This window comes from Drosophila mojavensis, unplaced genomic scaffold (genome assembly GCF_018153725.1).
Source record: "Drosophila mojavensis isolate 15081-1352.22 unplaced genomic scaffold, ASM1815372v1 contig_136, whole genome shotgun sequence".
NCBI lineage: Eukaryota > Metazoa > Arthropoda > Insecta > Diptera > Drosophilidae > Drosophila > Drosophila mojavensis.
In genome coordinates, this window is record NW_025318667.1 from 18,354,973 (window position 1) to 18,478,743 (window position 123,771).

Consider the following 123,771-nt stretch of genomic DNA (forward strand, 5'->3'; position numbering starts at 1 on the left):
AATACTATCTACAATATTATTCAACGGCTGAATAAGTTAGTTTTGAAAAGGCATTCAATTTGAGCTTATCTCTAGATGAATATTTAACTGAAGTCATATAAATTAGAAATTGTATTTTAATTAATGTTTAATTCTTTAGATAAACTAAATTTAGTTTAGGCATATTTTAATTTAATGGCCTACCCTTTTTTTTTTTTTGCCAACTTGTAATTACAAACGAACTTTAACTATTTGAAGAGATACGCAAATATTTCACAATAATAATGATAAGAATAATATAAAATAAAAGTTATTCGAAAAGAAATAAATATTTTAAATAATCTTAGAATATAGAAATACATTCCATATACTCAAAACTCACCTTATTTTCTATTAAACAAAAGTATTAAAACGATTTTTAATTTTCTGGCAGCAATCAGTCAAAATAAATCAGTCAAAAATAAATTCTTTAATCTCTTCAATTCCTATAATAAATAATTCTATTTACTCAGAATTAAAGATATATACAAATTAAACTGTAAAAAATGCTCAAATATCTAACACTCTCTCTCTCTCTCTCTCTCTTTTATTCTCGCTCTCTTTCTGGAATCAAACAGGTGGGCCAATGGATCACAGTGGTCCCATACCGATGGTGAACGAATTTGGCCTGACGCCCGAGTCAACATTTCTGAGTCAGGCGGGCGCACCGCCAATGCAGCTGCAGACGGCTGTGGGGCCGCCGCCGCCGCCACCGCCAAATGCCGCCGAGCACTTGCTGCAACAGGCGGCCGCGCAGCAGCAGCAGCAGCAGCAACAGCAGCAGCAGCAACAACAGCAGCAGCAGCAGCAGGCGGCCCAGAATGCGCAACAAGCAAGCCAAACGCAACAGCAGCAACAACAAAATGGCCCGCGCACCGCATCTCCAGAGTTCATGAGCTCGGCGAACTTCAGCGAACCGCAGAATATGCAAAATGAAGGGCTTGTTTGGTAATATACAAAACAGTTGGCAACGCGCCTGCTGTTTCTCAAGACCTACACGCAGCGGCAGCAGCAGCACCACCAACAGCAACAACAATACGAGGAGGAGTAGCAGCTAGAGCCAGAACAACAGCAACCACAACAACAACAACAGCAGCAGCAATGACAAAGCTTCGTCGCGTCGTCGTCGCGTCGTCGTCGTCGTCGTCGTCGTCGTTGTCGTCGTCGTCTCTGCCGCCGCCCACTGCGCGTACACTATTGCCATCTCGCTCCGCCACACTAGCGACTCGTAAGCAGCACGCGTCGTATACGAGCGAGAGGGCTGCTGCATTGCGCGCTCGCTCTCTCGCAATTCAAATGAGGAGAAGTCTCGTCGTCGTTGGCTGGCCCTGCCCCGCACCCCCGCCGCAACGCCTAGCCCATAAACCAAAATGCGCTGCCTTTGGCCAAAAACAGCTGCTCAGCTTTGGTTTCGTTGTTTTTATTATTATTCTGTTTATTGTTTTAGTCTTCTTTTTTTACGACTGCGCCAAAATATTTGTAAATTATTTTTAAAAATTTATAGCGAAAACAAAGCAAAAACAAAACAAAACAAAACAAAAATCTCTAAATGTACATTGAATGGGCGCTGCACATAAAGCTATATATATCTATAAATATTTATATATATAAATATATAAATGTTTTTTTTTTTATTATTATTAATCTAACTAATGCAAGGAAAAGCTAAAAATGTAAAAGTAAAAAAGTAAAACACATTACTAAACGTCTTGTCTGTAATAAACTATTTATGTGTATGTGTGTATAAAAATAAAACAGTAAAAATAAAACGAAAAACATTAAAAACAAAATCACAAATACGTAGCCTAAAAATCGTGTTAGCAAGCAAAAAGAAAAATTTTTTAAAAGTGGAAAAAAGCGCTAAACAAAATATAAATATTTTTTTTGTATATTAGCACATTTTTTATAATTAAAAACAAATTTGTTTGTCTAATATTTTTTTTTTTTTTTTTTTTAATTATATAAAAACATATATAAATAAACATATTTTATAATCGTTGTCTAACAACATAAACGTAACTAGGCATGTACTTGTGTAGTTTTCTAGCCACTAAGTTCATATATATATGAATATATATACATATATATTTCGATATATACATACATATATATGTGTATACAAAAAAAAAAAAAAAAAAAAAAAAAAAAAAACGGAATATATAAAAAGACGTATATATATATAAAAAGGAAAGGCGTATGCATATATATATTGTATGTAAAGCTATATAAAACAGCACACATAGTAAACTATTTTTTTTTTTTTTTGTGGTCCTAGCTTTTAAGCAACATAATTTATTATAAACAAATCTATGAATGATAAATAAAGCAAAAATATATATAAAAAAACACACACAATATTTGAAAATGCTAATTAAATGTAATATCAAAATGTAAAACTAGCAAAAAATATATATATATAATATTATATATATTAAAAGGAAAATAAAAGAAAAATTAAAAAAAAAAAAAAAACAAACAAACAAACAAAAATGCAAAATCTAAGGAGAAGCCGAAAGCAGATGCAAGAACAGCTATAAAACAAATATAAATTTCTATATATCTCTAAAAAAAATTATATATATATATAGAAAACATAAAATGAATCCAGCTAACGATATGAGTTTTCAATTGATATTATTATGGATTGGCCCCGGGAACTGAAGCTGGGCCTGGGCCGCATCACCCTATTACACTTATTATTGATATAATTATTATTATTATTATCATTATTATTATTATTATTATTATTATTATTATTGTAAAAAGTATTTAGTGTTAGCTTAATGCGTAAGTTTATTAATTGATGCAAACACAGCAACAACAACAACAACAACAGCAACTACAACAAGAGCAACAACAACCACTAGAAGAAGCATAAGGACATCCGTATGTTTATCATGGAGAATCTTTTAGATGATAGTTGGAGAAGCCAAGCAAATCAATAATAAACAAACAAAGCAAAAAAAAAAAAAAAAACAAAAAAAACAAAATTGTTAACAAAACAAAAGGTAAAAGCAGAAAAGCTACTACAAACGATGAAAAGAAAACCTTGATGAAAGGAAGAGATATGGAAATAAAAAATTATGTAAAAATACTTGCCGTCTTTTATGAAACTGAAAAAAAAAAAATCTAAATATATTTTTATTCATTGCAGTTGCTCTAGAGTTTCTATTTATAGATATTCGCGCTCTGGGCTAACAACCACGTTATTTCATATGTCATACACAAAAGTATCTGTAGCTAAAAGATATTTTCTGCATATCATATAAAAAACTAATAGCTCTCAGATACTTTTGAATCTTTTAAATATTATTTAAAACAAAATTACGTTCAATATATCTAAGTTACGTTTGTATTTTATATTAGATACAATTTCATGTTGTCCATAGCAGCAATGAGAATAGTCTTGTGGTTGCATTTAATAGGTCGCAGATACTTTTTTATCTGTTGATTGATATTATTTAATATTATTTCTCTCAGAGTTAAGTCTAAGATACTTTTGCAACGCGCTAATCGCTATTATTTTATCAAATACTTTTGTAGCTCTTAATTGATACTATCTAATATAATTCGTATAGCTCTGATGGCATTTCCTAGTTCTCAGCTACTTTTGTATCTTTGGAAAAACACTTCCCTGTATTCGTATCTTAAAGATACATTTCATTTGATTTCACATTTGGGCTGGCAATAACACAAGCAGCAGCAATTAGGAAGTGTGCACATTACATCTTAAATCGTTACCTTAAACATAAACACACTCACACACACACACACACACACACACATACACATATATGTATATATAGATAGGCATGCACAGCCATAACAACAATAGGCGTCTCGAAACACACACCGACACATGGGAAAGTTAATATGCGTGGCTAATATCGGGGCAACATTATTAATGTTGTGGACATGCACATGCGTGTCTGTTGTTTGCCAGCAGAGCCCCAGCTCCAGCTTCGAACGGGAACCTTAAGCGGCTCCACACTTGAAATGCTCGATGTTGTGGCTCGTGTGCGTGGACTGTAGCTGGTGGAGCAGGGCGGGGTACCGAGGGGAGGGGAGTGAGCAAGGGGTTGAACACAGCACAGGCAGGTGGGGTAGGTGGGTGGTTGACTGCGCCTTTGTTCGACACATGTGCGCGCATTCACACCTACGACTAGCCTCAAGAAACGAGCAACGAGCAACGGGCAACTGGAGGAGGCCGGAGGTTTGGGGCATTAACGCACAAACTATGAACAACGAGCCGAGTTCATAGGAACAATATGCGATGGTACGTTCAACGTGCAACGTTGGATGTGGCCCGGACACGGCAGCATGATAGCATTTAATACAAAACAATGCTATAGAGCGCATGTTGCTGTTGCTGTTGCTATTGTTGCTGTTGTTGCTGTTGCTGTTGCTGTTACTCTTGCTGCTGCTGCTGTTGTTGTTGTTGCAGCTGACCAACATCTCTGGCCATGACGAATTCGGTGCCCAAATACATTTACAGGCGTTGCAAAACGAGCCACGCACTGGCTGGGCAATGGCGGGCGGCAGCGGTGCCGAAGGCCATGCAACGAGCCATGCAGCCATGCAGCCATGCAGCCAGCCAGCCAGGCAGGCAGGCAGGCAGGCATTGCACTGCTGTGAACTGTGAGGTATATCCTTGTCTAAAACGCATATTAAACGTCCATCAGAGCCAAGCAACAGCAACAACAATAACAACAACAACAACAACAACAACGTGCTATGTTCAATCTGTCCAGCCATCAATCCACAAAGGCAAAAGGACTCGGACTACCCAGAGCTGACGTGTGACGTGCGTTTATCAGTGGCTGGAGAGTCCGGACAGGCCAGGACAGGATGCAAGAAGCAAGAGTGGGGATGGGGACAGGCGGACAGCAGGGCCTGCCTACCGCTTGACTGATGGACATTCGCCATGGCCAAAGGGCGACGCAGCCGTGAATGGCTATATGGCATGGTATCTCTATCTCTTTTCTCTCTCTCTCTCTCTCTCTCTCTCTCTCTCTCTCTCTGTCTCGCTCAACTACAGTCCCCGGTTCGACTGAGCTCTGCAATGTTTCCGTTTCCGTTTGTCGCCAAAAATGAATTTGTTAACATTAAATGGCATTCTGGCACAACTGCGACCCCGCCCACATCGCCCACACACAGCAATTGCAGCTCAGCTCTAATCATCATTCATAGCACATGCCATGATGAGCCTGAGTCTGAGGTGAGGGCAAAGGCGGAGGCAGTGGTGAGGGGAGGGGACGGTAGCGGAGGCGGAGGCGGAGGCGGAGGCAGCTGGCCATCGTCATGATAAATGCTTCCGAAGTTGCAACTTAGTCACGCGCTTCGCTAAGCCCGATCATCATTTAGAGCAAACATTTCTATGTATGTGAGTACATATACATACATACATATGTAAGCATATATGTACATATACATTGCTGTGTATATCTGTATGTGCATGTGCATGCTAAGCCACGAAATTGACTCTTAAAGATGCTTTGATCGGCTAATGGGGTTTGGTCTTTGTTGTTGCGTCGTTGCGTTGCGCTCGCCTGTTGATTGCTGATTGCTCGCTCCTCGCTCTGACCGCCTAATGACTCAATTTTTACCAAAAGCAACAGCAAAAGCAAAAGCAAGGCCAATTATGCGGCAAACAACAACAACAATAACAGCAACACACTCGCTTCCCATTCACAATTAACAACATGACTCAACTCGCTTGCAGCTGCTGGCGGCGCAGTGAGGCGGCAGAGCCTGCAGGAAGTCGCAACTTGCAACTTGCAACTGGCAACTTGCTACTTGCAACTGCAAACGTTGCGTGCGTGCCACGCAATGACAGTCAATGGCAAACTATGTTTGATTTGAAGCTGTCGAAAGCCGAAAGCTCAGAGTTGCAACAACAACAACAGCAACAACAGGAATACAAATAATGAATGGGCCGACAACGAATGCCTGATATCCTTATGAAGCACTCCAGCAGGAGGCCAACTACAATTTGTTAAAAAAGAAGTTGGGGCAATGCTCTTCATAGCTATTAGCTAAAGCCTGGCTGGTTAAAGTTGCGAAATCACATTCCAACAATTCAATCTAGTTTCTAGCATATGGACAAACATTTTTATTGTGCCACAGACCTCATCAAGTCGTCGCCAGATTCAGTGGCAACTCATCATACCAGAGCTTGGCTCTTGACAACGTCACGCAAGTGGAAGCTCCAAGTCAATTAATATCTCTAATGTACGACCAAACACATTGCGAATGCCCCGATGATCGGCATTGCTTAGATCCAAGTGGTGGCCCGACCAGGAGCAAATTGAAAAGCAGACAAAAAGTGACAGTCCACATGGAACTGAACGGAACCGAACCCAGTCAGCGCGTACCGGACTGCCTACAGCTGAGCCGAACTAAGCCGGAACGGAACTACGCTGTGCCCAGGCTGGTGGGTGGCGCGAGCAGGAGGCGGGGCTGGGGCAGTTTCGCTGCTGTTGCTGCTGACATGCAAACCTACTCCAATTTCCAGGACGACGTGCCTGCCAAGTGTCAGGCGAGGCACAAAGATTTCACTGTGCAACAACGCTGACACCCTGTCCCAACGGGGAGCTACGGCAGACAAAGAGACACAGAGAGAGAGAGAGTGAGAGAGAGAGGGAGGGGGAGGAAGAGACAGAGAAGCTAGCGCACAATGCCTTCTCGAACTCGTGTTTTGTCATTAAAGCGCTGCAACTGCAAATGCCAAACAAAAGCAACAACAACAACAACAGCCACAACAACAGCCACAACAGGCAGCAATTGTTGTGGGGCTTATTAGTTCGGCTAAGTGGTCGATTGTTCAAGTGGTTGGCCACAAAAGTTTATGGCTTACAAGCAATATGTTCGATAATGCCAAATAGTTGGCAAGTTGTTGTTGTAGTTGTTGTTGTTGCTACATCTCTTTCCTCTCTAACTCTGTTCCACGCGGAGTCTTGGATATTTCTCCTCCATAGCTAACATTCTAGGAGTCGGTTGATAGGGACACCAAGAATAGGCTAGACTAACGCTGCTTAACACTGCCCCTGCCAGGCTATTCAAGCTATAATCCCCTTAACTAGTTAATATTATTATATAACTCTAAATAGGGTTATTTATTATCTTTGCTCTATTCCTCAATTTTCTCATTTAGATATTCCCTATTTATGAGAACTTGCATGAAAATGATTTCGACTTATGTTAGATTCTTTGCTGGCGCACCTCGTAGACGAGTACGGGCGAGCCCATCTGGATGATATATGAGCCAAGAGCTGGGACGTCAGTTAACCGTTTGTTTGGGCCGGCCGTCTCCACTGGCTTCCACACATGCAATGCTACTGTGCTGTATTCGGTAATCGGTATTCGGTCTGCAGTAGGCAGTATTCGCTATTCGGTGGACAGGTCTTGGGTCGGTGTTGGGTGTTCGGTGCTTGGTTTTCGGCCGCGTTTTCATTGTGAACACGCAATGTCATTTCACGCTAAGCTCGCGACATGGACGTGGACATGGACATGGGCATGTCCAACTGCGGCGGCCTGCTCCTGACGAGCTGACTCGAGGGCACGTAACAGCGGAAGCCGACGGCGCTTGCGCATGCGTAGCAGGGGCCAAAGGCGACGGCTAGGGGGCGGGGGGGTGGAGTGGGTTGAGGGACCCGCATATGTCAGCGCTCGAAAATGTGTTAATATTTGATAAGCTCAATATGTGGTCGAGCCAGAGAGCTGCCACCTGGGGAACACTGAGCACTGGGAGAATTGCGTGTCGCATGCACATGCATATGCTCCAGGTACAGCTACAGCTACAGCTACCGCTACAGCTCCTGTCCCAGCTACGGTTGCAGCCACGAACCCGAATGACACCAAAAACCCCGTAAAGTTGGAAAATTGTTACGAAAAAGTATTAAAGGCTGTCAGTTTGACACCTTGCACTGCCGTTGATGCCACAGAGGACATCGCCGCTGCCTCGGCTCAGCGATTGGACATGCGACGCTCCAATTTCAGTTTCAGCTGGCCAACAACTGCAGCGAGGGTTGCTCCACACTCACTTAGCTGGTGAGCTGCTGGCTCTAATTGCGATGCCCAGAGGGGGAGTCTCGTGTGCGAGTAGAGCTCTATAGTTCTATATAGCTCGTACCGATTAGAGATGTGAGAGTACCGAGAGAGCATACTCTGAGATCTCTACTCTACTCTGCAGACTGTTCTTAAGTTGGCTTTAGACTTATGCATTCTATTAAATTTGCTGACAGTTGATATACGTACAGCTCTTCACTTGATGAGAATCGCCGAGAAGAGCGCTTGGCGTTTTAATGAAGCGTAACGGCGCCAACAGGGACAACATCAATTTGCACTAATCTTTCGACTCGACGCACTTGAGAGAAACGAAACCGAAATGCCATCTTGATGCGAAATGCTTGCCATGCCTATTCTCATGCCCTTGTCCATGTCCACATCGACGTCCACATCCACATCCACATCCACATCCACATCCACGTGCATGGCCATTGCCTTGGCCGCTGGCTGTTCCGTTCCGGTACGCAATTCTCAATGCTCGCGGTTGGCATTCAGATGGAGCGCTTAGCGCTACGGTTAATTAAACGATAATTTCGCATGATTTTAGTATGGCATTCGGACTGGGCCGTGGAACTTGGCTCCACTTGTTCCACGGAAATCACAAACGGGCCACAGGACGATTCTGATTGCTCGACTGAGCGCCTGAGCATAAAGCGCTTAAATGGAGCGTGCCGCTGCTGAATTTCAGCTTATTTAATGCAAATGAAGCGGCCATCTCTCAACGGCAGTGCCGCAGAGCAGCAAATCAGACGCCAAGCTGCTGCACCATGCCCCTCCGCCTGCCAGCCCCACTCCCCTCCCAATCCCACTGGCCATGGCGCAGACCATTTCACAGTCAAGACAAACATGCGTACTCGCATTCGCATTCGCATTCGCATTCGCACCCGTGTGTACATATTGACAGGCACTGTTGACGGTTACGCCTGCACCCGGACATGCCCTGCCCTCGTTCTCCTACTTCTCCTCCGCTGCGCCGTCTCCTGCTCGTCCTCACCTTGCCCCCTGTCCACTGTCTTTGTCTCAGTCAGTGTCTCTGTGTCTGCGTCTCTGTCTGTGGCTGCGTGTGTGTGTGTGTGTGTGTTTGTGTGTGTGTGTCTGCGTCTTTGTGTCTGTAATCTAGTTCAATCTATCTAGACATCTAGGTGGGGCACAAACTGCTGCCGCTTCCTGTCCCCGCCTCCTCCCCAGCTGCAGTTCCAATTCCTGCCCTGCTGCATAGGGCCACACACTTTTTACGTAGGCAGGCAGGCTCGATTGTTGTTGTTGTTGTTGTTGCTGCTGCTGCTGCAGTTGCTGTTGCTGTTGCTGTTGCTGTTGCTGTTGTTCAATATGTGTCGCTGACACGTGTTCGTTTCGGGCGACAACAGACAGCTTTATTACACGAGTTATGAACACACAGATACAAATGCAGATACATTGCACGCACACTCTGAGAAGAGGCGGCAAATTTACATACATCACATTGCCTAGGTGTGTTTCGGTTGTTGCTGTTGTTGCTGTTGTTGTTCTTGCTCAATGTACGTTGAAATTTCGATGCACATCAATATTGAAATTAATGCAAATTACAAATATCTAATTGATGACTGACAACCTGCCGCCCCATAGATACCCTGCGTACGTGTAGAAAGCGCAAATCAACATAGATTTTGAATAGATGGAAGGCGAGAGATGCTTTAATTTTAGAGCAGCTTTGATGGCTTTAAGAGCAGGAGTTAAATGTTTTCAGACCCGCACGAGCTAACAATATTTGGTTTAACAAATGGAAAACTGAATTGATCAATTTTAATAAAATTTTTAGATATTGCGAAATGTCACAAATTACAAGAGGGCTAAGATGAATTACAAAATATTAATATAGATATGAATATCATCTGTTTTGGTACTATACAATAGATATAAAATAGATCGATATATATATAAAAAAAAAAAAAAAACAAAAGAAACAAAGTATTAGTCGACAAGCTGGAGGGGTTAAAAGAACATTTTAGAACGGACATTTATTATTTCATTTATTTTTTTAATTTTAATAAAAAAGTGTAAAATTATTAGCATAATCAAAATGTAATATAAATATATATATTTATAGTGTATATATACATATAAAAAAAATGGAATAAACAAAAAATAAAATTTAAAAAAAAAAACTGATTTCTGTCACTTAATATTTATTGAATTGGCATTTAAATATTTATTTTATCTGCTCAGTTCGGTGTGATCTGCCAAACTGTACGCACGTGTGAGCGCTCCGCGATAGCGAAATTCTTATCTTTCACTTTCGACTTAAAACAAAAACAAAATTAAGAGAACAGTTAGTCTGGCTGGCGCCGCTATGTCGCCAACACAGAGCAGAAAAGTTCCAAAAACGGACACTGGTCAACGGCAGAGCAACAACAACTATTATCAACCGTTACAAGCGCTGGATGACGAAACTGATAACGACAACTGTGAGGAAGTAATTGTCAACAAAACCAAAACTCACATTCCTCCTATTACGGTACTTAAAACTACTGCTGAACAACTGCATGGTATTTGCAATTTACTAAATGTCAAAGACTACTCAATTAGAAAAATTTCTATTGGAGTTAAATTACACTGCGAAGAAGAGGTGGATTTTGCCAATGTCTGCACCCACCTGCAAAACTCTAAAAATGAGTTTTTCTCCTTTGCAAAAAAACACAATAAACCATACAAAGCGGTGCTTACGGGACTTGATGACACTCCGGCTGATGAGGTTAGGAACAAGCTTACACAAATGGGACTTCAATGTACAGATGTCAAGTTTATTCAAAGGAAACGAGCCAACAATAGTAATTTCTCGCTGTATGTAGTTTACTTTGTCAACAAATCAACAAGTCTAAACGAGCTGAAGAAAAACTACTCTGTCATTGACCATATCAGAGCCAAATGGGACTACCAAAGACGCAGACCAAACACCGTGACTCAGTGCTATAACTGCCAGATGTTCGGGCACGGATCTTCCTATTGTAGTGTAAAACCATACTGTATGAATTGCGCAGGAAACCATAAAACTATTGAGTGTTCAGAAAAGTTACCTGTTAAGTGTGCAAATTGTCACGGCTCTCATAAGTCTAATTCAGTGGAGTGCCCAGGCAGAATAAATTATATAAAGTCAAGGGATAGGGGCGTCACCAAAGCACGGGTAGTCAGAACACCATTACAGTCTCCACAGTTAAACTGCGTAAAAACCTTCCCAACTCTTAATGGACAGATTTCTGAACCATTAAAGACAACCTGGGCCAGGCAACCAGAGTTAAGCAGTGATCTCTTTTCGCTAGACGAGCTAAAAAGTCTTACTTTTGAGCTCATTAGTAATCTCAGAAATTGTAAATCCAAGACTGATCAGTTTGAGGTAATAACCTCACTTGCCTTCAAATTTCTTTCTTAATGTTAGACAAAGTAAAGATCATTGCGTGGAATGCCAGGGGCATTCAAAACAAAAAAGAAGAATTTTGTCACTTCCTGTTTAACAACGACATTGACATCTGCCTTGTATCTGAAACCTGGTTAAAAAATAGTATTTTCCTCAAGATTCGTAATTATAGCTGTTACAGAAACGACCGTACGACTAGTAGAGGAGGAGGGGTAGCAATCTTTATTAAAAAAAATATCCGCCACTCTTTGCTACCTCTCCCAAAAACTAAAATTATTGAAACAATTGGCGTAAAAATCTTCATTAGTGATGGCACTGAGACGTCCATTTACTCATGCTACTTCCCAGGGGGCCGCGAAAATTCCTCGAAAAAACAGCTTTTTCAGGCCGATTTACATAAGTTGTGTAGTGCAAATGGAACATTTATTCTGGGAGGGGATTTTAATTGCAGACATCAGTCGTGGGGATGCTCTAGAGCGAACTCGTGGGGTAATCTACTCAAATCTAAGGTAGACTGCAGGAACTTTTATCTAATGCATCCCTCTGAACATACATATTACCCTGCAGGAAGTCACGGGCAACCCTCAACTTTAGATTTTTTCCTTACTAATCGTTCTGGTTATCTAGCTAGCCCACGTGTGCTACACACATTAAACTCTGATCACCTTCCAGTGCTGCTTGAGGTATCTGTCAATTCTGCCATTACCGCAAACTACTTTTACTTCGATGTGAAAAGAGCAAACTGGGTAAGATTCGCCCGTTTTGTCAAAAATTCGCTTCCACCCCTAAACTCCAACTTAATGTGCCGCACAGAAGATGTTGATGATATGATTAATGTTTTTAGTGATGTCCTTCGCGAAGCCAAAGATATTAGCATCCCAAAAAAACAAATCAAATTTTCTCCAAAACCACTGCCGCAAAACATTCTCAACCTTATAAAGAGTAGGAACATACGACGGCGCACCTGGCTGAGATATCGTCACCAGTCCGATCTCATCCTTTTAAAATGGTTAAATAAACTAATCACCAAAGCGATACTAGAATTTAGAAATAAATCCTGGAATATCACTCTTGCAGCCTTAGATAAAGGTTCTTCCCCCTTTTGGAAACTCTCCAAAATTGTTAGAAAGAAACACTTAAATATCCCAACATTAGTCAATAATAACATCAGTCACACGACAGAAGAAGAAAAGGCTGAGGCGTTAGCTCAATCCTTTCGACTAAATCATATCGTAGCTGCTGGGCTCGGTGATCCGCTAACTAAAGCCGCTGTCGATGCCTCAATCCTCTCAGTCGCGCAATTATCTATAGAGCCGCTGAATGATTACTTTGTTAGCTCCAGCGTCATAAAAGGTATACTGAAAAAGCTGAAGAAGAAGAAATCTCCAGGTATTGACAAAATTGACAATATATGCTTAAAAACCCTACCTACGAAGGGAATAAAGTTTATTACTTACATAGTCAATAAATGCCTAGAGCTATGCTATTTCCCTTCTGTCTGGAAATGTGCTAAAGTTGTTCCTATTCCAAAACAAAATAAGCCTGTCGAGTTGCTCTCGTCATACAGACCTATTAGTCTTTTGTCGGCAGTCAGCAAAATACTAGAGAAGGTTATCCAAGATAAATTAACTCATTTTGTTGAATCCAATAATATCCTTCCAAGTCACCAGTTTGGATTCAGAAGCGAACACAATACTGTTCAGCCCCTTTATAGAATTAAAAAAATCATTAAAGATAATTTTTCTAGTTCTATGTCAACGGGAATGGTACTGCTAGATATCAAAGCCGCATTTGATTCAGTGTGGCATGACGGCCTAATACACAAAATGCTACATCTTAATTTCCCACCTGCGGCCATAAAGATAATCCAAAGTTATCTAAAAAACAGATCTTTTATTGTATATTTAGGTAATGCTTCATCCACAGCAGTTAACATCTCAGCAGGCTGTCCCCAAGGCTCATGCCTATCCCCTATTCTATATAATATATATACCTCTGATCTCCCAATATCACCTCATTGCACTACCTCGGTCTTTGCGGACGATACAGCAATTCTCTGTGGTGGAATTCTTTCTGCAGATATAGTTCGAAACCTCCAAACAGCATATGACTCTTTAGGTACATATTTCTCTCAATGGAAAATTTTAGTCTGCCCAGAAAAGACCAAGGCTATATTCTTCACAAAAAAACGAAAGGACATCTACGTGCCAATAACAGACATCAGATTGGGCTCGGAATATATAAAGTGGGATCCAAATGTCAGGTACTTGGGTATTACACTGGACAGAAGACTTACATTCAAGGACCATATAACCAATACAAACAAAAAGCTCAAACATATTCTTCGTACGTTATATCCCTTTATAAATAGAAACTCGAGGCTAAGCATAGAAAACAAAATGTTCTTGTATAGGTCAATTTTCCAATCAGTTACTTTTTACGGTGCACCTGTCTGGTCAGATATAGCCAAATGTCACATAAGTCAATTGCAAATCGCACAAAATAAAATCTTGAAGCTTATTTTGAATCTTCCTTGGCATCATTCCACGTTAGATCTACACTGTCGAGCCAATGTTGAATTGGTAGATATTAGATTATCGCGACTATCGCAAAATTTCATAGCCAAGTGTCATGAATCAACATATTCACATATAAATGAACTGGCATAGCCATTTAATTTTAAGTATTATTTAGTGTTTAAGTTAGTTTGTAATAAATAACCTCGGGGTTTTCTATTTCTTTGATTTTTCCCCCAAATAATTAAGTCATATTATATACCATGTCATATCTCTAAGTTAATATCTAAGCAGAAAAGGCCTAGTTCCTAGTCTAAACTCTTTAATTATTGTAAGATACCATTCACAAAAAAAAAAAAAACTGTAATTACAACAAAGAGTGAAATAAATTGAAATTGAAATTGAAATTGAAATTTTATCTGCTGGCTTAGAGCACTCATAGCTTAGTATACTTTATTCATATTTGGAGTTATTTCAACAATTTACACAAATTTTTGATTTTTTCTTTTTATATATATATTTTTTTCAATCTATGCTTTGTTTATTATATATAATTATTTTTTAAAAATTATATATAATATTATAATTTAAAAATTGCTTGTGCTGCTATTCCTATTATTGCTAATATAATATATTGTTCATATAGACGGGACTTTTAGTCAAGTTGATGAAATATTTTAATATTGGGTTGATGAAGTTAAGTAACGTGAGTAACGGGCAATGTGTAATGGTCCTACATTCCCTTTTCGTCTTTTGCGTTGCAGTTTATGCTAGATCTGTCTTGCTCCGCTTACTGAAGAAGCTGACTTTTGTGGAGCAAGAATACTTTTGTATATAAATAAATTGTTTTTAAATTGAATTTGACTTTGACATTTGCTTTCAATCTACTTCTATGGTAAATACAGGTAACATATTATCAGCCCAACATCTCAGCCAATATTCAAATATTTTATTTTGTGACTTGAGTGCGCTGGTAGCAGTTGGCGAGGAGGCATTAAAGCTAATTTGCAAAATGTAGCTCATCAATAAAACTCTTTTTTATGATCAACTAAAGACACACACGCACACTTAAGTAAGTTGCTTAATTGTGTGTGTATTATGAATTTTTATGTTTTTTTTTTTTTTTTCATTTGTTGCTTTGGGGCGGGCAACTGGAGAAGCTGTTACTTGATTTTAATGTCTTTTGTCTGGGGCTTTGCTTTTGTTTAGTCTTATATTGTTTCTTTCTTTTCGATTTTTTTTTTTTTTTTTTTTTTTTGTTTATCTAAGCGCATTTTGTGAGGTTCTCTCATTTCTGCTGAACTTGTGCAAAACGAATGTGTTACAACAACAACAATAACAACAACAAAGTATTCACATTGAATTGCAATAAAAGCAAAATCAACACAAAAATCGTAATAAAATCAAAGCAAACAATGCGAAAAAAGCGACAGACTGAAACCAAAAGCAAACACAGACGAGCATAGAGAAAGGAAACAGAGGCAGAGACAGAGACAGAGCGAGCGAGTGCGACAGAGAGAGTTGCTGTTCCAAAATATACACGAATGTATGAGTTTGCGAGGGCATATCTCTTGCTGTATATCTTCATAAGCTATATGAATATATGTGTGTGTGTGTGTGTGTGTGTGTGAGTGCGTGTGTGGGTGTGGGTGCAGGAGTGTGAGTATGTCCATGTGTGTGTTTATACAACCGACGCCATATTTAATAACATATCAATGACTATTTCATTTTGTTGTGTATTTGGTTGGGCAATTTAGATGACAGCCACAAAAACTATATTGCTAGTTATATACCCACACTCTTCCCCCACTCTCACTCTCTGTCTCACCCTCTGTTTCCCTACTCAAATACCCCTCGAGCTCTATCCAAGTTTTATGACATTCGCCACACAAAAGCAAAAATAATTGTTATCACAATTCTCATATGCCTTTTGTTCGTTCTAATTCAATTTTTACAAATCGTTTTTCTTAACTAAAATCAGAGTAAAATTTCATGACATTCCATTTCCAATATCTATCTATATCTATATCTATATCTATATCTATATCTATATCTATATCTATATCTATATCTATATCTATATCTATATCTATATCTATATCTATATCTATATCTATATCTATATCTATATCTATATCTATATCTATATCTATATCTATATCTATATCTATATCTATATCTATATCTATATCTATATCTATATCTATATCTATATCTATATCTATATCTATATCTATATCTATATCTATATCTATATCTATATCTATATCTATATCTATATCTATATCTATATCTATATCTATATCTATATCTATATCTATATCTATATCTATATCTATATCTATATCTATATCTATATCTATATCTATATCTATATCTATATCTATATCTATATCTATATCTATATCTATATCTATATCTATATCTATATATATCTATATCTATATCTATATCTATATCTATATCTATATCTATATCTATATCTATATCTATATCTATATCTATATCTATATCTATATCTATATCTATATCTATATCTATATCTATATCTATATCTATATCTATATCTATATCTATATCTATATCTATATCTATATCTATATCTATATCTATATCTATATCTATATCTATATCTATATCTATATCTATATCTATATCATATCTATATCTATATCTATATCTATATCTATATCTATATCTATATCTATATCTATATCTATATCTATATCTATATATCTATATCTATATCTATATCTATATCTATATCTATATCTATATCTATATCTATATCTATATCTATATCTATATCTATATCTATATCTATATCTATATCTATATCTATATCTATATCTATATCTATATCTATATCTATATCTATATCTATATCTATATCTATATCTATATCTATATCTATATCTATATCTATATCTATATCTATATCTATATCTATATCTATATCTATATCTATATCTATATATATATCTATATCTATATCTATATCTATATCTATATCTATATCTATATTGAAAAATCAAAATCAGTTGGCAAAACTTCAACTTTATGCTGTTTTTCCCAGTGTCTCTCCCTTTTTCTCTCTCTCTCTCTCTCTCTCTTCTACATTCCGTTTCCCTCTCCATCTCTTGATGGATGCACCGCGGTTTGGTTTTGGTTCGAGATTTGTTGGCGCTTTGTGTTTGTTTTGTGTTTAGCAGACAAACAGCAAAAATGAAAATCAACAACAGATTTGCAAAAGCGCTGAAGCCTCGTTTACCCATCATACACACATACACACACACACATATATACAGTGCCTCCCCCAGCCCACTTCCCTCTCGCCTCTGTTTGCGTCCTATGCCAGCGGTTTTGTCTCTAAAAATATCATAAATTCTTATTAAAATTTTTCATTTATTTATTTTTGCAGTGCTTTATTATTTGTTTTGCCATTTGCTCCCCACACACACACACACACACAAACGTATACTCACAGCCAAGGCAGCAGCAGCAACTGTATAAAATAAAAAAAAAGGAAATGTATGCAAAAAGGAAACGGAAAGCAAAAATTTATGTGTGTGAAGCATTTAAAAGCTTTACAAACATTAAAATGTCTGTCTAACTGTGACTGCGTTGTGTGTGTATGAGCTTGTGTGTGTCTGTGTGTGTGTATGCTTATCGGCATCAAAAATTGTGTGCGTGTGTGTGTCTCATGTTTGCGCAAATCGTTAGAGCGAAGAGTTGTGTAAATATTTGTGTGAAAAATTTTTCCGAACGTGGATTAAAAACTTTTGCCATGTTGCTTGGTTACAGTTTTCTGTGACAGACGACAGACGCCCAGACCGGCGGACGGACAGACGGACGGACGGTTGGGCGGATAGAGCACTAGAGAGCGAACGAGAGCTGCTGCAATGCAAATGCATTTAGCTCGACGCTGGTTATTTTGTAGCTCTATCTGTTCTATCTATTACAGATTTATTTTGAAAATTTTATTAGCATATTTATTTACTTTTAGCAGCGTGTGTGTGAGCCCGTACGTGTGTGTGTGTGTGTTGGTGTGTGTGAGTTTTGAGGTTTTATGTCGCTCTGTTTGGGTTTTGTGTTTTGGTTATTTTTGGCATTACGCATACGCCGTGTGTTGTCTGAACAATTTTGCGAACGGCTGGGTCGACGGAAACAGTTGCTGCCATTGCTGATGCCTAAATATGCATAGCATTTAAAACAAATAGCTAAGGCAGCTATTAAAGGCAGCACACACTAACCAATATTACATATATTCACTCTGCCGGCAAACGAAGAGACAGAGATGAAAGTCAGCTGAAAAGAAATTTGGCTTACGAACTGTACATTGATTGATCAGAGTTCTGTAGAGTCTATAGACTATCTATATAGGATGAGTAATGCTGTTAAATCTAATCGCATAACTCGACCAACTCCCAGCTCAGCTCAGTCACATTAATTTGCGCACTTTGTGAGACTTTAGCTAGCAGTGCGAAATGGACGAGTGCCTATCATTATTTGAGGCTTATTACACGTTCCATTTCGCAGCAGCGACTAAATTATAATTCGAGCAACTTTTGCAACTTTCGCTGCGCTGGCTATGGCCACGGCTAGGGCTCGTATGGCAAGGGGCGAGTGTCCAATCAAAGTTAGCCTATTTTATTTATGCCATTCCGCGCTGGGTCTCAGCTCAGCAGCGGCAGCGTTCAACTTTAAATTGAGGCAGCAACTTTTTCACTTTAAGCAACAGCAGCAGCAGCAACAACAGCAACAACAATAACAGCAACAGCAAACGGCAACAATATAACGCAGAAGATGGGGAAAAAAAAGTGTGAAATTTTAAGTACTTGGAGTGCCGCTGGCGCATCCACAGCCGCCACGAGTTGTGGAGGCAGTCAGGCAAACGAGGCGTGGCATTCACGCTGCCACCTGGGTGGGCACAGACACACACGCACACACACACACACACACACGCAAATATACACAGACTCAGGCAGAGAGAGAGATACAGCAGCAGGCATACGTATATACATATATGTATATAAACAAGCAATACGTATTCATAACGCGTATACGCCATGTTGTTGTTGACAGCCATTTTGTAGATGTGCGCGCCATCGCCGTCGCTGTTGCCTCGCCAGGCACCATCCAATTCTAGCTCCCGCTCCAGTTCCTACTCCAATCATCGGCTCCCACTCTGGCGCTGACTCTGACTCTGACTCTGCCATCTCTAGCTCGGCGTCGCGACGCCCCTTTTCGGCTGCAAATTCAACGGGGCGTTCGTTTATTTGAGCAACGGCACCTTTGCGTGGCAAAAGCTCATTTGGGGGCGCACCCCGCCCAGACGCTGGGCTCCTGCGGCATTGGGGTGCAGGTCGGGGTGGTCACGTAAATAAACACAGCTCAAGCGCAATATATTGACGATGTTGAAGCGGAAGAGCATCATCATAGCGGTAATCATGTTACCTCAATTCGAAATGAATTCATAACTGAATTTTCGCATTTTCCACCCCAGATACCCAGCTAACCAGACCCCGGCCAGACCCTTGAGCGCTGCCAACGTCAACTGGCTAACCCTGTGTCGCCCTCGCCCCCTTCAAACTCTCTCTCTCTCTCTCTCTCTCTCTCTCTCTCTCTCTCTCTGTCTCTATCTTTGGCAGCAACAGCATCAGTCAGTCCTGGCAGCAACAGCAACAGGGGGAGCTGCGGGGAGCAGAAGTCGCAGAGCAGAGCAACAGCCAGCACCGAGAGACAGACGGACAGACAGGCGGACAGATGGACAGACAAACGGACAGACAGCAGGATATATGTAGAACGTGTTGCTGATGGGCTCTCCTGCCTGTCCTGGCGTTTGTCAAACCAAACGAAATGCTGTTTTAAAGTGTTCTTCGCGTGCTGGCAACAAAACAGAAAAATACACAAAACAAACAGCGTCACGCACTAAGCCGCTCATTGAACTTCATATACTCTTCCAGTCATTCACGATCTCGATCTCTTTCACTCTCATTAAAGCACAGTCTGAACTGGGATCGTCGATCAACTCAAACCTCAGCTCTCAGCATTAGTCGGCCATTCTATTGTTGAGCATTCCATATGATCATATAAATATGAACATGCTTAAAGGGAACTTTATTTGAAAATCGTGCCTACTTTAGGGCGACCAATTTATCTATCTTAATGGGCTCTGCCATTGCTACATCAACAAGTTTCTGGGAATACTTCCTTTCGATATGATGTCAGATAAAAATTGCATATAAAATAGATACAGATAAATAAAGGCTTTGTAGGTCCTTAAGATAGCTAGTATAGGGCTATAATAACCTCAAAACTTAACTTATCAATGATATCAGATCAGAAACAAACTAATGATTGTCTAATTATGTCTATCAGACATCAAAGCCCAATCGATTTAATGACGCTCTTCTAAAAACTCTTAAGAACATATACATATGTGTATAATAATAGTAGCTCTATATCCGAAATGAGATAGAGAGCCAGGCCAAGCCAAGCTGGCCAGGTAATCTGCTGTATACCATGAGAGTGTATAAAAATGGCAAAACTCGTTAACTGGGATTCCATTGCGCTGGATTGGCAGCCTGGCAGCGTGGCATCATGGCATCGTGGCAGAGGGACCATGGCCGGGTCCTGGCCTCGTCATCAACACGCCATCACCGTCGCCGTCGCCGTCACCGTCACCGTCACCGACGGATTTGCAACTGGCTGAATGTGTTGGCTGAGTGGTGCCTGTCTGCCGGTTGGGTGGTGCTCTCAGCTTGCAATCGGGTCCTTGGGCGGGTGGTTTCTATTTGCTACCGTTTCATGCTGGCTGACTGGCTGACTGGCTGCTGCTTGGACGGCTTGGCTTGTGTCCGCCAGCTTGTCTCTGTCGCCGACGAACGTATAATGTATTTTGTGCTATCCTGAAACTGGTTCTAGGCATGCATTTTATCTTGTTGTCGTCATCCTTGTTGCTGCCGCTGCCGCTGCTGCTGCCACTGTTAGTGTTGCCCGTTTAGCCTATTTCAGGCTAGATCTAGTCTATTTGAAAGTGGTCTATCCTACTGATAATAAATCCATTGGAAATGAGCATGGGATGGAATAGCCACACATTGAGGTAGACTATGCAGAAGACCTAGCCCTAAAGAGAATTACAGAGTAATAATTATAAACATGAATGTACATGAATGCGCATTTGGTATATCAACATTTAGCCTTAGCAGGCATATGCTTATATTATTCTTGCCTCTCTGTCTGTGTGAGTAACTACAGAAGATCATTTAAGTTGTCTATATGTATGCGACAGTATTCATTTAAATAAAACGAAGCTAGAATGCTCGAAACCGCAGAACGTCTTCCGATTGGTCACATAATGCTCGACTGCAACGGTCTCTACCTGGCAACTTGGTGTTTGAGTGACACTCGCCCTATATAAAGGGCAGCAGCTACAGCATTTCTTCAGTCGTCCAGGCCTGGTGAGAGTCAGTTGTGCAGTGCAGTAAAATGAAATTTAGTGTGTGTAAACAATCAGCTAAAGACTAGGAATAAATACTGAGATGCAATATTGAGAGGAAATATTGAGAGAAAATACTGAGAGAAAATACTTAGAGGAAGGGCTTAGAGGAAATGCTTGGAATAAATACTTTTGAGAAATACTTAGCGGAAATACTGTGAGGAAATATTTAGAAGAAGTACTTTAAGGAAATTCTTAGAGGAAATCCTTAGAAGAAAATACTTAGAGGAAGAAAAGCATAGCAGAAATATTAGAGAAAATACTTGGAAAAAGTACGTAGAACCTAGAACGTGTACCAATTTATTTGATTTTTTTTGTATTATTACTATTAATATTATTATTATTATGATGATTTAAAAAAAAAACAAAGTCACTGCAAATAAGTTTTAAACATATTATTTACTACTTTCTGTCTGTTTTCTTCCATTGTTCATCTAGCCCGATACTCCAGCATTTGTTGCTACATATTAGCCGGTTTCAGGCTACTTTTTTCCAGAATCCAACTTCTTTCGGAGCTCAATAGCTGGCAGCACTGGCCACTGCCGCTGCTGATGGCGCCCATTCCGCCCATGTACAGGATGTTGCTCGTTAAATTTTCTTTATGAAGTTAACTGTAAATGCTGCGACGTTGCCTACCAGTGGAGCGCAGCGCCTGCCCCGATCCAGCCACGCTTCCACTTCAATTTCATTGCGAACTGCGCAAAAATAAAATGTAAGAAAAAGGCAAAAACAAGCAGAGCAAATGCAAAAGAATTACCATGTAATGCAATTTCGCAGCTGGCGCATGGGCAACTGTTTAAAGCTTTAAGGCCACGCCTCTGCCTCTGCCTCTGCCTCTACTGTTGGCTGTGCCATCGCTTGCCGAAGATCAGAGGCAACAGCAATAACAACAGCAACAGCAACAGCAACGGGAACAGCAACGGCAACAACAAGAGCGCATTACACGTGCCATGAATTTCCATTTTCAAAACAAATGCAAATATTTAAATTGCATTCGCGACAGTCACCGCCATTCGCCAAAATCTCTGTTGCCTCTGGCAGCCACCCATCGCGCACCACTGCCACCACTGCCACACCTGCCCGCCCACGCCACTTCGCCCACCGCACACTTCGTTTAACATTGCCTCGCGAGGCAGCAGCAGCAGCAGCAGAACATGCACCTTAAATCATTCGTTCTACAAACAGATAAATTATGTTTTACAAGAAAATTCACAAAATACCAAAAAAAAAAAAAAAGAAATAAAAAATAAAAAAAAAATAAAGAAAAACAAAGAAAAAATGAAAAGAAATTTATAAGAAAGAAAATATAAAAAGTAATACAAATAAAAGCTATAGAGGGAAAGGTGGGCAACGCAAAGCCCAGAAGTGCGAGTCACAAAAGAAAACACAAAGAAGAAAATGCGACGCATTAGGCTATAAAGACAACCCAAAGCCATTGCAAGGGAATTGTATATCTTATATCTTATATCTTATATCTTATATCTTATATCTTATATCTTATATCTTATATCTTATATCTTATATCTTATATCTTATATCTTATATCTTATATCTTATATCTTATATCTTATATCTTATATCTTATATCTTATATCTTATATCTTATATCTTATATCTTATATCTTATATCTTATATCTTATATCTTATATCTTATATCTTATATCTTATATCTTATATCTTATATCTTATATCTTATATCTTATATCTTATATCTTATATCTTATATCTTATATCTTATATCTTATATCTTATATCTTATATCTTATATCTTATATCTTATATCTTATATCTTATATCTTATATCTTATATCTTATATCTTATATCTTATATCTTATATCTTATATCTTATATCTTATATCTTATATCTTATATCTTATATCTTATATCTTATATCTTATATCTTATATCTTATATCTTATATCTTATATCTTATATCTTATATCTTATATCTTATATCTTATATCTTATATCTTATATCTTATATCTTATATCTTATATCTTATATCTTATATCTTATATCCAATGGACGCATCTATTATCTATTTATCGTATTAAAGCTTTAGTTTCATACAAAACCAATGATCTCCAATCGAAGCGTATTAAGCTCCAAACGAAAGTAGCCAAACAAAACGACGTCATGAAAATATGTATATGGACGTATGTATGTAGGTGTATGTGTGTGCACATAAGTAAGAGTAGAGGGAAAATCATGAAAAATTTCCCAAGTAGTCAAAGTACAGCAACAACAACAACTACTGCGAGCACAGTGGCAAAAGAATAATGTGCACAAAGGCGTACTGCCAAAGAGTGGAAAGGGGACAGAGGGGCGGCGGAGAGAAAGCAAACAGAGCCACGAGTGAAAAAGGCAGGCAGGAGGCAAGGATGCTATAGCCAAGGCGAACGTTGTTAAGTGGCAAGAAAGCGTTCGGCTCTAGAATCTGGGAAAGCGCACAGTGGCACGAAACCATAAACGCTCTGGCCCCAAAGTTACTCAGGAGCTTATAATGTTATTTATAATTTATATTTATAATTAATCACTGAAGTAATTACGAATTATTCTAGCAGAATCTATCATTAGCCAGAGCGAATTCAAGTCTCATCTTCTGTAGCTCTGCTCCACTGTGCACTGAAGTAGTCTCAATTCAACAGAGGAGGCGAAAAGAAAAACGAAACGAAAATGGCAAAGGAAATGAACCAAGAAAAATTACAATTCTCAACTTGTTGTTGTTGTTGTTGTTGTTGGGGCAACTGCGAGTGGGGTTGGAATTGAGTTTTGGTACGCGGCGTCGGCGACGTCGACGCCATTTTGTATGCAGGTGATTTGGCAAACGGCAAAGCTGTAGCTGTGTGAGTGAGTGTCTGTGTGTGTATGTGTGTGTACGTGTAATTTTTATCTGGCAACTTTTATCATTTTTTATTTTTACACACATTTCGTGTGCCTTTGCACCAGCAAAATCTCATAAAGCTCGTCAAGGTAAACGGGAGACGGGTGTAGATACACACACACACACGCACACACATACAAGCACAGAAGTGAAGGAAAAATTGCGTTCAACTTTGTATGAGTTTTCACGCAGCAGCCAAAGAAATGAACTAAAGATGCGGCACACAAACGAACGACTCTCTCAAGGCTGAAGGGCAAGTTCGACCCCAACCCGCCACACGAGACCCATCAAAGGCAACACAAACAGCTATTGTCATCGTTGTTTTTGTTGCAGCAACACAATTACACAACACTTAAAGGTGGTATATAGAGAGATGTGCGAATGTTTAACAAGAATACGGGAAATATACGATACACATAGAGCTTGCCCCACAAAATGTGCCACGAAAGGAAGACGTTTTGTATGTGTGTCTCAAATCTTCTAGAGATACCATTACTTCAGCCAATGCTAACGGCAGTTGACAGATGTCCTTGCCAAAAAAGTCTTCCCGGAGCCAAAGCCCTGCTCAGTGCCACTGAGCCCTGACCTGATTCGTTTCACGGGCTTCGATTGAATTTTGAACACAATATATAATATAGAATGTGGAATACAGAATCAGGGCAATTGGAAAGTCGTTTAGTCACAATTGTTAAGTGCTTGTGCTTCAAAGTGTTAACTTTTTGGCAGTAGTCTTAAAGACTTTCCGTTAAGCCTTTGATCAAGCTAAGTCAATAGGGCAATTGTGAGCTAAGACTCCGTTCCCCTATAATAGAACTCGACCCGTTTAGGCAGCGAAACCTGTAACAGGCTTTAGCTAACAATGCGCCAATCGCATTCTACTGCCAGTTGTTTTCTCTGTCCGCTCTCTTCCCCCAATGCCAACCCCCAATCAGCCCCAAGGCTGGCCGGGGTTAGCTGCGGCCCATGGCAGCCGTATCAAGTGGCGGGCAGTCAAAGCAAATTTGGTTGCGTTGCCAGTAGCTATGGCCAGGGACCAGCAGCAGCCCCTATGCCCACTGGCTGGCGGTCTGCCGAACTGCCTCCGTGGCCTCACGTCCAGTTTGGCTGGGAATTGTCAATGCTGAGCTTTGACTCAGGTGGCTGCCACAGCAACTGCCACAGCTTGCCATCAAATGTCTTCAAAGACTTTTCCTTCATTGGGGCGCAAGTGGAACAACAAGCACAACAACAGCAGCAACAACAAGAATGTAGCTGGCAGCCATTTTGACTGACTGTTGGCTCATCCTGACGTCCTGCCGTCCTGCCGTCCTGCCGTCCCGCCGTCCTGCCGCTTTTACTCCTGCTCGACTGGTTCCATCATTCTCCATCTATCTGTCCGTTCATCCGTCCGCCTGTTTATGCCTGAATCACTTTTGTAACTTTTGCCGAACATAAAAGATGGGGCAGCAGAGCGACAGAGCGAGGGGCAGAGGGTGCTGAGGGAGAGGCAGCGAGAAAACTCATTCTGAAATCATTTTTGGAAAATCGCCTACGGCTGTGTTTTGTTAAAAACTGAAAAACGAACTGAAATACAACAGAACCGAGCGCGCTGGGGGGCGTTGAGGGGGGCGTGGCTGACAGCATCTTCCTTTGCGACTTGTTTAACATTTACTCAAGTGTATATAAATATACATATATATTATATACATATATATAATATATATATATATATATATATATATATATATCTTAGCTGTGCGCAGGGAAATTCAAATGCCGAACTGAACTAGTCAAGGTGTTTAGCTGGAGCTGAATAAACTTGGGCTATGTCCGTGATCAAAGGGATGAAAGACTTTTGGTTTCTCGCTTTCCTTCAACTGAATCGAAGATGTGAACTATGCAAACCAGCAGAGTTACAGAGAGTTAAGCAGAGAGTAGAGTAAAGATCTAAAAATAAGAAAACTTAGAAAAAGTTTTGGGCTGCCATTTCACTTTTTTTGGTGTTCCCCTAAAATGAAAAATTTGCATAATGATAATGTTGCTGACGATGATGATGATGATGATGATGTTGGTGATGATGTTGTTAGAGCAATTGCCACAGCAGGCTAATCGAAAACGATACAGATGCATTTCGTTGGCCACATATGGCACATCGTGAAGTGAAAGGGAAAATAACAGCAAATAACGGCAAACGGAGTGGGAAATAAAATCAAAGTAATGTGATATATGGGCAGGCGATTGTCTCTGTAATTAGATGATCCCCAAATCAGCCGCTAATTTTTCCGCAATTTGCTTAGTAATGCAATCTAAATACAAACAAAATAGTGCCCGTCGAGGGTTGATGGGAGGGTTGAAAGCGATGCGAGGCGAGGCGAGCAGAGATCGACGGGCCGTGAAATACACACTCCAAACTCAATGGCATATGTACACACACACACACACACACACACACACACACACACACACGCATACATATATGGCCTGGAGTGTTGCACATGTCCCTCTGCGGCAAAACAAACACGAGCCATGTCAAAGCCATCCAAGCGATGTCAGCGGCGCATCTCTCAGATCCCAGCGGGAATTCTGCCCGAAAATCACAGCATGTACCAGAGCCAGCTAACGGGGTTGGGGTATGTCCTTCGCTCTCTGTCGTCCTTCGTCCTGCGTCCTGCCTCTGCACTCTGTCGCGGCAGCAATCACAATCGCAATCGTTGCCGTTGCCGTTGTCGTGTCTGGTGTTTGGCTCTGACTGCGGCTTTGGCTTTAAGCTGGCGGGGTTGACCTGTGCCCGCAGACCCTCTGCCCAGCCATCCGAGGGGCCCACATGCGGTGCACGCCGGTTCTTGTCTTTAATTTTCAGCGCATTTGGCTTTTATAACGTGATTATCAGACGATTTGATTTGGCGCTAAATGCAATTGCCAAATGCCAAAGTCAACGACGGAAACCATAGAGACGCACTCACAGTGGCAGGAGACGCGACAACAAGTGCCAACGGGGGTGTTCCATCTGCTCCCATCTGAGATATGTCCAAACAGCCGAAACACTATACCAAACATTTGACCACATCATTCAGGCAGTTGTAGTCTATTGATTTCCCGATAGCCAATCTCTGGCATTTCTAATTGATAAACTAAGTTAGGCAAGTTGATGGAATTTTTCCACTGCTTTAGGCTAATCACGCAGATTTCCGGGTGACAACTGTGCTGATATTTAAGGTAAAGAGATTTCAGCAAGAGCCAATTGCTTGTTTTCTTAGAGAATTTGCTCTGTTACTTCTTCTATGTAGACCTGGTTTTATATTCATTTTATGGGCATTTTCCTATAAGCAATTTGATTTTTTTTTTTTTTTTTTTATTGACTTGAGTTTCAATTTAAAGTGAAAAGGCTGAACAGCTAGATACGAACTGGCATGAGTTAGGGCATATAATAAAGAATACAAAACTAAATAAATACAGTCGATTATCGATAATTTGTATCCCGTCAAATCGAAAATCGCGATAAAAAAAAATTCTATAAAACAATTCTCGATAATTCTCGATAATTTTAATTTCTGTGTAAATCGAAAAAAAAACCGTTTCCCTTGTCATTTCGAATTATCAGGACTCGATTGTATTTCCATGTAACCTACACTAAGAATCTGTAACTCAAGGAAGTATTTTGACTCTGTCTCTCATTCAATATATTATTATAATTAATTGTTTTTAAAGTCAAAAAGCAGTTTTCATATAAATAATAATCTACTAGGTATAGCACTCGCTCACACACACACATAAACACACACTCACTTAGACTCGTCGCACTCGTGTGCAAGTGCAACAGAGTTAATGTCGATAGAGCAGCCTGTTGCCAATAGGGCTCTCGACTATCTACGGGCGACACCATTAACACAGCTGCTGTGACAACACACTTCAGATGCAGTCGATGGAAGAGAGAGCACGCACCACGCACCACGCACCACGGCCCGTAGCCCACTCCGGACTAGCGAATCAGCAAATAAACGCACAGAGAATGCGAATGCGAATGCGTATGCGTATGCGAATAGGGATTGTGAATGTGAATACGATTGTGAATGTGACTGTGAATGGGAATGCGAATGCACCCGTCGAGACCTTCGGTCAGTTGTTTAGTGGCTGCTGCTGCTGCTGATGCTGTTGCCAGGACGGATTGGAACAGAAACAAGTGGGCTCGACGGGGTTGTTTGTTGTTGCTGTTGTTGTTGCGGCAGTTGACAGGCAGCAAACAGCGAGAGCGAAGGCCGTCGGGCGAGGGGGAATAGGGGCAGTGTCGACACATGTTGCAATCTGTAGTGCGAGTGCGAATGCGGGTCTATCAGCCTAGACATGGAGACCATAGAGATGCGAGCAATAACAATTTTGTTGCCGCTGCTGTTTTGTCGATGTTGCTGTTGTTGCTGCTGTTGTTGTGGCTCGGCTCGACTTTGGCTCAATCAAAAACTCATCATTGCCATTGTTTGGCGCTGAAAGGCAATTTGATTGATCTTTTCAGCGCGAGACGGCCAAAGAGCCGCCAAGACGCAAACCCCGTCGCGCCATTGATCGAGAGCGCTGCATGGGGGCGCAACAGCAACGTCTACAGCAGCAACATCTACAACAGCAACAGCAGCAGCAGCAACAACTCTTGATGATCCGGCAACTAATTTTTCTTACCCCGCAACGCTTTGCGTAACGTATTTTATTTTATTTTTATTTTTTTTTTTTCATAACAGATGCTAACTGGTCGACCAGGTCTTTGGGCACGGCACCCGGGGGAGTTGCCTTAGCTGTAACAGTTGCAGTAGCCAGTCCAAAAACAACAACAACAACAGCAGCAGCAGCAGCAGCAGCAGCAGCTCAGCAACAACACCTTGCTGGCTGCCACACAGGTCATCTATATGTATCTATATCTTTGGCACTCAATCTCCAATGCCAGGCGAGGCGCACATAAATATGTAAAGCAGACAACAACAGCAAACAGCCAAAACATTCAAAAGCAGAAGAAAAAAATGCAAATCACTGAAGCTCAAAAGCCCAACGAGACGCCAAAAAAGTAAAAAAAAAAAAAAAAAAATAGAAGAGGAAGAGGAAGAAAACTCAAAGCTGGGCGAGAGATTGGACTGGATTGGATCGGACTGGATTTGCCTTGGCTGGCTGCTGGGTGGGGTCGGGTGAGCTGCGGCTGGGGCTGGGCTAGAGCTGGAGCTGGGGACTTTTTGTGGCAGGCAGCGACGCGTCGCTTTGCCGGGTGGTTGGCAGCAAAGTCAAGCCAGGCAAAAGTATTACAATAATTATGATAATCTATGCCATAAAAAAAGCACCACCCGAAAACTCAAATCGACACCAACAGCAACACCAACAGCAACAGCAACAACAACTACAAAGCCCATTTGTGGCTCGCCCACACACACACACACGAACACACACACATTCGCACAGGACTTAAGCTGTGGCAAGAGCAAGATATGCAGGGAATTAGCATACTTTAAGCTACCGCAAAGCAAACGTGGCACAGAGCATGAGACCTGCCACGCAGCAAACCAAAATTGTCCAAATTTTACATATTGCATATGTATATAGATATTTGCATTATATAGATTTTATTGTGTATATAAATATATGTATACACACATATATTTAACATATCTACTTAAGCTTGCAATAGGACTGATAGTTTCTAGAGCTAGTTTATTATTAGATTAATCATATTATTTCCAATTATAATTATAGTATTGCATTTCAATTGTCAAACACGATTTCTTGGCTGTCAACAAAATACGTAGACCTTCATTCATTTTAATCATATTGTATTATTATAATCAATACAAGCCCAATTTCCTGAAAATTAATCAGTTCTTCTACAGCTAATTATGCGCTTATTTTATAAAAACTATTCGATCTTATGTCTAAAAAGACAACTGTAAAAAAAAATTAAAATTAACAAAAAATAAAAATAACATACATGTTCCTTGATATAATTAGCTGTATTATATTTGAGCGTAACATAAATAAATTACACAATAATTTTCATTAGAAACAATGAACTATTTCTGCGTTTGCTGTCTTATTTAAGTCTTTATTCGGCACAATTTATTATTGTTTAAATACATATTGTATAATATATATATTAATTATTATAAATACATTGACTATAGCCATATTAGAGGCAATACACTGAGAAAAAAGGGATGCTGCTTGTTTCTGCTGACTTTAACTCACAGCTTATCAACTAATATCATCTCTTTGCCTTGTCTAGGCAGTTAAATTTTGAAACGATTCGATAGCCCCCGCTAATCCTGGATAGCTTTAGTTGGGCAAGGCACTTGACCAGCTGGGCATCGACAGCAGGTGCCCATTAAAGGTAACTGTTACTTTTAATGCGGCTGCTGTGTTAATGTGGCTGTTGTTCCTGCTGCCTATTTCTGACTGCTGCTGACGACTATTGACTGACCGTGGGCCATTGGGACTGTGAGTGGGTCTGGGAGTGTGCATGAGGAGGGGCAGTGGGGTCATCTGTAGCTTCAGCTGCAGTTTTTGAACATTGTGTGTTTGATTTTTATCTGTGTACGTGGCGTCGCATGGCGTGGCCATTCCGTAACGTCAGCTGGACGCGGGACCAGTTACTTTGACCGCCCACAAGGCACACAGAGAGAGAGAGAGAGACAGTGAGTGCGAGGAAGTGAGAAGCAGATGGAGTGTGTGTGGCAGCAATGGCCACGACCCTGGCCATCGGTGCGCTCCACTGATCCAACTGGCCACATCGACATATCGACAACAACATTGTCCCCGGAGTGCGAATGCGAGTTGGCAACGTTGGCAGTTTCCAGTGCGATGACGCCTACATATCCTTGTGGCCTGCCAGTGTTGTTGTCAACATTGTTGTTGTTGCTGTTGCTGTTGCTGTTGTTGTCGACAGCCCATCAAAATCAGGCAACTGCGCTGCCAACGCTGCAAATGCTGCCAATGCTAGCGCTGTGGCAGCCGTTCCCTCAGCGCTCGTATTTCGTTTACAATTTGACCCTTGAAAGGCACACAGACAACAACAAACAGCCAAAACACCCACACACGCAGACGAGCGAGAGCTGTATAAAAAGTTTATGGAATTTGACAAAGAACAAAAACATTTTAAATGAAATAGAACAAAATATGATGAACATTTAAGAACATGGAGCTAAGGGCTATTGTTATATGAATTATGATATTAATTTCGGAAATATGCTAAATATTTGTTGCAATTTTTAAGGAATACTTAAGATATAGATCTCTTGAAAATACTAAAAAAATATTTTGAGAATGTCAAATTTCACTATCTATGCTATGTTACAGTATATTGTACATACTATTCTATAAAGCGATATGATCTTGATATGATCCATTGCAAAGCGTAAAAAACTGTGATCGATGTGTATCGATGCATTCTATAAAGTTTTATGAAATTGTAGGAATTGAAAGTTTGGAATAATTAGATATAATAATTAGAATAGCTCAAAAGTATTTTTTTTTTTTTTTTAATAGTCAATTAATTGTTAAATATTAATATATTATAGATATTTACATTTATTTACAATATATTTATAAGTCAAGTATATAATCTATATTCTATATGCAAACGTGAAAATAAATATATAATGAAAATATATTTTAATATTATATAATTATAATAATAATAATAATAATAATTATTATTATTATTATTATTATAATACAATTAATAATAATAATACGTAATGCATATATTTATACTTTAAAGAAAAGTCCTTGATCCATAAATAAACCGATTACTGCAAACTCACTTAAAACTTTCGAAGGAGCCCTCGCTAGCAGAGCCTGAAACGTGGCAATGGCCATGGCTGGGAGCCCGGCCGACGCGAGGGGAGAAACGGGTGCGGGGCAGCATGGAGGTGTGGAGGTGGTTGGGCAAAGTGTGAGTCGGACGACAGGTTGTTTCTGTATGGGTTTGGCAGCAAAGCCATTGCTATCCAATGGCTCCAGCAACGGGCTCCAATTCTCCATTTGCTGCCGTGGGTAGTTTTGATAAAACGTTTCAATGGCTGAGCACATAACAGTTGACTGGCTGCCTGCGCCGTGTCTCTCACTCTTTGTGTGGGTGTGTGCGAGCGTATGTATGTCTCTCTCTCTGTGTGTGTGCGTGTGTGTGTGTGTGACAAAGACCATAAACTCCAAAAAAGCTCGACATACAACCAGGACAAACGTTGTTCCTGCTGTTGGCCCGATTCGCCTGCTCCAGCTACAGCCACAGCCACAGCCAGAGCCAGAGCCAGAGCTACAGCTGCTGCTGTTGACGATGCGACGCTGACTGGCATTTTGAGGGTGGCAGCGGTGATAAAAAGTTGTGCTTGTTGTAATAACAACAGCTCTCGATGCTCTGGCAACGACAACAACAACAACAACAACAGCAACAGCAACAACAACAATGACAAAGGCAAAAGCAATGCCAACTCCCAAGCCGCATATACAAACATGCTCAAGTTTTTCGCCTGTCTGTGTGTGTGCGTGGGTGGGCGGGGGTTAGCCTGGGCTGGCATTTTTGGGGCGTGGCATTGCTAGAGCCAGGGTTGGAGGCAGCAAGATTGGGCGCTGTACGAGCCGGCTCAATGAGGCTATTTGGAATACAACGATTTCGCGTCGTTGTTGCTGCTGATGTTGATGACGATGATGATTACACGTTCACGATGAAGACTGTGTCTCAATGTGACTGTGTCTGTGAGGACGTGTGTGTGTGTGTGTGTGTGTGTGTGTGTAGCTGTAGTTGTGCTGCAGATATTCATCGAAAGCAAAATGACAGCCTAGAGACACATTCAACAGCAACAGCAACAGCAACAGCAGCAACAGCTTCAGAGCCAAGATAAGAAATGAATGACAGGCGAAGGAAAATGAAGAAGAAGAAGAACAAGCTGCCGCACAAAGCACAAAACCAGGAGCCACAAATACGAGCTGGAACTGAGACTGAAGCTGTAGTCGTAGCTGTAGCTGTAGCTGTAGCTGTAGCCGTAGCTGGAGACGCACTCCTGGCAGTTCCATTATGCTGCTGGCATATCAGTCAGTGTCAGTGTGAATGCGAAATTGCTTTGCTTTTACGATGGCTCGTCGAGTGCTCGTTGGCTCGTTGGCTCGTTGGCCCGTTCGCTTGTTGGCTCGTTGGCTCGTTGGCCCATTCGGCTTGTTGTTGTCATTCGGTGGCACGGCAAAGGTACATAAAAGTAATGGCTAATGGATATTATGTACCCAGAACGTACCATACTCTAAGGTAAGCACAGCTTGCGGCCCCAACGCCCCTAGCAGCCTCGCTCCTCTTATAAATCACACACTGACGCATATTTCAGTGGCCCATTGGGAGACGTGCGATGATGAAAATCTCGCCGAAATGTTGTGTACCAAATAGTTACAGCCGAACGGGGCCAACAACACAAAAAAAATTTAATAATAATAATAATAATAATAATAGTCTGAGCGAAATGTGTGCGCCCAGCTTAGCACGTGGCAAAAGATTTGCAGCTTGAGACTACGAAATTTGATGACGAACCACACCAAATGCTTGAGCGAGCCACTTAAACTAGTAACTACATTAGTTTAGATTAGCTTGGGTCTGTATTGCACTTAACTAGCAGCTGAAAAGGTTGTCAAGCCCTAAACTTTTGCTGCCGAAAAGTTTCACAAGTTTTCCTTTGCATATGATCAGCTGCAGATTTTTATTGAGCTGGCTCCTAATAGAAATCTTTGTAAAATATCTCCCAAATCTGCCAAAGAGAATCAACGAAAGCTGCCTGTATAAGGCACTAGAGTAAAGTGCAAGAGGTGCCGGAGAAAAGGCGTTTTTCAGTTAAGAAAGAGCTGACATACATACATATATATGTATATACAGTATATAGTAGTCTATACACATGCTCACATTTAAATTCACTTTAATATTTTATTCTGCTGCCAGAAATGATTTCTGGATATCGTGCATATATAGTATATAAAATCTAAATCATGAATCAAATTTTAAGCCAGCCCACAAGCCTGCAACAGCGAGAGGAGCTGTGCAGCAAATACATGCAATGGCGTTTCAGTCACGTACCATAAGAAGAAGCAGAAGAGGGAGAAAAAAATAAGTAAAATTCAAACAACGATAAGGCAACCCCAAAGCAACAACAACAACAACAGCTTCAAGAGCAGCCAACAATTTCTTACGGGAAAAATGTTGGCCGGATATCAACAAAATATAGTTACAGCCCGCTTAACATGCTTATAGTAAATACGTAACGTATGTGTGTGTGCGTGTGTGTATTTTTTTTTTTTTTTTTTTGGGGCGTTGCATGTCAAGAGTGTATGGCACTACGAGCAAGGGAAAGGGAGAGGGAGAGCGGGAGAAAGAGAGAGAATTGGCCGTATTGGTGGTTGCCACGCTTTGGCGGCCATAAACAGAGTCCCAGTGCCAGCCCCAGCCCCACCCCACCCCAGCCACAGCCCCCCAGCTTCAGCTTCAGCCTCAGTCCTAGCCCAGATCTCAGCAGCCCCTCAAACAGACAGAAACTGTAAGGCCGTGGGCCTATCACTCTATCTTTATATCTGCCACACACACACACACACAGAGAGAGACAGAGAGACACACACATACACGCAGAGCTGAATGAGTCCATATATATCAGTGTTCCATCTACGGCTCACAGCTTCAGTCCCTTGCACCGTGGCCAAAAGTGATCGAAACCCAAGTGAAAACTGATGAAATGAAAAGTGATTTTTATATAATTTAAAGTAGTAATTATTAGAAAGGCCTTTATCTTAGGCATATACCCATATTATATCTGCATTAATAAGTTGCATAGTCAGTATATATCATATATATTTCTATATATATGATTTCTATATATTTCTAGTGATTTGAGAAGAGAAGAAGAAGTTAATTAATTAATGACCTATTACTAAATTATTATTATTAAATTTAGTTTATCATATATTAAATAATTATTTATGAAATATATCATATTAAAATCTGCTCGTGAGATTAGATTACAGATTATTTAGAATTTTATTTATTTTACATTTCAAATTAGTTTAGTATATTATTTACATCACATTTCAAATTACCTTAGCTAATTAATATATGTACTACACATTTCCAATATTTGTAGTATTTTATTTATTCCACATTTCAAATTATTTTAGTATTTTATTTACATCACATATAAAATTATCTTATCTTAGTATTAGTATTATTTATTTCACATTTCCAATAATTTTAGTTCTTTATTTATTCCACATTTCAAACTGTTTTAACATTTTATTTACATCCCAATTCCATTGATTTTAGTATTTTATTTTCCATTTCAAATTATTTAAATATTTTTTAATTTATATTTCAAACTATTTTAATATTTCAAATTTCATATTTTAAATTTCTTGTGCCTCAAAATAATAGTGATAGATGGTCTGCAGTATTTTTCAATTGGCCACGCCTTTAGTGGGGGTATAGGAAAAATCTGAACACCTTATAAGAGGAGCTAACTGCACGACTGACAGCAAGTCGAACAAGCATTAGGCTGAACCAATATACTCATTTCACTTGGTGCCCGAGTATAGGAAATCGATCAAAGATTTTGGCTATTCGCACCACTGTGCCATTTCGGTGGCAGGCCAGGCTCGATAAGGCGCCCATCGACAAAGGCGACACCCAAAGCTCATTTGTTACGCTACCCGAGAGATGGCTCTGGCGCTGGCTCTGGGCTTTGGACTCTGGGCTTTGGGCTTTGGGCTTTAGGCTTGGGGTTTTGGGTTCGATTTCGGTTTTGAGTCTGGGACAACGCGTCACACAGCAGCAGCAGCGGCAGCAGCATCAACAGCAGCAAATATTTTTGCTTCTATTTGTAATCCTCGGTGCTGAGGCCAGGGCGCAGAATTTTGTTACCTTTGCCACTGACTCTGGCTCTGCTCGAGTAATAACTTTATGCTAAAGTCGTCAACCAAAATCGGACTCAAACAAGCATAAAACTTTGCGAGCTGTGTGCGTGTGTGTGTGTGTGTGTGTGTGTGTGTGCCAGTGCCAACCCTCGAGATAGCTTGGCCGGATAGTCAGGCAGTCAGCCAAGCGACGTTTCATGTCTGGCTCTGTCTGTAGTTATATCAGTGCCGTCATCATCGATATAAACTCTTGACTGACTGTGCGACTGACGAGCGGACCAACTGACAGACAGACAGAGAGACAGAGAGACAGACAGACTGACAAACAGAGAAGACATAGGCGACGGCGGCAACGGAGGCGATGGCTGGTTAGATAGTCGCCCCATTTGCCATTCCCGGCTGGCAGCGCGCCTTGGCTCGGCCTCAGCGCTCATTCATCCATTCATTCATGCCAGCCAGTCAGCCAGCCAGCCAGCCAGCAAACCGATACACCGCATTAATCGGTATATCTCTGTGAGTGTGTGTGTGTGTGTGTGTGTGTATTGGTGTGTAGCATTTGTGTGACTTACTGCATAACAGTCGGCAGCAATATCGAAGGCAGGGCCAGGGAGCGGGTGGGTAGAGTGCGACTGTGGGCGGGGTGCAATACAGGAACCCACCATGCGTATACGTAATCTGGTATTAGATTACTGATCCATGTCAAATCTTTGGCTTAGGTCCCGGTCCAAGCCCACGTCTCTCAGCAAGCGCGCGTCGTTTTGATTGATACGAAATAAACTGAACTCCAGCCACAGCCACAGCCACAGCCACAGCCTCAGCTACAGCTACAGCTCCAACTGAATGCCAGTTGGCAGCTGTGTGAGTCGCCTGTGAGCTGGTGTCGACACAGCTCTGGACACATTTAGCAGCCTCTTTCTGCCTCTGCCTCTGCCTCTGCCTCTGTCTCTCTCTCTCTCGCTCTCTCTCTCTCTCTTCCTCTCCCCTCTCTGCTACTCTGTTTCATCCTGTTCCTTACGCGCTGCTGATTTTATGCGCATCGCTTCCGCATCACAAGGCAGCCAAGTCCAAGCTGCAAGCTGATGGGCACAAATGCTGCCCCAACTGCCGCCTGCCGGCTGCTGCCTGCCACACCCACCTCACCTCAGCTCACCTACCACCCATTAACCAACTAAAAAGAACTGTAAGAGAAACGAATGCATTACTTACAAAATTAAGCAGTGGCAAACGAACAAAACATACAGAAGCCCAAAATCAAATCGAAGGCAACAGAAGAGCTGTGCGAGGAGCGTGTGTGTGTGTATGTGTGTGTGTGTGGTGGCTTGTGGTGTGGCTGAACAGGTGAATTATTAGACAGCGGTACGGTGGCTACAAGCTAAACTGCCAACTGCCAACTGGCAACGGGCAACGGGCAACGGGCAACTGGAAATGCCAGTTGATTGAACTTTTTGTGGAGCGTTCGTCAACGCTGTGGATGTTGGCAATAGTTGAATGAGAACTAGGTGGCACTTGGTCTAGGATTTACTGAAATGCCAAAAAACAACCAGATAAAGAACTAAAGGGACACAGAGAGACAGAGAGAGAGAGAGAGAGAGAGAGAGACAGAGAGTGGGAGAGAGTGAGAGAGTAGATAACAAAAAGCAATCTCGCACTCTGATGCTCTCACATTGAACTGCATCGCATGCCATGCAAATGGCGCTCGAGGACAGCGCAGTCAAAGATTGACAGCTCGATAATCGAAGCGTTTGTTCACATCAAATGTGCTGGAAGATCAACATGAATGTAATACTCACTGCGGCAAGGGCCTTCAGCTACAGCTTAAAGCATGTCCAATGGCTCGTTGGTGACCAGGGCGAGAAAGAGTCCCGAAATCCAGCGAAAGAATATGGGTCGTATATAGATGATATATATTTACATAGATAACTGATCACTGCGCTATATGATTTGTCTACATATAAGACTGATCCAACTTTAAGCTGATCCATGCGCTATATGGATGGCATATGGATAAATAATCCTTACGCAGGCATAAAGAAATAGGTAAATAGAAAGGGTTAAGGGTTAGCCATTCGTTAATGTGCTAAGACTCTAAGCTATATCTCTAATTTTTTTTTTTTTTTTTTTATTTGCATATTTAATTTGCGAGAGAATATTTCGATATTGAGACGAAAATGAGCTCTCTCCAGTCGGAGAAAGGTAAAGATTCAGAGTAAAGATTCCAAATTTGATTGCCCAAACATGTAAGTTCTCTAAAAGTCTTGTATGTATCATAAGAAAAAAAAAATATATTACTAATTTACCGACGAAGAAAAAGAATAATATTTCTTCTTATTCTTCTTCTTCTTCTTTAATCTACATACTTGCTAAGGATCACTTCCTATATGTATATTTATTCAAACATAGTTTAGAGTTTGCTAGAGCTTGTGTGAAAACTCCTAACTATTTAACTCCTGGGAGACACGGAAGTATCACGGCCCCTTGCTGAAGTTAAGCCAATTGAATATTCATCTAAATATATACCTGATGTGCAGTAAAAAACTCCAAACTTGGTTCAAGACTTGAGGATAAAGTATCAGAGCTTCTGTTAAAGACAAGCCATTCTAAGCATCATACTAAATTCTTCTTTATATCACAAAGCATTCAAATTAAACGAAACTCCCATGGCTCTATCTTATTTCGTCTCCTTAGTCCTTCCGTTGAGTGTATCAGTTTATTTACACTCGGTTATTTCAATAGACACGTTTGGGAATTATGTCTCCGTCGCTCGGGCGAATCTATCGTCAGACCAATAGCAGAACCACCCCCTCCCCTTACCCACCCCCTGCCTACCTATCTGCCGTCATTAATAATGCACAGTTTACCTTAAGAGGATTTTCAACGCCTCCCCAAGATAATAAGTAAGGACACAAAAACGCAGCACGACCGCCCGTCAGCCCCAACTCCCCCCTCTCCCACCCTCTCACCTTGCTCTCGCTTAAGAGCCCGCCCCCTCCCCCCACACATATAAAGCAAATATGAAAATATACGTGGGAATATGATGTGTTGTTGTTATTGCTGTGCATTATGTTTATTGTTGTTGTTGCTGTTGTTGTTGTTGTTGTTGTTGTATCGGTGAGTCCACAGCACGCCCTAATTTTTGGGCTTATTATTAACCAGCTCGCTTGGCTCTGGTTATTCGCTTGTCCTCGTTTTGGTGCTGCTTTGTGTGTCGCCGCCTTTGACGGGGGCGTGGACTGCCAGGCTGCCAGACTGCCAGGCAGGACGGAGGGGGGCGTGGTCCCAGTTAACGGCAACAACATCTGTGAAGATGCTGCCAAACGCCGAAACGCCAGCATAATTATAATAATCATTTCATAATCATATTTTATTTTAGTTGTATGGCCCGCCCGCTGCTCGACTCGACGACCCCGTCCCGGCCCCCTGGCCGCCTCCTGCCCAGAGCCGCCCCTGGGTTGTCCCAGCAGGTTTCTACGCCTGCTTTCCTTTTTTTTTTTTTTGTTGTCCTTCCTTCTTTTATATGTGTGTTTCTGCTTGGTTTTTTTTTTTTTTTTTTTTTTTTGAAACAGTTGCCAAAAATGCAGAAGGAGTAACTTGGCGTTGGAGTCGGAACGGCGCACAGTGCCCGGACAGGGATGGACTGGCTCGACGAGTGGCCGAGGTCTGGAGTGCGACAGATGTGTTTCTCATTCGATTTTTAATATGCGGCCAATCTAACTGTAATTGGTTTGTTATTGTCTCCCGGCTACGTAGCATGCGGAGCTGGCAAACCTCAGGAGACTTTTTCTGCATCGCTTCCCGAGGGGTCGCTTCTCGCTCACCCTCCGAGCATCGCTCGCTCCCTCTCACTTTCTCTTGTTGCTGCTCGCTGCTCGCTGCTCGCAGAGCTCAGCGCTCGCCTGCTGTGGTAAATATCTATCGTTTATTGTTATTGCTCTTGTTCGCTCTATTGTTTTCATTGTTCGTCCTTCGTCCTTCGTCCTGCCCGACCTGCCGCCTCCCGCTCCTGCTCCCGCTCCTGCTGCTGCTCCTGCTCCTCGCCTGTTAAATTTATGAAAAATGTTGTTCACACTTTCCTTTCGCAATATTCATGTGCAGCCAATCGCCCGGGGTTAGGGCCCAACCTCAAGGGTGTGATGGGTTATGCCAGCTATCGCTTGCTGCCTCTACCACTGCCTCTACCTCTGCCTCTACCTCTGCCTCTGTTGCTGTTAATGTTGGTGTACCAAATGGGTTACATGCTTGCACATGTTGTACTCCACCTGCTCGTCGCCTTCCCCGTCCTGCCTCGTCCTCGCCCGAAAAAACCAACACAAGCATCATCAACTTTTGGAGCGTTTTGTCTACGATTTTAATAGGATCAAAGATTTTGCTCGACATTGAAATGGACGCTCCTTAAGCCGGAGAGGCAAGTGGATAGACGGACAAGCGTACAGACGGACGTTCGGCAAGCTGATACAGTTTTGCTTTAGTTAAAAGTGCTGCCCATTTGTGCTTAAATCAGTGTGACCACACGATTTAGTTCTGTTTACCGTTAACAAGAGTGATTTGATTTGTATTTGATTTTATTTTTTTTTTTGTAAGCTGAATTAACTCAAGAACGACCATGTAATTAGATATGCAAAGACTCACGCTCATGCTAAAAATAATAAGCACACCAAAATAATTTTGGAGATTTTGTCATAACTAATTAATTTTTGGTATTTTTGAAAAAAAAAAAAATTAATAATTATAAAATAAAATGGATGATAACTTTATGAACGCAATCTGGCAATGTGATGCTAGCCAAAAAAAAAAAAAAGAAATTGTATTTCTACCTAAATTTATAGTAGTCAGAATTCACATATTCATGTATATAATTTTTGAAAGAATATTTTTCTTTAAGAAGAGAGTTTAGTTTAATTAAAAATATCCATAAACTGAAATGAAATAACGATGGGGAACATAGTGCATTAAATGAAATCTCTCTCTCTCTTTAAAAAAATAAATAAATAAAAAAAATATATATAATAATTTATATATATTTTTCTATTTCTATATTTCTAAGATCGAAATATTTCTATATATAAATCAATAGGTTCCTCCACACACATAGAGGTAAACCCAACTTCTTCATTTTCAATCGAGCTTTCTAGTCCATCAAATAGAAGTCACTCATCTCGCATTAAGATATATTTCGACTGGGACCGCAACGAGAAACTTATATAGCATAACGAATGCTGAAAGCCAAGTGAAAGGGTCAGATGGGTGCGTGTGTGCGTGTGGAATGTGGGATGTGGGTCGGTTGGGTGGCGCAGGGCGTTCGGATAGGACTTCTCGTCTAGCGGTTTTTGTGGGTGTGCGCTTTATGTGCTGCGCTTAAGCCTCGTCTCGGGACACATCTGATATCAGATTTGTCGCCGTGTCACTGTCGCTATCGCCGGCGCTATCGCAACTCAGTTATCCGACTGAGTCCACCGTGCCCGCACCCACACCCGCACCCGCCCCCGCCCCACATTCAAAGCCATTCCAGCTAACCTAACCAGCGCCTGTGCCCAGGGTCTCTTCATTCTAAACGATTGATGGCAGCCGGCAGCAGGCAGCAGCTCCTGTCAGAGTCCAAAGCGAAACACACACACACACACACGCATGCATACGCAGCTTCATTCCCCCACCCATCCCCCCTGCGCACCGTTCTTTGCTCCTGCCACGCTTTGGTGAGGAAATGATAAATTGCGCATTTGGGAGTTTTAAAGGTCAATTTAGGGGTTAGTCTGTCCCTGTGCCACAGCCTCAGCCTCCGCCTCTGCCTCCGCCTCTGCCTCTGCCTCTGCCTCTGCCTCTGCCTCTGCCTCTGCCTCCGCCTCCGCCTCTGCCTCTACCGTTGCCTGAGTATGAGTCTGTCCTGCTTACAAGTTGACTGACAGACAGACCGAGCCAAGCCAAGGGCATAAAGTGTTGCGGGGGGAAGGGGGGACGGGGCTGGGCTAAGCGAAAGGGGCAGAGGGTTTGATCGCCTCGCTACATATGCAGAGAAAAGGGGCCAAGTGCGCAGCCCATAAACAGCGACACTTCAAAGTTAACTCGCACAATAAAAAATACTTGTACGATTTCACACACACAAACACACACTCACACACACACACACACACACAAGCACACAGTCATTTATATGATATTTGTAGCACATTCGTAACAGTTTATAAAAAATGGAAAGAGTGTGCTTAGCTTTCGGCTTTCGGCAACAACAACAACAACAACAACAAATAATAAAAAGGGGTTGCACTCGAGCACCACTGCACCACTGCACCGCTGGGCGGGCACATTTGCTTACAGGATTTGCCAGCGCCTGTTGACTTCTAGTTGGCATTTATATTAATGGCCTCTGCCTCAGCCTCTGCCTCAGCCTCGTCCTCGACTGCTGCGCGACTCGATGTCGCAGGTTCCTCAACGATCCCTGCTTGGGTTGGCCAGTTGGGAAGAAGAAGAGTGGCACTACCGGCTATGCGGGTGGCGCAACTGCGCAAAGTAAACGAGTCAAAGGCAGAGCAAATAAATAATTATTAAACACTCGCAAATTGTTTTAGCAAAAAACTGAAAAGAGACGAAAAGCCAAGAATTAGTTATGTTTACAATGGCCAAAAACTTTGCTTAGTATAACAGTAAATTTTATAGTATCTGGCATTAATTGACTCATATCGCTAATAATGCAATCAATCAGCTGTTAATCAATCCAGAATAAAAAGATTATCCTAGAGGAATATCTACGCATAGCATCAGCATGCACAGGGTTCGCTCGACTTAGTTCCTTGGACCATTTCCCATTTGCCAATATAATAATATAATGTATAATAATATAAAATGTTTTGGCTGCAGAAGATATTCAAGCAATACAAACAGTCTAGAGTCTGCGATAGAAATCTCTTCTAATAAGCTAGACAGTTCATAGTGTGAAGAGTGTATCGACGCTTTAGAAGAATAAAAGGAAAGTCGTGTTGAGATAATCCTGAGATAGAAAGATCTATATACATATGTGGAATAGAAGGGAATAGAAAATTACACAATATTTATAATATACACTACACATAAACATAAACATAAACAAGTTTAAAGACTAAGCACACTTAAGCTGAAACCAAGGGACTCCGAATTCCAGGCTGGCAAAGGAGCTTGGCGGAACTTGGCAATCTTTTCTGTTCTCTAGCAAACCTCTGAGGCAATACGCAGAAATAGAGACAGGAATATAAGAGAATCGCAAAGAGGAATATAGAATGTAATATAGACAGAAGAAATAGAAAAGGCGAGAGGAATATAGAATTGAATATAGACAGGAATGTGGGCAGAAATATATGCAGGAAAATGGCTATAGCTAGCGGAAATATAGCATCATATATATATATATATATATTTTAATATTTTTAATATAACAATCGACTAATATTGTGTGAATTGTATTTTATATCGTAGTACAGTCGAGTCTCGATAGTCTGTACCCCGCTAAATCAAAAATCGCCATAAATCGAAAAAAAAAAAAATCCATTTCCATTTCTGTGTAAACCGAAAAAAAAAACCCTTGCCATTTCGAAATATCGGGATCCTACTGTATATAAGAATTATATACTGGAGCTCATGCCTTTGTAATATGTGCATTGCGTGTGGCACCTGTGCTGGTTGCTGCCTGCTGCGCTGTCTCCACAAACTGAATACTGAGCCGAAGACTCGCCTTAAGTCTCATTCGGATTCATAGATTTCATACTATTTGGGAAACAGTAGAAGCATAAGGAAATTTAACCCATGATAGAAAAATGGACAATCAAATTAGAGCTTCTATTGTCAAAAGTGATGAATAACTAAATTATAATTATTATAATAATAATAATAAATATTATGTTTATCATTATTGTCATCTTTAGTATATCACTCTTATTATATTATTATTAATTTTTTAGTATGCGCACAGTTTTGCTCTTACCTTAAATCCACGAGTCCCCCCTCCCCCCTCCCCCTCCTGCTACTCCTCTTTATATATGCATTTATATGTACATATATGTATATATATTGCAATCATCTTTGTGTGAGAAACTGTCCTGGACCCTGTCAGAGCTGTCCGGATGGGCGGATGGGCGGGTGGGCGGGTGGGCGTCGGGTGGCTGACGGAGCTGTCGCATTTCATTTAAAAATTCTCATGTCAAAAGCACACGATTAACGCGTGTCGTGGGCGGTGAAGCGGCGAATTAAGATATTTACGCTAACAAAACCATCGATTCAGGGGCAGAGCCAGAGCCAGAGCCAGAGCCAGAGGCGGAGACTGAAGCAGCGGCTGAGGCAGAGGCTGAGGCTGAGGCTGAGCTGTGCGTCTGTAGCTGACGCCGCCGTGCCCGCCTCGCTGTCGCGCTGTCGCGCTGTCCGGCTGTCCCTTTAGCCGGCGGCACATCAAGATAACGGATAACGGATAACGGAACGTCAGAGTGTCGCGCGAGCAACCCAATTCCTGTTGCCGTAACCTGGCCTTTGACATCTCGCAGCAATTGTCAAAGTTGCGCTTATCGCAGCAGCCCAGCAACCGGATGGACGGATCGTAGCAGCCAGGCGATGGGCGATGGGCGATGGGCGATGGGAGCGGGAGCAGAGGGCAGAGGACGGCAGCGCCTGTTGGCACGTGCGGCCACGTGTCCAACGGTTTTACACGTGCCACAGCGCCGACGCCGCTGTTCGATATGCTGTGTCACGGATGCGAATGCGGATGCGGATGCGGATGTGGGCGTGGCGTCAAGTCCACCTCCGCCGCCGTCCGCTGCACACCTAGCGACGGACAAGTGGCAAAGGTGGAAAATCCATTTGCAAGCTAATTGCACGCTGACTAACAAATTTTGCAAATGCACAAAAAGAGAGAGAGAGAGAGAGCACCTCCCTCCCTCCTTCTCTCTCTCTCGCTCTCTCGCTCGCTGTCTCTTTCTCTCCCTCTGCGGTCATAAAAACATATGACAACATTTTGATGAGACGCATTCGCTGCAGCAAATGATGCAGCAAATGGTCCGCCGTGTTGACACTTGGCCAGAGCCCCGGACGGAGTCGGGGTTGATCCGGGTCGGAATTGCGGGCCGCCTAATCGGACTTGTCATGCGGTCATCAAAACAAGCGTCGCAGTCGGCGGGGAGGGTTCGCCCCATCCAATTGTCAAAATCAAAATGCAAATACAACAGCAACAAAAATGCAAACCGAAAACAAAAATCTTTTTTCTTTTCATTTTTTTTTTTTTTTTTTTTTTTGTGTTTAACTAGCTTCAATTGGTTTTGTAATTCGAAACTGGGCGCGACAGGGTGGTTTGGGTGGGCTGAGCTGGTTTGACTGGGTGTTTCCCATTCCTGTTCCCGTTGCCGTTCCCCTGCCCCTCCCCCTTTTCCCTTCCCCTGCCATTTGTCTCTCTCTGTTCTGTGATTAGGAACGCGCGCCTCCTGCCCATCGAGTGCTGTTCGCATGTCAGCAACAGACGAATGTGGGCGAGATCAAGGCTTTAGCGCTAATAATACCGTTATAACTGAAGTAGCTCAGATACCCCTAGTTTAGATGGCTTAGACACAGCAGAAATACCTAAAATAAAATTAAATATTAATTTACTACTTTCATAGTACTCGAAATGTGCCCAAAGTAGCTAATTATACTAAGTAATGCATAAGAGCTAATAAACTCTTTTATGCTTCGGTAACAGAGCATAAATATCAAGAAAAACTCAAATTATTCAATTTCGAATACAATCCACATTACGTTAGCAGAGCCCTCTATTGGCATAAATTAGAAGCTGCCAATTTGAATATCGTAAAACTAGTTAATGACATTGCTACTGTTAAAAGTTAACAGTGCGCGAAGAGCTTTCTTAAACTTGGCGGTTTGTGTCTTCGCCAGAGCTCATAGTTAACAGCACCTTAACAGCTATATTGAGCAAAGCTGTTTGTGTCTTGGCTAATGTTAAGTTAGCAGTGGCTCAAGAGCCGTATAAAGCTCAGTATCAGCAAACTGTTTGTAAATGTGCAGCCAGTTGCAGAGTGCAAACAGGCTTATATTCAAATTTGAGCCAAAAAAAAAGTGCAGCTTCAAATACATGCATATAAGTATATTCTATAAAATAAACAAAATATTCATTCTTTTCACATTATTTCTTACACAATACATTGTTTATTTTTGCATCTAAAAAAATAGAAATTTTTATATATGAACTAACTAAATCTACTTCTTGCGCTCATATGGAAATTTATAGACGGGTGCACTCTCCTTAGTGCCGGGCTTTTCTTTCTTGGGCTTGAGGAGGCGTGGTTTCTTGAGCGCATGCTTCATCTCCAGCTTCTCCTGAACAATGGTTAGCTCACGTACCCGCTGCTCCCGCTTCTTTAGCTCACTCAGCAGCTGCTGTTTGTGGGTTCGGGTGCCCGCCTCCTGGAGGATTTGCAAGATGTATTTATTACTTATTATATTATATATATGGATGTACATTACAAAACTACTCACAGCATTTTCGCTTGCCTCCAGACGTTCGCCCAGCGTGGCGGGTGGCGCTGCCTTCCGGACACCATTCTCATTGAAGATGTATCGTTTGTTTTGGCCAGCTTTGCTGTCCACATCGACAAGCGCGGCACGCAGGCGCTCCAGCTTGCGTCGCTCCATGGTGAGCTTCATTATGATGTACTTGAGATCTTGGGTCTGCATGAGCGCCAGCTGCTCAGGCGTGTGCTCGTCCTTGGCCTCCTTCTCGTGATGCACATCGTCCTTGAGCTTCGAGTTGATCATGTGATGGTAGAACTCATCGGGATTCTTGTTCATGGCCCGCTTGTGGAGCAGCTTCAGAGTCTTCTCCTTGTGGTGGGCATCGTTCGAACGCTTCTTATAGTCCTTCTTCTTCTCAAGCAGGCCGAGATGCTTGCGCGCCTCCGGCTGATGGCGCTCGCGATGCACCTTCTGATTGCTCTTCGATGCCTTCTTCCATGACGACATTATGTATGTATTGCAGAAATGCAAGCAAACAATTGTTTATTAAAAAAAACGTGCAGCCCGCAACAGATACTCAAAATTGCGTTTACATAAATTGTAGAGCATAAATGCGTTTTGGTTATCTGTCTATCGATTGACAGCTGTTTTGCGCGCAAAGAGCCATTTACATCTGTATATTTGTTGTTTACTGCCAGTTTACATCTGCCAGCTGTTATTGAGAGTAGTCGATTATCCCGAAGTTAATTTTATCTGTATTGTCTATCGACAGTTTGCAGCGACACCTGTTGCCTGTGTTACACGATCACCAAATAAATAAATAATTTTAACTGTTCAGTTGCTATTAATTGTATTTGTTGGCAAAAACTTAACAAGCAGCAGCTATAATATAATAATTTGCGCATTCATTTTCTACAATAACTGTATCGATAATTGAAATTAACAGCTTATGTTATTGGTGGAGTCTTCTGCTAAGAAGAGGAGCTGAAACGTTCGCGCTTAACAGTACTGTGAATCGCACGTGTATTTAAACTGTTCGATTTGAGCGATTCTGATTGCTCTTCGATGCCTTCTTCCATGACGACATTGTGTATGTATTGCAGAAATGCAAGCAAACAATTGTTTATTAAAAAAAACGTGCAGCCCGCAACAGATACTCAAAATTGCGTTTACATAAATTGTAGAGCATAAATGCGTTTTGGTTATCTGTCTATCGATTGACAGCTGTTTTGCGCGCAAAGAGCCATTTACATCTGTATATTTGTTGTTTACTGCCAGTTTACATCTGCCAGCTGTTATTGAGAGTAATCGATTATCCCGAAGTTAATTTTATCTGTATTGTCTATCGACAGTTTGCAGCGACACCTGTTGCCTGTGTTACACGATCACCAAATAAATAAATAATTTTAACTGTTCAGTTGCTATTAATTGTATTTGTTGGCAAAAACTTAACAAGCAGCAGCTATAATATAATAATTTGCGCATTCATTTTCTACAATAACTGTATCGATAATTGAAATTAACAGCTTATGTTATTGGTGGAGTCTTCTGCTAAGAAGAGGAGCTGAAACGTTCGCGCTTAACAGTACTGTGAATCGCACGTGTATTTAAACTGTTCGATTTGAGCGATTTGAATAGTCCAGCTATAGTCTAAATCATACCGGCATATTCAATTGAAGCAAAATGGTGAAGAAAAAAATAGATAATCGCATTCGCGTTATGATTGAGAATGGCGTCAAGCTGGGTCACCGTACTATGTTTGTCATCATTGGCGACAAGGCCCGTGACCAAGTGCCCATTCTGTACGACATTCTCATCAAATCCACCGTAAAGGCTCGCCCAACTGTGCTGTGGTGCTACAAGAACAAAGACGAAGCCATTTCCAAGTAAGTAATGGTTCAAACCTTATTTAATACTAATAGCTCATGCCTACCATGCTATGTTTCAGTCACGGCAAGAAGCGTGCTAAGAAAATCGCTCATGGTAAAGTGGACGTGAATGAGGTGGATCTATTCGATGCCTTCCGCGTAGCAACCACAATACACGGTCGCTACTACTCCGAAACACACGCCATACTGGGACGAACCTATGGCGTTTGCGTGCTTCAGGATTTTGAGGCACTCACGCCCAATTTGCTGGCGCGGACCGTGGAGACTGTCGAAGGTGGCGGCCTAATCATATTGCTGCTGAAGACAATGCAGTCACTCAAGCAGCTGTACACCATGAGCATGGACGTGCACAAACGCTTCCGCACCGAGGCCCACCAGACAGTCACCTGCCGCTTTAACGAGCGCCTGATCCTGTCCCTGGCCGACTGCAAACGCTGCCTGGTGGTCAACGATGACTTAACCGTGCTGCCACTGAGTTCCAAGACCATAAATGTGCAGCCGGTGAATGTAAGAATTGGATTGTTAAGATTACCCAAACGAGAACAAAAATTTGCATCTCATGTATTTCGTTTATTTAGCCAGCGGACGTTGCGAGATCGGAGAATGACACCAACTTGAGAGAGCTCCAGCAGAGTCTGTTGAATGTGCAGCCTGCCAGCGCCCTGGTGAGTCTCTGCAAGACCTACGACCAGGCCCATGCAGTTGCCCAGTTCATTGACGCGCTGGTGGACAAGCAGCTGAAACCTCCAATGTCACTGACCGCCGCTCGTGGACGCGGCAAATCCGCTGCTATGGGTCTGGCTATAGCTGCAGCAGTCTCGTTTGGCTATGTGAACGTGTATGTCACCTCGCCTCATCCCGAGAACTTGATAACGCTCTTTGAGTTCGTGCTCAAGGGCTTCGATGCGCTGGAGTATCAGGAGCATGCGGACTACACCATAATACGCAGTACCAATGCGGACTTCAAGAAGGCCATCATACGCATCAACATAACGCGCAACAGCCGCCAGACCATACAGTATATAGCGCCCAGCGATACGCACCTGTTGAATGCCGCCGATCTGCTGCTGATCGATGAGGCTGCGGCCATACCCTTGCCGCTGGTCAAGAAGATGATGGGCCCCTACCTGATATTCATGGCCAGCACCATCAATGGCTACGAGGGCACGGGCCGCTCGCTGAGCCTGAAGCTCATCGCTCAAATACAGAAGGACAATAATGCGCGGCCGCCGCTGACGCTCAACGAGTCGATCCGCTACAGGTGCGACGATGATATCGAGCGGTGGCTCATCAATCTGCTCTGCCTGGACACGAGCAATGTGCCAGTCGTTAGCTCGGGCTGTCCGCTGCCAGTGCTCTGCGAGCTCTACTATATCAATCGGGATGCTCTGTTCTCGTACCACAAAGCCGCGGAGACCTTCCTCAATCGGTTGATGTCCATCTACGTGTCGTCCCACTACAAGAATACGCCCAACGATCTACAGATGATGAGCGATGCGCCCGCTCATCATTTGTTCTGCATGCTTGCCCCAGTGCAACGCATGGATCAGTTGCCAGAGATTCTAGTGGTCATCCAAGTGGCCCTCGAGGGACAAATCTCGTCACAGAGCATTAGCGATTCGTTGGGGCGCGGCAAGAAGGCTGCCGGTGATTTGATACCCTGGAACGTGGCCGAGCAGTACGGAGATCGTGATTTTCCCAAGCTATCCGGCGTACGCATCGTCCGTGTTGCGACACATCCCAACTATCAGCGCATGGGCTACGGCAAGAGGGCAATCGCCCTATTGAAGGACTACTACGAAGGCTGCTTCACGAATGTGGATGACAAGCCCGAGAAGAATAATGACAAAGGTAAGTCGATATTGACTATATTACTTAATTACTAAAGCTAATGCTCTGCTTCGCTGTCTAGTTGGCATTGAAGAGGTGGAGGAGGAGGAGCTGAGCCTGCTCAAAGAGCAGATTCGTCCACGCAAACGTATTCCAACGTTACTCGAACGCCTTCACGAGCGCATGCCGGAGCGCATTGATTATATAGGCACCTCATATGGCCTGACCGCAGAGCTACTTAAGTTCTGGAAGAACGTCGGCTTTGTGCCCGTTTACCTCAGCCAGAAGGCCAACGAGCTGACCGGCGAGCACAGCTGCATCATGCTGCACACACTGAAGCGAGCGCCCAGCAGCTGGTTGCCTCTTTACTTCCACGACTTTCGCCGGCGAGTGCTCAAGCTCATGGCGAAGACTTTCCGCGAGTTCGAAACCAAACTGTGCCTGGCGCTGCTCAAGAACAAGTCCGTGGATGACTCCAGCACAACGATTGCCAAGCTAGACAAGCCCACGCTGGACGTTTACTTTTTGCCGCACGATCTGCAGCGCTTGGAGAGCTATGCGCGCCAGCAGTCCGAGTTCCGCCTTATCATCGATCTGCTGTCCGACATCGCCCAGCTTTATTTCCAGGGTCGCATCGAGGGACTCCAGCTGGATCTGGTGCAACAGAGCGTGCTGTTGGGCCTGGGCGTGCAGGGCAAGTCGGTGGACCAGATAGCCGCCGAGCTCAACATGCCGGGCAACCAGTTGCTGGCCAAGTTCTTTGACGCCATGAAGAAGTGCAATCAGTGCTTCCGCACGGTGCTCGAGGAGCACATCGAGGGTGGCATGCTGCAGGAGTCGCAGCTGCCGCGTGGCGAAGAGCTGCAGCCGCTCTCGCTATCTATTGACCAAGAGCTGGAAAAGACAGCGCAGAAACTGACCAAGCAGCAGCGCAAGGAACTGAAGCGCCTGAAGGCCGAGGCGACATTCAACGAATACCAAATCAAGGGCAGCGAGGAGGACTGGTCCAAGGCGCTCGAGAGCAATGGCAAGGACGCGACTATTGGTGCTGGTAGCGGTCTAGTTTCAGTGAAGAGGTAAGGTAGCTATCAATTAGAAAGAGATAGCAACATCACGCGTTGCTCTTGCACGCTCTCTCGCTTTGTATTGTGCCTAAATGGAATTTCATTTCCATCTCTTCCACAGTGGAATCAAGCGTCTTGACGCGACTGTGGAACCTCCTGATGTGAACTTGGGACCACCACAGACGAAAAAGAGCAAAAAGAATCCCAAGTTGAAAAAGGGCGCAGGCAAATCGCTCATTTAGTGGGCACAGTTGGGGTAGATCTATATTTATAAGGTTTCTTCAATAAAAAAAATAATGGAGAGTTGACGTTAACTAAATCTTGATGGTGTCACTATTGGCTTTAGCCGCGGCGGCCGCCGCCTTCCGGCGATCGCGCAGCTCCTGGAAGCTAACGCCGGGTTCCTTGTGGGAGCTGCGTGGGAAACGCTTCACCTTGGCGCGCTTGCGTTTGACAGCCACCGTTGTGGGCAGCATGTTGCGCTTCTGCAGCAGCTTGAAGCGGTCGGTGAGCAGATTGCTCTCGGTCTTCACATTGCGCAGATTGCCAGCCAGATCTTCGGGCATATTCACATCCAGGTCGGGCTCCTCGAACTTGTGCCGGCCCAAGCGTTTCGTCTCGTACTTTTTGCGCTCCGCTGCCGCTTTGCGGCGTTTCTTCAGGTCTTTCAGCTCTTCGGCCTCTTCTTGCACCTCAGCGCGTATGGATTTGATTCTGTAAATAAATTACATTTTAGCTATGTGGCTGCATTTCTCTGGTCCATGTTCCTTACCTAATTAGATCTGCGGTCTGTTTCTTGAGGGCCTTTTTGGCCTCATGCTGACGCTGCAGCTTCTTTTGCTTAAGCTCCTTGTTACGAGCCGCCTTGCTCTTCTTCTTGTTCTCGACGGGCGCATTGACTGTAGAATAGCTGTTGTCGGCAGACTTCGGATCAACCTCAACCTCATCCTCTGACTCCGGCTCACCGTCCTCCTTGATGCCCTCGCTCATCTCCTCGAGACGGCGCTTGTCGCGCTCCTCGGGCGTCACCTTGCTGAACATGGTGGTGGTGACGCGCTTGAGATGTTGCTCCTTCTTGATAAGGGACTCCTCACGCTCAACAACTTCCGCTAGCAGCTCCTGGTGCGCCTTCAGCGAGGGATTGTAGCTCATGCCTGGATGCGGCGCCTCAAACTTTCTGTAGGCGATAAATAAAGAAATCATCATGAACATTCGTTGCTTCTTTGCAACTCACTTGGCCTTGGTTGTCTTGTGGTGCAGGCTTGCATGCGTTTTGACCACCTTGCGGCCGATGTTGCCAGCAACGTGCAACGCTAGATCGCGACTGATCCAGCCCTTCTCATCCTTGAGGCCGGGTATTTTGTCCCTAAAGTCCTCCTCCTGCCAAATATCCTTGTCGATTTTAGGCAACTTTTTGCCACTTTCTCGCACAGCCAGTTCTTTATCCAGTTTCTCGTAGTAGAGCCCGCGATCCGCGTTCGCCTGTCGATGTCTGGGCTTGGTTGGATTACAAACCTCCAGCTCTATGTTGCGCCCGCTCTTCTTCTGCCTCACATGGTTTCTGTGGCATGGAATCATTTATAGTTGCTGTTTGTTTGTGCTAGGGCAGCTCACTTACCGCTTTACAATCGGATCCTGCACCTTGGATGTGTTCACCAGTGCCTGATGCGAGCGCATAGGCTTTAACGCATTTAATTTGCGTTTCTGCTTGATTGTCAGCTGGCTGGGCGCAGGCTTCTGTGGCGAAGTATCCACCACGAACAGATCTTCATCCTGTTTGTCTGTGAAGGTGCTACATTCGGGCGAGGCGGCGTTAACATAAACTCGTGGTGCGAATTGTTTACCGTTTGCTTTGGCTTACCCGATGCGCTCTTCTTGGCGCTGGTCCTCTAGAAACTGTTCAACATCTTCTATGTCTATCTTGCGCCAAGCGGCTTTGTTCTTCTTTGAAATGCGCTTCCTTTTGGTAGCAGGTTCCTGCGCAGCCATGGCGCCAATAGTTCCAAGTAATTCGTGCCGCAACGAAAACAATACTTCAATCCCAACACGTGCAAGCCGCTGGGCGATGCACAGCACTAGATGTGAACTGAACGTGTGCCGCGTGTTTACCAACACTAGCACTTGCAGCGAATGTTGTCAATCAGCTGTTTTGTGGGCCACACACGCTTCGATTACAAACGACCACAGCTGCGAGTGCTTTAAATCACAATATAATGCAAATATCTGTGATTGAAGAATTATGTCAATATGTGGCACACCTGTGCATAAAATATAGCATATCACAAATATACAGCGCACAAGGCATCAACAAGCCAGATCACTTAATCAAAAGAGCTAGAAAGAGCTCAACTAAAAGATGAAAATTTCTCTGAATAACTTTTTGGACTGTAAGAGAAATGTTTCTATAATTTGTCAATTAAGGTTATGAATTAGAATTCGGGTGTAGACAAACCCTTGTAACTAACATTATGAAGTCATTTGATAAGATAATGCAATGTAGTACAAATAATTATATAAAATAATACATGCATATATATTGTATTTACATGCAACGCCAAGGTGTAAATAGTTAGACCGGCAACACTGCTCACACTGCTGCCACAGCTGATTGCTGGATGACCCACACACGCAGCAATGGACAGTCAGCTGCCTGCAATAGATGCATAGCAGGAGAATGCACTAATGCACACACACACCGTAATTGAGTGATAGCCATTTAGCAGTCAGTGCAGGTACACATACACACAGAGCGGCATTGTACAGTTACGTTTGCTTATCTCCGCCGCTTGGACGTGTTGATTGTATTTCTTCAAAACAAAAATTTGGCGGAAAATTTGAAGACAGCATACCAGTGGCCGCAATCAACTCAGATATACACACATACCTACATGTATGTATATATTATATGTATATATGTGTGTAGCTTGACCGAAGTCTCATATTAAGCTCACCACGTCAGATCTTCGCTTGGATGTAAATCGATCTTGTCGCCGATACAAATAATTTTAGTAAACTAACATTCGCATGCACACACACACACATACGTACATAGCTGCACTGGTTGACGTGTACCTCTCGCAGCATTTAGACGCGCCTGTTGATTACACATTATCGAATTGCCGTGTTTACACAATAGTTTTATAAATCGCCATCAATTTTCAAGAGCCGGCACAGTAGAAGCCCAGCAGTCGACACGATGAGCGCGCCGACATTTGCCGACATATCTGCCAAGTTCAATGAAGCCACCTTGGACGAGATCATTCAGAATGCCGGCGGCACCAAGCACACCTCGTACAAGTTCGGCGCAGGAGGTAAGAAGGGAGACTCTTATCTGAGTCGAGTGTTCCGGCTGTGTGTGTATGGCGTCAAGGAGCCCGAGGGCGAGCAGCTGGAGGTGAATGTTGTTGTCAAGGGCATGCCGGACAACATGCATAGGCGTCGCCTGTTCCGCTCCACGGACTTCTTCCGCAACGAGATACATTTCTACACTAAGATCATTCCCGCCGTGGAGGCTTTCCAGGCGTCGAGGCAGCCCAAGCCTAAGAAGCCTTTCGTCGAATATCCCAAGTGCTATGCATCCTTGTGCGATGGCGCCAACGATTTCATTGCTCTCGAGGATGTGGGCTTCCGTGGCTATCGGTCGCCCGATCGGTAGGTCGACGATTCCCTCTTTCTTCCATCGTCTAAATCATCTTCTTTCAGCCAGAGCTATATCGCACTGGAGGACGCGCTACTCACCATGCGCACCCTGGGCCGTTTTCATGGCGTGGCATTGGCCTTCAAGGCGCTGGATGCGGACAACTTTGAGAAGGCCGCTAGTGCTCTGGAGGAGACCTACTATGGCGAGCACACGCGTGAGTGGTACACGGGCTTCCTGCAGGTGGCCGAAAACGTTGCCCTCGACGCAGTTACCAAGACCTTGCCCAACACTAAATACGAGACTTTGGCCACCAATTTCCTGCAGCCGCAGCTGTTCGATGATATGATTAATCTGGTCTCCACTCGCTCCAAGCTGAGTGTCTTTGGCCACGGCGACTGCTGGACGCCCAACTTTCTCACACGCTACGGCCAGGACGGCGCTCCACAGGAAATCATCATAATTGACTTTCAGCTGGCTCGCTGCGCCTCCTTGGCGCTAGACATCAGCTTCTTTATATACTCCTGCACCAGCCAGCAGCTGCGCGAAGAGCACTACGATGATCTGTTGCGCGCCTACTTGGAGAGTGCCCAGGCGCTCATTACGGATCTGGGCGGCGATGCGGAAGCGGTCATCTCCTGGGAATCGTTGCAGGAGGAGCTGAAACAGTTTGGTCGCTTCGGGGTTGGCATGGGCATCGAATCACTGCCGATGTCGCTCATCGAGGACGACGAAGTGGCCGATCTGGAGGGCATTATCGAGAACGCCGTGCTCACTGACGTCTGGAACATAAAGCCCTTCGAGCAGCCCGCCAAGCGGCAGCGCATCGCCGAGATTTTCAAGCATGCCGTTGACCAGGGCTACATCAAGTAAGCCAACGAGGCATCCACATAGACGTTGAGTACCTCGTATATTCAAGACAATACTTCTATACATTATACAGACATGTGTAAATGTCTACCTGTATAATGTGTACCTGTATACCCTGTATCTGTATTTCGGCTAGCGGGTAATAAACTCGACTGCTGTCCATTATTATTCTTGATCTAATATGATCAACTACGGCAACTAGCTAAACAAAACTCAAGTACTATCAATAATATAATATATCATTAAGCTACACAAATGCATGAGGAAATAAATACATATATTTTTATGAATAGAAATTATAGAAATATATACATACACATATTAATTTATAGTGCTGAGATTTGTTGATGAAATTTTAGTACACAACAAAAATGGTTCATGAAAAGACTAAGCCAGGTTCACGAACCAGAAAGAGCGTTGCTTGAAATCGTAAATAGATCATGATTAAATTCATAACCTACTTTATGCTTTATGTAAAGTTTAGGTTACGTGAAATTTATAACAGCATGTGAATAGTTAGAAATTCCCTTAATGGAATGTATGGTACTATCATGTGCACTTCCTATGTGGGAACACAGCTAGAAACTGTTCCCAGCTCTAGAAATTTCTATGGAGCCTAAAAATATGCTGTAAATGATATAAGTCAAGGTTGTTTGTACTGGATATTCAAAAAAAGAAATAAAGTTTTAAATATTGAATTTTCATCATATAAATATTTATGGTTTACACTAAGGAGTTCACGAGAAATTCTGAGCAACTTGTATGGACTAGCAACAAAAGCTTATATATATGATAAGGTAAATACCCGCTAAGACTAACAAATGCCTCTGTCTTTTTAGCTCTGGCAGTAAGAGAAATTTACAAGGTGTAAATAGAGTGCTCTGGCTGGCAGAGCTAAATCACCCCTAAATATCAGCAAAGTTCACAATGTCAGATCGTCATCAGCGTTCGCTCTTCTCACCTCGCTCGCAGAGGGAGAACGCTCTGAGTCGCTCTCTTTGACGCTTTGTGTTGAGAGCAGTGCTGTCAACTTTTCCGGGCAAGAAATTGCTAAAATGCGAAACCTTTAAAACCTGCTAGAAACGGCTAAATCAAATTCAAGAATAGGAGAAATATAGCCATTTCAGTTTTTATACGCTGAACCCATTGACAATGGGAAATTAGGGTATAAATGCCAAATTTTCCGCTAGCACCTAGATTACAATTTTTCCTGGATTTGGCAGTTGAAAAAGGCCAGATCTGGCCGGTAAAAGGCTAAGTTGCCATCCCTGGTTGAGAGGCAGCGCGACAGTGCTGACACCGACAAAAGTGTAGAAGCTAGTTTCAAATAAAAATAAGCCTTATTTGTTTTATATAATTTATAAACTGTAGAATGAAAATATATAAGAGCTTTGAGTTTTTCCTTAATATATATATATTTCTTTGTTAAACATTTGAAAATTAATATCATATACATATATGCATAAAAATAGAAAATTTGAATAAACATTATATATCTGAATGAAATATTTTTCAAAATTAATAACTTTTGTTATTAAATGTTTAATAAAAAAAAAAAAAATTAAAATCGAAATCAAAATAATGACAATAAAAATACAAATAAAAAAGTAGAGTAACTGACATCAGTTTAATTAATCTGCAATACAACAAATAATGTTAGCTGTAGCTAGAGAGTCTTTAGCGTCTTTAGTCAATTCTAACGGGAAAATGCCGCCAGTTAGCCAACACTGGCGCGCGGCGTGGCCTTAACACGGCATCGCTCGCGTTGCATGCCTCAGTCTCTCCACGCACGCGACGAGCTGCGGATCAACGCTGCGATCGTCGATCGCTTCAAAGTGGTTCTGAAATATTAGCATTAAACGCAACGTATTTACTATATTTTACAACTATTTTGTTTTTTTTTTTTTGCGTTATTTATTTATTGTTCTTCATAAAATTTTTTTTCTCGTTTGAAACATTTACAATCGCATGTGTGGAAAACGCGACGGCACTTGAAACGATGCCATTGCCATGCCTGGTTGTATACTTACCTAGATGCTTAAATATATACGATTATATATACACACACAAGCACACTCACGCACACATACACACACAGGCACACACATAGTTTTGCATAGAATGTGAATTAGTTGCTCCGATACGTTAGTCTAGTGAATCGCGAGTGATTTTATGTTAATTTTTTTTTTATGTTTTTATGCACTCAAAATCATGCAAAAAAAGTGTCAACGAAATGAAAACGAAAAGTTTAACAAATTGTGAGTGCAAAGGCGACTAATTGATTGATTGATTGATTGATTGATTGTTGATCGAAGTGTAACAGCAACAGCAACAGCAGCAGCATCAACAACAACAACAACAACAGCAACAACAAGAGCACATGAATATAAAAATGCAAACAGCAAATTGAAGATCCAACAATAACAACTCAACTATATATACATACATATATATATGACCATATACATATATACATAATCAAACCGCAAACGAGCGAAAAAAATACGAAAAAGTGAGTGATTTATTTAATACACGTATATACATACATACATATATATATCTAGATATAAGTCAGATATGTACGTATATAGTGTCATGCCCATATTCTACTATATATACATACATACATATACAGACCGACAGACCGACAGAGGGACAGACGGACAGACCCACAGATGGACCGGGGGCAGAGCGCACTCATGAGCTTTGCTACGGTTATGATTATGGTTATGCCCGGTTTCGGAAGCAGCAGCCCGCCAGTTGCCGTCAACGATCATCATGATGCTGCTAGCTCTACATCTCTCCATCTCCTTCTCGCCCGCTGGCTCTCTCTCCCTTGCTCTCTGAGTCTCTGCTGCGTTGCCGGTCTCGTTTCTGTATATGAGAGGGGGGCTGTGGCCGGCTCTGGCTTTGGCCTGGGGCTGAGGCTGCGGCTGAGGCTGGGCCTGCAGCCGAAATGAAATGGAATTAAATTAAATCAAATGATAAAAAATATAAATCGAGCGTAGAAACAGTGGCAGCCCTCTGTGCCAACGGTCCAAAGCAGCGAAAAAAAAAAGAAAACTGAAACAAAAACAATCGGAATCAGAATCAGAATCTGAATCGGAATCTGAATGAGAAACCCCCACAGTCCGACAACTGACTAACTGACTAACTGACTAACTGACAAACAGGCAAACTGTTGCATTGCCATTAGGGGGCACAGTACGCATACAAATGCAAATACGTGTGCTCTCTCTCTCTCTCTCTCTCTCTCTCTCTCTCTCTCTCTATGTGTGTGTGTGTGTGTGTATATTCATAGACGCACTACAGCTAATGGATATGCTCAACGTGCTATTAACGTGCACACATGCCATAAAGACCCAAAGAGCGGAAGGAAAATCCAAAGGGTAAACATCGGCAGACCCTAGAGCCGGCTATCGACTGTCGACTGTCGAATGTCGACTATTGGATGTCGGGAGTCGGCAGTCGGGAGTCGGCACTTGTTGTTCCCTGCTCCTGCAGCCGGCTGCCATAGGCCATAAATACATAGATAAATACATTGAACTCTTCTGTTGGCGTTGCTTACATAACGCGCGACCCTCCTTCATTTTGAATATGTCAAAAATCTGTCAGAATATAAATAAGTCGCCCTCCGAACTGCATCTGTATCCGTATCCGTACTCATATCAGTATCTCAGTCTGTGCCTGTATCTGTACCTGCTGCATCTGTATCTGCAGCTCGATTTGTTTATGCATCCGTGTCTGCATCTGTATTCGTAACTGGATTCATAACAGTAATTGTAGCTATATTTGAAAGGTGTCCCCTTTGTCTGATACTGTATCTATATACATATATCTGTATCTGCATTCCTAACTGAATTTCAATCTGTATCTGTATCTGTGCCTATATCAGTATCTAAAATTGAATCTCCACTTTCATTCTCATCTGCATCTGAAACCGTATCTGAAATACTATCGGTATTAGTATTCGTATCTGTATCTTTATCAGTACCTCTACCTGCATCTGCATGTATCTGTATATCTGTTAGTATCTGCGTATATCCGAATTTTTAATAGTATCTACATCAGTATTTGCATTCGAATTCAAATCTTCATTTCGATCTGCGTATACTATATACGAGATACATATATTCATAGACACTCAGACGTGTATCTGCATGTGGCTTTAAGCTTGAATCTATACTTGTATATTAACTTGTATCTACTATGTGTATAACAAAATTCAACAAAATTTATATACATTTTTGTTCACACAAATACATATTAATACATATTTTTCAATCTATTTCTGCATCTGTTAGGAACAGCATCTGCTAAGCCTATTAACATATTGCTTGCCAATCGATCGCCTGACATTTGACATTTGTTAAAACATGCATAAATATAAACACTCATATATCATATATATATATATATATATATATATATATATATATATATATATACATATATATAGATATATTTGTGTCTGCATATACATTCAAGCACTCACATATATATATGTACATATATAGCAACTGCTGCCCTCACATCATTCGGATCTTTTGTTTGTTTTGGCCAGAGATCTGCGAATCATCGTTTGTTGTTGCAGCTGAAGCGCTCACAACTTGAAAATATATCCAGTAACCAGTGAAAGGGCGTGAAATCGCTTCAATTTTTATTTATTACCAAAGTCTTACAATAAATATATTGCTTGATTTTTAAAAACATTTTACTTTTTACATTTCTGAGTCAAATATTCTTTCATATTCTTCTGTTTTAAAATGATCGCATTATCATACTACAGCGTATCATGTAGTCCAGTATACCCATTTATTTATCTTATTTATTTGCAACTTTTGATAAATGATTTGCAAATTGTTTTTAGGATTGTCTGCCCCGCTGCCAAATTCTAAAGCTCATTTTGAGTAGCTTGAGGAGCGAAACAAAGAAATGTTTTTGCCCGAAAACTAATTCGAAAAAAATATGGACTTTGCATTCGGGGTATTCCATGTGCTGAGAAATGAAAATAAATCGCGCAACAGCTGTCAGCACAAGCTAAAAACATTTTAGATGTTTTTAAAATGTAAGAAATAGAATTTTTTGTGGCTCAGTTGTTAGTTGCAATATACGTTGTTTACATTCTTTTATAAGAATACCTGTTGCTACACTGTAAAGGAAATACGTCAATTATATTTACTGCTAATTATATGAAATGGGCTTTACTTGCAACTTTGCCATGAATTTTCTAGTCTCAGTTTGAAATATGAACTACAGTAAAAGCTGATTATATTTATTCTGGGGTATTTCGAATGGTAGTCATTAGGATATACATATAACGTATTACATGAATCTATGAGGAGATAAGCAAGATCAGAGAGCACTTTTCAGGTATGCTTTTATGCACTTTCAAATTTGAAGAGGAAGACGTGATATTTAGCTTGAAGTTAGTTTGAGGCCCAACCATGATCTACAGAGCATATTCTAGTTCATAAATCTGTATTATTTGATCGTAGGGTATTTAGAGTTCTATGCTCACAGCAATTATATACATACACATACATATTATACACATACATCTCGTTTTGTTTGGCTTCTACAATTGTTTTGTATTGATTTGATAATAAAATTTCGCAAGATACACTCACACACACAGACACACACAATCAATACACCCACACAGTCAGACACAGACACTAGCTGAGAAGTTCTAAAGATTTCCACTAAATCGTTGTTGAAACAACACTGATCAGTCAGCGTTTTTGTCTCTCTGTTGCTGTTGTTGTTATTGTTGTTGTTGCTCATGGCGCGTTTCATTAAATTGTTGTTTTTTTTTTTTTTTTGCTCATGGAAACGTTTTAATGGCTTGTCGCGCGTGGAATTTACACAGCAATAAGCAGAAGAGTGGGAGCGTGGTACGGAGGGAGGGAGGGACAGAGAGAGAGAGAGAGAAAAACAAAAGCCAAAGCAACAACAACAATAACAATAACAATTCAAGTAATACTAATCAACAAAAACAACAATAATAATCATAAAAAAGTTGTGAGCATTCAGTTGACATTTTAATAATGTCTGTCTACATGCGGTTGTTGTTGTTGTAGTTATTGTTGCTGCAATTGTTGTTGTTGTTGTTGAACTGAAAGAATGTATGAAAATATTTGAAATTGTTGCTTAAAAGATTTCAAAAATCAATTTCTCAATATTATTTCTGGCATTTATTTTGCGCAATTCAATTTTTTTTTTATTTATTTATTTTTTTTTTTGGAAGCTTGCACTAGAGCGGAAAAGCCGACATACATATTTATTTCAATATATTAATATGTATTTGCGCTCATGAACATACAGTACGATAGAGCACTAAATCATCATGATAAATGTAATATTTTTATATCTATTTCAAGCGAATATAAAGATTTTATATATTCATCTTGATGGGTTTATTGCAAACTTAGGAACATGCCCACATAGGGCTTAAGACAGATAATTAAAAAAAAAAACGTTGTTTTATTAGAATAACTAAAATGATGGACAATTGAAAACTTATTAAAATACAAAGTATTGGCTGTTAAAAATGCATAACTATCATTTTAATGAACACAAATACATATGCATATATACGTATATATATATGGATATTTTTTATAGGACTTTATTTTGTAATTTCTATTACATTCATTATAATAAACTTAAAAACACTTTTATTACATTATATATGGATTAATTATTATAAGCAAACTCCTTACAGTTTATTCGACAGCTTTAGCTTTTCAATAGGACTGCTTGATAGTATATGAAATTTGAATATTGTATTTCTCTGACAGAGTATCTTAGAGTGAGTTTGCAGCTTGTCTCTACATACATATACCATATTGCAGCTATCAAATGCTTCGTTTTACTTTTTGCTTTTGGCAAACATTTCTCACGACAGCCGCCAGCTGTTGGCCTAAAAATAAAAGAATTTTGTTCGCAGCAGCAGCTACAGCATTGGCCAGCAAAGGGTGGTTCAGCGTGTAGCTAATAATATAGCATGATTTGCAGATACCCTGTAGTTGAATGTTGATATTTGTACTCGTCTGTACTGACAAATCACACTGGCTTCTGGGCATCAAGTAGCTTAGCTAACTTTAGCATGATATTCATATTAAATTCTTCTAGTTCAACAACTGGTTAAACAAGAAACCTTTTCAAGACAATGTTTTGTTATTTATGAATAATAATAATAATAAAAACTAACGAATTTACGAGCACCAAATAATGCAAAGTTTTATAAATTTGTTATATGGCACTCCAGTTGTTCTACTCATGGATATAGCACATAAAGCTTACGATCTTGTATGATCGTATTTTGACCTCAACGACTTGCTTTATTCGAGCTGTTAGCCATATACAGCACTTTAGCCTTTTTCTATAAAAGGCCTAGCCAAGTAGAGCTTAATAAGCCAAGTCTTACCTACAAACTTGACAACTTTCTTAAGAGAATTCCAACTCTTCCAATCTTTAAGTTTGTACAATGTATTCCATTGACATACTGATCAGACTGCCTTATTATAAAGACTCATATAAGAACTTTGAGCAATTTCGATATTATCAATCAATCAATATCAATTGATGGATCAATCAATTTGCTTCGTACCGACCGGGCGAAAAGCTCTGTCTACACTGACTGACCCATTTTACGGCTTGCCTTTAACTGTCTTCTTCTCCCTCTCCCTCTCTTATTCTCTTACGCTGTCTTCCCCCTTTGCTCGCTCGCGCTCCTTCTGTTTGCTGAGCGGTTAGTTCAGTTTCAATTAGCACAAAGCTGAAAATGCAACATGATTTAAATTGTTGTCGCTGTCAGTTGTCAGACAAGAGCGATAACAACAGCGACAGGGCGCAGCACGCCTCAGTCGGTCGCACCAAAATGTATCTTATAGATACATGTCTCTGACATAATAATGTGCGACTCTTATGCTCGGCTGCTGCTGTTGTTGTTGTTGTTGTTGTTGAAGCTGTCTTTCTTTGTTGCTGTTGTTGTTGTGGCTGCTGCCTCAATGTCTCTGCAGTTGCCTTTGCGTCTCTCAGGCTGGCATGTGTTTGGTTGGACTACTTGGAAATGCTCAAGCACTGCGTATCCCAATATATTTATATACCTATATAAATATATGTACATATATATGCATGTATATATATAGAGATATGTAGTCTTGGTAAATCTGTTAGTGCGCTAAAAATACTCTACACTTGATTTTCACGTTGCTGTTGTTGTTGTTGTTGCTGTTTTAGCTGACTGCGCTTTTCCTACTCACTCGACTCGGCCCGACTCGAGTCGTTCTCTTAACTGCCAGCAGTTGTCGCCGCAGCAGCTGCTGGTAGTTCATTTCACTTGCACGTAGCCTGATGCTGGCCAAGATCGGGAGCAGCATCAAGAGCAGCTACAATTCACAGCAGATAGAGACTGAAAGCAATGTCAGGTCAGGGACATTTCAAATATTTGCTTTAAGTTTCAAGTGGCATAGTTAAATACTGGACTGGTTTCTTTTTAAAGACTTATCTTCGAAATTTCCACAATAAAAAGAAAAATAATTATAAATATCCAAAAATATTTTTTATATGTGAGAATAATTTTAAAGAAATGTATATTTAATATATATATATTATATTATATTATATCGAGAAATTCAAAGCCAATTTGTAATAGATTTAAAAGGAAATTACTATGAATACAGATAACTCAAGAATAGCTCACTATTCATTACTAGACTATAAATTATTAATATTCATTACTCACTATAAATTACTAGACATTGCTATGAATTTACATCAGCTCTTATATGAGATAAAAGATAAAAGACGCTGAAGTCTGGCAGAGCAAAGAGTTGGGAGAAAGAGCAAAAGAATTTGTAAATAGAATTTTAAAAAATATATTATTTATTGTGAATACGTCATGAAGTCAAAAATTAATTATTATTAGTAAGTCTAAATTTATGATTATTATTATTATTATTATTATTATTTTATTTTATTTTTTTTTTGTATTTTTCTTTATTTTATTAAGCTTTATTTCCCTTCAACATATTTTAATATTCATATACAAATTAATTTTTATACAGAGATTTTTATAGTTTTGCTAGATAGGGATTTTCCTTTTTTCAAAATTTTGTTTTACAAGGTATTTATTATAATATTATATATGCATATACAAACATATGTATATATAAATATGCACATAGTGTCCTCGGCAGCTAGCTAATATTATGATTGATTGTCTTAATGCTTTTCTCTTTTTTGTATGCTTTTGATATTTGTTTAGTTTAATTGTTGTGCACAGTGGGATGATTGATGGAATGACTGTCTAATTGAGCAACGGACAGATAGATTGGCACTTGGCCAATAAATAATGAAGACGGCGCAAATTGGCGCATTTGTTATGTTGGCCAGAGATCAAAGCACAGTAGCTAACAGACACACTTCTTACCATTTGTTACGGCTATACAAATAAACAGCGAACGAAGGAGGGGGGGCAGAGCAAGAGAGAGAAAGAGAGAGGGGGTACATGAGTTGATATGGGCATGGCAGCGGAACTACTAGACGCAATAAACAGAAATCAAATACAACTAATAATTATTCAATTGGAATCGAAATGCATTTTTAATAGGCGCGAGTGGAAAACAGGTGCCACTCACACTCACACACACACACACACACACACACAAGCACGCAGACACATAGTCATAGAGGAAATGCCAATGCCTTATGGGCCATTTCCGATTTGAATTTCATTAGAAATTAAAATTGTTGACCGGATCAGATGGGCTCGCTAAGGCAGCTAATTAGAGAGACGCTGCCCCCACTCCCCACTCCCAGCGGCCCTTCTATGGGCATAGCTTGTCCCTTGTCAGCTATCATTTTTCAGTTTTCAGTTTTCAATTTTCAATTGATCGATTTCCCTTTTGCTCATCGCATTGGATTGATTGGATCGAGTGCTGATCTCGCTGACAGTTCGTAGATCTGCGCTATGCCAATACTCTATATCCATGTGTTATGCAGGCAGAGTACAGTAAACCCCTTTATGAGCCCCAGCCGCACTTTAATGCTTTGCTCTGCTCGTCGGCCACTCCTCCCCTGCCCCTGGCTGTGCCCTTCTTTGCCTCGATGGCCATCATCATCATCATCAACATCGTCATCATCATCATCATCATCCAGCTCAATTCGTCGGTTCACGTTCCCGGTGGCCATACGAGCAATGGTTGATTTTAATTAAATATATCTTCTTCCTGTTGCTGTTTCCATTATATTCGCGGACTGTTGTTGGTTTTTCGTTCAGCTTCTGCTGCTGCTGTTGTTGTTGTTGTTGTTTGTGCTCTATGTGACGTGTGTTTCATAGAGCTTGGCTCTTTTCCTATCCAGACTCACACACACACACGCAGTTTCCATTGTACACCAGCAACAACGAGCTCAGCTCAGCTTTGAGACCAACTCAGCTTTTATATAAATATTCGTAATTAATTGAGATTTTATTAAGATCTTATTAGTTTGGGCAACGTCTAATGAGCTGCTTACCTTGTCAAGCTGACACTAAATTGAAGGCAATGCATCAAATTTCGATCACTTGCCTGATTAGCTGTTCGATTCTGGACCTTTTTTTTTTTTTGCCTAGTTCCTGGTTTCCCTTGGCCTTAGAGTGTAACCAATTGCTGCAACGGAAGTGAAGCACAGTGGCTGAGTGGATGTGGAACCACAGTTGTCATCGCTGCAATGCCAACCCCAACCTCAACCCCATATAACACCCCCTCCATCTCCCCCCGCCTGTGCAATCCCTGCGCTGGTGCACTTACTCCATTGAGTGACAGCCACTGCATAAATAATAATTGTATGCCATTTATAATAGTTTCGTTGTCGTCGTTGTCGTTGTCGTTGTCGTTGTCGTTGTCGTTGTCGCTGATGCAAAGGAATCGGGAGACTGCAGCCAAGAGCCGGACGCCGGTCGCCGAGCGCTGAACGCTGAACGCCGAACGCCGGACGGTGGCTGAGCAATGAACCAAAGCGGAGCCGATGCAGCGGCGGGTGGGCCGGAGCGGCTGGTTGGGGGCTTGGCGAAACGCCTAAGCACCCCGTTGACATTAAAGTTGATTGCAAACTGTACGCATTTATGATTATGATGACGGCGACGACGATGATAATAATGATAATGATGATGATGATGGCGTCGCATTATCGTCATTATCAACATCATTGGCTGCCGGTCGGCTTATTAGTTTGCCATTGCGCGCGCTTTTATGGGCGATAATCCAAGCGGGCAGCTTGAAGAGAAGTAGCAGGAGGAGAAGTGAAAAGTGGAGGAGGAGGTGGTAGAGTAGAAACAGGCCTTCCCTGTCCACACGACCATTTGTCCAAATGGTGCACAGCGTCCCGCTGTGTTGCCATTTTCCATTAGTTTGCCACCCGATGTCAATGTGAGAGGAAAAACAAAGCAGCATTTCGCTGAGATTCCCCCCGCATGAGCGTGAGAAAAGCCTGGGAAAACTGAAAAGAATCTATAAATGTCGCCAGCAACAGATGTCATTTCATATGATCTAGCTCCAATCAAGGCTAAATTCTTAAAATAAAGCACGCTTTATCGCTCTAATCGACATAAATTTATAATCCAAATTAGTTCGACAATTCGAATGGGTAGAGCAAGGCAGAGCCAGGCAGAGATAACGCTAAAAAAAATATATTCTTTATTTGGTCATGTGCTTCACTATGTAATATTAGATGCTATGAATGCACTCAGATTTGTAGGCTGCAGAGCAGAAAGAGCAGCGAAATAGTATTGGAGCTTGGGCTTGGCTTGGCTTGTGGTATAGAAATGGGCAAATGGTATACGGATTTTTTTCTGAATTATGAAATTTGTCTGAATTGCCACAAAGTTCTTTCGTTCCACCTACATTCTGTATAGATCTATATTTAGTATTGTATTTGAGTAGATCTCATAATAAAGTATATATATATATATATATATATATATATATATATATATATATATATATATTCTTGATAAGGATGACGAGGTAAATCCATCTGATTTTGATCCATCCATTCGTTCTTCTGTCTGTCTGTTTGTTTGTCATTCCGGAAATCGATCAAGTTTTTGAACATCTCTAACATCTCCGTCTAGAGCTTTCTTGGTTATTCTCATTTCTTTGTTTACTTTCATTTACTTATGGAATTTTCACCCACAGGGAGACCAATTACAACTTTAACAAATCTGACAGCCAAATTCAATCGAATCTTACTCCGATTTGTGAAGAGATTTGATTTTGCTGTCTACCTAACTCCCTCCTCTCTCAGCTATTATAATAAAATATTAAACAACAACAGAAAAACGTATATAAATGTCAAACGATTTTGCCTTCTTATATTTTGTAGAGATGCACCCGTTAATGCAACGTCACAGCGCAGCTAGCAGAGCAGCTGCAGCAGCAGCAGCAAGAGCAGCGGCGGCAATCGGAACAGCAGCAACAGCAACAGCAACGAAATTACCAACGACGAGTAGCAGTAAAAGTAACAACAATAACAACAACAGCTTAACACTAACTATAATGCGCCCAGCAACAAAAACAAACTCCAAATTTCACAAACGCCGACGAAAGCGACAGCGGAGTGAACAGTGCAGCAACAATAGCAACAGCAACAGCAACAGCAGCAGCAACAGCTACAGCAACAGCAGCACAGCAACAACAACAATCCGTAGAAGATGTAGCATCCCATATCTAAGCAGAACTGGCGCCTATCTGACGCTTCTACTGCTAACTACAACATGTTCCTTGTGCGCTGTTACCGCCGCGTCCACAGCCTCCGCCTCCGCCTCCGCCTCCGCCTCCGCATCCACAGCCTCCGCCTCTAGTGCTGCCACTGCAGCTGCCGCACCCGCCTCTGCCACGAGCAGCAGCGGCAGCATTGGCGGCTTTGTGCCGCCCAGTTCGCCCTGCGCGCCGCAGCATTGGTGGGATCAGGTGCAGGACAAGTGCATGCCCTGCACCAGCTGCCAGGGCGAGATGATACCGCTGCGTCCCTGCCAGCTGCACATCGACACCGTTTGCCGCTCCATCTACGAGCTGAAGATCGACTGGGTGGTGCTGGCCAAGACGGAGCCCAACTGGAAGGAGGTAAGCTCATGTTCGACATGCCCCTAAGCAACTCACACTCAACGCTCTTGCCCTTCACAGCGCCGAAAGTCATCGGAGTACGAGCATTTCGATCAGCCAACGCCGCTGCAGCACTTGACCCACGAGCAGCTGCAGCAGCTGCACGAGGAGGCAGCCGCTGCCCTGCCCCTCGACTGGCAGACGGGCGCCCTCTTCATAGCGGTGCTCGCCTGCCTGCTCTTCTTCTCGGTCGCCGCCTGCATACTCATCCATCACATGCGCCAATGGCGCCGCATGGAGCGCCGACTGGACCAAGGTGAGTTGAACCTGAGCTGGAGCTCAGTATGTAATTTTAAGAGTGTGTCGATGATAGTATGTGTAACCGAAACCACTTATTATATATATTATTATATATATATCGACAATACAACATATTATATATAAGAGTTTTCAAAGTAGATTTAAAAACATTTGCTGAAATAATACAGAGACCAAAACAGAGAATTTATAGAGACCATTGATTTAGTTTACCAAGCACATCAATAGAATTCCATTAGTTTGCAAATAGTTCAAGCATAAATCATGTATTTATATATAACAGTTCCTGAACTTAAGCGTCATCGAAATCTGTCTTAGTGGAGCGTTAGCGGCTAGGCCTTTCGACTCAACTTTCACACGGCTCAGCCGCATGGCCCATGTCAACGGGCGGCGGGTGAATTGAAATGCGCAACACGTTAGACGTTGCATTGCCAAAGGTTGCAGCGTGCTCGGAGAGTGCTCCGGCTGCTTAGCATGCCCGGCGTGCGACGGCGTGTTATTTGATTTCTACGAGAAAGCTGAGAGTAAAACAACCTGCAGCTGCAGTTGTGCGGCGGGCCCTAAACGTGGCCAGCACAGCCGAGCGACTCGTACATATTTATAAGTTTTGAAAAAAAAAACACGACACTTTGATGTATGGGCGCTCCGACAATCGCCAGCGGCATCTCCTTCAAGACTTTGGCCATGGCTCGACGTCCTATGGCCAAAGACGAGCGTCCCTTTGCACAGATTTCCAGCGAATTGCTGCACGAGCTACTGCGAGATTTGTTTGCCTGGCTAAGACTAAGGCTAAGGCTAAGGCTGAGACTGAGACTGAGACTGTAGGCCTGCCTAAGGTGCAGGGTGCTGCGGGGTGCCCAGCTCTCTCTCAGGAGCTGGCCATTCGGCGCATATTAATGAACAGCGCGGCTTGGACCGAGCTGCGCCTGCGCCAAAGTAGAACGAAACGTCCAAATATTTGGCGCATGTGCGTCCGTGACGTCGACTGCGACGCGTTTTGCATATATTTGTTCACTGCTGTTGTTGTTGTTGCTGTTGTTGTCAATAAACTTATTAATATTTTTCGCCAGCTTTGCATTCCTTGCATTTAGTTTTTTTATTTTGCAATTTAATTTATTTACGCTTGGCACTCGTGTTTAACCTGACCGCAACATGAGCTCCAAAAAAGAAAAAGAATATGAAAAGTGCCACAAACCGCAGCCGAACATGAAGGGTAACAAATTTCAGATGGTTTGATAGATATATGAGTGTGAAGGTGACAGGCGCTGCATGAGCAGATGAAATCATGCATATATGTATATACATTTTTTATATTCAAATAAAAGACAAGGATATTGAAAGAGTCGGACTCTTATACTTAGCTAAAATTGGCTTAAAAATAACGTATATAAATCATAGAAAAATCAAACTGAAAGTCATATATAAATATAGATAGTCATATACATATAAACAGTATATGATTTTCATATGTATTATTTTATAAGAAATATGTCGTATATAGAGCATAGTTCGGATTTGAGAATTCCAATGCCAAGCGATAAGTCCGCCTCTTCTACAGACAGTTCGACTGTACTCGCCATGCGTTGATAATTGCTTGTTCCCTTATTTGTTGTTGTTTTTGGCTCAGGCAACGATCTCTGTCCTTGACAATGGTATTTGCCTTTGGCCAATTGGCTATAGTTCCCTACAGGGCATAAATTATGTATGTGCTCCCATATGCCATGTCGACCCTCTCATATGTCACAATAAAGCAGCATATAACAGAGACGCAACTTAAATGAGGCATGCAGCATACTCAGAGAGAGCGAGAGAGAGAGTGAGAGGGCAACTTTAACTTCGTCGACTCTCCAAGTTGCTCAGCCTTTTCCACTGATTTGATTCGAGTTGCTCAGCAAACTCACTTTCAAGTTTTATGAGCCAGCAGCTACATAAAGTGCTGGGCATTTCAGCTTTTATTGCTTTTCTAAGTGGCAACGAAATTGAGCATGGAGAGCCTTAGGTATTTTATTTGAAATATATGACAACTGAACAGAACAATGAGCATATAAATAAAGCGTACAAATATATAAAAATATATAAAATATATAAAATATGTAAAATAATAAATGTGCATATAAAAAATATATTAAATACATAAAAAAAAAAAAAGAAAAATAATGATATATAGATACATATATAAAATATTTAATATAAATACATACATATACATATATAAAATATTTAATATGAAAAAAAAAACACATAATAAATACTTATTTTTATTAATATAATTGCATTTCAAAAAATATATAAAATATATTGATATTTATATATATTTAAATTGGCTTCGATAGATTTGATCTTTAAAATAAATTTGCAAATGAATATTCTCACATATAATAAGATTACAAAAAGTAAAAAAATTAAATGAAATTTTTAATTTCATATTTCAAAATTTTTTTTAGTTCAACAAAAAGTTGTTGTAGAGCCAGACTAGTCTAGTGTTGTATAATTCACTTTTCATAGTCAACTCGCTAGTTGTTCCAGTTGCCAAACGAAATCCCATACAAGATCTTTTCGGATTGCTTAGATTTGAGTGTTTAGCTGCATGTTAAATCTGACACGAACTTGTACTGCTGTCTGTGACTGCAATTCGATATTCAAAGTGAATTTGGAATATTTCCACTTGGCAGCTCTGCTCCACTCACAACTCACAGCTCACAGCTCACAGGTCGCAGCAATCTGAATGTCTAGAGTCTATCTATGTGTTTATCTAAGCGGGCATATATCATTTCGGCTGGCGTGGCGAGTGTGTAGACACATGTTGTTCGATGCGCAACAATAATAAGGAGGCATAGAAAAACAACAACAGCAACAGCAACAGCAACAACAGCAGCAACAACAACATTGTTAAAGAGCGTGCATTTTCCACGCTTTTCGCGCCCATCCACCCACGGGCCGTGTCTGCGGGGCCAACGTGAAAATTTATGCCTTGCTTTGATAGGCTCCCGTCTTGTTTTTCTTCTTGTAATCATAATTCAGCGCGTGTCGACGGCGACGTCAACGGTGACGGCGACGTCAGCGCCGACGTTGGCGTCAGCCCACGCTGCGCTCTGAGTGAGCGACTGCAAGAGTGCCAGAGAGTGCAGGCATGTCCAGTGTGAAAAATTTATGAAGCCACCAACGAAACGATACGTAACGCAAACAGCCAACTAACAACAACAATGGCAAGAAAACAAGAAAAAAACACTTGCCTAGGATCATGAGTTGAGCGTGTTACCAAGTGCAACCATTGAGATTTCAAATATCAACTCTAGCCTGACTTAATCCAGGACCGGAAGCAAACCTACACACACAGACAAAGGAGGGGACAGAGAGAGAGAGAGAGAGACATAGCTAGTACACAGGTAAAAGACACGTACAACGGAAGAGTAAAGGCCCCCGCACCGTCCCGCCATCCTCAGTCTGCGTGCATTTGTGTCTAGCTCAAGGACAAGCGGATGTTTGTAGACCGCAGAGTTGAATCACTTCCGTGGCGATGTAATCAAATTCCAAAATCATGTCACAGCCAGTCGAGGGCCATAAAACAAACGAGGGGCAGGAAATGCCACTGCACCACCACCACCACCAACAACAACAACCACCACAACAACAACAGTAGCAACAACAACTGCATCTTTATGTAACAGATCTTTGTCAACTGCGCTCGAATGGTCCCAGGCGCGGCATTTGCCTTTGCACTTCTCATTGGATTCTGTCACTTCCGTCGCACTCGTCACACATCTATAAATAGTTGGCGAATACTTCGATCCGTATGTTGATTAAATATTGGACCAGCTGGCTCGAGTTGTACAGGAAGTTGTTCGACTCCTTCGGTGGCAGCGAAAGGTGTGACTGGGCGCACTCAAGCGATCAATTGACACTCTCTATACCACTCCCTATCTCAGCCTCTCTCTCGCTCTCGCTCTCTCACTCTTCCTCTTTGTCTCTCTCTTCAACTCAGTTGGCATTTCTGCTATTTGCATTCGCATGCGTTTGGCACGCGCTTAGTGTTTCCTTCAACTTGGATATGTGCAGCAGGCCATAAATTCGCTCAATGCGCCAGCTGAGCAAATGCAGATCGTACAACTGCAGCCGATCTTCGTTCCCTGCATTCTACGGCCACTCCAAAAATAGCGATGCCGTGCCCGTCTTGCCCCGAGCAGCGCAGCGCCGCGCAGCGACACTGAGGGCGGACACTGCACAGCCAGCGAGGGCGACTCACTTGGCACCTGAAAGGAGAAAGCTTGCCATTTGCGAATGATTCGAATGAAGTGAATGAGAAGTGAATGAGTGTCAGGCGAAGGGTAAGCTCTAGAGATCTCTGTACTCTCTAGAGTGTCTATCTATATATCTATATCTAACATCAGGCCTACTATAATACTAGAATACTCTATCAACTTTATGTATTACTCCCTTTATACAGGTAGTCGCTAGAGTCTATAGATCTGCTATAATTATTATCTCTATGGAGTAACTAGTTATTCTACAATATTCTTAAAAACTAATCCATTATTACTAGATCCTTTATAGATCACTGTAAATTCGATAGCTCTTATATCTGCTATAATACTAGAATTTTCTTTTCGCCAAACCTTTATAGATGAACTCTATGTAATCATTGAACCTGCTATAGTGTATTACATCAAATAAACATATCTTATTTAATACTAAAAATACCACAATTAGAATCTACTTTCTGTCCAACACATTTTCAATCTGATACATAACTTATTAAATTAGTTTATTTTTGTTTTCTTACCATATTCTCATCTAATCATCAATATCATTCTTCAATTAATTACCCAATCTTTGTTGCATCAGGCAAAAACAATAATAAATAAGACTTTAGGCAGTGATTTTTCCCATAACACCCAATTATTGATCCATAATTGTTGAAGTACAAATTTTACTTTGTAGATCATATGCATCTGGCTATCCCGTCACTCGTCCCCTTCCCCCTCCCCACTTCTTTCTCCTGCTATGCTGGGCACTTGGTTTTTCTCGGATTTGCTGTTTTCACTAATCAGTTTGCTAGAATCTTCTTATACATATAGCTTCCACGGAAAATTCGACTGTGCCGCTTTTCTCCAATATACCACACACACACACACAAGATCTACATATGTATGTGTATGTGTGCGTACGTAAACAGATAGATAGGAGTACTCGAACCTGTGGTCGGCCATGCTCTTCCTCTTTCTCTGCCTCTTGCTCTTACCCTTCGTCTTCCTCTTCCTCTCAGAATCTATAGAGACTACTCATCCATATGTGCTTAATTTGCTTTGGCGCATTGGAAATTTTAAGCCTTATTGAACTGCGCAAATTTGTAAAATTCTTGTTGCTTTTCTTCCAATTCCAATTGGAAAATTTTCTTTCTGATTTTTCTCAAAAATTGTATACGACGTAGCTGCTATAGTCGTCGCTCTTCTTCTTCTTCTCCTTCTTCTGTTGTTGTTGTTGTTGTGTGAAAATTTTTGCTGGGATTGTTTATAATAAAAAGCAAAGAACCGAAAGGCAGCCGTCGCGTCTGTTGGGCAACGGAACTTAATTTTCTTGTTGATCTTTTATTTTATATTTCTGTTTCTCATTTCTCTCGTTCGCTTTTCAGTTTTTCCTCGACGCATGTCGATTTTGTTTTTTCACTTCTTTTTTTTTTTTTTTTTTTTTTTTTTTTTTTGTTGACTTCAAGTTTTAAAAATAAATTATAAATTATCTGCTCTCTGGCTGCGCTGACTGCGCTGACTGCGCTGCTGGGCTGCTGTCTGTTTTCTGTTCTTTGGGCACGCCCACCGTTTACGCCTTCGCAGCTTGTTTACAAGTCGGAAATGCGCCGCAAAGGCCCCTGAGCGACCCCCTTTCTATTTCCTGGCATCGATCAACAAATGGCTGGCCGTAATAATTGTTGATCTGACAGCGCGAATACGAAAATATAATAAATATTTTCACAGCCTTATGGCCGTGTTTATGAAGGCCATAACAGTATTTTATACAATTGGCAAAAATTACAAATACTAGAAAAAATACAAAAATCACCACATACATCTGGCCATTGGCAGACGTGATCCGCAAGCCATTCAAACCTTGAATGCACAAATAGAGACTTTCTATTTATATGATTTGCCATTGGGCCCTTGGGCGGTCATTGAGTGGGTGATCAATACGATTATTATTTCAAAATACATATTTAAGCAGAAAGCGATGGATGACCTGTTGAATTAAGAGCATCAGTTGCTATATTGCTATATTTATGTTCCTCTATCGACTGGCAGAAGAATCAAATAACGTAACATCTATGGCTAACTTTTAGTTACAACATTACATTAACATTTAGTTAACATTATCTATGCCAGATCGATTTAGGTTAAGCTTATCTATAGGTATGTCTATATAGCTATATTTATCTATATATTGTATATATAAGAATATCTTTATATAGCTGCATCTTAATCCATTCTATCCTTCTAAGTTATCGATAAGCTACTCTATTGCTCATAAAATCAAAAATATTTATTAAAATATATGTGTATATAAATGCTAGGTATCTAGCAGGTCGAGCACGCCCGTTTTGAGCATATTGATTTAATAAATTCATACACGAAATTCCAGATGTCGCTTATGTTGCCTGACAATTGCTAACATCACTTATTTTTCTTTCTCTTCTTCCTGTTCTTCTCGTTCTTCTACGACGCGGACTGCCTGCAGATGTGGAAGAGTTGTCCACGAAGCTAATGGCCAAGCTGGCCGAGGTGCAGAGCCTGGACGGTGGCACCTTCTTCATAGGCAATGCGGACGCCCTGCGCGGACTGCCCGCCTCGGCAATGACGGCCGCCTCGGCGGCAGCGTCCGCTGCGCAGTCGAGCCTCTTTCAGCCGCAACATGTGCTGCTGCCTGGTAAGTGTGTCAAAGGTCAAACCACTTGAGATCGTCCAGTTCGAGTGCGTTGCGCCTGGCGGGGGATTGCGCTGAGCTGGGATGGGCTGGGCTGGGCTGGGCTGGGCTGGGCTGGGCTGGACTGGACTAGGTTCGGTTGGGTTGAGACGCCGCGGGATGGCATTCCATTCCACAAGCAAAAGAATTTCTTTTCACATCTGTATGTGTGCGTGTGTGTGTGTGTGTGTGTGATTGTATTCTCTGTATTTGTATTTGTGTTCTCTGCGCCTTTTTGGTCAAGGCGTTTGCCAATTTGCATATAAATTGGCCATTGAGCCCGTGGGCGGCGGCCTCTTGGCGGCGACAATAGCCGTTTAATGGGCCCATCCAATGCGATCGCAATTGATTCCATGGCAAATGCAAATGAGAACGCGCCCGCACAGAATTTTAATACAATGGGGTCTACGGCTGTCACTCAGTTTTTGACAGCCACGCTTGTGGGCCACAGCTCAAGCGCATATGTGTGTACAACCTCTCGCTCACTCACTCATTTCTCTCTCTCTCTCTCTCTCTTTTCTTCTCATTTGCAGTGGAGAAACATACCAAGCATCAGGAGCGAAGGATTCTGACGCTGCAGCCGGGCAATGTGTATATCGAGGAGAATCAAGGACTCGGCGCTGGCGTCTTGGCCAACTCGAAGGGCTGAACGGGCAGCCTGCTGATGACCACTTAAGTGTACGTTAAAGTCTAGTAACACTGTAACACTGTAACAGCAGCAGCAGCAGCAGCAGCAGCAGCTGAGGCGGCAGCAACTACTTTATTAAGTCAACGCCGCTCAAAGGAGCTCGAGAACTTGCAAAATTGGATTACGACTAAATATATATGCATATATATTTATATATATATACACACACTCATATATATATACATATCTCTTTTTTTGCCTAATATTTAATTTAATGTGTTAATGTTGACTTGTTTGTAATGCAAAGGCACAGCAATTAATTAATATAATTAATTATTAATTATTAATTATTAATCATTAATCATTAATTTTTAATTATTAATTTTTAATGAGGACGTTCAATCGGCGAGCTCAGCAAATGGCCGCAGCTTCAACTAATTCTAAATGCAAAATTCAAATCTGTTTTGTTTGAATATATATATATATATATATATATATATATATATATATATATATATATATATATATATATACATATATATCAGAGAGTGAGTGAGAGAGGAGGGAGAGGGAGAAGGGGGACGGAGTATGCAAATTTTTATTTTTATTTTTTTTTTTTATTTAAGTGAACCGAAGTTACAAAGTAAATAAATGCATTAAAATATAATTAACAAATTTTCTACTTAATGTAAATATTAAGGCGAGCGAACGGAACGAAACTGAACGGAACGGAACGGAACGGAATTGAACCAAGCAATATCGGCAGCATATCAGCTACTATATGGTTATTATATAGTCTTGCATATTGTACATCAAACATTGCATCGCTCAAACACACACACACATACATACAAATCTGATTATATACTTACGCTTACGGGAACATATTTAACGTATTTTAATTATAAATACTCTCTCCCTCTCTCTCTATATATATATATATATAACTTATTTTTTTTTTTTTGTATTTGTTCTATCGAATTGCGAAAAAATATTCATTTAGGATTATAAATATTTAATATTTCATAATTATGAAATCGCATACGAATTGAAAACTAACATATAAACAAAACAGAATAAACAAAACAAAATCAAATCAAATGAATCGACAAATCGAAAGAGAGAGAAAGAGAGAAAAATTGTAGCATTTTAAGTCAAGAGAAATGTTGAAATACAAAGAAGAAGAAGAAGAAGAAGCAGTGCACGAATGGAATTGAGAATTGTTTATATTTTAAGTGCTATAAGTGTGCAACAATAAAAAGTTTTATGAATTAATTCACTTGTTTCTACTTAATTTCAATTTTTTCCCGTTGTGTGAATTGAGGGCTCTCAATTGGTGGGCGGGGCGGGGCAGTGGGAGTAAGGCAGGCGAAGGCCACCCCCAAGATGGAGAATCGGGAATTGAGAATCTTTCGGTTCGATATTTATGGCGTGTTGTTGAAACGTGTCTAATTTTATTCCAGCGAAAGTAATTGTATTTCAATTTATTTATATATATTGAATAAAGCTTATGGACTGGCGAGCTGACGATTGATGCCAAATGAATTAACGATATACATGCATATATCTATGGATAATTCCAATGAACTCTAAATGAAAATAAACACAAATTGTTAATATTTCCATGGAAAATCCCATGGATGATTTCATTTGCTGATACAGCTCAAGGTTGATGTTCGATATGTTCGAATTATATTTGTTGGGATACTCAAAATCATGAATAACAATCAAATTTGTTAACATATAAAATACTTGTATTAACTTGAATTTGAATATCATTCGAATTTGATGTCTTATGTGTATAATTTCTCATCACATATTCATCTGCACTTGAACTTATTTGATATAATGCATATTGGAGCAATTTGTTTGATTGTCTTATAGTAAATACAGTAGAATCCGGATATAATGACACTCAAAGCACCGTCGTTATAGCCGGATTCTACTATAAGTAAACATAGGTCGGTCTAGGTTCTCCATGAATTGTCTTCTCTCTGTGTCTCTTCTGTCTCGCAATATCTCGATATATTTCAGTTTATCTCTCTCTTTACGTCTCTATCTCTGTCTCTCCCTCTCTCTCTCTCTCTCGATGCCGTTCTTTCTCACTCTATATACCACTTTCTCTGTCCTCTCTCTTATTAATATATAATAAATCGTACTCCATGCATTCTCTATCTCTCTCTCTTTTCGCAGTCTATCCTTGCTCATTTCTCTCTACCTCTCCCTCTCTCTCTCTCTAGCTCTCCCTCTCTCTCTCTCCCTCGCTCCTTATATCTTTTCCTCTGAACTTTTCTCTCCCTCTCTGTCTCTTTAGCTCCTCAGCAATACGTCTCGCTCTATGTTTCTCCATCTCTTGCCCTCTCTACTTATCCTTCTTCTTCTTCTAGACGGCACCAGAATGTCTGAGCGATCTTTTGCCACGCTCCCACACAGCACTAAACACATACATATATATATATATATATACATACTATATTGCAACAATATGCATGTTGTTTTTTGGACTGACAGAAAGGCGGGTAGACTGGCCGACCGATCGACCGACCGTGGGGACTGTTCGAATGGGTGCGTGCAAGGCAGGAAACGTCTTTCAATGGAAATGAAAACGAAAATGGAAGTAGCAATGGAAATGGGAATGGAAATGGTTAGGAACTTGCCCTAACCCTATACCCCGCTCCCGTCCCCACCCTAGCTCTAGGAGCTAACTAGCCAATCCACTATCCCTATGTTTGGCAAAGCTGACAAAGTTGCTGTTGTTGTTGCTGTTGCTGAGTGCATTTGCGAAATTTGCATTTTGCAGTTTGCATTTCGCATTTGACGATTAACATTGAAAATGGAAATGGCAAACGACGAACGCCTCTGAATTTATTAATGTTGCTACAACAATTGCACAATTAAATGCTTGTTAAGGCAACAACAATGTTGCTGTTGTTGTTGTTGCTGCTGTTGGCACATCAAAGCGCGCGTTTAGTTTGACCAAGGCAAAAAAAATGTATGTATGTATGTATGTATGTATGTATATAAAAATAAAATGGCGATGCGCCGACTGAAAAACGCGCAAACATTTCTAATGAAAATCCGAAGACAACAACAGCAGCAAAAGCAACAGCAACAGCAACAACAACAACAGCAATGGACACCCATTGGTAATTCCATGCACGAGCTGGGAGACTTTCTTGTTTGCTGCTGTTGCTGTTGCTGTTGCTAGTGTAGGTTCGCCAATGCTGCCCCCATGTCTTGACTGCCCAACAGAAATTAATTAGCTGCGACGTGGCATAAATTAGCAAAAAAAAAAAAAAAAAAAAAAAAAAAACTGAAAACCAAATCCGAAACATTGAACAGCCGCAGTCGCAGTCGCAGTCGACGCTTAGCCAGCCGCTATCATCTATGCTGCTAACTGTATGAACTATATAGACCATAAAACCAGCGATCGATCGTGCATGCAACATGGCTGAGGCAAACATTAATGAGTTAATAAATGTTTATTGCCATTGGATTTGCATATTACAAACAGCTCCGACTTCACAGTCTAAACATAGCTTAAGTACGCCCATTTATCATGCACTTTATCTATCTTTATATAACCATAGCTTTATCAGATTTATTGCGCTTTATTCATAGACAATTCTTAATATACTAAAAATTTACTCAAGAGATATACGAGTCTATCAATGTTTATTTGTTTATAATCGATGGAGCCCTTAATGGACAGTAAATCAGTATACTCTTAGATATCATAGATTGTGTTCAGTGTATTTATTCATCCGACAATATATGTATGTATTATTTTTTACTTTGTCGAATTTCGCACACTTTTCATGCTGGTTCGCAATGTGAGAGGATTATATTGCTCGTTGTACTACTGTTCGTCTCTCTGTTCTTCCGTTAAATATTTGACATTTGGAGCATATACTCTTTGGTAACTTCAATCTATTGGAGAATATTTTTAATATGCTAAATAGGGGCATGTCAAATAAGTTTTGAAGTCATATACCTCAAAGCATACGAAATATATGAATTGAATGAATAACTCGAATACAGTTTCAGAGAGTTTCAGAGAGAAGGAAAATCTAAAATGGGAAATTGCACCTGTTAATCTTTCTCTACATTGTCAAAGGCATATATAATAAACACATATGAATATCCACTTATACATCCATTGTTTCATTAGGCCAGACTGGACAAGATCTCTACTGCCAATTGGAATAAGACTGAATCAGAATATCGAATACTTTCTCAAAAATATATGCAGAGTAACTGCAGCTCAAAAGGTTCCAGTGAGAGCATCTGGCAGTTCATGTCGGCTGGGCTCAACGCGAGTGGAAGGTGAAGTAGCACAGCAAATGCCAATTGGCATGTGGCATGCGGCATGTGGCAACTGGAGCGATACAGTCTCAGCTGCGCTGAGCTATTGTGGCACATGCCAAACTCATTTCGAGTATTTTTAACATGCGACACGCCGTCGTCGTCGTCGGAGGCAACTGCATTGTCGCAGCAGCTGCCTCAAGATGTGGCTGCAACTTGGCGGCGCACTTGAAACTGATAAAGCGTCGAGTGTCGGACATAAAAAGAAGAAAAACAAATCAAGAAAGAGAACAGCAGCAGCAGAAGCATAAACGGAAGCGGAAGGAAGTGAAGCCTGATTGGAAATACTAGAACGAGCCACGTGCAATGCTCAAAAGCAGCTGCGGGCGCCAAAGGGGCCCATTAATCCATATGCTCAGAGTGATTGCTGCTGTTGTTGCTGCTGTAATATTTGATTGCCAATTGATCGATGTATCGAAAATAGCGCCACGAACGTGTCTATTGAGTGGAATTGCTAATGGCAATGGCCAACGTTTTGGCAACAATATGGCGACGTCCCTGGCCACTGGGCGTGCCTGCCTCTATAAAATATGCGGCTATTGAGTGGGTTAAGGGTTAATGGGAGAAGGGAGGAGGGAGCGGTGGGGCTAGTTTCCAGTTTCATTCACAAAGCGAAAACGTAACGTCGCCCATTTGACGTTGGCCATTGGAATGCGACAGGTGTCCGCATTTGGGGGCTGCCAATTAGCCGCTGACTCTTTGCTGTTCGCTGTTCACTGTTGGCGGCGTGGGGCAGGCCAAAATGGGCTGCGAGCAGCGTTTGATACACTTTGCTTATGACTTGACTTGACGATTTTGGCTATTGCGTTTCCGCTGGCCGAGAAACGAGCGAGACACGACGGAAACGCTGGCATTGCAAAATGTGCCGAGGGCTTCTTTGCCATGCTTTGTTTTCAGCATTAAGTCACAGCAGAAGCTGAAGCAGAAGCAAAAGCAAATCCAACAAGGTCTTTAATTATGCATACATTGTTTAAACAATTTGAATGCAGCGCGTGAGCCGTTCGGCTGCTGCCCCAGCGGAAATTCGCAGGCATTTGTGAGAGCAATCCCGAAAACGAAATGAAAAACGGATGCTGCACCAGGAAATGATCAACGGGCGTTTCCTGTGGTCCACGCAGCTCATTAGAAAGGCATTTCAAGCATTTCCTACAAAGGGGTATTTTCTATTTTCTATTTTCTCACGTTTCGAGTGAAATTCTCCATTGGGCAGATAGAGAATGTCAGAATGGATTATATTCATTCACATACAATATTTATATATGTATGTATATATGGCATATTTGAAATTTCATTATGTTTTTCAATCAATCAATCAATTTTAATATTAAATATATAATTGTATTGTATATATTACATATATTTATTGTAAATATATCATCAGATGTGATTTATTCAGTATTTAATTAACTTGTATTCATAATTGATCTGAAAAATTCAAATTTACCTCAAAAGTAAGACTTAAGAAACGGTTTAGCAAAGCAATAGGAAATAAAACAGGAAAATTTAATGATAAGCTACAGTAGCTGGTTTGTGTACTTGCTAAGCTTGGGGTTAAGTGTTTTTTGTATTTGCACTTGGGAAAGGTGTGTGGAAACGAAAAAGTTGTTTAGGACTTGGTTTGTATATTTGCTAAGCACCGTTCCCATTTTCACTTGCGCAAGGTGTGTGGGTTTGCTTTAGCCAGAGCGCTCACATGCTTAGCTCAGATCGTCACCAATTGCAGCCAAGACATGAACACTTCTAATTGATATTTGAATTCCAATTTGAATATTTTAGCTCCATTTTTTTAACATGAAAGAGAATATTAATTTTAGCTCTACTTCTGGCGTATGTGCAGTTTGTATAATTTAATATGCCAGTTATTTTATTACAGTTTGCACTTCTCTCTTCTCACTCACTTCTAAGAGACTTCTGGAAGGACAAGATGGCAGCAGAGACGAACAAACAGAAAGCAGAAGACAGAAATCGACAACGGCAGAAATCTAAAAATAGATTTTGCCAAGTTGGCGCAGCTGTGTCTGCAGCTGCAGCTGCCAATGTATACATACATATGTATGTATGTACGTATGCACGTAGTTACACATGTACATATGTATGTATGTATATGCTGGAATTTGCTGAAAGTTTGCAATGGTGAAGGCAAGAATTTCTAGAATGTTTTCATTTCTTTATTAGTTACATACATATGTTCGTTGTGCTGATGTGTATGTGTATGTGCGCTGATTTTTTACGTATGTGAGTTAGATTTTAGTGTTTTATGTGCTGATTTTTTGCGTGTGAGCGCGTGTGTGACTTAGACTTGAGAGTTTTTCTTTGTTCTGTATGTGTGCTGATTCTTGTGTGTGTATGTTAATTTTTGGTCTTTTGATTTTCTGTTTGTTTAGCTGCTTGTCTAAGCCACACGCGTGTCACACGCAAGTGTTATACAATGATTTTGTTGTCTTGTCTGAAATGAAATACATTATAAACTCGAGTGTTCATAGTTGCTTGATGGGGTGTTGCTTTCAATGTGTGGGTGTGAGAGTGGGCCTATTCGGCCTCCATGTAGACGCGCTTGATGTCGGCAGTTGTGCACGGGTTGCGGCACATTGGGCAGTGCTGGTAGGCCTCCAGACTGGCGTAAGCGCACTCTTCGCCAAAGATATGGGCGCAAGGCAGCGAGACGACGGGATGCTCGCCGAGCTTGCTCCACTCCGAGAGACAGATCGCACAGGTCATATTGGCGTCAATGGAGCGCAGCATTGCATCCACGGTGCGCTCCATTTCGCGACGAGTCTTTATCTCCTTCTCAGTGTCCCTGGTGAAGGCCTCCTGCAGCCGATTTATGGTGGCAGCATGCATCTCTAACTTGTCGCGCAGCTCCTGCACTAGCTGCTCCTTCCTGGCTAGCTGCACCTGAAGCATTACCATTTTAGCAATGGTACCGCCACTTAGCGGACGAATGCCTTGCCCTACCTGGGCGCTAATCAGCTGACTCTGCTGAATCAAAAGATCAACGCTCTTGGTTAAGCTGGGCGTGATGGTGTTAATCTGATTGATCATGGCCTCCACCCTGGCCGAGGAGGCCAACAGCATAGCCTTTTCCATGGAGATTTTGGCCAGGCCACGCTTCAGCATCTCTACCTCTTCAGCAAAGGTAGCACGCAGAAGGGCAATCTGCTCCATAGTCTCCTGGCGCTCAGTCTCCTCTGAGCGGACGCATTTGCGCTTTGCTGGAGGCTCTGGGGCACGGTCTTGGTTCTGCTCGTTGTCCATTTTATTTTTTTTTTCTTTTCGCTTTTTCAATTACTCTACGAGCGTGAATCACGTGCAAAAAAAAAGACGAAAAAAAAAAATTCAAAAAAATATGGAAAAAAAATGGGAAAAAAATGTGGAAAAAAATGGAGAAAAGAAAAAAAAAATTGGAAATTGAAAAATAAATTTTGTAAAACTTACAGGTCTCTATTCGACAAGCTCTGAAGCTGAACTGAACGAGTTGAGTAATGTGTCGGACCTCATTCAGTTTTAGGATTGCCAAGTACCTGCAAGTCATGGTAGCCACAGTTGGGAGAGTTAGGATCATTTGACAACACTATTGTTGCTATTGGAAGGACAAAAGTATGTGACCGTATTCGACCGTCAATGACCAACATAAATTTGTGGAAGAAAATGAAATGAAATTAATATTATAATTATCGTTGACTCCTTGAATGATCATTAGAATTGGTTTTATTAACATTTTCAACGATATTTTTCTTATTATTCAATGAGGTATTTCATGTGGCCCCCATTATTAACGTACATAGAGTAGCTTGGGGCATTATTCCCTTAAACTCTATGGATAATTCAGGCTTAGGCCCAATAATTAAGCCATATGAAAACAAATAGAGGTCGAATTGCCATTTTGGCAACAATTATGCAGAGATTTGCAAAACAATGTGACCGTATTGCATAATGCCAAAATTGCGCAACATATGGAAAATGCGAATTTTCAATAGGAAACCGATAATAATAATAATAATAATAATAATAGTAAATACATTTATTTACTATTATTATTATTATTATTATTTATAAATTATGAATACTTTTATTATTACGTTGCCTTAATCGAGCTGCCTCGAGCCCTATTGCCTTCGTCTCTAGCATCAGGCGGCGAAATTAGCGCGATTTCCGCCGCAAATTTCTGGTGTGCCGGAATAACCCGTTAGGTGTACACAACTATGGCCAAGGCTGGCGCAGAGGCAGCAATCGCAGTGCGGGCGTGGCTGGCGACCAACTTGCTAAATCACCGAAATCCGCATCTTTAGCATCTTAACGGCCAATTTGGCGGGTGGCAGGCGGCAAGCGGCAAGTGGCAAGTGGAGGGGCAGCGCTGGGTGCACGCATAAGGGACAACAGGCGAGACAAAGACAGCGGGCGGATAATAATAAAAGATAATAAAACAAACGAAATGTCTGTGCGCCAAGGGCAAGCGAAAAGGCCCCCAAGACGGGACGCCCTAGCCCAGGCGAGCCCAGCCCAGCCCAGCCTAAATAAAAACACTTTGGGGAACAATAGACGCCCCTGCCCGTGCCGACCCTCCCTTCCCCAGCAAAGACAAATCTGACTGTGCTAAAGGCAAAAACTTTTGCGACACCTCGCAGCGTCCCCGGAGAGCCGCTAGGCGGCAGCTGAAGGAGCTGCGTGGCAGACGCCGCTGCTGCTCTGCGTTTGTCATTCCATTGTTATTTAGCGAGCCCCGGAGCCAGTGCCAACTCCTCCAGTTGCCTCCAGCCAGCGAGCGCTTCATTATCTACACGCCCCAACCTCCAGGTCCTGGCCCATTGTCTAGCGCCTGCCCCACTGCTCCACACTCCACACGTATTGTTTAATTTCGCGTGCCGCAACGCACAATTACACCGGGAACACAACAACGGGCGATTCGACCACGTCCAGGTGAGCAGCCGGAGCGAGTCACAAAAGCAGCTCAAATGCCCGTTTGCCCGCAAGACAAGAAAGAGTTTCGGATCGCATTCGTAGAGAGTTCCGGAACACCCTCAGCTGAAGCTGGCTAACGCATAAAGCTGGAGCAATTTCATGAGCTCCTGTAGTCCAGATTCAAGCAGAAGAATTCCTAAGGAGAGGTCCGAGCAGGCAACTGAATTGGCTAGAGCAGAAGCAAAGAGCTTGGCCATGGAAAACAAAAACTAGGAGCCTTAACTATATAGACAGAGGTCAAAAATTCATAATAGCATTAAGTCTCGCCTCGCTTGGGATACTATATATACAAGTAACTCCAGCTGAGGGTAAAACCATTCCCAAGAAGCCAAGAAATGCATAATAAAAGTCGATTTAAGTTTCGTTTGGATTTATATAAAGATATAAAAAGATTCCTTCAATATTTCAGATAGTGCTCAGAAGCTCCAGCAGAGAGCACGTAAGATATAGATTATACATAGTATGTGGATATAAAGTTGTTTTGATTAAATGATGTTAGTTTGCTTGATGCAATTTGTTGTGTTAAGGCGACGATAGTTGCCGGCTTTAGTAGAAGTTCCGAGCGAGCTTATCTATCAGGGATTTGCGATAGAAGTGCAGTGGCTCCCACTCGGGGCAGGTGCTCGGCTGTTCGCTTGATGGTGCTTTGATGGTGCTGTCCAGATCTCTGACCAGCTCCCTAATGTCTTCGTCCAGCAATAGGGGCACGAGCTGGCGTAGGACCTTCAGGTAGAGCAAATTCTCGGGCGCTTTCGAGTCGTCGACGGCACCGTCCGTGGCGTAGCGTATGCCGGCACGGTGCAAAATGAGCACAGCCGGGCGGGTCTTGACGACATCGCTGCTGAGCAGATGACCGAAATTTCTGGCCATGCTGAGCAGCTTGCCAAACTGAAGGGAGTTGCCTGCCTTGACGGTGCTGTCATAATCAGCCAAGATGCGCTTATACATCAACAGGAGGCTCTGCATCAGCGTCATGCCGAACTCAGTTAAGTTGATGAACATGCAACGCTCCATGGTGGAGAGCAGAAGATCCTCGTAGAACGGATGGAACTGCAAGGAGAAATGATCAGGAACATGCATGCATGAATGAGAGGCAGGATAGGCCAGCACGGCGAGCTCACCGGCTCATAGTACTGGAGCACACTGGCGGCACGCAGCATGGGCACCACGCTGTTGAAGCACAGCTTGCAGAAGCCGGCCAGGACGCGGCGTTTGCTGTGCAGCAGCACGGATAGCTCGCTCTCTTTCGCACTGTTCAGCTCGGCTTTTGCGGCCTCACTGAACGCGTAGCGGATCGCAAAGTCCTCCAGGGTCTTCAGCTCATGGACGGACGGCTTGTACTGCAGCGAGCACAGGGCAGGGTTGCCGCTGTGGGGCAGATTGTCCGAGAACAGCACCAGCAGATCACACGTGGAGACGAAGGCCTAGAGAGGAGGAGGAGGAGGAGGAAGAGAAGGAGGAGTCTGTTGGCTGCGCAGCACAAAAGAAATGAGTACTCACCTGGCAGCAGAATTTCTCCTCGCTGGAATGCTCGATGATGTGCAAAGCGGCCAGGAAAAAGATGTCCAGCTGCTCGGCCAGGGCCAGGCATTCGTCATCCACCTGGTTGCCGGCACTGGCCTCCTCCTGGATACGCTTCAGATCCCAGCAGACGGCCACGTAGCATATTTCTAGGCAAAGACTCACCGCCTCATCGCTGAACGTCGCCTCCGGCACGTCATTACCTCTGACGGCCCGCTTCAGACTCACCTGCACGGAGTCCATCACCTGGAATTCGCTCAGATTGAAGCACTCGTAGACCGCCGAGACGACACGCAGCGCGATGAGCAGACGCTTGCTGCACACGTTGAGGCGCGACTTTTGCATTTTCTTGACTGAGAGCTGCCAGGCGCTGTCCGCTTCCAAGTAGCTGATCGCAGCTCGCTCCATCAGCTCCTTGCGGATGTTGACGGAGACCTCCTCGTACTTCTGGAACAGATGGAGCAGCGTCTCGGCGCAGTGCTGCATCACCTCTAATTCGGTGTGCTTCAAAATAAGCAACTTGATCTGATCGAGCAACTCCTCGGCCTGCTCGTTCGAGCAGTTCATGTGCAGCGTCAGGTCCAACAGGAACTTCATTTGCAAGGGCTCCATGCGGTACTGGCGCAGCAGAGTTGTCAGGACCGGCGATATGATGGTAGCTACCTGCTCGTCCGCTTCGACCAGGGGCAGATTCTTCAAGGTGGCGGTCGCTCGACCAGGCGGCAACTCCCCGGTCACTGCTTGCCTGACACTACGGGCCATGATCTCAATGATCACGGTGACCTCCTGGTATGTCAGGTTCTCCGGGTTCAGCAGCATCTCCACCATCGTGGACCAGTCGAGCAAACTGTCGCTGACGCCGTAGAAGGCGTCGATCAGGTAGGGGATACGCTCGTGCCCGAAGAACTTGATGAAGAGCCTAGCCAGGGCGAGCATGCGAGCGGTTGCGGTGGGCTTCTCATTGAATCGAACGTGCAGCAGCTCGGCCGCCGCCTGAGCCACGCTTCGGTCGATGGCAAAGGCCATCTGCTCGATTATCTCGACCATTTCATCGTCGATCACCTCCGGCATGACCCGTTGAAAGGTCACGAGCAGGCGAATCGCCATTTCGGCCAGGGTAGCGTCGGAGCCCAAGCTGAGGCTCAGCAGGCTCATCCGGAACTTGTAGCCCAGCTGAAGGCAGTCCGCACGCAGCTTCGGCTTCTTCTCCAGCCTAACAATCGAGTACAGGCTGGCCTCCCACACCTTCATGGAGCAATCCTCAAACGCATGGAACAGATACAGCAAGCGCGTGCGACTGATGTAGCTCTGCGGAAACTTGTTTAGCCACACGCCGCACTCGGCCACGCACAACGATCGGATGTCATCTGCGACATCGCGCATGCGCTTGAGGAACACCCCCCCGAACAGATTCAGCCAGAGTGCGTGCAGACGCTCGTCCTGCAGCGCTATCATGTCGTTCAGCGCGGTCATCATCTTCATTGCTGCAAGTAAACGTGGCTATAGCCTCAGATAGAACAACCCAACGCACCGAGAGCCCTTACCGACCAGGGTGCTCGTGCGCCGCAACGGCAGCACGTCCGAGCCGGTGGCGACAGTCAGAAAGTCACTCATGTCCCGCAGGAACGAACTCTGCAGAATCACGGACGTGCTGATGAGAGTGTGCATCAGCTGATCCAAGAAGCTCGAAGCGTCCATGCCACAGCAGCGCGAAGAGCGCACCACCAGCGGAAAGCGCTGCATCTTCAAATTGACAATTTCAATATGCAAATGATATTATTATAGTTATATTATTATTATATTAAAGTAGTGCGAGCTGCGCATGCGCAGCGGATATAGCTGAATCCTCGAATTGGAGGATTCAAAATACAGGCATGAACAAATTAGCAAATACAAAGATTCTTTCTAGAATCTAGATAAGTTTAAATGATCCTAACGGAGTGCGAGCTGCGCATGCGCAGCAGATAAAGCTGAGCCCTCTAATGGGAAAAGTGAAAATAAAGGCATGAAGAAGCTTTAAATTATATTTAACGCAAATATGCTTTATAGAATCTAGAAAATTTCGTATATAGTTCTCCACATTTATTCTAACGAAGTGGAGCTGCGCATGAGCAGCGGCTATAGCTGAATCCTCTAATTGGAAACTACAAAATACAGGTATGAAGAAACTAACTCTAACTCTTTAAATTATATTTAATACAAATTCTAATTCAAGAACCTAGATAAGTTTGAGTGTAGTCCATGTTGAAGGAGTGCGAGCTGCGCATGAGCAGCGGCTATAGCTGAATTCTTGATCATATGAAAGTAATTCTTCGATTTCTTCAGATATACCAATTATATAGATTGATTATATATCGACTATAGTCTAAATTGATTTTTAAAATATTCTTTGCGCTCAGCTTAGGTTTTCTTTGATCTGAACTGAAACTCTTATTGAAATTAATTTCAGGCCTTTCATATACCATGTCCATTCAGTCACATTCTTGATCCACTTACATGCTCCACCTTAGCATTGCCCGTGTTGGCGAAGATGCCAGTTTTGAATGGCTTTCTATTCACCTCGGGCATTATAAAGTCTCTCTCGCTAGCCTCCAAGACGAACTCCATGAACTTGACAAGCGCTGCCTCGGGCTTGGATACAGACAGCTGGACGAATTCGCTGCAAATGTCCTAAGAAAAAGCAGCGAGTAAGAAATACAAATTATGCTCAGCAATTAAACCGAGCAGCGAGTTGTGACTGCATTTGTGGTTAGGTTCATTGCGTACCTCCGGGTTCTTCGATCTTTTGCGCAGTAGTTGCAGCAGGCTATTCTCCATCTCGTCATCAGTGGACGACATGTCGGATTCACATTCTAGATTCCTGAGCTTCTTGCTGCCTCTATCGGAGCTGCCGGCAAAAGCACAGAGTTTTGACAGAGACTTTGCATAATTAGTTTGCAATTTACCTTTCCAAAATATTCTCTTCGTCCTCTAAGACCTCGAAAGGTTGATCAACCTTTTTACCATGATTATTCATGTTTTCGATCAAAGTTTTACTTGAAAGAATTAAAATTAATTATTAAAATCAAATTCGATTTCAGCCACACCAAGCACGTGCGAGTTAAGCGAGCGGAAAGAAAGAGAGCGTTGCCATCTCTAGATAGGCTAGAGATGGGCGAATATCGTTACTCGTTACTCGTTACTATGCGATGCGCAGCGAGAGCGAGTAGCTGCCAACGGTTGAGCTTTTGAGCTAAACGATAGCTCAATACCTATTGTATCTATAAATTACCAATAAATGGATTTCCGATTACAATTGAAAAAAAAAATATCGTAGTAGGGCTTGAAGCGATTTCGAGAGTAGCTTGTGGCAAACGAAGCTAGAAATTCACTTTTAGTTAAAATATCATATCGAACACATGACATAAAAAAAATAAAAAAAAATATAAAAAAAAGCAAAAATAATAAAAAAAAGATCAAACCATAAATTTTTCTTCAAATTGCGATAAAATTGTTTAGGTACGTGCATCCGTTACTATTATTTGATTTACTTTCCGACTGTCTGGCCGATGAAGCTCTGCGCGTGAATAGATCATCGGTAACTCTTAATGTGAAGATATTTTGGAGCACTTTCCGGGTGAGTCACGAGTGCATGAAATGTACTTTTTGTCGTCACTCTTAACTGTCAAGCGAGGCATCGAGTAGAATTGGCAAACCTCTGTCTTTGCTTCGAGTCGTCGAAGAGTGCATATCCCTCGGAGTGAAGTCGCATTTTTTTCCTTATTTTTTCATTTTCTTATTGTTTGGAGTTGCAAATTTTTCATTTCATTTAATTTGTGTTGATTCTCTAAGTTCAGTTTATTAACGCGGTGTGAAATTGTTGAATTGCTGAAATATTGTGCGTGCATTTTGTCGGTAAGTTAGAAAGAAGTAACATTTTTCTTTTTCTTTTTTTTTCCCTTTTCTTTTTTCTTTTTTTTTTACGAGCTGTCAAATGAAAAATCGAATGATCTAGTCGTCATTTTTATTGCAAGTCACAAGTGAAACGTTTCGTGTGTGTGATTTTATTCTATTATTTTCTTTTTTTTTTCCGGTTTTTTTCTGTTTTTTCATTTGTATCAAAGGAAAGGACTGAGGCGCTGCACATCTTCTTCCAATTGGCTTTCATTAGTCGTGCGAACTCGGCGAAATCAAGAGATTTGCATAATTGGAAACTGATGACGTGGCCCGTTCCGGCCGTCTGGCCCTGCGGTAAGCTTCTTCGCATTTGCAAATCTATTTGAATTTTCGGTTAGTTGAAAAGGGAAACGGGGCGGGGCGAGAGGTGCGGCTAAGCGCTTAGGCTTCATTAGCTGCGTTTTTCTGCGGGCTGCGTTTTTCGATTTTCATCAAAAAGGGGACAGCTGGGGCGCCGGATGCCGAATGCAGGATGCAGGATGCCGGGCAACCGGAGCCCCGTTCTGGCCGCTGTTGTTGGACGGTGTTGATTTTCACACAACGCAGCGTGAAATTAGAAATCAACAACGTGTCCTTTCGCCAAACAGATTTGGTGAGCTGCGAGTTGCAGTTAAGGGGGCAGGGGGCATGGCCGTGCTTCAGGTGTGCGTGTGTGTGTGTGTGTGTGTGTGTGTGCGTGCTGGACAAATCAGTTTTGACTGCAGCTGCAACGCTGCGGTCAACGTCTGCCGTTGACAGACCAAATTAAAATGTCCTGATGCCATGTTCGGCCCCATCTATCGCTGCGTTTCATCTGTCTGCCACGGTCTCTGTGTGCCTGTGTGGGTGTGAGTGCTGTGTGCTTCAGTTAATGACCAATTTGCCAGGCACAGTCGAAAGCCACTCACACTGTCTGTCATCCAGCCTCGCAATCCCAGCCAGCAGCTGTCGCAATTCGCGTTTCGGATTTGCTTTACAGCGTCGCATTCATCAGGCTCGGGCTGCCTGTGCGATAAATCTTAAAGTTTGGAAAATTGGCAAGCAAATAAAATACGGGCCTGATAAGGCAACAAACAACAACAACAGCAAACAGCAACAACAAACAACAGCGACAACAAACAACAGAACAACAATAACAATCGCTTGGAGAATTACAACATGTCGCATTTTGTATACGAAATTTGAATAAATTTCAAATTCGTGAAGCTTCGCCAGAAAGTTGACTCTCAGCTACAATTAACTTTTAAGTATAGCATTTTACAGATACCACTGATATCGTCTAGATATACATACATATACACAAGCCCAAGCCGCATTGTTGTTGTCCCGCACCCCCACACCCGCCACCCGCACAGGCAAACACGTTCGCGGCCTTGTGGTGCGAGGGGTTGGCAGCTTGAAAATAATTTCATGCAATTTATCATGTCACACCGGAGCCACAAGTCCAACGCGAGGGCCAAACAACGACTACTGCATGCACTATAATATGAACTTCGCTAGATATTGAAGTGCACATAGAGTATGATATAGCGATGAGCTGGCTCTGCTATAACTGCCAGCCGAATAGATAAATTTCCAATTAGACAATTGGAAAGCACAAGCTTAATTTTCTCTTATCCAGTCATGTGGCAAAGAAACAATGTTTTCTTTATAAGTTATTTATTTTATTTTTTATTTTTGTTATTTATTTATTTGCGTTCTTAAATTTAAAAATTCAAATTGTTTGCTTAGTGGTGAGCTTAAAGCGATTGCACAATTTATCGCCTTGGCTTCAATTACGGCGATTATTTTACAAATTTCATACCAGCGATTTCTCGAGTTCTGAGAACTCGAAAGTCTGGCAGCGACAGCATAACAATAACATAACACTTTTGCGGCGTTTTCATGGATTTATGCAGAAACTTGCATATTTTTCAAATGGTGGCGTCTTTCCTGACTATTTAATAGTTGTCCCATAAGACAATCAGAGTAGTCGCAGTTGAGTTTCTTTAAATTTATTTTGTTTGTTATCTTGAGGTATGTATGTATGTATGTATCTAAATAGTGCTTTATGCACAGACAGCCAGTTCGTCACTTTGGCTGTTGTGGACCACATTGCATCTGCTTCGACTAAACAATCTCTTTCTAGGGCCGTCTGCCACCTTGGAGCCCGAAGCCATGCCGCATTCATGGGATCGAGCTGAACGCGGCCGTCTGTGCGCCTGCGCATTACTTCAGCCGCAAAAGCTTATCGACGCGCTGCTGCTCATTTGCTTCAGTGTAATGCCTACTTTGACTCCGCCTACTGTTGCTGCATTTTGGCCATTTCTGTTGACCAACTTTCGAAATTGTAGAAGCTCTGCGTCGCGCACTGCGCTTAGGCAATTATTTCAGCCTGATTCGGCAGTTGCCACACCTCTTGTAGATTCTTTCAGTCAAAAAGTAAAATTCACAGAGAGCTTTAGAGAGCGGCTATAGTTCTTACAGTTCATCAGCTGTAGCTGCTGCTGAATGAGTTTTTGTCTTTCATATTAGCCAATTGGTATTCTACAACCTTGATGCTGCCCTAGTTTTGCCAGTCGATGGCTTGCAGCTCACCCGCATAAGAAAATGAAACTGATGTTTCATCCAGTGTCCCCGCTATGGACTTTTCATGGCAGGCTGGCTTCAGCCCCTGTTCAACTCGCGTGCCAGATATGCAAATGTCTCGGCAAAGCTCAACTCGTAGCCGCAATGCTCGGCTTCAACGCTAGGGTATGTGCGTAAACAAAAGTGCGTGCGATTTTTGCTGCCGCTCTTTGGCAGCCATAACGAATTTTTGCATAAATACAAAGCGGGCAGCACTAAGGCTGCTGCGCTGCTATTAGGCATCCTTTTGTTGCTGTTGCTGTTGCTGTTGCTGTTGCTGTTGTTAATAGCCAACCATTTATCTTGCTTAATGAAATTTGCGAAAAATCAAATGCTGAGCGCAGCATGTGGGGCGCATTTTGGTCGACTGCTGCGCTTAGTTCAGTTCGGTTCGAGGGCATCTTGAAGCTCAGGCTAATCCACTGGCCGCAGCCCAAGCTCGTGCTATCAATGCGAATGTCAGCGTCACGTGGCGCGCATAGCCGCAACAAAATGCCCCCTCCTCTCGTCGCGTTCCGTCCAGTTGAACAACATGTTTCGACTTCGCCTCCTCTCATCCTCCTCATGCCATGCCTCGCCTCTACTCGCCTCTCCTGCCCTGCTCTGCTCTCTTTATCATTCATGAACCGCGCGCGTCACGTGCGCAATTAAATTGACGCATTCTTGACGGACGGATTCATTCGGTCTGTGGTACGCTCGTGTCCCCTCCGACTCCTGCTAAAGAGCGGCCAGGGAATTGAGTCAGGCCAGCAGGCACTTACGTGGCCGGCATCGCCTCGCGTTGACATCATTAATCACATGAAAATTGGTTTCTTGCGGTGCGCCGTGACAATGCCTCAAAGCAGCAGCAGCAGGAGCAGCCTTTCACTACTGTGTGGCCAGCTAACAGGCGAGGCGAACTTCTTACCTTTCCGGTTGCAATTGAACAATGCGCACAAAGTAGCAGAAATTAGCATTTTCTTCTCCTATTCCATTTTCATGGAAATTAATCCAAAGACTGAGCAAAGAAGTTAGTCAAAGGAAAAACTAAGCTGGACTTGGGCTAGTTGAGAGAGCTTAAGGAATTCTATTTTACGGCCTGAGCTAGCTTTTTATACACTGGGACTCCCATACAGACCCAGTCCCCAGCTAGTAGAGCTCTGATCTGTCTTCAGCTTATGCTAAGATATAGATATCTCGCTCCTGCCAAGAGATTTCCTTGATCGTTGATCAGTTTCGCAATTTCGAATGGCCCGGATCAGAGATTAGCAATAAATTTGGCGGAGTATTTGTGCGAGCCGAGTGTGGAACGTGGCCAAATGAATCCTGCTGTCCGTCGCACGAACATTTTAGGCCCAAGCGCAACTAAACATTTGGATTAGGCAAACAGCGAACGCTGGCGCGTGTTGAGGGCGATGCGGTTGGGGCAGGTGGCTTCGGATAGCCGCAAAAACCACTAAACAGTCAGCGGCGCCAAATGCAAACAGTTTAAATGTCATTTGCGGCGTTTGCCGAGCTGCGAGCAAATGTGAAATGGAAAATTTCGACGTGTTGGTTAAATAAATTTCGCGGCAAATCGCAAAAGGGCAAACCGCGTGCACCGCTTCTGCCTCGCACTGGGCACACTTAGCAGCTCTCCTCTGTCACTGCCGCTCTCCTCTGTCTCTCTTTCTCCTCCTCCTCCTCCTGTTGGCATTCGGGCAAACATTTGAAATGTTTCAATGGCGAATGCGAGCCGCAATTGCCAATCGACGCCGCAAATCGCATTTTAAGCCTCGCGTGCGATTAGTTTAATTGCCAGCGTAGTCTGATGTGGGCGGGGCACAGACGGGGCGGGCAGCGGGCAGCGAACAGCGGACAGCGAGTGCTGGCGCAACAGGACAATGCATACATTTGCATAGCTGTGGCCGTGTGTCCACTGCATCTGTATGTGTGTGTGTGTGTGTGTGTGTGTGTGTGTGTGTGTGTGTGAGCTCCCTTAATGCGAAAATAAGGATTAACCAATGAAATTTATAAATACGCAACAGAGCTGCTCCACTGTCCAACTGCAGCAGCATCCACAACAACGTCCTGCATCCTGCCCTGTGTCCTGTGTGTCCTGTGCGCCGCGCGTAAATTGAGTGCATAAATTGGCCGCATCTCCGTCTGCGTCGCATGGCCCGACAGGGCAATCTATTTTGGATTAAATCAAATCGAAATAAACGATTTTTAATGGCCAGCACGGAATGTGCAGCTCCTTGTTGCTGCTCGCCCCAGCTCCGGTTCTGGCTCCTGCTCCTGCTCCTGCTCCTGCTTCGGCTTTGGCTTTGGCTCCTGCTCTGGCCACAGTGGCAAAAACGAGGTCATTAATTATTTCTTCAAAAGCAAAAGATAAGCCGGACCAGGCGACCGAGCGAGCCAGCCAGCCAGCCAGCCAGCCAGCCAGCGACCCTGCCTGCAAATTAACCCTCAGGACTCGCATCCTTTTTGGCGTTTTGTGTCATTAGCTTAAAAACCGAAACCGAAACCGACGCAGGACAATGGTCAGCCTGCCCGGCCAAGCCCGGCCAACAATACACGCGTGCCCCAGCCAACTGTTGTTTGTGGCACCAGCGACGTCGACATCGACGTCGACGTCAGCATCAGCATCAGCATCAGCATCAGCGTCAGCGTCGGCCGCATGTGCCACAAAGATTAATTAATCTTTAAGGACTCATTCGTGTCCCTGCGTTGTTTGTGCTGCCCGCTTCACTCATTAGGCATTTAGGCATTTAGGCATTTAGACATTTGCATGTGCAGGCGACACCAACATAAATTTATGGCCCCGGACCTTGGCCCCTGACCAGAGCTGCCCAGAGCTGCCCAGTTCCCAAACCCTTGCAAGCGCCACGCCCAGATAGCTCAGCAGCTTTGCGGTGTCTCCCTCAAGTGGCAGCCTCCATTGAGTCTCGCTGAGGCTGCTCTCCATGAGCTAAATGTGTGTATGTAGTAGTAGTCGAAATGAGCTTAAAAGTGTGTGTGGAGATGAGATGAAAGAGGAATAGAACTTGAAATGTTTTTAATATGATATACATGTAGTTATTTATTTATTAGATATTTTTCTCGTTTTCAATGGATTCAGTGTATAATTAAAACTAACTTAAGATTAAGCACTGGCTAGTGGGGTTATTTACTCTCAATATGCATATATATTCAATGTAATTCATATTTGATTTTCTCATATAGGCATTTGCCATAACGCCTATCAGCATTTACATTAACTATGCCATGTCCTCAGCTGCCTTTGCTCATTAATGTTCATCAGGATCTGCCCTTCAGCCAATTATATAAATATGTGTATATGTATATGTAGGATATATAGTAATTTCTATAATCTAAAACAATATGATGGCAGACTTACCTTTCATATATAGACTCTGTAGACTCTCGCTTCACTCCCTCATACTTATGCCCCTCGGCGGCTGGCCATGCCCCAGATATACATCTGTCAAGCTTTGTTTCAATTTCATTGCGAGCCCCGTCAGGCATTTATTTTGATTATCAATTGACATTCATTTCTATTTGCTCGGCTTCTTATCGTAAGCCGCATGCTTGGCCCCATTGTCATCAGCAACCGCATCATCGTCATTGTGAGTCATTATGGGCTCTGCGCTGGCCGTGACCCCGTAAATGACCAGCAAAGCTTATGCCAAACACACACACACACATGTACATGTACATGTTATATACTTAAGCTCGGGCCAAGATTTTGGCAAGTTTCTGTGGCATGCCACATCAGTGGCGCCATAGCAACAAAGAAATGCCTGAAATACGTTTTCCCCTCTCCATGAAGTTATTGTCGCTCGTTTCATCTATAAAATATTTACAGCTGATTATTTGTGCTCACAGCTAAATGGTTAGGTGTGCGTGTGTCTGTGTGTGTGTGTGTGAGTGCGACATTTAGTGGAGCGCAAAAGTTATCCTTGTTATCCTTTGATGCCCCTACCCAAAAAGCTGAGATTTTGTCGTAATTTATTAGCTCGCACACGTGAATTATTGCCGTCTAGAGTTTTCAGCTCTTTGACATTGATTGGCATCTGGGAATTGCTCGACGTTGTTTAGTCTAATGGGACAGCCCAACTTGAAGTTGAAACTACGTGAAAAACATTTCGTTTGATATTTGTAAATGAATAATTTGTATATATACATACGAGTATGCATGCCATATAAAACTTAAAACTTAAATCTATTTTTTTTTATCTATTTCCACAGATTGACAAATTTCAGCGAGTTTACCAAATATTCAACGAACATTCATCAAGCGTTCTTTATTTATCATAGTTTTTAGGTAATTATTAAGCATTATCATTATCATCGTTTTACTCATGACATTCTCATTTCCGCACGGTCATTTCAATATTTTAGTTTGGATTTATAGCATAGATACAAAATTTTAAATCATAAAATTTTACAAGGAAACACTAACAAAACAGGAATACACAACAACAAAAATACACATAAATAATACATTAATATACAAATACATAATAATACAATAATAATAAACAAATTTATAATACAAAAGAACAAAAAAATAATAATAATAGCTATAATATAATAAAAACCAAATAATATAATAACCATAATAATAATTATAGTACATATACACAGCATAATAAAATATAATAATAAATATATAATAATAATAAATAATATAATAAAATAATACAAAATAGTATAATAATAAAATATTAAATAAACAATAAAATATATATAAATATAATATACTAAAATTATAATTTAATATAAAAAATATATATATAAAAACAAAATATTCAAAAATAAAACATAAATAAATTGCAAGAACTGAAGGCAAAGGCCCCTGGCGCATAGCAGAAAAACTTGCCAGGTGAGTGCGCATAATCTTATAGAGAAATATACAACGCGATACTATATTATATCAATAAGCTAGCTTAACTATATAAGGCTGTAGGGAAAGTCGTCTTAGCTCGTTTACGTTAACTTCTTCTTTTTAATGGCCAAAGTTGTGGGCGTAAAGAGCGAAAACTTGCAGCAAATGAAGCGAAAGGTGGCAGACACGAAAAGGAGTTGAGCCGTTAAAATGATAAATGATGTGTGTGTAGTATAGATGTTAGCGCCTCCACACACACACACACACATACATACAGCAGTTGTTGCGACAGATGTTGTCATAAATAAAAAACAGCAAGCGGAAGACGCGCTCTTCCGTTAAGAACTAGGCAAGGAAGGCAACACATGTAAATAAACACACTCGCATTACAGCTCACTCCCACGCACACACACACACACACACACACACACACACGCATACACACTGATTTATATGCGTGTGTGGTGGGCGTGGAGTCTGTTCAGGCCACATTAATGTCAAATCAGGCGCATAAATTGCACAAAACGCTCAATTTATTAAACGAAGCATGCTTTTTTAGGGCATTGAGCGGTGGGGGGGGGTGGAGGGGGCGTGTCCACGGGGCGTATACGCGACAAGTGTATTTCGCTGGTTAATAAATGTCACAATCGGCCCACAGCCAGCTGAAATTGGGCATTGTGTATGCATTGGCTCATTGCATGCATATTTTAGGCAAACGCCTCAATCGACGCCTTCTTCAGCCCGAGACTCGGTGACGTTTGCTCTGCGCACGTCGAGTGGGCAATTGTTCAAATTCTGAATTGCCGATTGCCAAAGCTGCCAACTGCCAACTGACAATTGGCAATTGGCAATTGGCAATTGCTAGCGACGCAGCTATCAATCGATTCTACTCACGGGCCGCTTCGTTCAGTGAGCGAGCGAGCGAGTGAGTGAGTGAGATAGAGAGAGAGAGAGATACGGATTTGGGGGCAAGGGCTGCTTGCAAAAGCAATCAGAGCTCTGTGCTATAGAGATATTCCAGAGCAAAAAGGCTCATAAAAATTTTAAAACGTTTTGTGTGTGCTGCGTGTGTGGGCGTTTGGGCGTGCCTGTCCGTAAAGTCGACTACGCTAATACACAATGAATAGAGAGATTCAAGGAGATAGAGGAGTTTCCATTCCAAAAAGGCAATCTGATCGGATCATTATCTGTATAGTCTTGCATCGATCTACACATATTATAGTAATCATAATGCATGTTTTGTATATCATTTCTATCAGCTACAAATACGACTCTATAGAGCATAGCTATTCGCATATGCCTTCTATGTTGATTTCCTTGCCTTTTTCGCGCATTGTTTTGCAATTGCACTGACAACGCGTGTTGGGTTACCCTGCTATACATATTTATAAATGTGTGTGTGTGTGTGTGTGTGTGTGTGTGTGTGTGTGTGTGTGTGTGTGTGTAGGTGTCAAGGGTATTGTCCTTGCCCGGGCAATCTTTTTATCCTGCCATCCTCTAACCAGCTAGCCTGCCATTCGCCATCTCACGAACATGAGCGCTCGTTAAACGGATGAGTTAAAAGTCAAAAGCCCTAAAGGATTTTATTTGAATTGCGGTCTGTGCGCCAGTGTTCGACGTTTGCCCCGGTACCCCGGCATCTTCCACCCTCCCTCCCCGATGCGCGAGCAACACCTCGGCCTCTGCCTCGGCCCCTTCCCTGCCTCCCTCTCGGTGGCCGTGTTGTGTGTACCATGTTTTATTTAAAGTTTATCTCCGCTGCCTTTTTCCACTGCCTCAGCCACTTGCCGCTAATTTCGCGCCAAGTCTGCGGGAAAAAAATATGCGCAGCATAAAATGTGGAAAAATATTTTGGCGCAAGACAAAGGAAAAACGTGAAAAACAAAAAGGGTTTTCCCTTAGCCTGCTCGCTGTTGCTGTTGTGCAGCATTCGTCGGCACGTCGCATTTCAAAGCCGTGTTGAAAAATATTTGAAATAATTGCAAAAATGTTGCCGCTCCTGCGGATGAGAGATGATTTGCTGTGCGTCTTGCTGTGGAACAGCAGGCTTAGGCTGTTCGCCCTTCAATATGCCAGGCACGTTCGGGGTGCAGTTGAAAGCGTTTTAAACTGGAACAGACACGTCTCACATAACACAAAGCTAAGATATTTATAAGCAGACCAATCCAAGCAGTAGCAATCCCTTAGAATATGTTTACAAAACTATTGCTTAGCCTTGATAAAACACCAAACAAGCATAAATTCAAATATTTACTATATTTCCACAGCTTTGATTTTGAGATATTCTACTTGATTCGAAGGATTTTGCAGAACAATCTTAGCCAACGATGTAAGTATTTCCCATCAACACTCACAAATCAGCCTCATGATTTTGCAAAAATATCTATCAGGAGATAGGACTGAATTAAATTTAAACTGAAAAGCTTAGACAGAAAAGAGGTTTTGACTAACGGACGTTGAGACTAATGGAGGTTTAGACTAACGGGGGTTTACACCAACGGAGGTTTAATCTAATAGAAGTTTAGACTATCAGAGGCTTAGACCAACGGAGGCTTAGACTAATAAAGGTTTAGACTGACGACGGTTTAGACTAACGAAGGTCTCGACTAACGGAGGTTCAGACTAATGGAGTTTTACACCAACGGAGGCTTAGACTAATGGAAGTTTTGACTACCAGAGGCTGAAATTAACAAAACTTAGGACTGAAGTCTAATGCCAAACAAATGATAATTATAACATTTCATTTATAAGCATTTTAACATCATGACTGATCCTTCTGTTGGCTCATCGTCCCCGAATTGGGCAAGTCTTATCTCAAATGAGATCATACCCGCCTTTGGTAAGTGGCTTATTTATAATCATCTAAGCATTACCGAGCTATAACCAGCTTCTCCATTGAGCAGTAGGCGAGGTTCCGCAAAATACTGAGCAAGCTCCGGCTGGTACGGGTCCATCATCGGAGGCGACACGGGATCTACCGCTGCTGATGAACAGCTTGAATGGCCAAATGTCACCGTATGCGCCGGTTTTTCACCCCATGGGCTCGTACGCGTCGCATCTGTTGGCTCTAGAGCAAGCAGCTCAAATAAACCCGCAGACGCTACCACCGCCACCGCCACGTCCAATGGACCCGCATCTTGAAGAGTACTACGAGGGGGGCCAAGTGCAGGAGGTCTACGACTACGAGGATCCTGACGAAATGCAGGCACACATGTATCCAGGTGATTACGGCGATCCCGACATGAATGGCTGTACCGTGGACCTAACTATTCGGGTGGCACCGAGTCCTCGCCCTTTTCCACCCCCCAATCAGCGGGCGCTCGGCAACTGTCCCGAGCCGTCAAATCGGGAGTGTTGGCCGGACGTTGATCAGCAGAATGGGCAGCGGCTAATCCATCCTCAAATGCATATGTTAATGCCGCCCCACATGCAGGGCCAATTGCCTCCCCACATGCAGGACCAAATGCCACCCCACATGCAGGATCAAATGCCACCCTACATGCAGGGTCCGATGCCTCCACATATGCAGGGTCCAATGCCTCCCCATATGCAGGGTCCAATGCCTCCTCACATGCTGGGACCGATGCCTCCTCATATGCAGGGTCCGATGCCTCCCCATATGCAGGGTGCGATGCCCCCACATATGCGGGGTCAGATGCCTCCTCATATGCTGGGTCCGATGCCGGCTCATATGCAGGGTCAGATGCCTCCTCATATGCAGAGTCAGATGCCTCCTCATATGCGGGGTCAGATGCCCCCTCATATTCAAAGCCAAATGCCATTTCAACCGCATCCCCAGATGCTATTCCAATTACAGCAGTCGCCTCACAATCTTGAGTACTGGGGTGAAATGGAAGAGCAGATCGATGGAGAGCACGAGCAAATGCTCGGACCTAATATGGAGCAGCAAATGCCACCGATGCTGAACCAATGCCACCTGGAAGATCAAGCACAAGCGGAGAACCGTGAATATTGGCGTGAAATTGAACAGGACAATGTAGCAGCTGAGGGGCAACTGTACAGTCAACATCCAGAGTACCCCATGTCTGAAGTACCGCTTGAAATCCAAGGTCATATAACACCTGAGCATCTGCAATACTGGCGCGAAATGGAAGAACAGGAAAACGCTCAACAAATGCAGAACCATGGGATGTTGCTCAATGTTGATCAAGAGGACAATGAGATCGAGGGGCATGTGGTGTCGGAGCCGCCTCCACCCGAATATTGGATAGATAACGATCAGATTGTCGCAACTGTCGCTCCACACCAGCAGCAGGAGCAGCAGCATCATCAACGGCGTCGACAACTACGTCCAGAGGACATACAGGCATTGTCTCGCGAGATCTGGTGCGATGTGGAGACGAATAGCAATGTGAATGCACCGCTTTCCCAGACATCGCCGTTGCCGACTTCGTATGATTACTGGCTTGACATTGAGCAGTTGATCGCCTCATATGGACTGCATTCGCCACAGCCGCAGGAGCAGGGCGCATCAGCAGCCAATGTCTGGCAGGATGTGAAGGAGCCGCATGTCGCTGGCCAATGCTACTTGGAGGAGGCGGACCAACAAGTTCCCCAGTTGGACCAAGAGCCGGCACCGGTCTGGTGGCCCGCGGACGGACAGCATGCTGGAGGTGAGCCTCTGTTGCCGTGTCCAAGCGATTGGTTGCCCGAAGGAGTTCCGGGGGTGCTTGAGCCACTCGTGCAGGTGGAAAATGTGGATGAGCAAGGAATAGAGCATCAGCGACAGGCACCTGCGGTATGTGAATGGTGGCCCTCTGGGCATGCTATGCAGCAGCAGGAACAGCAGCAGCATGAGCTCATCGACAGGCGTTTGGAGAACGAACAGAACGCCATGGCTGAGCATCAGGGAACGGAGCACGTGCATTCAGTGCCAACAGACAGAGAATATTGGAATGATGTAAATCAGGGGGCTGCTAGCCTTGAGTCTCAAGCGCAAGCTGCCATGCAGCCACAGATTACAGATCCACCTAATGGCTGGTGGGTAGAGCCCGGGCAGCCTAAGAGAGCACAAGATGTACCAACCTATCATGATAATTGCCTCGAGAAGGAACAGCAGGTTTATGCGGAGTCCGAGCAGCAGCAGGAACTGCAGCAAGATTTTCAGCAGGAGCCACAGAAGCAGCAGCAACAACCATGTCTGCAACAGGAATATCAGAAGCAGCAGGAGCTAGAGCAAGAACAGCAGCCACAGGAATTTCAGAAGGAGTTGCAGGAGGAGCAGGAGTGTCAGGAGGAGAAAAAGTTGCCGCCAAAAAAATCGACAACACCACGCGACTGGTGGCAAGCCGCTGCTTTCACCCCGCAGGAACATTTGCAGTCACAGGCACAGCCGGTGCAGCCGGTACAGCCACGCAGCATTGATTCGCCCGTTGAATGGATGCCCTACTCCTATGGTGCACTGACCGTGTCCCAGACTGTATCAGAGGAAAAAGAGGATATGGCTCCGCCAAGTGCTGGGCCGAAGGCAGCGTGTACTGGATCGATAGCTCCGACTATCGGGAACAACGATAACAATACCAACGACAATTCCCAAGATGACTTTCCATCCTTCGAGGACTTCGCCCGCCAGGTGAGCGAATGCAGTCTATCCAGCTCGGAATATATTGCTACTTTGCGAAACCTTATGATACGCGCCCATAATCTGATGCTGCCCTTGCTGCGCGGCCGCTTCGCCAACATGACCCAGGTCCAGATGGCAGCCTATACCACGGCCATACTGGAGGTCACGCCGCTGCATCCAAGTCTGTTCCTTCCATCGGTAAGTAGATCTGGCCATTCCTTGCGAGCCGTCAATAAATTTCTATGATTATCAGACCGTCGCCCGTCCCTGGATGGGCAACGGAGGACTCTTGCCACCCAGCCATCCACATAGCTTGACGCCTCAGGATCTGGCACGCGTCAATGTGAGTATAAGCCGGGACTTCCATTAGCAATTCGTTGTATGTACTTGCCATTATTTTACTTGAACACAGCCTCGTCCCTTGCTGGTCGATGTGGGCACTCAGACAGAGTACCGTTGCTGGTGCATGCACATAAGCATGTTTCCGCCGCCGCCGCTGCCTGCGCCACCACCACAGCCGAGGACGCAAGGCAATCCCGCCCCACACTTTGTAGCGCCGAACGGACCGCGCATGATGGCGCCTTGTGGCACGGCGCCGATGAGTTTCTGGGGCAGACCCATGGGTAAGCGAGTCGGTTGGGTCGAATTGCTTCTTCCACTGATGACCTTGACTTGTCTGTGCTTTCAGTGCCTATGCATGCGAATCCCTACCCCCACGCCCAACAGGTGCCGCGTCCGCATGGCTCGCGCTACGGCTACCGCATCAATACCTACGGCGGTGTGCCCTGTCGCTTCAATAACGGCGGCAACAGCCGCTCGCGCCACATGAATCACATGCACAATTCGTCCACGCATCCGAACAGCCAGCAGAGCGAGGACAATGCCAGCACAGACAGGAGTTCCACTCGCGTCAAGGACCAGCCGTCGGCACAGCGTCACCAGCAGCGTCACCAGCAGCGCCACCAGCAGCGTCACCAGCAGCGCCACCAGCAGCGGCACCAGCAGCGGCACCAAAAGCAGCAGGAATCGGACGACACCGAGACACCGTCATCGTATCGCAGCCCACAAAACACATCAGTGCTACGTCTTAGCCCCAACAGCCACAACCGCGAGATGGCAATACAGCAGCAGGAACAGCAACAGCAACATGAGCAGCAGCGGCTGTTGTTAGAGCAGGAGCAGACCTCTACCACCACCGGCAGTCAGTCCAGCTCGCCTGTGCTGCGCTCGGAGCAGTACTCGCGCCGCTGCCTGCATAGTAGCTCCTCCAGCAGTCAGTCCAGCTCGCTGAGTCCCCGATCCTCCAGTCACAGCTCATCGGTCATTAGCAACAACGATAGCGAGGTGGACGACTTTGACGACAATGAGGTCGCGGGCGGAAGTGAGGGCGATAATGCTGGTAGCATCGATGGCGTTGTGGGAGTCCAGAGCATGAACAATAGCAACAGCAACAGCAACGAGCAGGCAATCAATCAAACATTGACAAACGCGGAAGCGGAAAGTGACGAACCAAATGTTGCGAGTTCGCAGAGTGGTGCAACCCCACAGGCTTCGCAGATCGGCGAGAATGAGTCCACGGAAGCACAGACACGCACTCGACTGAAGCCTGCAAACATATTTCTGCAGCCGACAGGGCCGGTAATGCCCAGCATGCCCATGATGCACTTTTTCATGAATGGACCCCAAGGCGATATGCCCCCGCTAATCTTCGATATGAACGACAGCTCAAGCCCGACTCCTAACTATGCGCAGTTTTTGCCGAACATCAATATGAACCTGAGTATGTTCAACAATACCTTGATCAACCCGATAAATGGTAATCCCATGAGTAACCCCATGAGTAACCCCATGGGTAATCCCATGGGTAATCCCATGGGTAATCCTATGGGTAATCCCATGGGTAATCCCATGGGTAATCCCATGGGTAATCCTATGGGTAGTCCCATGGGTAATCCCATGGGTAATCCCATGGGTAATCCCATGGGTAACCCTATGGGTAATCCCATGGGTAACCCTATGGGTAATCCCATGGGCAACCCCATGGGTAATCCCATGGGCAATCCCATGGGTAACCCCATGGGTAATCCGGTGGGTAACCCCATGGGTAACCCCATGGGTAATCCCATGGGTAACCCCATGGGTAATCCCATGGGTAACCCCATGGGTAATCCCATGGGTAACCCCATGGGTAACCCCATGGGTAATCCCATGGGTAATCCCATGGGTAACCCCATGGGTAACCCCATGGGTAATCCCATGGGTAACCCTATGAGTAATTCCATGGGTAATCCCATGGGTAATCATCCAATGGGTCCTCCAATGGGTCCTCCAATGGGTCCTCCAATGGGTCCTCCAATGGGTCCTCCAATGGGTCCCTCAATGGGTCCTCCAATGTGTCCTCCAATGGTTCCTCCAATGGTTCCTCCAATGTGTCCTCCAATGGGTCCTCCAATGGCTCCTCCAATGGGTCCTCCAATGGCTCCTCCAATGGGTCCCCCAATGGGTCATCCAATTGGCAACACAAGGGGCAACCCAATGGGCGGCCCAATGGGCAACCCAATAGGAAACACAATGGGCAACCCGATGGTAAATCAGATGGCAATGGGTAACACTATGAGCAACCGAATGGGCAACCCGATGGTAAATCAGATGACCAATGCAATGGGTAATCCCATGGCCAATCCCATGAACAATCCAATGGCGATGGGCAATCCGATGTCCAACATGCATGCCATGCCGCCCGACATGATGGGCAACTACTGTCCAATGGGGCGTGACGTGGGCATGATGAATCCGGCTATGATATTACCCTATGGCCCCCATAAGAATCCACACGAGCCCTTCCACCCCATGGAGATGCAGGATGCCATGAATATGAGCATGCAGATGAACATGGGCATGAATGAGAACTACAATGGACCCTTAACGGGTATTCCGTTTGATGATTGCAATCCGATGCTCCATCCCAATGTCTACATGGCCAACGATTTGATGGGCACGCCACCGAACGATGGCAACATGAATGAGTGCCTTAATGAGACCTACAACTCTGTTGATCATCGCAAGGAGACTAACATCCATCACGATGTAGCAGCTGGCGAATGTGAATCAATCAACAAGCTCGCCGCTGGCGGAAAATCAAAACTAAATTAGATTTACATTTGCTTACACACACACACACATACACACGAGCAGACACGTCAGCACGGATTCTACTCGACATACATTCAACATTTATTAATTAGCGATCCATGGAAATCGGCAAGGCAAACACGTTTCGATGCGACCGATTTTATTCATATTACTTTCCGCATATATATATAAATATGTATATATAACACAGACACAGAGTATACATATTATATATATATATCATGGTCATGTATATGGACATATATCTGTCGCGTGTCTAAATCGATGTCAAACTAATCGTTACAACACATTGAGATCGATACTTCACGCGATAGCACACTAACACCTCTCCATTTGTAACAGTTAACACTCATACACTCACACGCTCCGCTTGTAAACACTTTTACATACTTTTCGACGAATCACACACTCATCTGGTACTCACAGACATCGGTCATTGGAATGAATTGAATTGAATATGAATGATCATAGAAGCAGTCGTAACTATTGCTTAACACATTTATAATATTTGTAACCTATTCACTAATACACTCCGTGCACACAAACTCACACACACACATACACACAGCGCAGCAATTCGCATACGCGCATTAGAAGCAATTAAAGCATATGCAGCTTGATCGCATTTGTCTTTTATTTTATGGCTAAGCAGCGAGGAGATATAAGCTCAGCGACAGCAGCAGCAATAGTAGCAGGAATAGTAGCAGCAGCAGCAGTAGCAGCAATATCAGCAGCAGCAGTAGTAGCAACAATAGCAGTAGCAGCAGCAATAGCAGCAGAAATAGTAGCAGCAACAGCAGCAGCAATAGCAGCAGCAATAGTAGTAGCAGTAGCAGCAGTAGCAACAGCAACAACAGCAGCAATAGTAGCAGCAGTAATATCTGCAGTAACAACAGCAACAGCAGCAGCAATAGTAGCAACAATAGCAGTAGCAGCAGCAGCAATAACAGCAGCAATAGCAACAGAAATAGTAGCAGCAACAGCAGCAGCAATAGTAGTAGCAGTAGCAGCAGTAGCAACAGCAACAACAGCAGCAATAGTAGCAGCAGTAATATCTGCAGTAGCAACAGCAACAGCAGCAGCAATATTAGCAGCAACAGCAGCAGCAATAGCAGCAGAAATAGTAGTAGCAGTAGCAACAGCAACAACAGTAGCAATAGTAGCAGCAGTAATATCTGCAGTAGCAACAGCAACAGCAACAGCAGCAGCAACAGCAGCAGCAATAGCAGCAACAATAGCAGCAGCAGCAGCAACAGCAATAGTAGCAGCAGTAGCACCAGTAGCAAGAGCAACAACAGCAGCAGCAGTAGCAACAGCAGCAGCAGCAGCAGCAGCAGCATCAGCAACAACAGTCACCCTCGCACACAGCCCTTGTTTATAGGGTATACTTTCTGTATATATCATTTCATATTCATATAACGATGTGTAAATTTCAAATCGCTGCATTAAGTTTGCATTTTCAACATTTTACGTGTAGCGAAAAGCGTGAAACCAAAACCCCGGCCAATTGCGCCCACAAAGCTGAGCTACATCAAAAAAGGCGGCCTGAGTGGAGGGTTGAGGGAGCGGGGCTTGGGGATGGTGCCGTGCTGAACCCCTTGTGAACCCTTTGAACTCGCTGCGTGTGCAAGTTGTTGCTGCTGCCTTCGCTGCTGTTGCTGTTGCTGTTGCAAATGCGAAGTTAAACGCCTTCAAGCTGAAATAATCGGGCTAATCTTTTACGCTGCTTGCATTTTAAAGCGCTACTCACTTTTTGTTTTTTCTTATTTCTTGTTTTTTTTTTCATTGCTTCTAGCCGGGCTTTACTTGACTCCACTCGGCGGGGGCTGGTGGACAGGGGAGAAGGGCTAGGGTTTAGTCAGTCTGCATTTTGCATGCATGCTTGCGCTTTGCTACCTCTGTCTCTACCCTCCTGCCTCTCTCACTCTTTCGCTCTACCCTCCCCCCCTTCTTTCTCTCTCTCTCTAGCCACATGTGTGCTCTGGTTTTTTCTTCAAATTGTAATTAAATGCGTCGCGCAAAGACAAATAAAAAAACCAAATAAAAAGCATTTACAGGTAAACAATTTAAAAGCAAATAAAAATGTGCATTTTAATCAGTTCCATATTAAATAGCAACATTTTTTCTTATTGTATTTGAATTCAGCTATAGTTCGACTTGAATATGAAAACCAATATAAGTATGTAGGAAAATAGTAATGTTTGTAATATGGTATATAAAATAAATAAAAGGGAGAAATAAGATATAGAAAAAAACCTACAGGAAGTATAGATAGAAAGAATGAGAGAGAGAGAGAGAGATGGAGATGAAACCATAGAGTAGGAGTGATACTATGCATGTATTCCTATTTATAATTTAGTTAATATCAATATTAGTCTCAATTCCACTTATTGGCGTTTCACTGTACAGCTTGTATTTTAACATTAACTTGATCCTTTTTCATTACTTTTTTATATGTATATACTATATTCATTGGAATCTATAGTTTGACCAGAAAATTAACGCCTGCATGACCGCACTGCATGAATGCAACCGCATTGCTACATTTTTAATCTACAATTAACCGCAACTGTTTGGTCCTCTGGCAGCAGCGGTGGATGGATGGGATTGGGATTGGGATTGAGCTCGAATTTGGGGTCGACAGACCCGGGTCCAATATCAATATTGATTCTATTAATTATAAAAACATTAAGTGCCAGCCAACAAATGTAATTAAACGCATTAAACAATTGCAATGTGCGAGAAATGGCGTTCAAATGCAGCTCGGCCAGGCGGTATCCACACTGCAGTCCTGGTTCTGGCTGCTCTGCTCGTGGTTCGAGTTCAGGTCCAGGTCCAGGTCCGGGCTCGGGTTCAGGTTCAGGCTCAGGCCACCCTGCTGATGCGCGGCGATAAGCACGTTTTCAATTCACATTCGCAGGTGGACGCCAGCTACTGCTGCTGTTGTTGGTGGCCTGAGTGGGGAGGGGGCGTGGCCGGTTGCTGGGATTTGTGGCGCACGGCTGGCCGGCTGACCAGCTGGCCGGCTGGGATTGTCGCACATTAATGACGAAATTATTGTTTCAATTGCTTTCAACTGTTGTCAATGCAAATTTTATGCAAATATTTTTCGGTGCCATCGGACTCTTAAATGCCATTATGGCCAATAAGTCAATAATTATTGCCATGGCATGGTGTGTTGTTGTAGTTGTTGTTGTTGCCACGTTTTGTTGCAGCTATTATGGGCCTGAGCCTCTGCCCCGGCCCCTGCCTCATTCAATATGGCCAATTCCCCGAATAGGCGTTAATTACTTTTATCTGCGCATTGTCACACTACAATAACAATTACAGCAACAACAACAATAACAACAATTGCTGATTGTATTTGCCAACATTTGCTCAAATTCGTTTATTAATTATTATTTATGCACTTTTGTTTACTTTGTTTGGCCGCATAAATCAATGGCTCAATTGTTGTATTTAAAATAATTAGAAATATTTTTTCTTTGATTTTTTAACAATAAAATATTTTGTTATTAAAGAGGGATTAGCATATATACTATATACATATCAGCTGCAATGTTAACTAATTCATAGTAATTTTTAGTAACTTTAAACAAAATACATAAAGTAGCTGTAATTCAACGAGTTTAATCCACATAGCCTTCATCATTTATCTACATATTTGACTCTGAATAAGAGAGTACAAACTTGAAGGAGAATACGAATATTCTGGCAATTACTGTTATTACTAAAGCTGGACCATTCTGTTATTTCTTTACTCGCGAGATCAAAAGAACAAAATAATAATCGTTCGTTCTCGCTCTGAGCAAGAACTCTTCGGTTCTTTTCGTTCCTTTATTTCAGTTCATATTGAGCTGCTCGTGTCACGCTCTTTTAGCGAACATCGTTTAGGGAGGAGCGGATACGATTGGTATTCGCACAGGGAGAGCCAGTAAGTGAGCAATTACTCACACAGAAGTCAATGCAGACGGACCTTACATTCTCACAAACACACACACATCATGGTCGGGGATATTTACTTTATTTCATAAGAACTAAAATTGTGAGGAGAGCTAGCTAACTTAGGGGGAAATTATCAACAAAAAAAAAAAAAAAAAAAAACAAACTGGAAATTAATTTAACTATATTCCGAGAGAATTACTTGTATTTTATATACGAAAAGACGAAAGTAATGACTTCATTAAAACCATAAAAGTAAGTTTAGGTAAATATTATAAATATTAAAATTATAAGCTTACACCTCCAACAACTTTAATAGAATTTTTAGCATGGGATATTTTACTACATATATCCCAGCTATTTACATAGTTTGGGCTTTGGGGCATACAAACTGGTTTTCTGGCTTGGCGAAATGTGAGCAAACGTAATTTATATGGCCAATTGGGCAGGAGACGCCAAGGAACTAAATGGCTGGACTTTTCGCAGTAGCTGTTGCTGCTGCTGCTACCGCTGCTCCTGCTGCCGCTGCTGCTGCTCCTGCTACTGCTGCTGCTGTTGTTGTTGCCACACTCTGTCTACGGTCCAGCTGTGGGTCGTATAATATAATTAATACTATGAATTACTTGAGCTTCGCACTAAGCCAAGCTGAGCGCCACACACAAACCCCCCATGCGGGAGCTGGCCTCAAATGGAGGCAGTGAGAGGGTCGGCTCGCTTGGCTAACAATATTTGTTGTTGTTGCTGTTGTTGTTGCTGTTGTTGTTGGGTGTATTCCAACACGTTGCTGCTTGGTCAGCCACATGCACTTAATTGCTTTATGAGGCGGTCAGTCGCTTGTTATGGACTTCAATTTGATTTCGCGCAAGTGCCGGAGCAGCAAGTGTGTTTGTGTATGTGTGTGTGCTGTGTGTGGCGGCTAAATGAGACATTGGGGATCAATTATTTTGTCGGCTCATTGCCGCAGGCCAGAGACAAAGGCCGTTGAACCAAGCCAACCCCAACCACTCGATCAATGCAGATTTTTCAGCTGATGCCAAAGTTTTTTAATCATGCTGATGGTACGATAATGATAATGATGATGATGATGATGATGATGATGCTGATGCGAGAGACACGTACCAAGTGCGCAAATATTTTATGCCAGTTTACTGCACTTTTTCACCAAGGTGCGAAAACGCAAGCCAAAAGAACATAAATTGAGCGAACTACAAAGCCAATGTAAAGGATTGCCCAACTGCAGGATACTTTGTATATGTGACCTTGAGCTCTATAATAATATATCAATATTTTGTAGATTTCTTGTTTCGAATTAGGTATCTTAGCAACAAAATTGATGATGACAAAGCAAACCTTGTAATATGCTATATACATGATATAGATGCTATGTGTCTGAGGAAAGAAATCCTATTATTATATTTTAGTTTTATATCTGTTCATACTGACTATGATTTTCTTTACTATGCGGATAAACTGTTTTAATTAGAGAGAAAATATTTTAAAAAGCTTATCTGAAAATCTATCTGGGAATATATTTCTCATCTTTAAAGAACTTGATGCTTTAGAACTTCTAGCCTAAAAACTCAATTCGCATTTTGCTGTACGAGCCAATACTCCTTTAATAGATCCATCTCAGGTTTAGGAATCGTATCTATCTTCACTTCAAATTGACGAACTCAGAAAGCGAGGCTCATCTAATCGAGTTTATGTCATTATTAATATCAATAGCTTCAGCTATGCTGCCCAGCCAATATACCCCTTTGCTTATAGAAGCCACTGTATTTGAAGGAAAAAGTAGCCAAGTAGCAAAAAAAAAGAAAATCGAAAACTTTTCAGTCGCGTTCCAAGTGCAACTTCCAATTGCAGTTCAAGTTGTAATGGCTTTTTGTTTGCCACTTCAGAGCAGCAGCAGCAGCAGCAGCCGTTGCTCTACCTGAGCTGCGCACCTGTGGAAGGGGAGTTTGCCGTTAGGGCTGCCATGACAATGTGTTTATCATTTTTTTTCGCTTGAAATGAAACTATTTCTGTCATTGTTAGAGGCATGTGACCGTTAGATGATATGTGGAATGTTCTTAAAAAGTGGGAGTGGCCGGGGGCGACAAGTGCAAGCGCTTAGGAGCCATGGCAATAGATTGAAAGTCTTTGCGGGGCCAACTGACCAGTGTCCAGGACAACGTTAGAAGCACGATTCTATGGATATTAAAATTTGTGTGCACATCATTTGATTTGATTTGATGTAATCATGCGTCTTTTTTTCATATATACATATATATTCATATATATATAGAATATCTCCATGGTAAATGGCTAAAAGAAATTGGCCTTAAAGTGCGAAAAGTGCCTCAAGGCAATGGCTGTGCGTGTGGGTATGTGTGTGTGTGTGCTAAGGTTGGCAGGCGTCACAGACAATTATGAACTGTATGTGGTACATGGCATTTCCATTTCGGCACTTAAGTCAGCCAAAGTCAATTATAATCAACGCTCAGACCCCACCCCACTCCACCCCTTTCCCATGCGAGCGACTGAGACAATTGCCGAAGCGTGTTGCTGCGCGTCTTTTTGGCAGCTGCCGTCACGCAAAAAGGATTAAAAAGCATTCACATGCACATATCCTCACACACACACACACACGCACACGCATCGAGCATCTGTGTTAACTTATGCAAAAGTGTTTTAAGACTTTGGCTGATTGGCAGCCATGGAAGACAGCGGCTGGGCCTCTATACAAAGTTGCTTTGCATATGAAAGATTAGGGAAATTCTGGCCGACGGCAATACGAAAAAGGTAAACTTAGCTTGCACACACACACACTCACACACACATATGTTGTTATAAATGATCAGATATGCTAGATTGTAGCTCTAAATATATGTATGTATGTATGCATATGTAACTATGTATGTACTTGAGCTAGCCAAAGGCTATAAATACGTAAGAGCTATATAAAGAATGGGATTGGAAAATATATAATGCTGATTGGAATATACGAAATCGATAAGAATTCATGAAACTTGACTATAAGGGCATACATATATAGTCTAAGGCAAAGTCAGGAATTAGAAATTAAGAAAATCTCAATGACTAAATTACAATAAATAAACATCACACAAAATTCGTTGATCTATCGGTAAAATTGGTATCGATAGTGCAAGCGATAGTTTTAACAGCTCTAGTATACAATTCCACCATTACTAACTACAGTAATGCCCAAGTATAACGATATTCAAGTCAAACTTAATCTCGCTGCACTCATTAAGTATTTGTCGTGCCACAAATTACAATTCGAACTACTCTTTGGCAGAGTATTCCAGGCAGCCATTGTCCGACTAAAGGCGAGCATTACCCTATATACATACATACATACATACATACATACATATGTAAATACGTAAGTGTAGCATATGAAATGGTGTGCGTGCATTTTGCTGCTCTGTGGGCAAACAATTTGCAGTCTCAATTACAATGGGCAGGCGAAAAAGGGGCAGCCGCAGCCGCAGCCGGAGAATACCGAGTGGCCACAAAACTTAATTGCTTTACTCTGGTGCCCAAAAAACAACTCTCGGATTCTTAATGCTACTCTGCATCGGGAGTTGGAGCAGCTTCGGCTCTGCCGTTCTCTTATCGCGGCGAGACCCCAAAAAACCGTCAACATCGTCAACGGGCGTCGAGTTGCAACTGTTTCTGCCTCTGCCTCTGCTGCTGCCTCTGCCGCTGCCGCTGCTGCCTCTGCTGCTGCTTCTGCTTCTGTTTTTGTTTCTGCAACGCAAATTATATGCAAACGAGCTTAATATCCGGCCAAACAGACGCACACTCAGTCACAGCCGGAGCGAGTGGCCGCTCTAGTCTCTGACCCGCTCCACTGTCGCTGGCAGCCACTCATAACTCTTGCCGGGATTCAGCATTTATGGCACCACACAGCACAGCCTCTGCCTCGCACCATACGTGACTCAAGCTGAAGTCGTAGAAGTCGCAGAAGTCGAGTCTGCGATAGAGCTGAGTTCCAGGTTTCACTAAAGAACTTCGCATCATCATACTTTACTTATTATATATAATATTTTTTTTTTTTTTTTTTTTTTTTTTTAGCGTCAGCCTAACTTATATGCATTAGCAGCAATTTTTGAGTCTATTTGAAGATGGAACTTTTTTTTATGTTTGTCTAATTCATAGTTAGCTATTAATACAGTAGAATCTCGATGATTCGAAGTGGTAAGGGATTCAGTTTTTTTTTTTTTTTTTTTTTTTTTTTTGTTTGATTTACACAAAAATTAAAACCATCGAGAATTATTAAGAATTATATTCAAGGATATATATATATACAAATATATACATTTTTTTAATTTTTTTTTTTATTTTATTATTTTTTTTTTAATTTTTTTTATTATTAAATATTGAGTCTACGCCATTCAAATTTGATATTAAATTGTAGCTCAATGCATTTTACAAGTTGAGTTAGACGCTTTCCAGCTTCAGTCTCAATTATCATACGAGAACATACCTGTAGAGTATACCATGGGTAGTATACCCTGTAAAAAGAAGACGCCTTGAAGTATTAGTTAAATGAATTAAATAGATTATATATAATTTATATAGATTTTAACTTTTTCGACTATTGAGAGAACTTTTAACTAACAAAGACTTAATAGTACATACATATAACAAGCTCTGTATTGTATTCTATAACATAAATAGAGTATTCGGTAGTCGTGCTCATCTCATAGGGAATTTCGCTATCATTGGGCATTTAGCATTTCATTTCAAGTTTGTCCACAAATAACTCAACTGCCGCACAATTTTTGGCATTCAGCTCGCTCCTCTGGTTGTGTGTGCGTGTCTCTCTCTCTCTCTCTGTGTGTGTGTGTGTGTGTGTGGCAAACCGCCGCCTGATAATTTCTCTGCACTCGACTGATAACAACATTTAATTTAATGCCCGAGGTCAGCAATATTCCATTTATTATTGGATTAAATTCGGCAGCAAAGTTTTTGCCCCGGCAGCATATGGGAAGAGAGGGAGGGGCGGGGGCATGGGGCTGGTGCTGTTGCTGGTGCTGGTGCGAGTCTCGTCTCCACTATCTGGAGCTGGGATAAGCGGCGGCTGTCCTTTGTCCGGCATATAAATTGTGTGCATGGCTTTTTTACAACTTGTTGTTGCCGTTGCATGCATACATACATACATGCATGCATACATTTATGTGGCACGCCCACCAGCGGGGGCGGCGCACTTGTCGTCGTTGTCGTAAACGACGCCGTCGCAGCCACGTCCTGGCTGCTGTTGCCAGTGCCCGCCGTCCACTGTCCACTGTCCGCTGTCCGTTAGCCTTTCCCGCTCCTGCGACTAGACGACAGGAAATGTATTTCACATTTTTTATGTGTCGCTTTTTTCTGCGTGCCCCATGAAATTTGCATGAGTCGCAGCGGGCAAGGATCTGGCCAGGACGCTGCTGCAGCCTGCATGCCACATAAACGACGGCCACTGGCAGAGGTATCGGCGTGGCTGGGGGCGTGGGCGTGGGGTCTGACAAAATGCCCATAAGGGATTAGCTGCAAATCGCAGCCACGTTTCAGAAAAAACTTTTTCCTTGTTTTGTTTCCTTTTCGTTGCTTGTTATTGTTGTTGCTGTTGCGGCTGCTGTCACCGTTTCGTCCTGTTGGCATTTGTTGCAAAACTCATTTAAGCCAAGTTATGCGCAGTATGTAAATTGTAAACTGATGTATGTGTGCTGTTGTTGTTGATTTTTTTAAATGAAACTTAATTGTTTTAGATGCAAAGTCATCATCATCATCATCATCATCTTCGTCAAGTGTGGGCGAGGCAAGAGTAACAGTCAAAACAAACAAATGCGGCGGAAGGAAGTATCTCACTCGAATCTCAGTCAGCCATGAAGCCCACAGAGAGAGAGAGGGAGAGAGAGAGAGCGAAACACACACACACATGAAATGAATTTATGCATGAAATTGTCGACGCCCGCGTCCTGTGCTCGGGATGCCTGTGGCCTATCGAAAGGAAATTGAAACAAAACCTCATTGGCAATACACACAGACACACTCATAGTCACACACACACACACATACACTCCCATATAGTGGCACACTTGATGCAGTCAGACAGGCGCACAATTTCAGCTTCCGTGCAACAAACATTTTCGCCAGCTGATAACGAGTCCCGTGTCCCGTGTCCTGCGTCCCGTGTCCTGCGTCCCGTCTCCTGCGCCCCGTGTCCGTGTCCTGCTGTTGTCTGCGCTAATATCTCGCATGCGGGTGCCACAATTGTGTCTGAACCCAAACTGCCTTTCGCTCTGTTTACAACTCAATCAACAGCAACTACAAGCAACTATTTGCTGATGCGACTCCATCGAACTCGAAGACTCGCAACGGCTTGGACATGTCCCGAGTCTAACTAAATACTCTCTGCCACATTTGTTCCTCGGGATTGCTTGCCCTCAGTTAGCCCTCAGGTGATTGTTGCCTACTTTTGGGCGGGTCTTTCATCTTAAATTATGGAAATAATAAAAACAAATTGGCTAAAGTTTGTTTGCAAATTCCTGAAAGTGCAACGACAGGCCGACAGCTAGATGAATGCACTTTAATCAAGTTATTTGCGGGCCGAGGCGGGGTGGTCAGTCGACTGTCGGTCGGCTGTGGCAGCTGGCAAACTTGTGCAACAAATTAGTTACAGTTAACTGGGCTCGAACGCTCTGAGCGGCCGAGAGAGCCAAAGAGCCAAAGAGCCAAAACAAACACCCGCACAACCCGAGTCCATTCAAGCAAATCGCATTAAAGCTCATTTGTTTTGTCAGCTGCACACATACACGCACACACGCATACAGACATACATTGATATAAAACCTGCAACTGGCGGTTGTGGCAAGAAGCAGCAGTAGCAGCAGCAGCAGCAGCAGCCGCAACAGCAGACAAAAGGCAAGAAACCAAATCGAAACTTTGAAAGATGCGACTTCAGTTTGAAACTTCTTGAATTTGAAATTTTAGATGCTCTTCGCTGAGATTTCATAGATTTAAATGGGGGTGATTTTTATAGATGATATTTTTTTTAATGTTTTGTGTTTTCCTATTTAAAATAATTTCTAGTTGATATTTCTTTGAATACTACAGAGTAGTAAACTACCATTTCTATTTCAGATTTTATGTTCAGCTCTCTTCAATGTTAGACTTCTGCTCTTTCAAATTGCGTTATATATACATATGTACTAATATTTATGTCTATCTATGCTTGAATATTTCTCATATCAATGTCTAATCCTTACGAAATTTTTTTGCTACCTTAAGCTTCTTTGATATTTTCTATTTGCTATCTCTGGTATTCTAGTCATTTCAGGTTTCAGTAATACTAAATACGGATTGGCCTCTATGTTTGGCATTCTATATAGCTCATACTCTATGGACTCCGTATAATCTATGTATATACTCCACATTAAAAGAACGTTCTGGTTTTTCAATATTTGATATACGGATATACGGATATACTATAATCGGAATCGTTATAACCGGATATTCTACTGTAATTCATTTAGATTTTAATACTGGAACTTGAGATTTTCATTTTAAAAAACAATTTTTTTTCTATAAATTTAATGTATATTCCATTTTATTGAGTGTTGAGCAATGTCTCTATATATATATATAGAGAAATATTAAATATATTCGATTTTCTATTTACAATCGCTAAACATTCCTCCCGATTCAACTGAATTAGCTAAGACGCCAAAATGTTTGAGAAATAGTCGCATTCATGTTTCTCAGAAATATTTAATTTAAGATTAATCTATATATCACGAAAAAATACCAATCGATACAATTGATAAATACCACATACTTGAGGTACTTTATAAACTCTACATAAACTTCGTATATACTGCCTCAACTAGGCCATATGCCCGGTTATATTCTTACTTTTGGCTATTTCTAGTCCTATGCTCGGTTCTACAAACCTCTTTTGGCTTCGCCATTTCTGGCTCTGTCCAATACCAGGTGTTTCAGCCAAACTTTTGTTTGGGCGCACATATACATACATACGTATTATATATTTGGCTGGCAAGTATTTGCCGTACGTGGTCGACTGATAAAATCGCATACACAAAACAGCCAACGCACACACTCACACAGTAACACGCACACACGCACACACACATTCGCACCACCCGTTTCAGGAAATCTTTGCAGCTTCTTTGGGCCAAAAAGTTTTCTTAACAAAAGTCTCAAATTTGTTCCAATGCAAAACTGTCGCTTGGCTGGGCGCTTATCAACAATTGGCCAAGTGGAAGGCCCGGGAATAGTTTTAAGCTGCTTAACAGCTTCTTAGCATGCAGCTGCCACACCCCCACACCCGCACACTGGCCTCACCCGCCCCGATTTGGCAACTTGATTTAGTGCTCTCTGACCTGAGTTTAAATATAAACAGCGGCGTCTCCAGTTACCCCGTTCGAGGGCCACAAAAGTTTGCGCGTCCCGAGTAAAGACATAAATGGGATTATGATCTTATCACGTCCAAGGAGCAGCAGCCCGAAGTAGTAGCAGCAGCCGGAGCAGAAGCAGGAGTTGGAGCAGCAGCAGGAGCAGGAGCTGGACAGCCAGACATATTGGTACATTATAATAACACCTTCTGCTGCCGCTGCTGCCGCTGCTGCTGCTGCTGCTGCTGCTGCTGTTGGTTAGACAAACAAGTTTGCGGCGCAGCTTTGTCAAAGATTTATTTCTTGAGGTTAAGCGCCGGCTGCTGGCCAGGCACAGGCACAGGCGCAGGACACTGGCACAGGACACAGGCCCAGTTGCCGGCACAGCATTTGCCTCATAGTTTTCGGCAACAACTCAATATGGAAAATTCCAAGTGCGAGTCTATTTGCCAAGATGCTTGGAAACTTTTACTCGAGAGCAGGCGCTGAAGCTGGGACTGTAGCTGGAGCTGGGGCTGGGGTTGGCAATCTTTAATTAAGAGCGGATTAGTTGGACATGGGTTCGATTGGCAGACGCAACCAGCCAGCCAGGCTGCCTCTCGGCCTGCCTCTTCTCCTGCCCGTCTTTGTCTCCGCTGCTTGTTCAATCTTTGCTCTTTTTTGGCTTTGCTCTGATTTGCATCTGCGGTTGAGCAACCCCACCAGCCATGAGCCAGGAGCCAGGAGCCATGAGCCATGAGCCATGAGCCAGCGCCAGCCAGCAGCTGGCTTCATTAGTTTCTGGCTCAGCATCCCTGGATCTCCCCATGTCGCTGGCACTTTTAACGGCATCTTGTGGCAGACTTTTTGAGTGCCCCATTAAAATTTAATGCGTGCAAGAGATCAGCAGGCAGGCAGGCAGGCAGGCAGGCAGGCAGGCAGGCAGGCAGGCAGGCAGCATCGAGTCTAGTTTCGCTCTTTAGATTAGCTGTCAAAAGTTGTTCAATTTAATTTCACGCCAGCCCGTAGCTCAGGCGCCATCTTAATGTTCGTGTTGCCAATTTTTTATAATACGCACCCCACGCTCTATCCTTCCCTTCTCTATCTATCTCTCTCACTCTCTCTTTCTTTCTCCCATCTATCTTTTGACTTTTTAATGGCTTTGGGAAATTGCACGGCCCGTTTACGCGCTCGTTAGACAAGCTCGGAATGTGCCCGAGTTCGCCGCATTTCAACATCTCAACATCATTATGGTTATTGATAAGGCCACGCCCCCACCCAGCCCAGCCACCTTCCGGCAGCAGCTGCTCTGCCTTCGTTCGCTTGAGCTCGACCTCGACTGGCATCTGCTGGCTCAATTTACCACTTGATGAGCTGAGTCGGCTAGCCCAGGCAGTTATACTCGTAGTTGGATATTACCTGTCTGCTTAATTAGCTCAGCTATTCAAGAATGCTCAATTAATGCTATAAATATGAGGCTGCCAATGTCAAATGGGAGGCTAGACGAAGGCTAGACTTTGCTCCTGCTGTGGGCAACGTTGCGAGTCCTTTCGACCGAGCTCTTGGTCTGCCCATGCCTATATCCATACGTTCTTCGACTCATCTATCATATCTTAAATCCTTTCGAGCCCATCTCAGCCTGGGCCAAAAAGAGCTCAATTTGTGCCATCTAATAAACATTTGGTTTAACATACATGGGCGAGTCCTTTGCGGCTTATTAGCTCGTTACCGACTGTTAGGAAAAGTCCATTGTCGTCATACTCGTAAACAGGCGTAACTAAGACAAACCCCAATTATTTGCTTACTCCCTTTGCCTTTCCTTTTCCGCCTCTCTCCGCCTGCAATAAAAAATTAATCACAGAGGAACGCAAACGTTGGCCAAACACCCAAAAGAGAGCAACGGCACAGTCGGGCCGCCCCGGCTCAGGCCAAGGCCTCATTATCTGAGCGGCTGGCAGGGCTCGGCTAATGTGCTAATGTGCAATTTCGAAAGGTGCTTACGTTGTCAAGTAGTGTGAAGATGAGCTCCCTCCCATTGTGCGCCATATTCTGGCCAATTCACGCCAATTGGCCATTTTCTCAATGAATCACAATACGGACAGCATATGGCACCGTCTTGCCACAGACCGGGCTCTACTTCAACTTGAGTCCTGCGGCGCTCGCTCGCCGGGCAACTGCAATTAATTCCCAAGCTTAGAATGAAATCTAATTGCTCGTTAGCGCACTGCGTTGTCCTTCGCTCCCCCACAGCTCCCACAGCGTGTCCTGTTGTCCTTTTCCTATATATATATATTTACTTATATTTTTTTTTGTTTTTATATTTTGTTAACTGCTGATTACAGCAGTTGTTCAGTTGTTGTTTCCTAAAGCCGAGACTGGGGCAAAGCCTCCGCAACGCCGCCCCCTTCTGCGCCCTGCAGCCAGCCTCGAGTGCACGATATTTATCTTGTGTCTAAGTTTTATTTTCTTAATGTCTTCCATACCCTCGGCAAGGAGGCCATTTAATGGATACTCTGAAATGAACGCCATGTTTGTTTCCCAATTTTATTCGAAAGCGTTGCAAGAAACTGAACTGTAGAGTAAACATAAAATATATTTTGTTTTAATTATTATCGTATATATAAAATTATATTTTGATTGGTATTTTTTTAGATTTCTGAGTAAACATAATATATATTTTGATTTTATTTGTGTATAGAATTATATATATATATTTATTTTTTATTTTTGTGGGCATTTATTTTTTTTTTATTTTTGTGGAAATTTTATATTTTTTCCTGGAAATTCCCTTTTTGATTAGATTAGATTATTCTTAAAGCAAACATGATATATATTTTATTTTAATCTATTTTTAATCTATTTATATCGCTATTTTTAATCTATTTTAATCTTATAGCATTTTCTTTTTGAAATAGATCCCACTCAAACTCCTTCATTGATAACATCTCTATCTACTTTCATGGAATTTGAGTTCCCTTTATTTCTTTGATCTAGCTTAGCTCCTTCTTTCTCCCTAGCTCCTTCTTCTTTTTGCTTAATTCCGTAAACTTAATTTGCACCTAATCAAACTCTACCATAGGATTTTGGTTCCCTTAATTTCTTGTATTTATATAGTTTTTCTTTTTTAGTTTTGTTTAGTTCAGTAAAATTAATTTTTAAATGGATTTTATTTCATTTCATTAGATGTCTGCAATATTTTAATTATTTTATTTACTTTTCGTATATATAGTATATCCATCATTTATGCTTTAATACATTAATCCGTATAGCATTAAATCCTACATATTCCTAGTTTTATCATCCCTAAAATCCGCACCTTTGCTCTAGTCCATCACATTTCCCAGGGTATACGCTCGTCGCGCATTTCCCTTATCATAATTGAGTCTGATTTTTTCCGCCTTTCTTTTGTTTTTTTTTGTAACGCTCTTTTGTGCTTTTGTTTTTGGCTCTTGGCCTGCGGCTCTACGAGAAATGTTTCCCAGCAGGTTTATAAAAGAAATTAACGGCTCTTTTT

General features: G+C 42.6%; 9 protein-coding genes and 1 long non-coding RNA gene across 16 annotated transcripts in view; 6 read left to right on the forward strand and 4 right to left on the reverse strand.

The window, feature by feature from the left end:
* LOC6584159 (LIM/homeobox protein Lhx1) overlaps positions 1 to 1,832 on the forward strand; it is a 63,763-nt gene extending 61,931 nt beyond the window's left edge. The window contains exon 7 of the mRNA XM_002009781.4: positions 597 to 1,832. Coding sequence (XP_002009817.1) covers positions 597 to 970 — 374 coding nt within the window. The 3' untranslated portion in view covers positions 971 to 1,832. The remainder of the gene's footprint in view (positions 1 to 596) is intronic.
* Positions 1,833 to 46,366: 44,534 nt separating this feature from the next.
* Positions 46,367 to 47,947, reverse strand: LOC6584162 (probable U3 small nucleolar RNA-associated protein 11). Of its 2 annotated transcripts, XM_044011535.1 has the most exons (3): positions 47,801 to 47,947; positions 46,731 to 47,220; positions 46,367 to 46,658 (listed from the first exon to the last, which is right to left on the reverse strand). In XM_044011535.1, the coding sequence occupies exons 2-3, from the start codon at positions 47,211 to 47,213 to the stop codon at positions 46,452 to 46,454; spliced, it is 690 nt and encodes a 229-aa protein (XP_043867470.1). In that variant the 5' UTR covers positions 47,214 to 47,220; positions 47,801 to 47,947; the 3' UTR covers positions 46,367 to 46,451. The 2 variants fall into 2 exon arrangements, with proteins under 2 accessions (XP_043867470.1, XP_002009820.1); XM_002009784.4 differs by lacking the exon at positions 47,801 to 47,947 and having other exon boundaries at positions 46,731 to 47,368.
* A 260-nt stretch (positions 47,948 to 48,207) lies between these two features.
* LOC6584163 (RNA cytidine acetyltransferase) lies at positions 48,208 to 51,808 on the forward strand. The gene is made up of 5 exons (XM_002009785.4): positions 48,208 to 48,592; positions 48,655 to 49,102; positions 49,174 to 50,446; positions 50,508 to 51,501; positions 51,611 to 51,808. Exons 1-5 carry the CDS (start codon positions 48,390 to 48,392, stop codon positions 51,729 to 51,731), a joined length of 3,039 nt encoding a protein of 1,012 aa, XP_002009821.1. The 5' UTR covers positions 48,208 to 48,389; the 3' UTR covers positions 51,732 to 51,808.
* Positions 51,727 to 53,584, reverse strand: LOC6584164 (ribosome biogenesis protein NOP53). The gene is made up of 5 exons (XM_002009786.4): positions 53,351 to 53,584; positions 53,108 to 53,281; positions 52,724 to 53,050; positions 52,262 to 52,666; positions 51,727 to 52,203 (listed from the first exon to the last, which is right to left on the reverse strand). The coding sequence occupies exons 1-5, from the start codon at positions 53,476 to 53,478 to the stop codon at positions 51,804 to 51,806; spliced, it is 1,434 nt and encodes a 477-aa protein (XP_002009822.1). The 5' UTR covers positions 53,479 to 53,584; the 3' UTR covers positions 51,727 to 51,803.
* A 502-nt stretch (positions 53,585 to 54,086) lies between these two features.
* LOC6584165 lies at positions 54,087 to 56,321 on the forward strand. Of its 3 annotated transcripts, none has more exons than XM_032732372.2 (3): positions 54,087 to 54,379; positions 54,436 to 55,140; positions 55,192 to 56,321. In XM_032732372.2, exons 2-3 carry the CDS (start codon positions 54,686 to 54,688, stop codon positions 55,997 to 55,999), a joined length of 1,263 nt encoding a protein of 420 aa, XP_032588263.1. In that variant the 5' UTR covers positions 54,087 to 54,379; positions 54,436 to 54,685; the 3' UTR covers positions 56,000 to 56,321. The 3 variants fall into 3 exon arrangements, with proteins under 3 accessions (XP_032588263.1, XP_043867468.1, XP_043867469.1); XM_044011533.1 differs by having other exon boundaries at positions 54,449 to 55,140; XM_044011534.1 differs by having other exon boundaries at positions 54,653 to 55,140.
* A 2,153-nt stretch (positions 56,322 to 58,474) lies between these two features.
* On the forward strand, positions 58,475 to 77,328 carry LOC6584167 (tumor necrosis factor receptor superfamily member wengen). Its single transcript, XM_032732370.2, has 5 exons — positions 58,475 to 58,508; positions 68,369 to 69,108; positions 69,169 to 69,403; positions 76,129 to 76,317; positions 76,887 to 77,328. Exons 2-5 carry the CDS (start codon positions 68,371 to 68,373, stop codon positions 77,000 to 77,002), a joined length of 1,278 nt encoding a protein of 425 aa, XP_032588261.2. The 5' UTR covers positions 58,475 to 58,508; positions 68,369 to 68,370; the 3' UTR covers positions 77,003 to 77,328.
* Positions 77,329 to 83,492: 6,164 nt separating this feature from the next.
* LOC6584168 lies at positions 83,493 to 84,870 on the reverse strand. The gene is made up of 2 exons (XM_002009790.4): positions 84,782 to 84,870; positions 83,493 to 84,636 (listed from the first exon to the last, which is right to left on the reverse strand). Exon 2 carries the CDS (start codon positions 84,599 to 84,601, stop codon positions 83,876 to 83,878), a length of 726 nt encoding a protein of 241 aa, XP_002009826.1. The 5' UTR covers positions 84,602 to 84,636; positions 84,782 to 84,870; the 3' UTR covers positions 83,493 to 83,875.
* Positions 84,871 to 86,664: 1,794 nt separating this feature from the next.
* Positions 86,665 to 91,209, reverse strand: LOC6584169 (cohesin subunit SA-2). 2 transcript variants are annotated; one of them, XM_032732369.2, is made up of 7 exons: positions 90,772 to 91,209; positions 90,593 to 90,713; positions 90,323 to 90,496; positions 89,371 to 89,563; positions 87,806 to 89,310; positions 87,427 to 87,729; positions 86,665 to 87,355 (listed from the first exon to the last, which is right to left on the reverse strand). In XM_032732369.2, the coding sequence occupies exons 1-7, from the start codon at positions 90,840 to 90,842 to the stop codon at positions 86,852 to 86,854; spliced, it is 2,871 nt and encodes a 956-aa protein (XP_032588260.1). In that variant the 5' UTR covers positions 90,843 to 91,209; the 3' UTR covers positions 86,665 to 86,851. The 2 variants fall into 2 exon arrangements, with proteins under 2 accessions (XP_032588260.1, XP_002009827.1); XM_002009791.4 differs by having other exon boundaries at positions 89,371 to 89,569.
* On the forward strand, positions 91,201 to 98,796 carry LOC26528599. Of its 3 annotated transcripts, XR_004364478.2 has the most exons (5): positions 91,312 to 91,442; positions 91,663 to 91,720; positions 91,930 to 92,056; positions 98,558 to 98,633; positions 98,711 to 98,796. It is a non-coding gene; the product is annotated as an uncharacterized LOC26528599 (long non-coding RNA). The 3 variants fall into 3 exon arrangements; XR_001449057.3 differs by lacking the exon at positions 91,663 to 91,720 and having other exon boundaries at positions 91,201 to 91,442; XR_004364479.2 differs by lacking the exon at positions 91,663 to 91,720 and having other exon boundaries at positions 91,201 to 91,442; positions 91,935 to 92,056.
* Positions 98,797 to 99,077: 281 nt separating this feature from the next.
* Positions 99,078 to 108,554, forward strand: LOC6584170. The gene is made up of 7 exons (XM_002009792.4): positions 99,078 to 99,194; positions 101,465 to 101,526; positions 101,949 to 102,036; positions 102,101 to 104,979; positions 105,035 to 105,124; positions 105,194 to 105,404; positions 105,470 to 108,554. The coding sequence occupies exons 3-7, from the start codon at positions 101,961 to 101,963 to the stop codon at positions 107,932 to 107,934; spliced, it is 5,721 nt and encodes a 1,906-aa protein (XP_002009828.3). The 5' UTR covers positions 99,078 to 99,194; positions 101,465 to 101,526; positions 101,949 to 101,960; the 3' UTR covers positions 107,935 to 108,554.
* The last annotated feature ends 15,217 nt before the right edge of the window (positions 108,555 to 123,771 follow it).

What these genes read in the sequence shown, in the direction of transcription:
- LOC6584165 (XM_032732372.2), top strand. Translation starts at nt 54,686, where the DNA reads ATGAGCGCGCCGACATTTGCCGACATATCTGCCAAGTTCAATGAAGCC. An exon ending in GGCTATCGGTCGCCCGATCG is followed by an intron (nt 55,141 to 55,191) that starts GTAGGTCGACGA and finishes ATCTTCTTTCAG; the next exon opens with CCAGAGCTATATCGCACTGG.
- LOC6584164 (XM_002009786.4), bottom strand. Translation starts at nt 53,478, where the DNA reads ATGGCTGCGCAGGAACCTGCTACCAAAAGGAAGCGCATTTCAAAGAAG. An exon ending in CGCCAAGAAGAGCGCATCGG is followed by an intron (nt 53,282 to 53,350) that starts GTAAGCCAAAGC and finishes GCCCGAATGTAG; the next exon opens with CACCTTCACAGACAAACAGG. An exon ending in CAGGATCCGATTGTAAAGCG is followed by an intron (nt 53,051 to 53,107) that starts GTAAGTGAGCTG and finishes TCCATGCCACAG; the next exon opens with AAACCATGTGAGGCAGAAGA.
- LOC6584169 (XM_002009791.4), bottom strand. Translation starts at nt 90,842, where the DNA reads ATGAATAATCATGGTAAAAAGGTTGATCAACCTTTCGAGGTCTTAGAG. An exon ending in GCGCACGAGCACCCTGGTCG is followed by an intron (nt 89,311 to 89,370) that starts GTAAGGGCTCTC and finishes GTTTACTTGCAG; the next exon opens with CAATGAAGATGATGACCGCG. An exon ending in AGGAGAAATTCTGCTGCCAG is followed by an intron (nt 87,730 to 87,805) that starts GTGAGTACTCAT and finishes CCTCCTCTCTAG; the next exon opens with GCCTTCGTCTCCACGTGTGA.
- LOC6584162 (XM_044011535.1), bottom strand. Translation starts at nt 47,213, where the DNA reads ATGTCGTCATGGAAGAAGGCATCGAAGAGCAATCAGAAGGTGCATCGC. An exon ending in TGGAGGCAAGCGAAAATGCT is followed by an intron (nt 46,659 to 46,730) that starts GTGAGTAGTTTT and finishes CAAATCCTCCAG; the next exon opens with GAGGCGGGCACCCGAACCCA.
- LOC6584170 (XM_002009792.4), top strand. Translation starts at nt 101,961, where the DNA reads ATGACTGATCCTTCTGTTGGCTCATCGTCCCCGAATTGGGCAAGTCTT. An exon ending in CAAGTCTGTTCCTTCCATCG is followed by an intron (nt 104,980 to 105,034) that starts GTAAGTAGATCT and finishes TATGATTATCAG; the next exon opens with ACCGTCGCCCGTCCCTGGAT. An exon ending in AGGATCTGGCACGCGTCAAT is followed by an intron (nt 105,125 to 105,193) that starts GTGAGTATAAGC and finishes ACTTGAACACAG; the next exon opens with CCTCGTCCCTTGCTGGTCGA.
- LOC6584163 (XM_002009785.4), top strand. Translation starts at nt 48,390, where the DNA reads ATGGTGAAGAAAAAAATAGATAATCGCATTCGCGTTATGATTGAGAAT. An exon ending in TAAATGTGCAGCCGGTGAAT is followed by an intron (nt 49,103 to 49,173) that starts GTAAGAATTGGA and finishes TCGTTTATTTAG; the next exon opens with CCAGCGGACGTTGCGAGATC. An exon ending in GGTCTAGTTTCAGTGAAGAG is followed by an intron (nt 51,502 to 51,610) that starts GTAAGGTAGCTA and finishes TCTCTTCCACAG; the next exon opens with TGGAATCAAGCGTCTTGACG.
- LOC6584168 (XM_002009790.4), bottom strand. Translation starts at nt 84,601, where the DNA reads ATGGACAACGAGCAGAACCAAGACCGTGCCCCAGAGCCTCCAGCAAAG.
- LOC6584167 (XM_032732370.2), top strand. Translation starts at nt 68,371, where the DNA reads ATGCACCCGTTAATGCAACGTCACAGCGCAGCTAGCAGAGCAGCTGCA. An exon ending in CGGAGCCCAACTGGAAGGAG is followed by an intron (nt 69,109 to 69,168) that starts GTAAGCTCATGT and finishes TGCCCTTCACAG; the next exon opens with CGCCGAAAGTCATCGGAGTA. An exon ending in GCAACATGTGCTGCTGCCTG is followed by an intron (nt 76,318 to 76,886) that starts GTAAGTGTGTCA and finishes TCTCATTTGCAG; the next exon opens with TGGAGAAACATACCAAGCAT.